We start from the raw sequence: 144,179 nt of genomic DNA on the forward strand, positions 1-144,179 counted from the left end.
GAGGTGGCCCAAAAAGACAAGTGAGAGGGCTGGGCTGCAGGAGTATGGCAAGTTTGACAGAGGTGACTTTGGAGCTACCATAGAAAGAGCAGGATCTTTCCAGTTAAGAAAAGTTATGAATAATATTTACATGGCATTTTCTCATAAAGTATGTATAAAGATCGTGGGTTTGAGAGGCATTTGGTCCTCAGACACTGGACAAGATAAAGCATTAATGGTAGATGGTCAGTTGGCTTTATCACAATGATAAAAGATTTATTTAGTTTTAAAATATTTTAGTACTTCCTCTTAGTTTCAGAAATGTGCTGACATTTTAATATCACTGAGTAAGGAGTAGGAGTGGGGTAAGAGAGAGAGAGGATGGGAAAGTTGCCAGGGGGGCGACCTAACATCTCGACAATCCACCATAAACTCCTGATAGTCCTTTACCTATCAGTCAAAGTTAAGTGGAAAACAAATTACACAGTCCAAAGAGTTCATAAGATAAAAAACAAGCATTTTTGTTTATTCATTCACCTCATTCATTCCCTCACGTATTCCACAGCATTAAGTTGTAAGCCATGTAAGGTCACTGCCCACAGGGCGCCAGACCAAGAAAGGTAACTGGGCTGCACGTGGTTGGTGAAGCTGGGAGAGGGGCTGGTGGGTGAGCAGAGCTGAGAAAAGGGCCCTTAGAGCAGCCTGGTCGCATCGGATAAAACTTCCCACAGCAGGTCACTTTGAGCTTTCTCTTGAAGAGGCCAGTCAAGGACAGATCAGCCAGAGAAAATGGCACATGCAACTGCCTAGAAGCAAAAGGCAGCCCCGCGCCGCTGGTTAGTCTGGCTGGGGTAGAGAGCTGAAGGCCAGGGGTAACAGTGGCTGGGAACGGACCTACAGAGCGAGACAAAGGACTCGGAAGATGCTGAAGTTTTTGGAAACGGGGTGAGAGGTTTTAAGCAGAAGAGTGTCACTAGCAAATCTTTGTTTTAAAGCCTTCACCCTGGCTTTAGTGTGGAGACAATTCAGAATGATGTAATTATGTCAGGCAAATGAGAAACCTTTTGCAATAATTTGAGAGGAAAATAGGATCAATCTTGGCCAGTCCACAAAATCTGGGTCCATGTTACAGAAAGGACTAGACAGAATGAAGATCTGGACTCAGCTGAAGAGCCAGTAAAGAAACAGTGCAAAGGAGGGGCAGTACAGAGTGTTGGTGGACATGGCTCTGAGGTGGGCCCGGCTCCGCAGGGATGCACCCACCACATTCAGGGCATGTGGAGGGAGAACGCCTTCAGGAGTGAGGCGCCCACCTGTGTGGCCCACTACAACGCCAGAGGGTCTGCCTCCCCAGAATCAGGGAGGTCTTCCCCTGCCCTGGCTTTATCGTCCCCACTTCTCCTTCTTGTCACTTTAGGCTTAGAATAGGTCTGACATGGCCGGTCTCACTGTGCTGGAAACCAGACTGATGTCATAGCTAATCTCTTGGTTGGGGAGAGGCAGAGATTTGAGATGTTTAGAAAACCATCAGTAGAATTGGATGATGGATTGCCCTGGGTGGTGAGCAAGAAGATGGAGTCATCACAGTGGAGTCTTGTCTTTACTGCTAATTCAAGAGAGACAGAGGAAGAAAGAGAGTGCACATCAACTAAACACTCCCCATAGGCCATCGGTGTGCATACGTTCACTTAGATCTCACAACACCCCTCTAAAGTGGACAGAATTCTCCTCTGTTGAGTGGAGGAGCAAAGCTCAGAGGACTGTGATCACAGTATGCAGCAGAGTCAGGACTGAAACCTGGCCCTGGAATGAATGCCACGTCCACATTTATATTTCCTCACAGAAGGGCCTTCCAGTATTATCATGCTCAGCTTCTTAGTTTCTCTGATCTCCTGCAGTAAGCAGAAAATAATATTTCTATCACTGAACTATACTGGTGACTTTCTTCCTCATCATGTTTTTTAAAATTCAAGAGCTTTTCTTTATCAGCTATTCCGGTACAGGCTCTTCCAACAGAACATGTCAGCTCTCTGTGCAACCTGAGCTCAGTGTACAGCTTCTTGCCAGGGAGCTAATTTTGTGCCGCAGTTTTAGAAATAGAAAAGTTGCTTTGATGTTTTGAAACAGTTGAGCCTGTTGGAGATAGGAGCATGAGTTTTCCTTTATCTACAGATTTGCAAGGTGGTGTTATCTTTCAGAAACCAACAAATATATTTCCACAGATTGATATCTAATAGTGTATCTTTTCAGGGGTTATGAGAAAAAATATTCCATGGAATTTAGGTTATTTCTAATGAGGCTGAGTATTAAAATACGGATATTGCTTCTCTGCATTTGTTTGTTCAGCCATGTCACCTGAGAACATTAATGAAAGTGTTAGGTATATCCAAGAGTGTATCTCATCTAGGGAACAGAAACCCAATCAAGAAATGAGGAAAAAAAGAAACATATGAAGCATATAAAATTTTAAACTATAAAAGCATGCTCTGCTGAAAAAATTCAGTGCATAGGAATTAATGTGTGACCATTATTAAACTGATACAGTAAGAAACAGAAAAACCTAAGTAAACAGTAACCCCCAAATGATTGTCTCTGCCTCCCCTATCACATCATTTTGACCTGTCCCCACAAAGGAGAAAAGAGCTCCTTTTCTCCTCCACAGGCACACCTTTCCCCAAATCTGCCCAACATCCTGCTTTATCTATTTCAGCATCCACTCTTGGCCCCACCAGAAACCCCGATGTCATCCTCCTCATGTGTCACTCCTCCTGCCCACACTACACCTGTGGTCTCCCCACCACAAGGTGGTCTATTGAGAAGTAATTCATGTGTATCACTGTGTATGTTTAAGGCACATAGCATGATGGTTTAATTTACATTTCTTATGATTACTGCAATAGGTTCAGTTTATATCTTCTTGTGCGGATACAATAAAAAGTATAATAGTTAAAAAAATTTCTTTGTGATGAGAATTCTTGAGATTTACTTTCAACAACTTTCCCACATATCATGTATCACTGTTTGCTGTAGTCATCATCGTGTTGTATATTACATCCCTCATACTTATCCTCTGAAGTTTGTCCCTTCTGACCATCTTTCTTCAATTTGCCTCCCCCAGACTCTGCCTCTGGTAACCAGAAGTCTGATCTCTTTTTATGAGTTTTTTTTTTCAAGATTCCACATGTGAGATCATATAATATTTGTCTTTCTCTAATTTATTTCACTGAGCACAATGCCTTCGAGGTCCATCCATGCTGTTGAAAATGATAGGATTTCTTTTTTATACTGAATGACATTTCATTGTGTCAGTGTTTTCATTCCCTCTGGATAGATTCCCAGAGGTAGAATTGTTTGATCAGATGGTAGTTCCGTTTTTGCTTTTTTCAGGGTCTCCAGTTTTCCATAGTAGCTGTACCAATTTACAATCCCAGCAACAGTACACAAGGATTCTTTTTCTACATCCTTGCCAGTATTTATGTTGTCTTGGCTTGATGATGGCCACTATAACAGGTGGGAAATAATATCTCAGTTGTGGTTTTAATTTGCATTTCCCTAATGACTAGTGATGTCAAATACTTTTTCATGTACCTGTTGGCCATTTGTGTATCTTCTTTAGAGAAATAGCTATTCAGGTCCTTTGCCCATTTTTTAATTGGGTTATCTGAGGGGAGTTGCTATTGATTTGTGTGAGTTCTTTATATATAATTTGGATATTAACCCCTTATCAGATATACGATATGTACATATTTTTCCTGCCCAAACGTTTCCTTTTCACTTTGTTGATGGTTTCTTCTGCTGTGCAGAAACTTTTTAGTTTGATGTAGTCCGCTGATTATTTTCTTGCCTGTGCTTTGGGTGGCATGTCCAAAATATCATTTCTAAGACCCATGTCATGCTTTATTCGTGTTTTCTTCCAGTTTCATGGTTTCAGGTCTTACTTATTTAAGTCTTGTAGTTTTTGTGAGTGGTTATTACCTTGTTAATTCTTCCTCAGTGTTTCCTGAATCTAAACCCTATTCCTTCTGTTACTTGGTTCAGTCCCTCCATCACCTGTCATCTCACTTGAACTGTTGTAAGAACGGCCTATGTGGTACTGATGCCAGTGCCCTCTGGCTCCCTCCCACTTCAGTCTGGGCACTAATGAATGACTTCTCCCCCCAACAAGCTGAGCCTGCACCACGCTTTCTAAAGCTTTTGTTGGGTTATGATTGCTTGGGCATACTATACAAGGGTGACAAGGTGAGCTGCAAAGAATTTAATGCAACAGTAAGAAATATCAACCAGATTGTGTTCAATTACTTCAGAAAGAGCATACTCCACCTGTTTTGGTGAGGGAGGACTCGCTGCTGTATTTGTAAAGACATTGCTAAATGGTTATTGAACTTCTAGTTGCTGTAGGAAAAACAGACACGTCTGTGATGTAGAGATCACTAGGAGAGCTTTTCTGCGTTTTCCCCAAGGGTCATGAATTCAGACCCACTGGCTAGGAAAGAGGAAGGAAAATAAAAGAGAGGCTGCCCCCTGGTGTGGGAGTGAGTTCCTGAGACACTGCCCTAAAGAGAAAGGACAGAGAGGTGCTGCAGATTCCAGCTGCAGACAAGGGAGTTGACAATCCTCTGCTAATGGCCTCTGACCACACACTTCGAATTGCCAGTGGCTGTGCGGGTGCTGGGCTGAGGCGGAAGCTGAGTTGGGGGAGTGGTTATAAATAAGACTTTAGCTGCAGAGATCCGAGAACCTAGTAATGGTGTCAGGAGCCCAGGTTTGGCCCACTGAGCTGTTGATCTTTGAATCCACAGCTGGGATCGGGGCAACCCATCTTCCAGAGCAGCCAGCCATGTCGGACTGAAGACCTGAGGCCCTTCCAGACTCCAAGGGCAAACCCAAGGGAGAGGGCATGGCTCCTGACAGATAATGAGGTTATTCTGCTGCCAACATACTGCTTTTCCTTTTTATCTACAGTCGTCACTATTGGGACTGAGTATGGTTTTTTCGGAAGCCACTGAGGACACTTACATGGTGAGAGCTTACCTGAAGAATCCAGTCAAGCTTGAGAGGCAAACTACAGAGCCGGAAAGGTAGGGACAGAGCCCTAATGGCATTGTCTGCATCCCTGCTCACACTAGCTCGAGTCCCTGAACTCAGCAACTGCCTACCTGGACTTCCTTTTTCTGTTAGGTTTCTTCGGGTTCTATTCCTGCCACTGATGAAGATATAACTAATATAAAAGGAAAACACTGATGAATTTGGAAACTCATTATTTAAATTCGTAGCTAATGTGAGAGAAGATGAAAATATGTGTACTCGGTGGAAGAAAATAGATGAAGCGTGGGTAAAGGACAAAGGCAAATACAAAGAAGGGAGCATTATACTGAGAAGCGGCATGTGTGACAGGGAGGAATGTCATTCAGAAGAGGTTGTTTGGCAGGAATAAGACAGCTGACACACCCTTCAGGTGATTCCAATGCACACTGAAGTCGGAAAGCCCCTGTTCTAGCCAGTGTTTCAACACACGATACACCTGTGCTTCCTTACACCAAAACGTGTGCAGTTGGTCAACAATACTAAACGCACAGGTGCAGACAGTAAACCAAAGACTACCTGTACCAATGGAAAAGCTAGAGACAAACAGACACCTGAAAGCTATAGGTTATACCTATGAGACTGGTACCACGTACCTAAGCAGGAGAAGCTAATTACAAACAGATTTAGAAATTCAGAAACAACACCCTCGACTTCCACTCTTCACAACTCACTGTTTCCCAAAAGGAAGTATGACTGCAAGACCGTTAGCCATAAAGACGCACATCTTTCACAATCTAGAAACCTCTTTTCTTGAAATATAACTTTCCATCCTACTGCCGACTCCCCGTTCCCAAACTGCCTTTGTCACCTTTTAAATTTCTTAACTAGTAATATTTTTAGGAACTCAGAGGAGAGTTTTGCATGGCTCAGGCAAAAATGTGGGCTCAAAATAAAAATAACCCGTGGCTTATTGGTCATTCAGATAAACTGAAACTCACTGCTTTTCAAATTGTGACTGTCTCATTGAAAAGTGACTTAAATTGGAGCTGAATTTTATTTAGAATGCAAGAGAGCAAGTATAATCATGTGTGCTATAGTATTTCTTATGTGCCTTTATGTGTACCATAGTAAAAAACACTACCATCTTAATTTTAAAACTTTCTCTCGGTGTATCTGCTATTAGAGATATAAGAACTGGATATGAAACTGCCCTGCAAACGACCTCCCTTCCTATCCTGGTAAGTTAACTCCTACGACAAAGTCTCCGTAACTACCTGCCCCGTGGTAGGCTTCGGCAGGGTTCTAATGAGACCCGACAAGTACTGAGCCAGGGTCCTCTGTTTCTGCATGTCCACAGATCACTGATTACAGTCTACAGTGCTTTGCATTCCTCTCCTAGAACAAAGGGTTTGTGTTGACCACACACTGTTGTTTTGGGAATGAGTTCCTGATCTGCGAGGACAGCAACTACAAATAAGGCTGCACATCAGCAGGGGAAAAATCCAGAGGCCTTCACATTATCCTTAAAGCAATAGTTCTAACTCTTACCTTGTCTAACAAAAATTCAGTGGTAGATTCAAGAAAAAAAATGGGCTAAAGTTGTTAATGCTACCATTTAATTGTCTGTCTGAAATGCCTGTCACACATATAAAACAGGTCTACGACCACTGCCTCCAAATTCTGTAAAGAACACCAAGACTTATATCTTTAGGTATTTTAGTAGTCTGCAAAAAACAGCATGTCAAACTGGTTACCCCACCAACACATTCTATGTATGCACTATCTGAATTAGTTAAACTAAACAGTTCTGATGAGTATATCCTAGGATTTGTGCCACATTTACGTAAACAGTTAAACATAAAACTACCGACTATTTGCTCAAACCCTATAAACATCTTGTTGCTACACAAAGACAGACTCATATCAAGGACATTTATCTTTCTTCTGGTGAATGAACAAAAAGCCCTGCTTGATCAAAGATGAGTTGCATTTCTGATATTAGGAAATGCCACATTCACAGTTGCCTTTGAATTCTTTTTTAACTCCTCAAAGAGAATAAAAGCAAGAAGCAAAGATTATACAATGGACACGTCCATTGGCTTCAGATCTATTAAGGCAGCTTGTATTCAATCTACGTTTTTCTACCTGTATAGAAAGTTTGGAAGTGACAATCCAGCACAGCCCTCTCAGTTACGGGTCAGTAAATGCGTAACAGAGATATCCCTGGGGATAGAAGACCTGGGCCGTAGGCCAACAGCCTTCCCTCCATTTATCCCACGACTTTGGGAAACTCCCGATATTGCTCCAAGCTGCTTTCTCAAGAGCAGGAAGGGGGTACATAGCTGACCTGCACATATACCATGCCTGCTGTGAAAGGCTGACACGAGAAATTGAAAAAATTGTAAATCAGCTTTGCCAAGTGCCTTAGAAAGGAAAGAATCAGATTATATGCAGGAACTATGAATCCATTTAATCTTCTAGTTTCCCCATCCATAAATGCATGAGTTGGCCCAAAGATAAATAAAGCGGAACTGAAAACGATAAATAGTTTTCCTAAAAATCAGAATGAGCTACATCTTACATGGCTCAATCACACTATCAGTATCAATAGTGATTATCTCAAGGCGTGAATATTAAGGTAAAAGCCATTTAAAAACTCACATCAGAAATAGTTAGATAAATGAGTGTAAAACCAAAGTTAACAAAGATTTATAAAACACAGGAGCAGACATTAAATAGTTGTAATGAATCCACTTCCTTTATTGCAGTGACCTCGGTACAAAGCAGCAACTGCAACACTCAATGTTAAAACACTAGAAAAGCATCGGTGTGACAGGTATGGTATTATCAAAATATGACATTTTCAAACTTGGTAAACACCCACCAGAGCTCAAATCTTTAAATTATTTCCATAGTCATTAAAAATACATAATGTCAGAAAGCATATAAAAAGAATGTAAAAGGAAACGTAAAATACAAATGAAATAATGGAACAAATAAATATCTGATTTAATTAACCATTAATAATTAGCTCACCACCGCTAATCCCACTGAATTTTTATGTATAGAAATAATGAACTGTCAAATGCCATTGCATAATTAGTTTCCAAGTTATCACCAATGATTAGAACTGAAAAAAAAAGACATTAAAATAATCAAATTTAGTATAAATAAAATAGAGTAGAATAGCTTCAACACTATCTATCAACTCTAAGAACTAATTATTGAACTTTATTAGAGCACTACAATAACCTTGAAAATTTTGACCTGGTATCTAGTGTTAAGGAAAAGTAATGCATTTTTTTAAAAAGTGAAAAGCTTCTTACATTACTTCACAGACAATATTACCCTCCCCATTATGCATATTTAGATATATTTTATGTACTTTATACACATATGTACGATGCATGACATTTGGTTCCTGCAGTACAGATCACAATGATGTTTCCTGAACGGGGAAAACATGGAAAGAAAAGTAAGTGTACCTGTGCACATTTCAAGATAGCAGCATTCAGTTCATGCCCTATTATCCATTTTAAAAATTCAAATATAAATATTGTTTATGAGTAATATGACTGTTGTTTATGAGTAATATGGCATTTCTATCATCTTTACCCCCAAATACTACAAAAACTGTAATAAATGCAACAATGCTGTGAGTTATAAGGTAGGAAAAAATATTTTGGAAAAACAATTACTTCATTTTCTTAACATTCTGATTTCAAAATTATTATCAGATCTCCATTTTTATATTAACTTAGTTCATATTCATGCAGCTAAAATACTGCACTACTAACAACAGTAGTCACTTTTGTAGCTTTCTATCAAGATTCATTAAAACCTGCATAAATTCTTCACCTTTGAAACTTACACCAATGTACCCACCCACTCTTTAGATGAAATGTTCTCCATTTTCTAACTAAATGATAACTGTGAATGACATGCCCTTCAAATGATCATCTCTTTTCTCCAGGAAGCCTTTCTCTATCTAGTTTTGAACTCTTGTGTATTAAAACAAAATTTTAATTTAATGAGTCTTGATCACTTAAAATGCAAAAAAAACCCCAGCAACATAAATGTCATTATATATACATATATGCATCTGTGTATGCATACACACACACACACACACATACAGATATGTAGATATATATCCCTTGAAATGTTTTTAGGAAATCCTTCCTTGAATAAAAAATGAAAAACTTCACATTAATAATTGTATATAAAGCTTTTAGTAACAGTACATATGCACTGTCGTATTTGTAATAGTAGACTATGATGTCAAAACGGACATTTCAAAAGCACACACTGGCAGTTTTCTTAACACAAACGTTTTAAAGTATTAAGAGTGGATTAAATTTAAATGTTCAGAATAATCTGTTCAAACCTGAGTATATTAATTAAGACTATGTGTACTTGACAACTGAATGAATTAAGCCTAAAAACATTTCACTAAGAAACCAGTGGTCCATTTAACCATTTGATGAGACATTTAATGATTTATAAAGGATGGTATAGTGAAATTCCATGTAGTGTTTAGTGAGATATTCTATGAAATGGAAATATTTCTCCTCCAGAAAAATTGTTTAGCATTTCTTAAAAGTCCTTCAGATTTAAGAAAAACTCTAGGACAAATCACTCTTCTAATAAATATAAATGATCTTGAGGATTTTTGTCCAAAGAATGACAATATATAATTTTTCATCGGTATCTAGAAGTACTGGATAAATCTTCAACCTTCCCTAAAGTTTTAATAATAATTGAATAAAGATAGAAGTATGAGCCACTTAGAAGTTTAAAAAAAGGTTTATTGGGCCTTTCCCTGCTAGGTCTACATTTATATATATTTATACAAACCTAAACTTGGGGTCACTTTTTGGTTCCCATTTTTTTTGCATTTTTCATTAACTTGCCCTAACCTTCACCTTTAATAGTTAACATATACCTTTACAAAATAATAGAAAACATACAGTACTGAACATTAAACTGGTCAATGGAAGAAGAAAAGCAGTGTCCATTTTATTTTAAGGTGAAAGAGACTAAAAATAAAAAATAATGGCTGAAGGCAAAGTTTGACATTCTGTAAATTTATAAAAGACAATATATGGATGAAATTTGGTTATTTTCAGAAGGCACCGCAAGGCTAAAGGCTTTTTGTATTCCTTTCATCAATCAAAAATAACACACTTTTATTGCTATTTAAGTAGCAAAGAAAAACTTTACTCTCATGAGCTTTAGTCCAACAACAAGGAATCATCATGAAAATTGAGACACATTATTGACTACAACTGAAGTCTCCATACACGTACCAATGGAACACATTTCCCCGTGTGCTTTCAAATTAATGAAATAGTGAAAGAAAAGTCACAGTTCACCATTGTGATGTTAATGTGTCACTGAAGATTTCAATTACTTCACTAGGCAATGAAGTACCATCTGTAGGGCTGTCCACTGTGTAGAGCGTTTAAGAATAGAACGTAAGGACACTCTGATGATTCCCGCGGACGAGGAGAATTGGTGGTAGGTCCTGAGATAGAGCTTCTAACCACGCCATGTAGAGAGCACTAGACACAGCACCTTTTCGTGCCACCGGGAGACTCCTGGTATCAAAGAGAGAAAAAAATTCAGCAATGCATTTAAGTTGAAAATAATAAAATGTAATAAAAATTAAATTATGTCACAATATAGTAACTAAAAATTACTATAGTAAAAGAGTATTTTTAAGCACAGGGAAACTCTGCATATATTATAGCAACTACTGTACTCCCATAACACTACTTCTACCTTTTCAACTTTGAACAAAAGACTAAAATTTCTTTCCTCATTAGAATGGCATAACACATTTAGTACCTAACATCAAACCCTTCCTTTCCCCTTCTTCAATAAATATAGAATTCTTTTAGAAGTATGTTTCTATCTGAATTTAGAAAGTGGGTAAGTAAAATTCAAGCATAATTTCTACATAATTATTTGTATCTTCTTTCTGAGCTTTCATTTCTATTTGCAGATAGGGGCAGCAGTGTGCTCTGTAGTGTTTCTAGATTTCTATCAATATGTTTTGTTTTAGCATCTTCCATTACAGATATCTGATCATCATCAAGCAAAACGTAAAATTTTCTGGTGCATTAAATGTTTGTTGTTAATCAAAAGCACAATCCTTTGGTATTATTTTATGTAATCACTTGGCATGGTTTTGAAGGCCTGAGCTTTGTTTACCTATTTAAGGATCCAGGTGCCAGGACTGAGAAAATCTGGCTGTAAGTAACACCTAGCTAACCTGGTTTAGTGGAAGAAAAGCCAGAGTGAGCATTAGCGCCTGTATTCACTGCCAAGACAATGTGTCTGTCTGTAAAGTCTGTGGGAACTTGGGAGTGGGATTCAGACAGAAACCCCTTCTTAAATTTAATTCTCCAAATAACTTCATTATTTCTATGAAGAAGATGCTCGGGTCCAAACTGAAACTTCAGGCCGTCATACCCCTTTAGCTTGATGGCTATGCTACAGTCGTTCCAAAGCTAACACACAGTTTTAAAAGACAAAGGAGGGAAAAAAATCTAAAATAAACTATGATGATGAATTATTTAGATTCATATCGGCTAAAGATTTTTTCTTTCCTCCTACCTTAAATGAATTCTCCATATGCTTTAAGCAAAATGTAATTTTAAAAGTTTGGTTTTTTCCTCCTTATAACTACTAAATCATCATGGGAGTTAAAAAGATCTGTATTTGACTTCCAGCCACAATGGAGGTGTAGGTGGACACACTGTGCCTCCTCGCACAACCAAAATTAAGGACAACAAAAATTTAGGAACAATAAAGCAACCAACAGACAGAAAACTGAACTCTATGGAAGCCTGAGAATAATTCGTCCAGACAGGCAAGAGGGGCGGAGTCAGCAGCCGGCAGAGAGGGGTCCATCATGGCAGGAAAAAGCGGTGGTTGGTCGACCGGGGGTGTGCAGGTGGTAGCGCAGACCATGATCACACATTCGTGTGCAAACAAGGCAAAAATGAGCAATGAGACAAACCTCGCAATCGAGGGCCCCAGCACTGGGAAATCAAGCCTAAAAGCACCAACTGAAAACACTTGTGGGAGTTCAGGTGCTGGGAGAGATTCCCAACCCCACAGGAGAGTTCGTTGGAGAGACCCACAGAGTCCTAGAACATGCACAAGCCCACCCACCCAAGAACCAGCACCAGAAGGGCCCAATTCGCTTGGGGAAGCAGCAGAAGGGACTGAAATCCGGCAGAGAACAGAGCACCACTATTCCCTCTCTGACCCCGCCCCCAAATACACCGTCCCCGCCCTGGTTAACACCTAAAGCTCCACCCTTCAAATGTAACAGGTGTGACCAGACCAAAAAAAATGGCTCAAACGCAAGAACAGATCAAAGCTCCAGAGCCAATACTTTTAATCGACCAAGAGACAGCCAACCTATCAGATGCACACTTCAAAACACTGGCTATCAGGGTGCTCACAGAAATTATTGATTTTGGTCACAAATTAGATGAAAAAATGAAGTCTACGTTAATTGAAATAAAGAAGAGCGATGGGAAGAAAAGGGACTCAAATCAATTGAGTGGACCAGAAGGAAGAAAGAAACATCCAAACAGAAAAAAATGAAGAAACAAGAATTCAAAAAAATGAGGAGAGGCTTAGGAACCTCCAGGACATCTTGAAACGTTCCAACATCCAAATCATAGGGGTACTAGAAGGGAAAGAGAAAGAGCGACAAGTGGAAAACTTATTTGAGAACAAATAATAAAGGAGAACTTCCCCAGTCTGGCAAAGGAAATAGACTTCCAGGAAATCCAGGAAGCTCAGAGAGTCCCAAAGAAGTTGGACCCAAGAAGGAACACACCAAGGCACATCATAATTACATTAGCCAAGACTAAAATGAAGGAGAGAATTCTAGAAGCAGCAAGGGATAAGGGGACAGTCACCTACAAAGGAGTTCCCATCAGACTGTCAGCGGATTTCTCAAAAGAGACCTTACAGGCAAGAAGGGGCTGGAAAGAAGTATTCCAAGTCATGAAATCCAAAGACCTACATCCAAGATTGCTCTATCCAGCAAAGCCCTCACGTACAATAGAAGGGCAGATAAAGTGCTTCCCAGATAAGGTCAAGTTAAAGAAAGGAGTTCATCATCACCAAACCCTTATTATATGAAATGTTAAAGGGACTTATCTAAGAAAAAAAGATAAAAATAAGAACAGTAAAAAAGATAGCGAACTCAGTTATTAACAACCTCCTAAAACAAAAGCAAAATAAGCAAACAACTAGAACAGGAATAGAACCACAGAAATGGAGCTCACATGGAGGGTTAGCAACAGGGGAGTAGGAGGAGGAGGAGAAAGGGGGGAAAAGGTACACAGAATAAGTAGCATAGATGGTAGGTAGAAAACAGACAGGAGGAGGACAAGCATAGGATAGGAAATGTAGAAGCTAAAGAATTTATGACACATTAACTTCTGGCCAAGATGGAGGCATAGAGGGAAACACTGTGCCCCCTCCCACAACTAAATTTAAAGACAACAAAGTTTTAGAAACAAAAACGGAGCCAAAACAGTAAAAATTGAACTGTACAGAAGTCTGACAACAACGATCCACTCAGCCAGACCAGTAAGAGGGGCAGGGTCAGTGGCGGAGTGGGGTCGGGCTGGAAAGATCATTCGTTTCCACCCACCGAGGAGCAGAGGCGGTTGGTGGATCCCAGGCGTGGGGTGGCAATGGGCGGACCTAGTGAGGGCGCAGGGTGGCTGGCTGACTGCGATCACACATTTGAGCGCAGATAAACCAAGCAAAGGAGCGAACAGTGAGACTGACCGCTCTGGCTAGGGCCCCAGAGACGGGAATTAGAGCCTGAAAGCACCAACTGGAAAGACTTTCTTGGGGTCGAGGGGCTGGGAGAAGCTCCCGGGCTCACAGAGAGTTTGCTGGAGAGACCCACAGGGTCCTGGAGAGTACACGGGCCCACACACCCGGGAACCAGCACCAGAGGGGCCCAATTTGCTTGTGGGAAGCAACAGAGGGGACAGAAATCTGAGAGAGAGTGGAGAGGAGCAAAGTGCCATTTTTTCCCCTCTGACCCCGCCCCCACATACAGCGTCACAACCCAGCCATTGGGTCTCCCGGCCCCAGTGAACACCTAAGGCTCCGCCCCTCATACATAAGAGGTGCGAACAGACCAAGTATTATGACTCAAGAACAGCTCAAAGCCCCAGAGCCTATAATTCTAAGTGACGAAGAAATAGCCAGCCTTTCAGATGCACAGTTCAAAACACTGGTGATCAGGATGCTCACAGAATTGGTTGATTTTAGCCACAAATTAGAGGAATATATGAAGGTTAAACTGATTGAAATGAAGGGAAATGCACAGGAAACCAATAGTGATGGAAAGGAAACTGGGACTCAAATCAAAGGAGTGGACCAGAAGGAAGAAAGAAACAACCAAACAGAAAAGAAGGAAGAAACAAGAATTCAAAAAAATGAGAGGCTTAGGAACCTCCAGGACATCTTGAAACGTTCCAACATCTGAACTATAGGGGTAACAGAAGGGGAAGAGGAACAGCCATGAGTGGAAAACTTATTTGAGAACAAATAATAAAGGAGAACTTCCCCAGTCTGGCAAAGGAAATAGACTTCCAGGAAATCCAGGAAGCTCAGAGAGTGCCAAAGAAGTTGGACCCAAGAAGGAACACACCAAGGCACATCATAATTAGCCAAAATTAAAATGAAGGAGAGAATCCTAGAAGCAGCAAGAGATAAGGGGACAGTCACCTACAAAGGAGTTCCCATCAGACTGTCAGCGGATTTCTCAAAAGAGACCTTACAGGCAAGAAGGGGCTGGAAAGAAGTATTCCAAGTCATGAAATCCAAAGACCTACAGCCAAGATTGCTTTATCCAGCAAAACTTTCATTTAGAATGGAAGGGCAGATAAAGTGCTTCTCACATAAGGTCAAGTTCAAGGAGTTCATCATCACCAAGCCCTTATTATATGAAATGTTAAAGGGACTTATCTAAGGAAAAGAAGATAAAAAATATGAACAGTGAAAGGACAGCAAACTCACAGTTATTAACAACCACACCTAAAACAAAAGCAAACCAAGAGGACAGCTAGATCAGGAGTGGAACCATAGAAATGGAGATCACATGGAGGGTTAGCAAGAGGGGAGTGGGAGGAGGAGAAGGGGGGAGAAGGTGCAGAGAATAAGTAGCACAGACGGTAGGCAGAAAATAGACAGGGGGGAGGGTAGGAATACTATGGGAAATACAGAATCTAAAGAACTTGTGACACATGGACGTAGACTAAAGGGGAGGGGAATGGTGGGGAAGGGGTGTGCAGGGTGGGAGTGAAGGGGGGAATGGGAAAACTGTAATGGCATAATCAATAAAATATATTTAAAAAAAGAATTTATGACACATGGACATGAACAAAAGGGGGAATATGGGTGGGAGGGGTGTGCAAAAGATGTGTACCTGGTATAGAAATTAATCCTAATTGTACTATCATAAAATAAATACTTAAGAAAATCAGTACAGATATTACTTACATGACAATGACATTAGCTGTACTTGAATGTTCCTTTAATAATTCATTTAACCTAATCTGCCGGTATGTCTGCAATTAAACAAGACAAAGTCATTCCTAGACCATTTCAAAATTAGAATCTATCGTGGTTCATAAAAGTGAAGTTGACAAAAGAAACCAAAGTCAATTTTGGTATCATAAAAATCGATTTCATAATTTTAAAAATATATTTATAATGTCCACATATAAACCCAACTTAAAGTAGATTTAATTTGCACACCGATGTCCCCCCCAATAACAAATTATAGTTCTTGATACTTATCTTTATGTCTTATTTTTTAAAAACCACATGGAAGGTTAATGAAAAGTAAGCACAAGAGAAAGAATACCTTGGTCTTATAAAGTTCAAGCTCATTATCTGTTATTCGCCATGGTTCCTCTTCTTTCATTTTATCTGCAATATCTTGTTCTTTATCATCTTCATGAAGTCTGTATGGCTCAATCATTTCATCAAAAGCTATAATACTTTAAAAAAAGAATACTAACAATTAACCTTATTCTGAATTACTTAATATCTTAAACACAAAATTATAATTTAAAAAGTTAGTGTTTTTCATCTACTGTGCTCCCCTCCATACTCTACTCATCTCTATCTGCCCCTGCTCCTATGTCCCCCCAACCCAACCCTAAGTAAATTTTCACCATAGTAGCCGTAACGGTCCCTTTGAGCAGTAAGTCAAATTGCATTACTCCTTTACTCAAAACGTTCAAAGGCTTTCCCAGCGCAAGTACCACCACTAAATGAAAGCAGTGTAAGAACAGGTATTAGAACAGTTTGAAGGGAGGAGAGGGCAAGTACTAAATATTTAAGAAGATGCAGAATATCTAGATCCAAATACACTTAATAGGACAAAAGATAGTAAAAGAACCTGAATAGCCTCTGAATTCCTTCAGAGGAATTCCAATCCTCTGAATTTGAAAAACATTTTTTTCAGTATTTCAATATTGTGGTTTATAAGATATTTGGTCTTCACCTACAGTTCCTGGCTCACAGCTCCCAAGGCCCTTGGAATTTCCTGAGTGTTGAGAGTGACGAAGGTTTTTATAAAATTAATGAGATGACTTGGACTCCATCCAAGGGTTGGGGTGGGCTGCCAGGAGAACCCACCTTGTGATGAGAGGACTGAAATATTCAGCCATCTCCCCTCACGCACCCCTGGCCTCTCAGAAGAAGGAAGGTGCTCCAGATTGAGTCAGCTGCGCATGAGCAGTGACGCAGCCAATCATGAGTATGTAGTGAATCCTCCATACAGCGGGGGAGGGGAGCTCATCGGTCCCTTTCTCTCTGTCTGGAGACCAGAATGCTTCCAAGTGCTGGCACTGAATCCTGAACACTCCTTTTCAAGTATCTGGTCTATACAAAGCTCCTGGTTTTTATTGTTTTATCATAGGAAATAAATCTCTCCCTCAGTACAACCTTACAAGGTATAACCTCATTATTTTTTATTTAAAATGAATTCTTTATACCAGCTTCATCATTTATTCAGTATTTATCCAAGAATAATTAAAATTCTGTCTGGTAATATACATATAATTATAACAATCACTATCTACTTTTGAACCTTGAGAATTTTGAATGCAATTATTATAGGCAAACTCTTAGATTCTCCTATTTTAGTAATAAAACAAAACAGTGTGAAGTAGTTTGTATGTGGAGTAGGGACTGAGTGGTCACAGTGAGTGTGAGCAGAAACCATGGAAATTTTAAGAACCATGTGGACTTTCTGTAGCACTAATAATTTTCAGAAATTATTTATAAAGTGGTAATTGAACTCTCTGAAAATTTAAGGCTCTTAGACTTACTTTGCTACCTGCTATAAAAGCATGCCAACTATGAATGCTAAATTTAGAAAGCTGACTTCAAATATACTAACAGCAGGCAAAAGACCCACATGTTGTTTAAATTGAATGATCTATCACTGGAGTGTTTGAGTAGGTTATCCAAAAAGTATCAGAAATGTTTACAGAGTAATTTGTTCAATAACTTACTTTTCTTTCTTTGGTTTAGTATTAATGTCTCCTAGAACCATTATATCAGAGAAGTCTATCCGGAACTTGCTAAGCAAGGTAGCCATCCTAAAACAAAAAAAAAGAGAGCTGAGATACACGAAGGCTGTATGTAAGCAGTTTTATTCTATTCAGGGCTGAACCTGCGTATCTGAAAAGCGTGATTTATAGGAAATATCACATTCTAAACAAGTCCATCTGAATTAAGTCACAATATACATTCACAAGGTTGATGTCTCAAGCTCCCCGAGTAGAGACTTGTGTTATATTTTTTCACTTTCTCTGGATCTCTCCTAGTATCCAATAACGGACAGAGAAAGACATTAATAATGAAATCTGAATGCAGCTAATTCCTGAAAAACTAACTTTAGTCAAACTATATTAGGTATATAGATTTCAGTAAAAACTAGTAAACAGCTATTTGTTTAATTATTTTTGGATTGTTCTTTCATCCATACAAATGCATACCTCAAAAGGCTCAAATACGACATTTGGGATCAAACTGAAGCAATAATAACTGGCGGCAGATTAAGTACACAGTATTGCGGGGGTTGGGGCGAGAATGAACTTGGACAGGCATGGGAAAGGAGCTTCAACAAATCTGATTTTTCAGTAAATGCCTTTCTGGAGGCATAGCTGGCAATGATACCTTGGTGGTAACAACAGAAAAGTTGAAACACACAAACAGGAAAAAACAAATAAAACAGGACTTTGTTTTTAATAAAATGAATATTCTAAATTAAGATATTGGGAAACAGATGAGCAACAGGTGTAATTTTTAAATTATTTCTACTACTTCCTATATAATTCACAATTTGAAATGAATAAACACCTAGTTGAACTCTGGTATAAACCTACTAAGTGCCTCTATGTGTTTGTTACAGGACCCACAAAACTCACATCTAAGATAGGAAAATAAACAGCGAGCAAGTGTCAAGCGTATCATGATCCAGGAAGGAAACACAACAACTAGTGGAGGGGAGGGAAAAAATTAGGGAAGGTGTCAGGAAGATAACAACTGTCCTGAATGTGAGGAATGGAGTATTTTAACAGAGAAGTGAAGCTCCGTTTACAGTAGAGCAGAGTAGGCAAAGGAGTGAAAGTCGAAATCATAGGCATGTTTAGGGACAGTGCAAAAATGCAAACTGAAGTGTAAGGCACATCTCGGGGGACAGGAGGACAGATTACAAAAGACCCCGACTGTCACATTCAGTGTAGACTTTCTAAGGTATGTAACAGAGAAAACGTTATCAAGTACTTTGGACAGAAGACTCATATGATCAAAGTTCTGCTTTCCAAACATGAAATTGGGAGCAATGTGCAAAATACATGCTGAAAAGGTCCAGAGCCACCACACAAGGCACTCAGAGAAGCGCTGAGGCCAGAACCACACTGGTGACGGCACAGACAAACAAGGGGTGGGGGACAACTGCACCTGCGTTTCTGACGTCTAGAGTCTACAAAATGTATCCTATGTATGCACGTGTAAGTTTTGTGCTATTTCTTCCTGATGTGAAAAAAAGCTGCTTAATACTTTAATAACATAAATATTAATAGACTTTCTAAAATATCAATATATTAAAAATATTACATATCAAGAAAACTAAGTATCTACAGTTTAAAAATATGAATTAAAAAGAATAAGGGTTATTTGAAAATTTTCAGCTTCGGTATAGAACAAAGCAACATGACTGACATTTTATGGACTGCCTAACATTTATCCTATGCAATATATACAGTAATAAAAAAGTACTGCTAGTTAAATGCTCTTCAGTTTAAAGTGCACTTACGCTCTTCGGTCATGGTCTATTCTGTTTATTTTTCCACCAATGAATACTCTGATCTTACAATCTTTCCACTTTTTCTTGGTAGTCAGAAGGTAAGGTATCAATAAGGTCAAACCTGAATCATAAAAATATAACAAGAAATTACTTAATGAAAAACCTTTAATTCAATTAGGTCTCTAAGAATATGTTTACAACAACTCAATATAAAACAAAATTTTTCTTTCTGTCCTTCCTTGATTCAGTGATAGAGCCATAGGCAGGCTCGACTAGGAGGGGGGCCCAGTGGAGTCAGGGCCCACGTGAAGAGCTCTGTGACATGGGAAGGGGGCCTGGCCAAGCTGGGAGATTAGTCACAGGCAGGAAGACTGGGGAGATGAGAACATTCATTGAAGCTAATGGGAGTGTGATTTCTTACTGAAATGAGACACGGAGAGAGAGAAGCTGGACTGAACCCTGCAGTGTCAGACCGGAACTGGTTTTCAATCTATATGCACACCTCCAGACACACACACGTGTATATTGCTCAGATCTGTCCACTGTGAGGGCCTGGGAGCAGTGACATAGTGGTACCAACAAGCATGCCCAATGCCCTGTTCTTTGAGTCTCAGTACCACTCTCCACTAACAGGAATCAGGGCTCCTTGAATAAAGGGTAAGTCAATGGCTGGTGTAAGGAAAGTACAGAGCAGCCTGGAACACCTTACTGTATTGGAAAATAAATTGACTTATTTATTGACTTATAAATAATAAATATTCACTTTATAAATATTGACTTTATTTAAATAACTGACTTATTTAAATAAATTGACTAGGACACAGAAGTCAGACTAAACAGGAAATCAGGGACAATTTGAATATCAAAATAAATAATGAGAATGACAAATCATATCCCACTGAATAAAACAGGAACCTGTGAGTCCACATAGACAGAAATAAAAAGTTTGTTCTTCTTTACAGTAAAGTGCTAACTGAAAATGAGGAAGGAATAATAGGGTCAAAAACCCATCATTTGGCCATTACACACACAACACAACAATAGATTCAAGTAGAAGTGTCAACGGATGCTAAAGAGGGTGGTAAGAGTTGCAGTAACCATGGTACAGTTACACAGTCACAGAGTAACTCCCTCATGCCCCCAGATACCTGTATTTATGAAAGGGAAAGACAGTAAACTCTTCAGTGTATAAACATGGTGGAAACCACCTTACTCAACAGGCAAAGCTAACTCCACCAGTGATGAGACAAAGCAACACTAAGTGCCACCTGAGGAGATACAGACAAAAGGACACAGTACCACTTGTGGTATTTCTACCAAAAATACATACTTGAAACTAATGATGGAGTATCAAAAAGCACTCCAGATTAAGTGATAATTGTACAAAATGTTTGGTCTGTCATATTTTTTTAAATGTTAAGGTCATGAAGCTTAAGGAAGCTCAAGGAAGACTTAGCAACTCTCAAACTGAAGGACAATGAAGAGAGAGGACAACATGTGCGAACCTGATTCTGAAAATAATCCTGTTGCTTTCAGGAATGTTGGCAAAACTGGAATGGGGTCTACAGTGAGGAGTACATGCCAATTCTTAGTACTAATCCCACAACTTCAATAAATTTAAAACTGTTAGAAATACACTAACAACCTTACCTCCATCATCAAAAAGCCACCAGACATCAATGGTATTCTTTCCCTGTTTCTTCTGAAACTGAGCACTGGCTTCGAGAAGCTTTTGGTCAGCTACGTTTAAAGGTCCAGCAGGGCCTTTGGATTCTGAAGAATTAGGCGGGAAAATAAGATGTAAAAGAGCAAATATTAAAGTCCCTTTCACTGAATTCCTATAGTTTCCTAACTTTTACACATTCAAATGTTAATACTGCAGACGGTTGTACATGGCATCCATCATAAGCTTTCAGTTGTTTATACTTAAACAGACTTTCAAGATGGTTACAGATAAACACATCTTCACAATAGCTAAGCTCATCCAAATTATACTAATTTCTAGAATTTTGAAGCATTCTGAACGAAGGAGAATCATAAATACCAATCCAGAAAATTGTAACTGACCGCTGGATTTTGATTTTTCAAAAGCTGTTTTAGGCTAACTGGACAAATTAAGTTCATTACTTTCATGAATATATTTCTTTTGTAATGTGGTTTCTCAATAATTTAAAGCTCAAAAACAATTTTTAAATAAAATGTTGTTATCTGTAATATGAAACACAGAAGGAAGTGGAAGACATACCAATATGATCTGACAATTCTCCCAGTGAAACCTTAGTCTAAGGAAAAACTCCCACTTTACCTAGCATTTGTCCCCTTTGAATGAGACACCCAATTCTAAAGCCGTATTAACCACATCTTTCTTTGAACCACGGAAAGATGGTGGGAACTCCCTGGGAGGGCACCATATTTTACAAGTGGAAAGAACAATATACCAAGGGAGTTCCCATTTGTATTCCCAGGAAATAAAAAAAAAAAAATCAAAACTGGCTCTGTGAGCAAGCAAATGACGGTTATGAAACTCCTAGACCAAAATTTTAAAAGGAGACATCCGTAGGAGGAAATCCGATCCCTTTTGCAGTGTGTCCATCATTCACTTTTCATGCTGCCACGATGGACGCAAACATGACGAATGAGTTTGCATGATGACATATGGCTACCAAACCACACTGCTCCGTAACTCTCACCTCTATCTCCTTCTCATAAAGTTCATGTACGTTGACATGACTGTGTATCTCCCAAACGCAGCAGGACTGTGAGAAATATTGTAATTTTTGAAATGAAAAATATATTAGTATCAAAATTAAGGACTTGGCTGGTTACCACTGATGGTGAAGAATGCAGTGACACTGAGTAAACCTATTTCAGTGTCTCCACTTATCATCTGAACCATGCAGTTTAAATTAAAAAAATTGATACTGACTTCCTGGATTTGAATGTTTCAGAGGTGCTATGATGATTTAAAAGAATTCGATATATCACCTTTTCCTGGGATGATTTAACTCTTTAACTGGACTACTGATAATTTTTCTAATCTGTATTTAATGAATAACTGTAACATCACCTCACCATGAAAATGAAAACTAAGGTAAAAAAAGAAAATCATAAGGTTGGAGTTAAACAGTTAACAGCATGAGAAAGGGATTAAAATAAAATGATGAAAAATGCCTGCCTTTTTTCAACAGTGGTTGAGTTGGAGTCTTGCCATCCTCTTCCTCATCTAGATTATGTTTAAAAAACACAAAATATAAGTTAATTGCCTTTATATTAATTAAATAATAAAAATGTAAATAGAGCACATTTATAAACAAAACCGTATAAAGAAAGAATCTGCAAAATAATTAAGATTGATGATCTTTTCTACACTGAGTGTTCAGGATTTCAAAAAGCAAACATATTTTAGACATCTCCAATGGGGCTACTGATTAACACTCACCCCTGAATTATATTCCTGTATAACTGACCAAAACCTTAGCAGAATTTTGGAACCTTTATACTTGAAATCAGTTGACAAGATGATGAATTATGGGTAATTGAGTAGAACTATGACATTAAAAAAATGGACGCTGAAGATATTAAATAAACTCTAAATGTGCCACTGCATCACCATGCAGATGACGGCAAAGCAATTTTGGAGACACTTAATGGATATTTGGTATTTGTAAAAATCAGTCACCACTTGAAATAGTGAAAAACTTGATCAGACAGAGTTTTAGTGTATACGAAGTGCCAGGTTAGCTCTGACCAGTGTGGCTCAGTCTGGTGTTGTCTAGTTTGATTCCCAGTCAGGGCACATTCCTGGGTTGCAGGTTCAGCCCCCCATCAGGGCACATACAAGAGGCAACCGTTTGACATTTCTCTATCACATCAATGTTTCTCTTCCCCCTCCCTTCCCCTTCTTTACAAGTAAAATCTTTAAAATACAAGGTTATACAGGAGTGATAGTTTTCAAATATATGACATACATATATATATATGGTATGTATGCATAAATTGGTCCATTTATATTCAAATATCTAGTATCTATAAATGTTTTCCTGGAGTTAATAACAGTTTTCCTAATCTCATTTTTTTCTTAATATAAGCTTGCATTATTCGTTTAAGGCATATAAAACTTGCAATTTGTACAGGGAAGAGGACACTGCAGTGGGCTCCAGAGCCAGACTCCCAGCATCCCAATATTATCACTAACTGACTGTGTGACTTAACTCCTCACTTTTCCTCAGTTGTAAAAAAAAATACCTACCTCTTAAGGCTGTTGCACTGCAAACATTACTGAGCTTAGCTCAGTGCTTAACCCAAAATGAGTACTCAGAGGGTGCTTTTTGTTCCCTTGTAAACTATATGCCTCAGTACTCCAGAGAGACACACCAAGTATCTATGACTATATGATAGCTATACCAGAATGTTTATCATTCTGAAGACTTTTAAAATTGTATAATCTTTTCTATGGTTTCTATGCTAATTTTGAACATAACTGGTAAAATAAAAAAACACAAAAAATATTAATGCTATTTTTGAATGCTAATTTCTTATGCCTGTTATGGAACAAGAAATATTTCAATTACTACACTTAATTTTCTAGTATTAAATATTATTGTTCCTGTAGATATTTGATATTATCTGACTTTGAAGATAAAAAAATTTATACTATGGACATTCTGTATTCATTTCAAAGAGCTCAGAAATGCCAAAAAGTTGACACCGATTTAAACTAAGTTGAAAGTGTTTACATTTTTACAATAAAGAGATAAATAGAAATGTCCTGAACCCGTTTCCTACTTTATAAAAATAATGATTTCATAAGACTGTGACACATTAATGAGCTAGTGTATAGAGAACATTCACTAAATTGTAGGAGGCACAAAGTAGATGCCTAATAAATATTATTTCTTCCCCTCCCATCATAGTTTTATATACTAATTCCTAATGAATTCTGTAAAGGATTTGTTTTAGGCAAGATAAAAAGACAAAAGAAAAGAGGAAATGAAAGAATATATAAACTAAACATAAATGCAGGAACATAAGAACAGTGTTGTCATAATCAGTTCACAGAATTGAGATGAAACAAATACACTGTAAACCAAGTCAGCGAAGAACTGAAAAGCAAAATGAGTCTCAACTAAGCTCTCAACTACCGTTACTCTAAGCAAACAAGATAAATGGGGAAAGAAATAAAAAAACATCAAACTTATTAATCTAGAAGAGATCAATTTTCAGAGGCAGGAACTGTCCAGTGTTATCAATTTTAGAAAAAGAATGGTAATTAGTTCACAGGAATCAAAAATATGATATGGTTTGATGATTTACAGTGCGGATTTTTGCTTGTTGCATGTCAATTGGGAATAGAACAGATGGAGATACTAGACCAAACAGAGGTAAGAGAGTGAGGGTGGAGAGTAAGATTTGGAAGTCATGCCTCTTTTCATAAACATGACATATAGATTTGTGGATGAAATGATCTGAAAGTCTTGTGAAATCTGGGAATCTGTTTGTGGCTCGAAGCATGGAAGCTTCCAGGAGCATTATGTTTGTAAGTATGGCTGAACAGTTCAGCAACCAAATACAAACAGCTTGTTTCTTCAGAGAGACTAAACTGAGAAATAACACTGCTCTTGATTTGTTATTACATTGTCTTCCCTAAACAACTTCAGACACAGCGGATGTAAAAATATTCCAAATATCTCAGCATATGAACAAAAACCCTGGTATTTAAATACCTTGATTTACCAAAGAACAAAAACAAAAACAAAACAAACAAACAACCCCCCCAGGAAATTAATTATATAAACTTCATTCTTTTCAATGTTAACATGCATTCTTTCCAAATTCAGATTTAACTTATGCTTCAAAGTAAAATGTTTTCTCTAAAGCGAGTATAAATAAAAACATACAAGAGCATGTTATTAGGTAATTAATCGACATAGTTTCTGTTCTGTGATCTACTTTAATACCTTAAAAATTAATTAGTTTGTAGGTATTCTCGAAAGCCATGAATTTTACCCGAGCAATTAGAAATGCAAAGTACAAATTTGACAACAGGTTATCTTATTAGCTATGTTACATAATAAAAAATATTTCTCTCCAAATTAAAACATTACCACTAATAAAACTTCTTGTTTGAATAGAAATTACCTTTATGTGTAACATTTTTTTCAACAGATGGCTTAGAAGTGTCTAACTCTGATTTCTTACTATATTCCATACTTAGTACCACATCCTTAACACCAGGAGATTTCTCTTGTGATGACAATAATTCTTCTGTAGATATGAAAACATTTAATTAAAATATTATCTAAGTCTTATTTTAACCATTAAAGTACCACAGTATAATTAATATCAATTAAATGACAATTTCAAGCAAAGTTCATTACAAAGTAAGTTTATAATGTCATTTCTGATGTAAACAAATGTGATCATCTGCTCTGAAATGACTGTTCACTTTACTTTCTCGAGCCACAGCTAAATGTCAGGCATTTTAATTTGGTGCTGGGGAGTCAGTAATTAGTGAGATTCATGGAACACAGGAATCTGGTAGACAAAAGACTGATGATGCACGCAATGCGGACCAACTCTTCTCTCAAAGTCATTCACACATGTGAAAAATGTAAACTGTGACAAATGTTCTTATACATGAAAGATGGCAGACAACACTGGAAAACATGCGTAACTGCAGAGCCAAATCTAGGGGCTGGAGTCCTTCCCTAAACTCATGGTGAAAGTACCATTCTTCATTCTGGAATAATTTTTCCATTTTCCGTGTTTTAAGAAAGAGTTAGTAAACATTTAACTTCCACCATAAAAACATTTTTCATGAAGATAAACACAGTAGGAAACTGACTGTCTATCCACAATCCCCATCACTGACTTGTGTGCACTGAGAGATCTAGCAGCGGAAACTGTGAGCTCAGTGCCAGCAGCGTGCTGGAAGCTCCACAGGCCGCACCTCCTTTTCAGTCTTCACAACCACGCCCATGAGGCAGTCGTAACCAACGAGGACACTGAGGCTTGGATGTCAGTACATGTGCTCCAACTACAAAACTACTCAGAGAAAGAGCTGGAGTTTTTAAAGCAGAGTTGACTCTAAAGCCTGTGCTCGTAATCCCTGTGCCAAACCAATCCCTGTCTTCAGATCCTAATGATGAATAACAAGGATTTCAAAACAATATTCATAATGATTATAAGCACATGAAAATATTTTCAAATTCCACTCACAAAGTCTCAGCAAATTATAGAATTATGTGATTTATTAGCCAAACTATGATTTTTTTGAGTGAAAGGGAACACTATAAATAATTATGCAAGGGAACACTATAAATAATATTATACTTTATTATTTCAAGAAAGGTAAAAATGCAACTGAAATGCAAAAAATTTGTGCAGTGTATTGAGAAGGTGCTGTGACTAACTGATGTCAAAAGTGGTTTGTGAAGTTTCTTGCTTGAAGATGCTCCACGGTCAGGTAGACAGACTGAAGTTGACAGTGGTCAAACTGAGACATTAATTGAGAACAATCAATGTTATATACCACTCGGGAGCTAGCCTACACACCCAAATAGCCAAATCAGTAAAGTTATTGGTGAAAATTAAAATGTCTTTTTTTTAATGGAGAAAACCAGATGGACTTTTTGGCCAACCCAATCTGTATAATTTTCTAACTAAGTAATTTATATTTTTAAAATAAAAAAAACTTATTTCAAAAAAGATTTACCTTGTCCTTGAAGATGAGATATATCCAGACCTTCTTTTAGGCGAATAACCACTACTCCGTATTGTATGTCAAAGGCGTCACTAGAATAGAAAAAAGAAAAAGAACCATAAAAATTCATCCCCTCCTCTATAAAATAAAGGCAATAATTGATGATCTCTGAAATTACTTTAAGCTTTAAATGTCTGATTCTTTAATATGCTTTAAAAATTATGGTGAGAGCCATGTTAGCTCCAAATCCTACACCGTTTCTTTTCCCCGTTCCTACAATACCTCTAAAAACTATTCATGTGTAGATCTTTATAGTACTGACAGTCTACCTACAGCAGCTGTTTAAAGCAGTAACTATTTTTCTTATCAGAAAACAAGCTAAAATTATGGAAAAACAACAACTTTCAGGAAATCTCATCATATCTGATTTAAACTTGTAGTCCTAATCAAGAGAAATACATGAAGACAAGAAAGACTGATTTTACGGAGAATGAGAGCAGACTGTACAGTATGAAGAGATCACTTCTGAAGGGAGAAAGGGCATTTTTTAAAAGATTTTATTTATTTATTTTTGGAGAGAGGGAGAGAAACATCTATGTATGAGAGAAGTATTGATTGGTTGCCTCTCTCACACTACCAACAGGGGACCTGGTCTGCAACCCAGGCCTGTGTCCTGACCCCAGGTATCAAACCAGTGACCTTTCAGTTTGCAGGCTGGTGCTTAATCCAGGCTTGGGCAGGGAAAGGGTATTTTAAGTAATTTTTAAAATTTTTTATAAAACTAGTTTAAAAAGTAGTTCTAAGATTTACATGCATTTGCAGACATGTATTCATATGTCCTTTTAATTTTTTAAAAAACACAAATGGGAGCATCCCATACATACAATAATATACATTAAACCCTAATACACAACTCTAAAACCAGACAAATTTTGGAACTTTTTTTTAAATGTAAAACTGCCTTCATTTTTTTTCCCCTTTTTAAAATTTTATTGTTGTCCAAGTACAGTTGTCTGCCTTTCCACCCCCATCTCTCCCCTGACCCTGGAACCTTCTTTAAGACTACAAATCATGTAAACCCAACTTCTCCTCAAATCTATTAAGTCAGGGGTGTAAAAATCATTTTCACCGAGGGCCATATTAGCCTCAAGGTTGCCTTCAAAGGGGCAAATGTAATTTTAGGACTGTGCAAACGTAACTGCTCCTTAACTAGGGGCAAGGAGCTCGGTGCTGCCGCCGGGGAAGAAACAAGGTGGAGGGTGGGATGTGGCCCGCGGGCTTTGTGTTTGCCACCTGTGGTACTAGGAGAACTTCAAATTGCAAAGCTTCAGGTTTTTCCACTGAATGGCAACAGGCTTAATGTAGGATGAATCCTTGTTTACAAAAAGGACTCAATCCTTGTTTACAAAAAGGATTCAATCCTTGTTTACAATCCATGTTTGTAATAAACCCAAAGCCCGAGTAGTCACAACATATGACAAACCAGCAAAGCTTTGATTTTGCTGAAAGTAAAAGATTTTTTACAGCAGCTTCTATGAAAACTAAACTATCATATGTGACACAGGCAAATATTCACGTGCTTTATTCACAGATACAAGAAGAGTTCCAGTGAGAATACATAATAACATGGACTGAGTAAAATCAGAAAGACAAAGCAACAAAATTAGAAAAAGAATCCACTAGAAAACCCATAAGAGGGAAGTTAAAGTGACAGAAATGAAAACTAAGGCTTCTGCTAAAGATCATTGGAAATAGCACGGAAAATGAGTAGTAAACTGAGGGCTTATACCTCAAGGGATGGATAAGCAAAACAAAGAAGTACATTAAAAAGAAAAGAAAGAAATGTGAATACCCTAATAGATGAGCCAAATGATTAACTGCAAAATTAGTCTGAGACATGAATGAACCTAAACTCGGGTTCATGTCAGTGGTAAAATGGCTTCCTCAGCATATGCTATTATTATAGTGACATAACTTAGAGGGGGCGGGTCTGACAGCACTCAGGAACTGCGCCGAGCAGCAGCTGTTGGGATGTGAGAACGCTTACTAAGCCAGGGTATATGAGTGTGCCTATGCGTACATACGTGTGTGCAAATGCTCATGTGTATAGAGACAGAACTGACAGATTTTTTTTGTTACTAGATTATCAATTCAAAACCCAGATAACTGCATGTGATTCTTTTCATTCTTATGCTTCTACTAGAAGAGACTACATGAAAAATAGGCTTCAAAAATCAGTGCAAGTTTACAAAATTAACATTTCTGAACCAAGTTACTGATTTAAGAGTATACTTACTGGAATAGGTTTATATACATATCCACATCCCTCATATCTGCTTGCAACCAATCTTTCTTAAATCCAAGAACAAGTGTGTTTGGTTTCATACGCCCAAGACCAGCAGCCTAAAATATGGGAAAAATACAACTTTAAAGATATACTGAATCTTTGATAAAAACCCATAATATGGTGGTATTCTGAATTATATATTTTGATAACAGCCACTAACACCTAGAAGCAAAAGTCCAAATGCAGGCTCTGGACAGCTAGCTCAGTTGGCTAGAGCATCATCCCAATACACCAAGGTTACAGGTTTGATCCCCAGTCAAGGCACATACAAGAAACAATATATGAATGCATAAATAAGTGGAACAACAAAGGTGATACTCCTCTCTCTCTCCTGCTTCCTCTAAAAACGCCCCCAAATCCAACAAACTGTATGTTTTGTAAGATTTTAAAAATCTATTCCCAACATTGCGTGCACCTGTTTCACATTTTTTTAAAACTGTGGTAAAAAATAAATGAAATGGTTTGCCATCTTAAGCATTTCTAAATGTACAATTCATTGGCATTAATTACATCCATAATGTTATACAACCCATCCCTCTGCCTATTTCAAAAACCGTCTCATCAGCAATTCTGTAACCATTAAGTAATAATTACTCATTCTCACCTCCCTCCAGACCCCGGTAACATTGAATCTCCTTCAGTGTCTATTAATTTGCTTATCCTAGATATCTCCTGTAAGTGGAAATATCAATGTATTGTGCCTGGACTGGACCAGCAATAAAAGCATCATGTGGAAATTTACTAGAAATGCTAATACTCAGGCCATAACCCCACCCCATCCCTGAAATCATCTCAAAGGTTGGGCCTGGCAGTCTGTACTTTAACAAATTTAACGAGGTGATTCTCATGCGTAAGGAAGTTTAAGAACCACTGCTCTAAGGAAGTATTTTCCTTCATAAAATTTATTAAATATAAAGTAGTTATTAAAATGTACCTATAAATTGTATGAAAGTAAGCAATGTTTACCCACTAGAACCAACCTTATGATTAGGAGTCAAAGTCTACTTGAAATCTTTAAATATTTCACAAAGTGAATAAAGTAATAAATAATCATATATCCACCACCTACCTTAAGAAAACAAACAGTACAAACACTCATCAAGGACCCCATGTATCTTTTTCATGCCCTCTTTGTATTTTTACTATGTATTCCATCATTTCCAGGGGTGTCCAACCTGTGGCCCACAGGCTGCATGCAGCTCAGGATGGCTATGAACATGGCCCAACACAAAATCATAAATCTACTTAAAACATTACGAGACTTTTTGTGTGGTTGTGTGTTGAAATGTACTTAATGTGTGGCCCAAAACAACTCTTCTTTATCCAGTGTGGCAAAGAAATGCCAAAAGGTTGGACACCCAAATAGACAAACATATGTATATGTTTTAAATTTACATATGTAAATCACAAATTTATATCTTGAAATTGTTCGTATTCTTTTCTTAACTTGCAGTTTTTCCTTAACACTTTTTGAAGTTTATTCCTGTGTGTGTGTGTGTGTATACATCCTTTCGCCATCATATAGAATTCCACTCTGCATTATTATACCAATTTTCAACTTTGCAATTGATGGTTGTTGAAGTTTCTTTCATATGTTTTTTTCACCATCACAAACAATGTTGGTGTAAACTTTGAAATACACTTTTTCACTCATCAAATTTTCTTTATGGTATACACTTACAAATGGAATGTCCTAGGATATCCACACACTTTCAAATTTGCCGAACATTGCCAAGCCCCGGTCCACAACGACTGTCCAATCTACCTCACCACACAGTTCAAAGACTTCCAACTACTCTACACAATTCTTAAAACTTAGTATTGGCAGACTTAATTTTGGTCAATCTGATGGGTATGGAATAAAACTGTATTGCAGTTTTAATTTCTACTTTTTTCCTTTAGGTTTCCTCATTATATCATTTGCTGCCTTTTTTCTCTTATTAATTTATATTGTAGTTATTTCTTTATTCTGAGCCATATTCTTTTGCTGGTAACATGTTATAATTTTTAGGTGTGTGGCTTCCTTTTTCATTTTCATGTTTTCTTTATAAAGACAAAAACATTAAATTTTAACTAAAAAATAAGAGATCTCTTTTTCATAGTTCAACTTTTTGTGTCTCATTAAAAAAAATTCCCTATATTTTCTTCTAAAAGTTTTTAAAAACTGCCTTTCACTGAAGTCTTTGTAAGAATGTTATATTATGTTTCCTTTTTAAAAAATATTTTTTAAATTTATTTTTAGAGAGAGGGGATAGTAGAGAGAAAGAGAGAGAGAAACATCAATGTGTGGTTGCCTCTCATGTGGCCTCCCACTGGGGACCAGGCCTGCAACCCAGGCATGTGCCCTGACTGAGAATTGAACTGGTGACCCTTTGGTTTGCAGCCCGTGCTCAATCCACTGAGCTACACCAGCCAGGGTTCTGTTATACTATTTTTTCATATGGATAATCAATTGTCCCAGCTCATCTTTCAATGCCACCTCTGTCAAATATTAAATTTCTTAAATAGGTGGCTCTGTTTCTTTTGTTTGTTACGTTGCTACTTCAATACCACCTCTTAATCACTACGGTCTTATGATAAGGCTTTGTATCTGCCAAAGCAACGCCACTCGTACCCCTTGTTATTTCTGAGGATTGCCTACGCTATTCTTAACCCTGTGTTTGTCAAGTTCTGAGAAACTCAAAACCGAAAGGGCTCAGATGACAGTACTCTGAGCCTCCCTCCTCTGCTTTAACGAAGCAGAACCACAATTAACACAGTGAGAGAGCTGCTTTTGAAGGAAGGGGTTCCTATAAAAATCTGTTGGCAAACACTGTGTCAACCCATTTTCCCCCACAACCTCTAGGATTGAGGAAACGGAGTTTCAGAGAAGTTTATGAACTGGCTGTATCCAAAATCTATATTTAAGAAAGTGGCGATGCTACATTTAAACCTACAACTGATTCCAAATCCCAGAATCTGGCTACTATGCCATACACAACACTGAACTAGAAGTCTACGTTGTAGTACTAGTTAATAAATAATGAGAAATACAATAAAGAACTAGATTTTTTTTTAAAAAGGAAATAAGGGCTGCCACTACTTAACACACTCCTACCAAAACCAAACAAAACCAATGAGTTTAAAGAAATAAGCTAATATAATAGGTTTGTCAGCCAAAAGCAGTTTCTGCAGTCCCTTTAACTCTCAAATTATACACATCTTAGTAGCTTACTTTAATAATTTAAAAAATTTACCATTTCAATGAATATGAAGAATGAAACCTAGATAAGTTTTTGAAAGCTTACAAAAAGCTAACGTGTCATTTGAAAGGCATGAGAAATTCACCTGCATCAAGTACTGTGCTCCTTCTCGCAAGTCATCTGCATGTACTGGGGCATAAAAGCCTTTCATTTTGTTTTTAATAAGCCATCGCTGATATTTTGCTTGATCAATGGACATCTCTTTCATGGCTTGTCTTCGAGGCCCCTTAAAGGTAAAAATATTAATAATATCTTTAATTCAGAGGCAACCTCTTTGCCCTCTTCAAAGGCAACCACAATTACAAAAATCTTGCTGTTACATGGGCTTAGACAAGGAGCCTAAACATGAGGGGGTCAGAAAAGTACACACTAACAGCGATTCATTCTCATGACAGTAAGCTCCTTCCAATACTATGAAAAGATGGATGAAAACAGTTAAGGCACACAAGGGGTGCCTGTAGAAGGAAAAGGAAGAAAAACAGACTGAAGGACAAGAAGTTTTTGATATTAAATAAATGCAATTAGAAATTATTAAGTCTGGAGAAGAGATCATGTAGAGAAAAATAGCTGCCTGTTTTCCCGCAGAAAGTTTCCCAGCTTGTTTACTGTTTGCCCCAAATGTCTGAGTTATTAATATTCAGTAACCTTGAAATATCACTGAAAATCAAAATGAACTACACAATATAAATGCTTTTTCTTCATACTTCTGTTATACGATGAAAGACAGGTATAAAAGAAACGAGTTTCAACTTGCAATTCCATTTGATCCTTGTAAGCAACTCATAAAATGTATTATACACAAATGTATAAAGCAAAAAATCCCCGAATATAAGTTTAAGAGTATACCCTAATTACACATGAATAAGTAAAGGAAAAATATATCTTTCCTAGCAGAAAAAATGCCCCATTTTTAATTTCTTGTGCTCAAGATTCCAGCGTGAATTGATGAACTTGGAGACAAACTAGAAAACTCGACAGGTCCCAAGCAGGATCAGTGTTTCCACGTGTCCTTCCAGCACTACACACACATGCACACAGACACACAAGACACGGCTTTGACTTTGCTGGTCTTTAAGTGGAGGAGCAGCTCCAGCAGGGACCGAGACACGGCGTACAACACACATTTGTAGCGCCCCAACAAGATGAACAATAAGGCTTTGGAAGAAGCCAATCTGACAATAAATACCCCAATGTCTTGTGTAGAACAGGCAATCCATCACCTAGTGACTGGTTTCAATATTCAAGATGCCAAAAAAAACAAGACAAAACAAACGCCCAGGAAACTACTTTTGGATGAACATTTACCACTAGTTTTAGTATTCCTTTTTACTTGTGGTTAAAACAAAAATTAATGGATAATTTAAAAGGTGTTTCAACTTGGAAATTCAACATTGTTCTACTTTTTTTATATACTGAGTACTAGATATTTACCATGATTTATCTATCTCCTTCAACCTCCTTTTTCCTTTTCTGGTAAGTAAACATTTCTAGTGTTCCCAAGACTTTTTGAGAAATATCAGTAAGAAAAAAGACATACTGAATTTCATTTAGGCTCCTTAGTTTTCAATAAGCTATTCTGCTTAGCCAAACAATGCTACAAGGGCAATGTAGTTTGCTAAAATCTACTAAAAATAAATAAGAAAAACAATTAAGGTTCCAAATTCTGATACCTTTTTAGAAATAAGGTTTTAAGAGAGTGAAGCAGCAAAAATATTTTGGCAAAAATAACTACCTTTTAAAAAGCTCAACAGATTCTTTTACCTTCCCCAATTATTTCAGATCTAGAAAGCCCCACATCGTATAAATTATACACACAGAGTGAAAAATGTTTAATATAGAAAACAAAACAAACACTTACCAGATGTACATGACCACAGATCATCAAACCAACATTTTTTGTGAAATCATGAACAAGATGAAGTAAAGCTGGGCGTGAGTTTGGAGCACCTGTCATAACAAGACACTGTGGCCTAATTTAAGATTAAATAGAAAAACAACATTAGAGTTTAGGTTTTTGGTAACATGGACATGATTTTAAGTTGTTTCTCTAAGAACATTTATTAAGCTAGAATCTCATTTGTGGAATTGTCCTCAAGCCACAGGCCACAGGATTCTCATAAAAGATGCCTTTTAACCATGGTCTTCTGATATATGAAAAATGCAGAAACAAACTTCTGGGAACAAACATCATGCCAAATGTTCTTCGAAAGTAATAGAAAATATTATACACTGAGATCTGGTAGGTGTTACAGAAAGGACCATACCGGTTTAAAAATATGTAATAGCTCTTCATCTTCTAAAGGTAATAAACACTCCAGTTCTTTCACAGGTTTTTCACAAAACTTCCTGACAGCACGGCCCTACAAAAGCAGGTCACTGTCCTTAGCTTGATCACGTCCTAATAACTTCTACTGTGTGATAGTAGCCCTCTCTAATCCAGCTTAACTTTCATGACTGTGATGAGTAAAACCACCTATGGCTCAGAAAAGCCTTCCAAGGCTTCTCTTTGAACTAAAAATTTTAAATCTAATTAATTCTGGGTAGAGCCAAAATTGAATTAAAATGTCTTTGCAATCATAAGACAGTGGCATGACTTTCATATTTATTTTCCCCGACTACAAATGGAAATCAATCTTCAATGAAAAAAATATTCAGGTGTCTATTTTATAAGTTCAAAAAGATAAGCAAAATTTCTTTAAAATAAGAATTTATATAATTAAAACAACAAAAAGCAAATAGACTAAAAATTCTGCCTTAGTCACCAAATTAATTGTTAGGGTAGTTACTTATAAAATAAGCACGAAAACCTAAATGAAGACTGAAAAATATACTAACATTCATAATTTTAGCAAGCTATCTGAAAAACCAATTCTGTCTGGGAGAAACGCTTTGGGGCAATCAAACGTGCAGTCAACCCATACGGCCCAGACTGCGAACACAGCTCACTGTCCCCATCTGCGCTTTATCTGGTTGTGTTGGCTCCCCACCTACAGATTACATTTCCTAGCCTTCCTAGAAGCTAAAAATAGCCCTATAACTGATTTACAGCCCGCATGATATTCCTATTTCCAGGTCATGTCCTTTAATAAGGAAACTGGCCATCCTCCAAATTTTCCTTTCCCTTCCTGTGGATGTGGTAATGACATTGACCACATGGATAAAAACACCTCCTAGGGAATGGCAGACTGAGAAGATACAAGGAATGTGGAACGGAGCAGGTGCAACCAATATGCCATGAACGAACATCCATCTATCTCTTAAATAACAACGTCTGTTATTTAGCCACTGTCTTTTTTCAGCTTTTTGTGATAGCATTTTAACCTATACTCAATATAGCCTATTACTATGGGAAATTAATTAGTGGTCCCCATCTTTACTACATAGTAAACATAGCACAAAGGCTACATAATTTGGTATAGTCTTATCATACCAAAAAAGGTATGGTGCAAAATATACTAGGGATGACTGAGTAACAATGACAGAGTATGAAAGAACATCTGCATTCATTGTAACTCCTTCCTCAAAAGTTTCCATGATATAATGGGATCTTTTAAGCCACAAAACCACAAAAATGTAAAGAATATTTACAATTGGATATAATAATATTAAAATATTAAAAGCTAGAAAATAGATGGAAGAGCGATACAAGATTTTACAATCCAGAAAAAGGCTAAATCCTAAATGAGTATAAAAGAAATCTGTGAAGCTACCTGATTTTACATTTAAAATACAATCCAAACGCCGAGGTGGAGTTAGAGGCAGCAGATGCCTCTAGAAGTGGTGGGGGCAATGTGTTAAAGAAAGTAAAATAAGAACTGCCTTAAGGTTTTCCTAAGAAGCAACCAGACAAAGCCAAATTATTTCCATCACTCTGTTGGGCGACTGTCCCTTGTCCCTTTCCACCCCTACCAGGCCAGGACTTATTGCTGGAGAGGGCCGCTGCTCTGGGAGGCACTGGCAACAGCTGAGGGCAGACACCGCTACTGTAAATGCGGAAGTCAGGAGAGCGTGCAGAGCTCCTTTCCCACTTCGCTCTCAGAACGCTGGTAGCCAGGGGTTTAGCAACAAGCAGATCAAAAGATTCTTTTTTGGGAAATCTAGTGAGATCAAAAAAAGAAAGCCTTTAAGATGACTAACCGTATTTTGCTGTGCATAATGCACATTTTTTTGCCCAAAATTTTGGGGGAAAAATAAGTATGAGCATTATACATGGGTAGTACTAATTCTGCATCTATATGAATGTTTTTAATCCTTTTATTTATGCTTAACTCTAGAAAGCGATAATGACCTACATGTATGCAAAATAATACCCTGGAATACAATAATCGGCTTTGTTTCTAAATATAAATAAATATAGCTTAAATTAAAAAATTAAAATGAAAGATTTTTCCTGAAAGCTTGGGGCAAAAATGTGGGTGCACACTGTACATGCAAGTGCATTACACATGGCAAAATATGGTAAATTTCTCAAAGGAACCATCAAGGCCACATCAATCTACATTAAGGACTTCACTAACAAGCCCTACCCACCAATGTACAACTTCCCTGGCCAAGGATCACAGATACTTAAGAAAAGGCTAAATCTAAGAACCCCAATTAAAGAAACAGGAAACAGTGAGAAAAACACTTCAAGGACATAGAAACAACAAAGTGAAGGAAATAAAATCTTTCAGCAATTTAATGAAGGCTGTGATAGTGATAAAAAATTAAATGAGAAAAAAATTATTGACTTTAGAGAAAACAAAGCCATACAGGAAAGAAAAAGGAGTCATAATTTACCACATGACTTAGCTCTGAATCATCTTTTAAAGTTATAAAAAATACTAGGCATGATCTAATCAAAATAATGTGATTAAAATATTCTGGGAGGATAAGTTAAAGGGAAGAGTGAGAGTGTGTGGTTGAGTGCATGTGGATGAAAGATATCAGCAGATAAAGACTAGAATTAAAAATCAAAGGACTTCCGCCAAGATGGAGGCATAGGTGGAAACACTGCCTTCTCCCACAACCAAGTCTGAATACAACAAAGGTTTAGTAAACAAAGACACAGCCAAAGAACATAAAATTGAACTATACGGACATCCGACAACAACGAACCATTTAACCGGGACCGGTAAGGGGGGCAGAGCCAGCAGCGGAGCAGGGTCCAGCAGGAAAGATCCCCCGACTGAGGCATGCAGGCAGCCCGGACACAGTCAGGGTGCGGGGCAGACTGACCTTGGTGGCACATTCGCGCACGGTGAGACAGATCGCGCAGGCCCCAGTGGGCGAACCCAGTGGTGGAGGGCTGACCACAGTGGCACATTCGAGTGCAGTGGGACGAAACGCTCGGACCCCAGTGACAGTGGCAGCTGCAGCGGCAGCGGCGGGAGGCAGCAGGCGGGACCGCCATTGCTACTCTTTGACCCCGCCCCCACGTACAGTGTCACAACCCAGCGACTGAGTTGCCTTGCTCTGGTGAACACCTAGGGCTCCGGTCCTGATATGTAACAGGCACGAAGAGTCCAAAAGATGGCTCAAGAAGAACTCAAAGCCCCAGAGCCCATAACTCTAAGCGACCAAGAAATAGCAAGCCTCTCAGATGCACAGTTCAAAACACTGGTAATCAGGATGCTCACAGAACTGGTTGATTATAGTCACAAATTAGAGGAACATATGAAGGCTAAACTAATTGAAATGAAGGGAAATGCACAGGAAACCAACAGTGATGGAAAGGAAACTGGGACTCAAATCAATGGAACGGACCAGAAGGAAGAACGAAACATCCAACCAGAAAAGAATGAAGAAATGAGAATTCAAAAAAATGAGGAGAGGCTTAGGAACTTCCAGGACATCTTTAAACGTTCCAACATCCGAATTATAGGTGTACCAGAAGGGGGAAAGAAACAGCCACGAGTGGAAAACTTATTTCAACAAATAATAAAGAAGAACTTCCCCAGTCTGGCAAAGGAAATAGACTTCCAGGAAATCCAGGAAGCTCAGAGTCCCAAAGAAGTTGGACCCAAGAAGGAACACACCAAGGCACATCATAATTACATTAGCCAAGATTAAAATGAAGGAGAGAATCTTAGAAGCAGCAAGAGATAAGGAGATAGTTACCTACAAAGGAGTTCCCATCAGACTGTTAGCGGATCTCTCAAAAGAGACCTTACAGGCAAGAAGGGCCTGGAAAGAAGTATTCCAAGTCATGAAATCCAAAGATCTGCATCCAAGATTGCTTTATCCAACAAAACTTTCATTTAGAATGGAAGGACAGACAAAGTGCTTCACAGATAAGGTCAAGTTCAAGGAGTTCATCATCACCAAGCCCTTATTATATGAAATGCTAAAGGGACTTATCTAAGAAAAAGAAGATGAAAAATATGAACAGTGAAAGGACAGCAAACACACAGTTATTAACAACCACACCTAAAACAAAAGCAAACCAAGAGGACAGCTAGATCAGGAGTGGAACCATAGAAATGAAGAACACATGGAGGGTTAGGAACAGGGGAGTGGGGGGAGAAGGTACAGAAAATAGCATAGATGGTAGGTAGAAAATAGATAGGGGGGAGGGCAAGAATAGTAGGGGAAATATAGAATCTAAAGAACTTGAGACACGTGGTTATAAACTAAGAGGGGGAGAATGGTGAGGGAGGGAGTGTGCGGGTAGAGGGGAATGAAGGGGAGGAATAGAACAACTGTAATGGTATAATCAATAAAATATATATATTAAAAAAAATCAAAAAGTGTAGCAAGACAAGCATGTTTAGAAATATGAAGCAAACACTAAATAAGTGTTGAAAGTAGTTGCCTGTGGCATGAAAGAAGCAGGAGTACGAGAAGTAGGGAAAACACCGATGTTAGTGACAAACCTAACTTCTTCAAACTATGTGAATGCGTAATTCTGATGAAGATCTTAAAAGCCTTACTGGCATAAAATTTTTAAAAAATGTTCCTCTCATTATAATAAACCAAAGCAACAGGTTCAAAAGCAAATTAACTTTGATTGTTGAATACATATGCTCTCAGTTCTGGGATACAACTTTTTCTGTAAAGAAATGATTTTTTTTCTACCATACTTGGTACCAACTATCCACAATGCAATTAAACTCAAGTTTTCCTACGAGGGCTCTCATTCCTTTTTAATCCCCCCCTCCCCCCAATTTCTCTCTACTCTAAAGGTGCAGATCTGTGGTCTCTGGGGACTTTTCATTTGAGAAAAAAGAGGACTTGTGGGTCAAAACAAGTAACAAAAAGAATACACCAAAACTTTTCTTACTTGGAGAAGTTTGGTAGAGCAAGTCTTTTCTGGTGATCATCCATTCCTAAGGTTCTTTAAAACACATTTTCCCTTTTGTTCTACTGGCAAACACGGAACATATTTCTGCATTTACTGCGCAGAAGCCAGTAAGAGGTGATTCTCATGACTACACAAAGTCACCTGTTCACAGCCAGGTGTGAACAGTATGAGAATGACCATCTAATGATCTGTTTTTTTAAAATGACAAATGTACTTTTAACTAAGTTTAACCTATAATTTCTAAGGATATATGTAAGTGAATAATATCACAATAAATTACAAAATAAAGCATGTCAAAAATCTTTATGGGTTTCACAGTTAGTAGTTATATAGTAGTTACTTGACTTCAGTGGCCAGAGAGGGAGAACACTGTTCGTTTGATGATACCTACCATTTAAAAGTCTCCAGACAAGACCTCTGAAATGCTCACATTTTTGTAAGGCAGAAGAAAATTTATCTATTTGTAAAATTTGATAACTAAGAACCTCAACCTTGATCTTAAATGAAATGCCCATGTCCAACCAAAACAAAAAATAATATTCTATGCTTTTAAAGAACTTTTCATGAAATGTCAGCATATGAACAAGTAAATAACTGATTGCCACTAAGACGAAATGCTTCTGTGTTACCCATCACTTACCGGAAGTTTTTCACATGGTCTTCCACTCCAGAAAGACGAATGGAATGCTGCAGTGCGGTCAGGTAAGTCAGGGCTTGCGTGGAGGATCCCCAGTTCACATCTGTGGGAAGACAGCGTTACACAGCAGAACACCAATGTAACAACTAATCAATAACCAGTCTGAGACACAAAGAGAAGGAAACAATGCTCACACATTTACCAAGTCAATTGCTAAAATAAACTCTTATAGTGGAACTTTTAATAGTTCAAGTTCACAGGACAACATTAAGACAACACTAATATACACTGTAACTGCATTTAAAGAAAAAGTACAATGGAAAAGACTGAGATGACAGGCTGCAGATATGCTATGCATGCAATTCAAGAGTCCTTCATAAGTAAAGAAAACATTTTTAAATTAGTGTTTATATAGCCAAAGGTTAAAAGGGAAAGAGGCAGCTCTCCAAATATTAAGAAGTCCTATTTATAGTACTTAACAGTTTTAAGTTATTTGAATTGGCAAATTTTTCCCCTTATTGAATAAACAGCCTGGACACAAATGTTGATTTTAGGCATTTGTTACTTTAGAGATGTAATAGGCACATTATAGAAATGACTGCTCCTAAGATGGTGAAAATAACACCTTCTTTGTCCAGTTCATTTGTAAGGCCAACACTCTAATCCATACTACTTCATCACGTAGTATTAGAATTACAAAATGCTTCCTCACGGTTTTAAATGAGTACCCTGCAACTACTCTTGTAATCTCTCCCTAATCTATTCTATTAGGACAAAACTTTTCAGCCCAGTACCACTCGATCTTTCTTCTGTGTTACAGGTTACCGTAGTGAATAATGGACCAATCCTAATACATCTTAGCATTATCTTCTTACATGACAATATACCAACAGTTACCAGTAAGATACATTCTAGGTAATCTTTGACTATTTCCCAGTTAAAGCATGTTTGTCCAATTTTCCCCGCCACACAGTAAGCTAGTGGGAAGGTACTATGTCTTCTGGTATTTTGTGAATTCCGCTGTACATATGACAGTAGGTACTAAGACATGGTAGGTAACGCATACACACATGCTTATTAAGATAACAGCTATCGCAGGATTAACAAAATCTAATCCTTTCAGAGAATAATCTTAAAGCCTATATTGAGTGCAACAGAATGTCAACAATATAAATTTGTTTTTTTTCTACAAATAGGATTAAATTTAACTTATGGGTAAAAATGGAATTCCATAGAATAAAATGTAATTGTTTTATTGAAACTACATGTATTTGGAAATAAAATATTTGAAGTTTTATACAAAGTACATTTTAAATATATAAAAGATGAGCCCTGGCTGGAAAGGAATAGCTCAGTGGATTAAGTGCAGGCCTACAAACCAAAAGGTCACTGGTTCAATTCCCAGTCAGGGCACATGCCCGGGTTGGGGGCCACGTCCCCAATAGAGGGCACGTGAGAGGCAACTGCCCACTGATGTTTCTCTCCCTCTCTTTTTCCTTCCCTTCCCCTCTCTCTATAAATAAATAAAATCTTAAAAAGTAAATAAATATATAAAACATAATGCTTAGTTATGAAAAACAGCAAAGAACTTCTAGGTGTTTCTAGGTTGAAATACTACATAGAAAAGGTTACTGACCTGGTTTTTTGTAGGTAACATAAATATATAGCCCAAGGACTATCACATACGTCAGCAGTGCAGCCCACCAATTAATGACAAACATCACTATGCAACAAAGAATTGCTCCAATAAGTGATATCCACATATTGTAATATTTGAATGCAGGACGCCATCCTAACAATAACAAATAAAATACATAAATAAAAGTCATACCTCATCTGCTTTGACACTAGTACATATTCATGTACAAAATAACTTTCTTTTTGGCTGCTATACAGAAGAGGGCTTTAAATATTAAGTGTAAGGCTATATGAAACAGTAAAGTCATAGACCATTACTAATCACAATTAAATTTCACAATTCTTGATGGCCATCAAAAGGGTACATCTATTTATTTCCACATTATTCTATCTTACTAGTTCTGTATCCAATAAACACTTTAGCGAGAAGTGTATGTCAACCTATCCCAGTGAATGCTAAAAACCAGAGAAGTTTTTTCAAAAGAAGTTGAAATTGAGTCCTTAATAGTATGGTGGCTTTCTTTCCTGATTTTTAGGATGAGATATACCCATATTCTAATCAATACAAGAAGAAAATATTCTTAAGAATTGTTAAAAATTCATCCATTTGCTAAAAAAATTAATTATAGAAACATCCTCCTAATCGGTGAAGTGTTTCTGAATTAAGCTTCACTCTAAAAAATGTTGAAGACAATGCTTTAAAATGTCCATTCATAGGTGGTTCCACAGGCAAACATATTATTTTTAAATCATTTCAATGAAATTTACAGTATTTTAAAAATTAAACTTTTAATTTTGAGATAATTACAAATTCACACAGAGTTATAAGAAATAGAGAGATTCCAGGTACTTTTTACCTTGTTTCCCCCAATTACAATGTCTTATAAAACAATACTATAATAACACAACTAAGATATTGGTATTAATACATTCAAATTAAATAAGAGTCCAACACAAAGATCCCTTGTGTTGCCCTTTTAAAGCTGTACCCACCTCTTAAATTTATATTCTTAGATTTGAAAAAGAATTAAGCAAATCTGAAACTAAGATACTTGTTTTTTTAAGTTTCCACACTTTATTCTTTCCTATTCCGAGTGATTTTTAGATACCTATATGGAATAGTGCTTTTGTTCCTTCATTTCCTTCCCTGATGCCCAACTAGTATCATGGTTTATAACAAAAATTCCATAACAAAGGTATTTCCTGTTGATCAAGACCTCCCTCTATATTAGAACTCCATAGAACTCATTGTGTAAGAAATATTTCTGGACAGGTTAACTGGGTCATAACATTCTTACAAATGAAAGAGAAAGCAGCTAAGTAAGCAATAAAAACAAACAAACAAACACAAAAGCAAAATAATTACTTCATAGTGCTGGTCAGAATTTGGGAGTAATGCTATCTTAAATGATGAAAACAAAACAAAACAATGAATACTGCCAGTAAACTTCATGACAAAGAGATCTTTGAAGACTCAATCTGACTCCACTACGAACACACACTGAGCATTAATGAGTGACTCCCACACATACCATTTTAAAAATGCACTCAGATAATTTACTTCCTCTAAAATCAAAGGCATTAGCATATTTTTAAAACTTTTTAAAAGTAAAAAATCACCTGGAGATTTTGCAAGTGATGCATGAAATACTGAAAAATTGATCAGTGCATAGGACGCAAGGAAGAAGTTAGAGATAATTGGAGCAATAACATTCAGTTCAGCTGCAAAAGAAATAAGGCATATTTACTGATGTATTAGGACAATTTTAACTTTTCAAAATTCTGAATTATTCAAACCTTTCAATAATAGCATAATGGTACTCCTATATCAACCGTCCAGATTTAAAAACTTCTTGCCATATATACTTCATGTACTTTACTTTTCAGAAATCAAATCTTATGAATAGTTAAAACCCCCTGTACACATCACTTTCCCAAAGCTGGTATATGCTTTTTCTAATGCTATATAGTTTTACTACAAACATATATATAGTCAATTAGCATTATGTGGTATTATTTTGGGTGTTTTATAAGTTACATAAATAGTATTATATATATCATTCTGCAATGTGATTTTACATTTATTTGAAGTTCATCCTTATATGAAACCAAGTTCATTCTTTTTTCATTGCTGAATATTACTCTGCAGTTTCATTGTTCCATTGATAAGTATTCAGGTGGCTTCCATTTTTTAATATTATAATTAATAACACAAAATATTCCTGTGTATGGGCACACATCCAAGTTTCTGTAGGGTACATACTCCTAAAGAGAATTGCTGGATTGTGAGAAACTTTACTACATATTTCCCACTTGTTCTCAAAAAGCAGCTACACCAAATACATACCTAGCATTACATGAGAGTTAGTTTCCACAATTTTCATTAATCAGACCTTTAATACAAGTGTAGACCCATCAGCTCACAGTGATCAGAGCCAAAGTGCCAAAGAACAGATGAGCAGAGGCCCAACTTTCAGGGGAGACTCTGAAATCCTCCTCTTTATGCTGTTACTGTATTGGTTTTAGGGACAAGAACCTAAGAGTTCTTTTCAGCCCTAATGGGGACTGAAAATATGACCCTGAGTGGTGTGGCTCAGTGGATTGAGAGCTCGCCTGCCAACCAAAGGGTCCAAGGTTCCATTCCCAGTCAGGGCACATTCATGGGTTACAGGCCAGGTTCCCAAGTAAGGGGCCTTTGAGATACAACCACATATTGATGTTTCTCTCCCTGTCTTCCCCACTCCTCTAAAAATAAGTAAAATCTTTTAAAAAAGAAAATATGTACTGAGTGCTATTATTTGCAGTATTTTTTAAACACTCATTTGATTAAAAGATACTTAGTATAATATGCAAAGTAACAATGTTTATTATTTAATCATTTCATGTTTAGAGCTAATATAAATGCACCAAAATCTACATTAGCACACTATTTTTTTTGACTAACCAATTAAGATGAATCCAAGTGCAATTAAAAATGTTAAGATGTAACCACGAAGAGGTTCATTATTTTTCCCATAACCTTTAGCAAACATCTGGAAAGCTGGGTAGATGTTGTCTTTACATAGAGCCTAATGAAGAAACGTAAACAATAAGATAAATGACACATTTGGAGAACAGGCACACAACTTTGCTTATAGTTACAAGAGGTGAATCAGGAATGAAACCCATGTTTCTAATTCTTTTTCCTCTTTCTTTTCCCTGCCCCACACTGCTTCACCTACAAACTGCAAAGGAGATTCAAACATTCCGAGAATTAGAAAGGGTTTAGAATACCAGAAGTTTTTATCCACTTTACCCTGTCCCCATGCTGAAATTCTTTTTTGAAGAAAGAATCAGAAAAGCAGGCACAGAAATAGAAGACATTTGGAAGCTTCAGAAATATAATGGAGATGTGACCTACTTTAAATCAAGTCCAAATGCTACACTTAAAGCAGATAAAAATCCTAATTATAGAACTTAATCATTTTGTTAAAATACTGAAAACTGTTTTAAGAAATATATTCTATATCTTTACTGCACTAACTGGCTACAACTACAGCATTAAGAATGAAGCTACTAAAATCAACATTTCATTGATTTGATTTAGTAATAAAAATATTTTCTATTCAGTGTCAGCTGTTCATTTCATGCTCTTTAAGGGGCAATAAAATCTATCTCAGTCATCATTATACTCTGAGTACCTAACCCAGTATATATCACATAGGAGGCATTCAAATATTTGTAAAAACAAAACACTTAGGTCAGCCTCGTGCTAATGGAAACAAGAGACTTTAATTCTCCTGATGTATGGTCCTGGACCACACTCCTTATCCTTGGTGAGACATCATGAAAATTTATTCTAACAGTATGTTTAAATAAAGCAAAAAATTCATCACAACTTCCAGAAATAGAACTCAAAGGCTACATTCTGACATTATGTAAATATACAGATGTTTATGTAAATACATGTATTCCTATACATAAAATTAAATATACCAGTCTTGATTTGTGTGTATATATATTATATATATATGGGATTGACAAAAGCAAATAATTTTAAAGTATTTACAATCCCAGATTAAAATATATTACCTTAAATTCCCCTTTAATAAAGCATGTAACATTAAAATGCTTACCTGAAATATTTTGGGAGCACTCACAAGAGATGCTAATGCAGAGGAAAGAGTGGCTGAAAAGATGCCTGCAGAAATTAATGGGGCAAATCCTGACACCATGCTCATTACCTTAAAAAATAGTGGTGAAAATGAAAAAAATAAGTCATAAAAAAAGAACACAATGTATCATTATTATTCTAATACAGAAGACTAATATTAGGGAAACCCTGATAATAACGAACAGTAAAAACTTGTTATATACATTACAAATTCAGAAACAGACCTACCACTAACCTTGACCTTTAAAAAAATATTTTTATTTTGTAAAATTTCAAAGATGTATACTGGCAGAGAAGAGCATATGGAAGCAGCAAGCATCCATCACCCAAATTCAGCCATGACCACCTCAGGGCCAGCCCCACATGACTATGCATCAAACCACAGATACCATTTCATGCATAAATATTTCAGTGTATATGTTTAATGGGTAAGAACTTTTAAAAACTGCAATTGTAAAGCCACTATCACAGCTTAAGCACTAAATAAGTCCTTTTACAGCACAAAATAACCAATCAGCTTTCAAATTTCCCAAACTGTCTCTTTTCTCTTGCTTTTCAAAATATGTTTGTGCAAATCAGGATCCGCAGAAGGACTATGCTTTACATTTGAGGTGTCTCTTATAAGTCCTTTTAAATCTACAGGTTTACCCTTTCCTTTACATGTTACTATTTTTGTCATTTCTCCTATAAACCCCCCCACTCATGATTTTGATAACTGCATCTCCACTATGTTATTTAATCTGTTCCTTTCACCTCTATTTCCAATCAACTGCTAGGTAGATCTTGACAGTTATTCAGAGTAAAGTACAAATTTTTTGGCAGGAATATTTCAAGGTGATTTGATATATTTCCGCTGGGAAGACTTTCCTTTTTAGAGGTTAAGATAATTGTTGGGATTGTGGTTACGTTTTCTTGGGGGGGGGGTGTTGTTTGATTTTTAAACAATACTCCTTAGAAATAAATGTAAAAATATTTCCAGGTAGAATGATCTATGTCTAGAATTTATTTCTGAAGTGGGAATTACAAATAAGGCAAAATTAGCCATGCATTGATAATTGGTGAATCTGGAACACTTGTATGCTAGATACATTATATTGCTTTCCCTATCTTTGGACATGTTCAAACATTTCCCATTGGTGAAGTTTCTTTTTTTTTTAAATGGATAGATCATTTGGATCATGAGAAGACAAGCAGACAAACCCAAACCAAGGAGTTCAGTACAAGATAACTTGCCTTAACTCTTTAAAATGTCAGCATCCTAAAAAAATAGGCCAGCTTGGAAGTCCTCTAGATTAAAAGATTTTAAAATAACAAGGTAACTAACTGCCATGCATGATCCCAGATTGGATACTAAATGTAGAAAAAACAACTATATAGGACTGCATGTGACAAATGAGGAAATATGAATATGGAATATACATTTTAGATGAACAGTATTTCATCAACATTAAATTACTTAAGTGGGATCATTGTATTGTGCTTGTAAAGGATGTTTAAAATATTTCAAACTGACTGTCATGTTACACTGTCTAAACTTTTTTCTTGTATACTCATGACAGGTGATTTTTAAGTGCACCTGCCCACACCACGTTGACTGTTTAGCAGTTTTTGACCAAAACCAGCAGGAGCCCTGTGCCCCACCCTCCCTGTTCACACAATCTCACACCAGTGATTTAGTTTTTTGTTATTTCCCTGGATGAAAAAAGTCCTCAAAGGGAAACATTTTGCCGATGTGGGAGAGATGAGACAAAAAACAGCAGAAGCACTAAAAGGCATCAAAATTGATGAGTTCAAAAACTTTGGAGCAGTGGTAAAAGTCTTGATAGATGTATTGCTTCAAATGGAGAGTACCTTGAAAGTGACTGAAGTTTAAACATCTAAGAATAAATACACAATTTTTAATAAATTGCAGGGGTTTTTTAGTTCCTCTTCATATAAGGTGGAGTAAGATAAAAATGAGCAGACTTCATTTCTATTACATACACTTATTGATAGATGACAGAGAATTCCATGCCTATTTTCAATGACCTCAAAGTTAAGTAAGTGCCAAGACAGGAGATAAATGAAGAAGTGGAGAACAGAAAATGCAATACACTGATGGATTAAGGCAAAACTGACACCCGTGACATTACTTACAACCATAATCTTTCACCTTCTATGTTTTGAAGAAAAAATTGCATTTTCTCTTCTTCCATACCTCAAATTGAGGTCAATAATTTTCCCTGTTTAGAATATGGAAATACTATTTGCCAGCTTTCCTGTTTTGTAGTTACATATTTATACAATAACTTCTACACTCCCTACCATTTTATGGTAAAATTTGAGTAGCAACAATCACGATAACATCAATAGTGCTAACATCAGTGTTGCCCACAATGCATAATGGAAACAACGCAGAAAAGGAAAAGATGGTTTTGTTTCTAAAGAAAAGAAAAAGACAAAAGTCTAATAAAAGTTAAAAACATAGCAAATACAATGGTGAAATTCTGTGTGTCAGATTTGTGTGTGTGGATGATTTAGAGTTCAAGAAAATCTTCAGGGCACACGGATTTTGGACATACAAAAAGGAAGAAGGAGTTGCATTCTAAGCAGAGTGAAGCACCAAATAAAGGAAGAGGGAAGAGCCTGCATGTACCCCTGCAGACGCACACAGGCACACGGGGCCTGGAGTCCAGTCCCAGTAGAAGGCAGTGGTGTGTAAGTTTGGGTATGAAGTGCTTGGACCGAGAGCACAGAAGCTCACATTTTGTTTACTAAACGAGGGTAAGTCACAGTTTCTGAGAGCATGTATGCTAAGAAACATAAGAATATATATATATAAACTATAAGACAAATAAGGAAGACCAAATCACTTTTTTCCTGAAGTACTAAAAGTCAAATAAATATACGTACAACAGCATTATAAAGTGTGGCTTTGTATATATTTCATGATGGAAACTTCAACTTATATGCCCCTCAGTTATGTGCTACCCTTCATTCTTCATTTTCAAATGACTAGCAACTTATATTTTCATAGGACTTTTTTCACAAGTTGCATCACTTGACAAAGCATTTTTTAAAAGCTTACTTAAATTAGAAAAGCAGCTTTATGTATACAAAACTCCTCTTTGCTTGAATGAGTCCATACTAGACTTGATAAAGGCAACAACACACTTTTCTATTTTAAGGCAGCAGTACAGAAATTTGATTGGCATTTCAGTCACTGGGCAGAGACTAACATTTGTGCCTTTCATACACAATATCAATGTCAGAATTGGCCTGAATTGTTAGCTGCACATGAATAGTTTCTTTCATTCCTATGATTTTGCCTAGTCTTGTGACCAGCAAAAACAAACTTCTGTTATATAAGTGGGTTCAAAATTTAAAACGACTGAAAATGCAGTTAATTGCTTGAAGGTATACAATAGAAAATAAAAATAATGTCATCAAACATTTAAGTTCCAAAATTTTGTTATAAAATTTGTATACTCTACATAAAATTTATACTGTTCTGAAATATATTAAATCCTCACAATAACCGTTCTGCTTATTGTGTTTACATAATACTGGGAAAACACTAGAAAGGAAAACTTTATTTTTTTTACTTAGAATTAGTAGCTATCTATCGTAAAAATTTACCAAAGAATATTTTGCTTTAGTCTCCTGAATCTACTACATCTTTGTGTGAGGTTCTTCCTAGTATTCTAAGACTTATCAAGTAACTCTCAAAATTATCCTCTAAATTTTAATAATTTCTTCTCCCTTTATATAATCTGTTCTCGGTTTCTAAAAAACCTATTTTTATAAAGAGTTCATTTCATTTTCAGTACCTTATAAAGGTAATAATAAAAAAGTAGGACTGATATTCTTCAAATATTTGCAATTACTAGCCTTTATATAGTTCATGCAGTTTAAAAGTTCAGAAATGCTTAAGCATCCATTAAGAATTTAATTATACTGTTAAGTAGTGGTTTATCACAGCATGACTATATGGGCCATATCTAATTAAATAACACTACTGATAGTGACCAATACTTTTAAAGAGGTATTTGTGCTTAAAACCATTGAGACACCTCTAATTAGAAAACAACTCATTTCAACTAAAATGTATTTAAGTTGCTCAAAATAAAAATTAGATACTTAGATGTGTATTTAAAAAAATGTTACTTGTGTGACTTACTTGGATTCTGAAAATTACGCAATTGCTAATGAAAGAAATCAAAGAAGATCTAAGTACATGGAGAAGCATACCGTGTTCATGGACTGGAACACCCAGAACAGTAAACACGTACATTCTCACACTGACATACAAGATTTGTTCTCGACAGAATAAAAACGTAAGTTTATTCTAATATTTAAATGGAAAAGCAAAGAAACTAAAATAGCTAAAACAATTTTGAAAAAGGATAAAATGGGGAAAAAAATTGATCAACCTGACTTTAAGGCTTATTACAGAACTACAGTGATCAAGATGTATAATACTGGTAGAGGAACAGACTCACAGAGCAACAAAACAGAGTCCAGAAACAGACCCAACAAATACGACCACGTGTGAGGCGCTCCCAACGCATCCTGCCTTTCTGAAACAGTGTGCTACGTATATTACACTCAAAGTGTTACCCTTGCAGGTGCTTTTGCTCTTCAATGGCTTCAGATTTTACTCTCTCATATTTTTCCATTTGTCCAATTAATTACCTACAGTCTTTTAAAAAATATATCTAGGTATACTGTAAGAACAGCCCTCCTTTCTAAGTTTTTATTTTTATTGTGATTATTATTCTGTCCTCGATAGTAGACTGTGTATATAACATAAATTTGATGCTCACCTGGAAGTTGTTCATTAGACCATAGGAACAAGGACTGCTTTCACAATAAGAAAAGTCAAAGTTTAATTTGCAGGCTGCAGATGTACAGTTTGTTAGCTCTGTTACAATAGTGTCATTAATGTTCCCGGTGGCATCCCGCACAACACAAGAGCCTGAAGCACAAGTGACAATAAGAACAAATAATATAGCTAGCTTTTACATTCATTTCAAATTTATATATATACACCATAAAGAAATTTTGATACTGACTACACATATACCTCCTTATAATAGCACACACACCATTAACAGTTAAGATAGCTTTACATGAAACAGAATTTGGAAAGCACCATTTTCCTCAGTGTTTAAATTGTGCAGTGGAACCTTAAAAAGAGTAGTTATGTACTCTTTTGTACACCTATACACTTAAAAACCTTGGAAATGGTTGTCTATAAATGGTGTATTAGGAAAACTATCTCCTGGCCTATTTGGTTAATACATCCTTAAGCAAATATAAAAATCATTTGCTGGGAGAGTTCCAAATGGCAGAAACATTTTCCTGTATTCCAAATATTTTATATTTGAAACCTGCAAAAGCTCAGACTTCAAGTAACATTTTCTGTACTAGAAAACAAGTTGAACATTGATGAATTATAATTCTACTTAAACCTTTGTCTCTAGTAAGTCTATCGTGATATTAAAACATATATGGTATCTGAGAAATTTCTTAAAAATATCCTATGGGGCATACTGAATGTGTATAGATGACCCAAGATTAATCACGTACTGATAGTTCTTGAAAACTTTTTTGAAGCTGGGTGACAGTTGTTATAGTAGGCTCATTAGAAAATGCTCTCCATTTCTGTGCAAAATTGAAAACTCCCATAATAAACATTTTTAAAGTTTTCTTGAAGAAAGCACTTTTACTTCTGAAGTATTTTAATACAACTATCTTACTACATATGAGGTAATATAAGCATTACAGGAAAAAAATTTCACAATAAAGAGAAAATTAAGTTTGAAAGGCAGGATATTTTAATGACTGGACAGACTTTACATAGTTCTTTATTCTTAAATTTCTTCATCTAACTTTCATTAAATGTTTGCAAAACCACATTTCCTTAAAGGCACTTCTGAAACCACTGGGGAGTGGAGGGGAGAACCGAGCTTTCTCTAGCCCCAAAGCAGGTACACTTCTATGTGTTTCATATTCCAAAACATGTTTTGTGGATACAAGGCCCCATTGCTCTGAGCTAGTTACAATGGTGCAGAGGCAATCTTTACTGGTTCAGCCACTGAATTACCGAAGAGAAAGGGCTACTCCAATTCTCCAAGGGCTAGTGTAGATAGAAAAAAGGAGATATGAAGACCCGTACTGTTAGAGGGTCAGATAAAAAAACAGAGAACATTTATCTGCTATAACAAGTTACTTTCCAATTTGAAATATATTCAGCTATATCATTCTTTAAAGTAACACCAATTCTCTAGCTATGAAACTAAATTTTCTTTGTCTTATGTATGAAATATACAAGAACGCTAGGTAGGAACTTTTAAGGGAACAAAAAAATTTAGTATGTTGGTAAGATTATAAATAGCATTAGTGCATTTGGTTTTTAAAAATGAAATTTATGTATGAATTATAAAGCTAAATAAGATTCAATTCCTTTTTAAAACTTGAAATTAGCCCACCACACGAATACTGAATATTAGCATTTCTAACTCTTGTTTAGTGATTTTTCAAAATTAGATTTACACAAATTAGCAGTGGAGTTTGTAAAAAGAATTCTCTGTCATTACTTCCCCAAAATGACTGACTATAAGGCAAAAATGAAATTTCTTACAGAAATACTACAGAAATCTTATATTCTATAGTGTGTGAATCTGAACTTCGTGATTTTTTAAATTGGTATTAAAATAAGATGGACTCTTATAGTATGCTTAAAACATTTAACTATAAAATTTGAACTTTATACAGTTTATGCATTAAAAACAATGCTTACATTTCAAGCATATATGTTTCCTGGGTAAAGTATATCATTTCATGAAAGTTGATAAATTTGAGACAATTCATCTAATCACTGTATGCAAATCCTATGTAAATTTTTTCTGGGTTAGAATGTTTCAATTAAAGAAATTACTCTTATAAATAGCCTATGATGAATTATTTTGAAAAAGAAACAAAAAACTAAGACCTACTTTGCCATGAAAACAATTTTTAAAGCAAGCACCAGTTATCCTTGGTAGTGAAATCTCTGAACTTCAATTTCGTCATCTATAAAACACTGATTTTAGAGACTGGATGACCACTGTCCTTTCAAGTTCTAAACTGCTGTGTGCCCATACATGCAATAAAATGGTAACACCATTCTGTTTAAATTACTAAGACTTTAGTAAGTGTTTTCATTCAATGTAGTATGTCCCATTTATCAAAATCAGCTTTTATGATAAAAAAATCCTAGGTACTGCTTAATGGTCTTGAAACAATCTTCATATAATATAATTAGGAGAAGGTATTAAATCACCATCATATATAAGAATATGCATTTCCTTTGACATATAAACAATATCTTCTATAAATATATCTGAAATTTAAGTTTGAAAATAAGACCTTATATAATTTTCTAATTTATTATAATTAACAAAATCCTGGAGGAGGTGCAACAGATCACTTGGTGATTATAGAAGATCACCCCTAGTTTACTTGAAACTGTTTTTTAATGAAAACATGCCACATCATGTCTTTTTTCCTGAAATATTTCCAAATTTAAAAATGTCATGAAACAATTATTCATACTATGTACATCATGGTATTTCTGAAACATATAAAGAAATGTAAGGTTATTTACCTACAGATACTGCAATTCCTACATAAACGACTGTAGTAATTAAAATGGCTAAGAGTGTTCCTTTTGGTATGGCTGACTGAGGATCCTAGAAGACAAGAAGATTTTTTTAAGTATACCTTTAAAAATAAATGATACGTATACCATTTTAATACATGATCAATACAGTGCTAATATACAATCAATATGGTACTTACTGCCAGATCACCTGAGATATTTGCTCCAGCCAGAATACCAGTTGCAGCAGGAAAAAAGATGGCAAAGACAGAGAAAAAAGTCTCTTCCTCTCGAAAATCTGGCCCAAAGTTCTCAGTAAATATTTCAGCTGTAGAGAACAAAATATTTTTGGCAATTAACAGATGCCAAATTAGACCATAATAATTTAGGTCAGGAGTAAATGATATGTATGATCCCTGACGTTTCTTCAGTTCTAATAACTGATAAACTCTTTAATATTTACTAAGTCACATGCTGGTATTCCTCTTTTCTTATATGAGGAAACAGTTTACAGTCAAAATGATTATTTGACCTGGGATTTCCCCTCCTAGTTTGTCTACCTTAATAATCCAGTTTCAGTCACCCCCAACGTGACTGTTACCACTAGTCCGCAGGTAAATCAAAGCGTGGATACCCCCTCAACCTCAGAAGTCAAAGAGGTAAGAACAGAGTTAGGAAAACAAAAGGGACATCATACTAATCTGGAACCATTTATCCCTTCACCCAACTTAAAAACTATCTGTGCAGCTTTCTCTACTTCCTAGTGATGTCTTGTTTGGTTTTTAAGGCTATTTTGGGGGCTTCCACATAATTTTAGCTAAAGCAAATTAGGAAAGGTCCTTTCCATTTCAAGAATAATGAAAGTTTCAACTAGTCCTGCTGTTTCTATCTATTCTGGTAGTCCTGACACTAAAACAACCAATTAACTTATTTATTCATCCATCCACTCAATATTTAAGTATCTACAATGTGCCAGGTCCTGTACTGAAGCCATCTAGTATGTCAAGAGATACAACAGCAAGAAGTGAGACAATGTTCCTACCTTTATGGAACCTAAGAGTATCGATGGGGAGCCACACAGAAAGTAAAAACACGGGTCATTAAGAACTGCAGTAAATGTACTGATGGAAACAGGGTAGTGTGATAAAAAATGAGGGAATATATTCATTGTGGTTACAGAAGGCTAAAGAGCTATAATTAAGGAGACGATACTCCGAAAGAGACTTTTCTGAGCAAGAATCAGCCAGGTGATGATTAGAGGAAAGATTACACCAGGAATAAGAAAAGACATTTATAAAAGGCCCAGAGGTAGGAAAAAGGCTTAGGTCTTTTGAGGAATTAAAAGAATGTAAAGCTCTTATATAGTGAGGAGGATAATAAAATCAGATTGGTGAGATCAGCAGGGGTGAAACAATGCAAAATTTTAAAGGTGTTTAGATTTTATCTAAATATAATGAAAGGCCAGTGTGGGCTTAGAAACATGCAAATGACATGATGTGATTAAGGTTTATGTGGATGCTGTGTGGACAGTGGACTGAGAGCATCAATATCTAAAGCAAGAAGACCAACTGGGTGATTACCCCAGTGATTCAATCTATGAGGGGAGAATAATATAGTGCCTGGAGAAAGATTAGAAAGGAAAGGGGCCAGTAGGAAACACTGAGACCCTGGCTTCTTCCATGTACTCAAATGGAAATTCTGAGGAGGACTAGGTAGGAGAGACATCGAACAAGCAGTTATGGTTAAGCCTGGAGTTTAAAAAAGAAATCCAGGAATAGAAACACGCCAGTCTCTTACAGCATTTGGAGCCACTGAGAAACACACCATCAAAGGACAGAATATAGTTAGAAGGCCCAGTACCGGACTTGTGCAACTCTGACATTTAGAGGGGAGGAAGAGGAAGGGTAACAGGAGTGACAGACAGTGGGACATAATACAAGAAAAGTATTTCAAGGAGAATGGGACAACTGAGTATAATGTTGCTGAGAAGCAGAGGACTGAAATACTACACACTGGATCTAGCACCATGTGGTAGTCGGCTTGCCAGACAGAAGGCAGAGAAAGGTTTTCAGTAAGGAAATAAAATCATTTGGTAAAAGTATGATGGGAACAGGCTATGCAGTCTCCAGGTATCCTACCACAGATTACAGACTACTTAATTACAAAGAAGAAAATGGCACCTTTACAATAACGAAACCTCTAAGGTATCACTTTGACTAAGTCATCCATATTAAAACCATTACTAATGAGGAAAAATGAACTCATGTGAGTGTCCTAGTGGAATAAATTAAGGAAAACATAGTGCTCAGGTAGCGTTCCTGGAAAACACAAATTACCCGAGTCTGTACAAACAAATCAGATGAATACAACTGGATGGAGTCCTCCGGAACAAATAGCCTGTACTCTCGACAAATATCAATATGAAAAATGGAAAAAGGCTAAGGAGCTGTATCAGATTCAAGAAGATTGAAGATTATGTACAAAACCATTTAAACAAAGAATGAAGAGACACGACAACTGAATGCAACACATGATCATAAACTGGATCCTGGAAGAGGAAGAAAAAGTTGCTATAAAGATTTTTATAGAGCCCTGGCTGGCATAGCTCAGTAGATTGAGTGCAGGCCTTCGAACCAAAGGATCGCAGTTCGATTCCCAGTCAGAGCACATGCCTGGGTTGTGGGCCAGGTCCCCAGTGGCGGGGGCGTGTGAGAGGTAACCACACATTGATGTTTCTCTCCCTCTCTCCTTCCCTTTCCCTCTAAAGATAAATAAATAACATGTTTAAAAAAAACAGATTTTTATAGAAACGACTGGAAAAATTTATGTATGGACCATATATTAGATATTAGTCTTGTGCCAAAGTTAAACTTCCTGAATTGTCCATTTCCTTATAGATATGTGCTTACATACAATGTTTACAGGTAAAGCCATAATTTCTGCAACTTTTCTCAAAAGATTCAGCAATCACGGTAATAACCATTAGATATTTATGAAGTGATAAAACATGTGGGAAAAAGATGGAATACAAACATATTCTTCATTTGTGAATCTAAGTGAAGGGTGTAAGGGATTTTTTGTATCAATTTTTCAAGTTATCTGTAAGTTTGAAATTATTCTGAAATAACAAATAAGTGAGAGGTACAGATTTGAGAAATTTGTCTATGAAAAGTAACTGAAAAACGAGGTGGTAACTTGGCTGAGAATAAAAGACAGGAGATGGCACTTTCAAGGATGGGAATTATTAGAGCAAATCCATAAGCTTATACGGAGGTGGGAGTTTTGATATACAGAAGCAAGTCAATTATAAAAGGATAAATACCTATGAGAAAGTAAAAGAACTAGGATCCAGAATACCGTAGAGGGACTGGTCTTTAGTGAAAGAGACGTACTTCTTACATCAGAAAGGAAAAAAACAGGAAAACATGAATCCCCCTATTAGGCAGCAATTTGAACTGCCAAGTTTAACAACACAACCTGTTTATTCCTCACACTGCCTTAGTATAATCAGAGGAGAACCAAGCAAAAAAGAAAAGTCACATTCCAAAGTGTGTTTAGATTTATTTACATCTGACTGAAATAGGCCCAGATGTGCTAGTTATATGCAATATAAATTATTACTTTTCTGCTATGTTATACTTTTACGAGCTGCCAAATTGGAAGAGGAGGGGGGAAAATACAGCTAGATCCTTTAGGAAATAATTGCAAGTAAATTTCACCAGTAGTGACAATTAGATGCAGAATGAACAGGGTTACAGAAGATAAAAACTGTCGAAAATTATCACACAATTAATAATGCAAACTGTAGAAAAACTTTAACTGCAATTATGCATAAACTAATATTCCTACTTACTTTCTGTCTCAGAAATACAACTAAAAGAATGAAAAAGACAGGTCAGAACAAAAGTTACCTTTCACTTATAAATTTCCAAAATTAGTAGAGAACTAAAGCACCTTATTTTCGGTAACACTGAGGTTTTTTTACATTCTATTATCTTTTGTTGCTAATAATGAAATGGCAAGACAAAATAAAAGTGATTTTTTACTCCAATTGTAACATACATTAAGGATACAAAACTAAGTTGAATTGCCAATTAATCACTACATCAAACTCAACTATATCACAAAATATCTAAAATATACTAATAGAATGGTATTTACTAATAGAATGGTATAATATGCACCTTTAAAAATATTCTTTACTTACATTTATAACCAAAGAAACCTTTGGGCTTCTTGCTCTCCAATGGGATAAACGTTCCTATGATGAAATCAGCAATAGCAAGTAGCAGAATCACCAAAAGAACAATCTGAGCCTGGAATTTTAAACATTAAAAATCAAAATCATATGGTATTTGTCTTTCAACACCTGGCTTATTTCACTCAGCATAATGCTTTCCAGTTCCATCCATGCTGTTGCAAAGGGTAGGAGCTCCTTCTTTCTTTCTGCTGCATAGAATTCCATTGTGTATACCATATGATCTCTCACCTTTAATAGGAAGCTAACAACAAAACAAACAAGCAAGCAAAATAAAAAACAAGGACACTGAAATAGAGAACAGGGGGACAGCGACCAGAGGGGAGGGAATTTCAGGAAAAAGGGAAAAAGGGGAAGGATTTACAGGAACTAGCATAAAGGACACATGGACAACTAAGGGGAGTGGAAATGGGAGGGAGGTGGGGAGCACTGTGGGGGGTGGGCTGGGATGGGAGTAAAAGACAGAAAACTGTACTTGAACAATAATTAAATAAAATTATTACAAAAAAAAGAAAATGATAAAACACTGAGAAAATGAGAAAAGATTACATTCAAATAAGTATTTTATTTATGGAAAGATACACTATGTTCATGTAATTAAAAACTCAGTATTTTAAAGATATCGATGCAATAAAAAAAGAGGTAGGAAGTCAATGATATCAAAAATTTTTAAAAAATCAAAATCAAATCTCTTATGTTGTACACTGATTCAGTTCCACTGTAATATAACTTCCATGGGGGAAAGGACTTGTCTTGTTTCCTCAGTGCCCTAAACAATGCCAAGCACCAAGTAGGTGTTCTGTAAACTTTTATTAAATGAACAATCTTTAAAGTACTATGCTAGAATGTTTAATACACTGGGGGGAAATGAATAGCAAAAGCAGGATGATGCCATATATATTTGAAACGCATTAATGATGTGCATGCCTTCCCCCAAATCATAAAGCACTGTACGTGAATTCCATAACACTAGGCTTTTCATTCTGTGTATCATTCTTTCCTGTCCCCTCCACCTGACAGTACAATCTTGAGACATGGACAACATATTTGCTACAAACCCAAGTTTTAGACCAACTCCAAACCTCCTGATGATTCGGTGACAGCTATATGAAAAGAAGGGAAAGTATAAAAAGAAGACAACACCCAGGAGGGGAATTCAACTAGCAATGGAGCTGGAAGACAGGAACAATCTATGAGAACTACCATTTCTTCTCTTTCACTTTTTTTTCTGCTTTGTTTGTTTTCCAGGATATAAGTGACATATAACAATATACCATATTTTGCCGTGAATAATGTGCACTTTTTTTCCCAAATTTTTGAGGGAAAAATAAGGACGCACATTTATACATAGACAGTACTAATTCTGTATCTACATAAATGTTTTTAATTCTTTTATTTATGCTTTTGCATTAGAAGTGTAACTAGAAAACAGTGATGGTATCTATATGCAAAGTAATGTCCTGGAATACAGTAATTGGTTTTGTTTCTAAATATAAATAAATAAATTGAATACAAAATGAAAATGAGGGAGGGAGGTATGAAGCACTGGGGGGGTGGGCTGGGATGGAAGTAAAAGACAGAAAACTGTACTTGAACAACAATTAAATAAAATAAAATTTTTAAAAAAGAAAATGAGCCCTGGCTGGTGTGGCTCAGTGGATTGAGCGCGGCAGGCCTGCGAACCAGACGATCGCGGTTCGATTCCCAGTCAGGGCACATGCCTGGGTTGCAGGCCAGTTCCCGGCAGGGGCCAGTTCCCAGCAGGGCATGCACGAGAGGCAACCATACATTGATGTTTCTCTTCCTCTCTCCTTCCCTTCCTCTCTAAAGATAAATAAATAAAATATTTTTTTAAAAAAAAGGAAATGAAAGATGTTTTCCTGAAAGTTTGGGCCAAAAATGTGGGTGCACATTATATGTGGGAGCACATTATACACTGCAAAATATGGTATTAGTTTAAGGTGTACAACATTCACATATATTGCAAAATGATCACAAGAAGTCTAGTTAACATGTGTTACTATACAGTTATAATTCTTTTTCTGTGATGCAAACTTTTAAGATATATTCGTTGAACAACCGCAAATATGCAGTGCAGTATTATGAATTGCTGTCACCATGACTGAATATTACCTCCCATGACTTATTTTGTAACACCAAGTCTCTACCTTTTAATCCCCTCTTCCACCCATTTTGCTACCCCTGCCTCTCCTCCTCCACTCTCAGCCTCCCAAAAAATTCAGCAGATACTTAGGAAAAACTGTGAAATCTGTGGAAATAAGGACCGCTTATATAGTAATGCCCCAGGTAGTACTGAAATTCTTTTTAGTAAAGTCAATTTCTTAAATGTATAAGCAAATGGTTTAATTTTGAACTAATGACTTATCTGCCATGAAAAATTATTCTTTTGGATTGTCCTAATTTTTGACCTGGTACATATTATCATAGCTCATATATAACACAAATATGTGATTTTATAAAATCTATAAAGTAAACACTAAAAAATCTGAAGCAACTGAGATGCTCAGCAGTACCTTTGTGAACATGTATTACTCAGAAAACAAAAGCTGTACTATGCGGGATATTCTCTCAAAGATACAGAAATATACAGCAGTGGGCAAAAGTATATTTACAGTCGTTCATATGGAAAAGACATGCAGGTTATGATTATTACAGTAGCAATGGCACAGAGCACTTCGGTACAATCTCATAAGTGCTCAAAAAGCCAGCCTTCATTAATGATAACACAAGAATAAATTCTGTTTTGTGCAAACCCACTTTTGCCCACCCATGTATTTGGGTGCTCTGCCTACATATTAATATATGAATTCAGCAATTTTTCCACAAGCAATGGTACTGGCTTGGATAGTCATGATTTCTGAGATTTCAATAACAAGGAGCAAGATTAGCTTCTCTAATCCTTAATGGCACTAAATTGAATTGTATTGCCCCATGTTAACTTTTGAAATTGAACTTATAACTAAATTACAAAGCCACCAGTTTAATTAGGGCTAGCTAATATACTGACCTGAGCATTTCTATATAATGTAAATCATAGAAAGGGCTAGAGGAGAGGTAGGACGTCAAAAATGTAAAAAGTACTTGTTCAACTAGATCCTAGACCGATGGCTACCTCCAAACATTCCCCTCTTGTCAGTTAGAAAGTAACTTTACGCACAAATCTCTCTGAAAATGACCACTCAGGAACTTTGAAAACCTAAAAATGTTACCACATTTTATAGCATTCCTAAAACAAAAACTGTAAAAGTTCAAACATTAAATACTTCCAGATATCCCAGTGATATCATTACTTACTTTTGCTTCCCACTCCATTCCGGCTACTGAGATACCTAAAAGGATCACCACAGTAATGGCTCCAATAATCCTGATGTCATTGATGTCATCGATCATAAAAAGGGAATGCTCCTAGCAAAGGGAGATTATAAATGTAAGGTCAAGATTACATTTACAGTAAACTCTTTTGGTAAACTCTTTAATTCTTTGGAAACATTTTAGAGCTATCACAGTGCCTTACATGTAGAAGTTGCATAAATGCCTATTTAGTAAATGAATAGGACAACCTAAGTAGAGTATCTGATGACATCAAAATATCAAATTAATGCTACATTTAATCAGATGCAGTAAATCAAAAAAGGAATTCCTAACAGTAAATAAAAATCATAACATGACTAAATTGTACAACAGTTAGGATTTTCTTAAATTACATAGAAGAAATATTTTGCATTCATTGTGATTAGTAAACTCGTGTTTGAAATGGCCTTTTAGTTTGCGTAAAGGTAAGAGATGAATACACTTTCATGCAGTTGTCCAAATACACTATGAGCAAAAAAGTATTTGTGGTTTAGTATCGATGAAATTAAAAACATATACTACAATAAAAAAATCTGCAAAAAACCCCCAATATACTACATTAAACAATAGAAGAACAAGAATTGATCTTATTGCTTGTTTACTTACAGCCTTCCTTTCCTTCACCCTTTTGGCCTCCACCGATGAGGTCAAGGCTAATGTAAGTGTCAGCTGTTTTCAGATTTTACACTTCCTAAGACACTACATACTACTGTAGAAGCAGCATTTCAGCAAACTAACATGAACTGTCAGTTGAGGTTCCTCTCATTTAATAATACTGAATCCTACTTTTCTTCTACTGCTTTAACTATACACATCCAATGATTCTTTTCAAACAAGTTCTCTTCTAAACTTTGGAACAGTATTATCAACTACTTTCTGGCCAGCCCTACTTAGATACCCTGCTGGTTCCTCAAATTAGACATCTAAAACCAAACTGTCCTGCATTCTCTATCTCAAGTGAAGGCTGCCTTCCATCTAAATCCCCAACTCAGAAATCTGTGTATAAATCTGAAGTCCTGTCTAATTTCTCCCTCCCACTACCATCAATCCACCACTTATTCAACATTTTAAAAATCTGTCAAAATCACCCACATCTCTCCAGCCCCTCATCATTTTCTTTTTTTTTAATATGTTTTATTTATTTATTTTTAGAGAGAGGGGATGAGAAGGAGAAAGAGTGAGAGAGAAACATCAATGTGTGGTTCCCTCTCATGTGTCCCCTACTGGGGACCTGGCCTGCAACCCAGGCATGTGTCCTGACTGGGAATCGAACCAGTGACCCTTTGCTTCACAGGCTCGTGCTCAATCCACGGAGCTACACCAGCCAGGGCCATTTTCTTAATATATGCTACATCTTCTCTCCCATCACAGCTACAACCTTTTAAATGGTCTCCATCTCCAGTTGTGTTCCCTCAATCCATTCTCTACACTGTGGTCAGATATTTCATTAGGTCATATCATGATATTTCATCAAGTCATGGTCCCCAACTCCAGTCAAGATAAGACCTAACTTGATACTGAACAAGAATCTTCCTGGCTTGATACTTTTTCCTCTCTCTAGTGTTAAATCTCTTTGCCACTTTGTATTCCAGTCATACAGAAATATTTATAGTTTAACACGCCATACTCCATCCCTTCCAGGCTTGTTTCCTTTTCTTCCCTGCCCCCTCAGACCACATTCCACCTTTCCCATCAGCCTGCTAAAATCTAGACTCCCCTCCTCGACACTCCTCGGTCACTCCCACTTATGGATGGTAAGTTAAGTGATCTACTCCCTTTGTGTTGCCAAGGTCTCCTACAGTTACCCACTTCTGACGTTCTATGATTTTCCTCTTTGCCTACCTAACACACTGAAGTTCTCAAAGGGTGAGTTTTGCGTTCATTGCTGCTTTCCTAGCACATAATAAGTTGAGTGGCACATGAGCCCTCAGGAAAGATGTGGGAAACAACGACTAGAGGAAAGGTGAATTACCTTAAGCAACTCCACCACAGTTTCTGCAAATCCAACCACATACATAGCAACTGCAACAGCATTGGCAAAGGCGAAGATTAGGCCAATTGCACCACCAAATTCTGGACCTAGACTTCTAGATATTAAATAATATGCTCCTCCTAAGAGAAGGGAAAAAATGACAGTACTCAAGTTAGTATTTTAATTGTCCAGAACAAAAACATTCCTCCTTCAAGGAAGAGGAAATTCTGCAGCAGACAGCCTTCGCACTTGAACTAACTACACCATCAGTTCCTCTCTGGATCTACAGACTTGCAAGCCCACTCGGTAGGTTTTGGACTTGGCAGCCTCCATAATCATGGGAATCAATTTCTTTAAATAAATCTACACACACACACACACAGAGAGACACACACACCCCCTATTGGTTCTGTTTCTCTGGAAAATGCTAATACAAATGTATTACAAGGTAAATATACAAAAATCCACTGTTTTCCCACATACCAGCAATGAACAACTAGAAACCAAAATTTTAATAAGTAACCTATAATATAGTCAAAGACAGGAAATACTTAAGTCTAAATCTAAAAATTATTTGCAAGATCTTTGTCCTGACAACTTAAACCCCCAAAAGAACAAAATAGATATACCATGTTTATGGAATGGAAGACAATAGTTAAGATGTTTATTCTCTCCAAACTGATCTCTAGATTCAACACAATTCCAATCAAAATCCCACCAGGATACTTCACAGAAATCAACAAAGTGATTCTAAAATTTACATGAAAAGGTACTATATGATGAAGTACTAGAATAGCCAAAGCAATTTTGAAAAAAATAAAGGTAAAAGACTCACACTACCCAGTTTCATGAATTACTATAAAGGTACAGTACCAAGATAAAGAGGTAACGGATTAAGGATAATCTATAGATAGTGGACTAGAATAGATTCCAAGAACAGAATCACACATGCAGGGTCAATTAATATTCCCCCCTACTTAATATTAATACATAATTGACATATAACATTTTGTACAATGTGATGACTTGATACACATATACATTCAAAATATTTTCAAAATAAGGCTATTTAACACACCCTTCACCTCACACAATTATCATTTTTTATTGTTATGGTGGGAATACTTGAGATCTATTCTCTTAACAACTTTCAAGTATATAACAGTATGTTTTACTACAGTTTTAATGCTACATATCAGATTCCCAGAATTTCTTCTTGTAAGTGGAAGTCTGTACACTTTGACAAACATTTCATCACTTCTCCCACCCCACAACTCCTGGTAACCATTTTCCTACTGTTTCCATGAGTTAAACTTTTTTAGATTCCATTTTCTTTCTCTAATTCATTTCACTTAGCGTAACACCCTCAAGGTTCATCCACATTGTTGCAAATGGCAAGGTCTCCTTCTTTTTGATGGCTGAATAATAGTCCTTTGTGTGTGTGTATACACATATACATATACATCACCCATCAGTGAACACTTAGGTTGTTTCCATGTCTTGGCTATTATGAATAACGCTGCAATGAACATAATGAACACAGAGATGCAAACGCCTCTCCCAAATAATTATTTCCTTCAAATACCTAGAAGTAGGATTGCTGGATCGCGTGGTGGTTGTATTTTCTGAGGTACCTCCACACTGTTTTCCAGAGTGGCTGTCCCAATTTACATTTCCAACAATGCACAAGAGTTCGATTTTCTCCACTTCCTCACCAACTTTTATTATCTAGTCTTTTTGATAATGCCATTCTAACAGGTATAAGGTATACCTGTTAACAGGTATAAGAAATTTTTTATTTGTATAATCTAACTTGAGATGTTTTATTTTTTATTTAATTTATTGGGGTGCAAAACCATATAGGTTTCAAGTGTACAACTGAAAAAAACATCTGCCCACTGAATCATGCACCTCTCACCCCAAGCAAAGTCTCTTTCGGTCCCCATTTCCTCCACTTTGTCCACCTCTACCTACCCCACAACCCCCTTTCCCTTTGGCTATCTGCATCTTTGTGTTACACGTAACACACACATATACAGCATGTACATCCGTATATATATCAATAAAAATAACCCAGCACAAATAATGCCCCTTTTAATTATAAAATCATAAGCATGTAATTCTGTAACATAACAATATCACTCAAGCACACATATGACATTTCAGGTAATGTTCTAATTAAAACTATGAATCACTACACCCACATTATTACCCTACCAACCACACTCAAGCAGGCATTACTTCTGCTGGACCCTGAATATGGTTTTTTGCTTAATCCCTTCACCTTCTTTCATCTGGTTCCCCCATACCTCTCCCCTCTGACAGATGTCAGTCTGTTCCCTGTGTCCATGCCTCTGTTTCAAGTATTTTGTCAGTTTATTTCGTTCTTTAGGTTCCATATATGTGAGGTCATATAGTATTTGTCTTTCTCTGACTAGCTTGAATTGCACTGAATCTATAGATGGTGTTGGGTAATTAGGGTGCATAAAATTTTTTTCCACAAAAATGCAAAAGCAATTAAATAGAAAAGGGATAAAGTTTTCAACAAATTGTGCTGGAGTAACTGGACATCTACATGAATCCTGATTACTATTTTGTACCATACACAAATATCAACTAAAAGTGATGATAGATGTAACTGAAAACCTAGTTATAAAACTTCTGGAAGAAAATCTTTGGGATCTTTGGTTAGGCAATATTTATTAAATACGACACCAAAAGCATAACCCCAAAAAGAAAAAAAAGTGATAAGTTAGATGTAATAAGTACTGTTCTTCAAATGACACCATTAAGGGAATGGAAAAACAGGCCATATATATTTTGGTTATTATTCTAGGAAATACATTCTAACACCCTGCCTTATAAATACACAATAAGAAGTCTGCCTGTTGCCCTGGCTGGTGTAGCTCAGTGGATTGAGCGCCGGTCTGCGAACCAGGCGATTGCAGTTCAATTCCCGGTCAGGGCACATGCCTGGGTTGCAGGCCAGTTCCCAGCAGGGGACTCACCAGGGGCAACCATACATTGATGTTTCTCTCCCTCTTTCCTTCCCTTCCCTTCTAAAAGATAAATAAAATCTTAAAAAAAATAAAATAAAGAAGTCTGCCTGTTAATGTTTGGCAAATTTCCTCTATTCTGTTGCCATTATTAAATCAAATAGGTAGAGGCAAAGTAAAAAACACAGAATCTTCAGATCAGAATTGGGTACTACTACATTATCATTATGACTGATCACCTGAATAAGTTAAAGTTTGAAAGCAGAGACATATAACCTGGGGTGGTGAACACAGAATACAATATACATCTGATTATAGAATGATTTACACTTGAAATCTGTTAAGTTTATTAACCAATGTCACCCCAATAAACTCAATAAAATATTAGTAAATAAAGGCAAACATACCACTCTAATTCTACAGCAGACTATTTGGGGAAGTAAGTTAAAGTAATTTTAATCATTAAAGATTGGCAAAACTGAAATGTTTCAAAAATTATTTACAATGATCTGCCAGATTCACATCTGAGCTTCTTAAGGCATATAAGTTGTGTTTTACTGAACTGAAAACATAATGTTATATTTAAGTCCAGCTACTTCAAACATTTCTTTGATCTGAAAAGCTAAAATTTCAAAGAAATTAGCAATGGAAGGGAAGAAGTTTGGAGCTGAATTCTAACCTACAACTCCTTGCTTGGTGATGATAGGAATTAATAAAGTTATACAAGGGACTTGTTAACCTAAAAATAAAATGCTCACTTTCAAAGTGAGAGGTAACTGAACATTTATTGAGATTAATAAGAATGGCTCTTCAGGAAGCACTGACTGAGGCAGCATCCCAAACAGTGCTCCAACTAGGTGACAAAGGCAACCGGTATTTGTGCAAAGGGGAAAGGGAACAATCACAACATTAGAAGGTGGGCATTTCTATTGGTGCAGGGAACATAAGACTAAAAAAATCTGTCAGTTGACGGTAATCTGATTACACCAATATAGAAAGTTCTTTTCTGTCAGAACATGTGAAAAATGTTAGCTTTTTGCTTCCAATGTTTGGCTTTATCTTACAAAAGTGAAGAGGTCTTCCATCATTTCAGAGAAAAGAAAAAGAAGTAAATATACAGAGGTAATTCTGACATACTTCAGATATTTAAAAAAGATGAAGCAGTATAATCTGCATAAAATTTACTTTTGTTGGAAATGACTATAAATTATTCCATTTGTGTGCTACCACCCACACAAATTACGAGACCGACAGCAATGCTGCATTAAATACAATAACGTATGTCAAGACCAGGGTGTCATGCCCAGCAATGAGGTCTCAGCAAATAATTGCCTCCATTTCCTGAACATAAACTACAGGAAAACAGGATCTTGTCTGATTTTCTTTGTTATAAACCCTATCACACATTGTTCAGTTATTTATTGGCTGAAGTACAAGTAATTTAACACTTTAACTTAGTCACAGAACATGAAGGTTTATATTTATATTCTCAAAAGTACCTGTCTAAAATTTTATAAGACCTGGGTTTTTACTTGAAAATATACTGACTTCTGCTTTTAACGTAATGCTCTAAAACAAAGAGTAGTTGAGGAACTTTTTCCCTTCTATTGCTCAGTTCGTGTAACACAATATGGTCTAAAAACCAGAATTTACACTTCCATCTTATAAAAAGCTGCTTGTGGTTGCCCTCTATTTCCTATGTGGGTCATATCACAGATAAGAATTGAGGATGGGAGAACTCTGGTATGTGAATCTAGGAAATGCAGATCTAAGCAAAAGTGGCTGCTGGCCAGGACCATCTAAGTTGCAGAACCTGTTGCACATAGCCAAGTAAATTCTGCAAAACCCAAATCCTCACGAAGATTGATAGGACTTGCTGAACAGGAGAGAGCTCTGGGCAATAACCTGCAGAACATAACTGTGTCTATCAGGGCGGGGACTGTGCCAGAGATGAAGGTAAGGTGTGAGGTCAGTTACTCGTCGCTGCTATTCTTCTGTGGAGACAGAGAATGGAGGGGATGACTCACTAACCTGCTGCTAGCAACTTATAAACAGCGCCCCCCAAAAATTATTAAAATCTAATCAAGCCTGAAACTAAACATTTTTTTTGCTGAGTTTTGACTTTTTTCCAGAAATACTGAACATTCATAACTGGACATTGTGACATGTTTACAAGCAGTTCATAGACTTAAAAACCACTTCTACTGCAGATTCGAGGGGGGAAGGGGGTCCTTGTGCTGTCTGAACGTGGCACCAGGACTGAAGGGGGGAATCGGGGAGTGAGGCGGACAGAATCAACCTAACCTCTTCCACATTGGTATCTGTTTCATCTCTGAATGGTACTTCTAAGCCAATTTAAGGTTACTAGGTAATATTAAATCTCTCCTGTGGCAAAAAGCACACAACACGTTCACAAGTTGCCATTTCATACACTTCCAGAGGGCTGGAAACAAACACATACCTTACCAAACAAGAATAAAATATTATTCAATATTAATAAAACATAGACATTATAATTCAGCTAAGAATCAAGATAAATAAAATTAAACTATCAAGTCCTACCTCAAAATAGTTCTTTCCATAAATAAGGTAACTGTACAAGTTTAAAAGGGGCTCTTCAAATCGAAATTACTAACCAGAGCAACTCCAACTGGTAAGCAAAATCCTAGGTAAAATATTTATTTCCCCATTAATTCCCTTATCAAAAACTTTCAGTTCATAGAAAATTAACATGGGTCTCAGGAAACCAAAATAAATCCTGTCACAGGTCTCCAGGCGTCACTATTCCTACAGTATTCCTCCGTTTCTCCTATCTTTGGAGAAAGAAGCCGCCTTTGGCACCCCGACCCTCGGCATCCTTCTGGCTCTGCTACTGTCCTCTGCGTAACCCTTTCAGGGAAGCAATCCAATCAAGTCCTCAGTGGCTGAGCTAGAGGAGATCCAATTCCCGGTCCCACCCTACTAAAACATCAGGTAGTTTATTGTTAACAGTGAACGAAGTCACGCATATACACACATTGAGTTTCCTAAAGTTTGTTTTCAACCATATGGCCCTGTATCTTTTGCTCCTTGGAAAATTTTGAATAAAATCGTCTTGTTCCAGGGAGAGTCCCAATCTGTAATTTGCTGTTGTCCTCCTACCATGTCATTTAGTAAGTTCCTCTCTCCCATGCACGCATGTTATATAAAATGACTCCTGGAGCTGCAGGTACAATGCAATTCAGATTCGATTTGTGGGGAAACAATACTCCCCAGGTACTCTACTGGGCAAAGGGTTTACAAAGTGGTAATATTCTAATTCTCTTTCCTTCTTCTCATATTAAGTATTTTATCAAAATTTAAATTTTTTATTAATTTCTTGGTTACATTGAGTCCAAGGAAGGAAACTTTCATTCAGAAAAGCTTTGTTCAACATTAGATTCTTCATCTTTATCAATTTCACAGCATTCCCTAGCATTCCTCAAAGGTAAAAACAGATTTTTGTGTGTGTGTGCGGTATCTGTGAACTTACGGATTGTACATGTTTTCATCCAAATCAGTTATTATTAGTAATAGTATTGCTGTTCAAACTGTGAAAACTTCAGTCCCTATTCGTTTCTTCAAGTTGGCTCCTGGGTCCTTTGGACATAAAATTATTAGCCTTTACTACCTTCCTTACTTTCTGATGTGGAAGGATATCTTAAACCCCCTAAGCACATTTCTCACTCAGACCTGGAATCACCCTGTGCTCCAAGGTCCCCTGGCTCCGTTGAAGAGAAATACACAACATGGGTACCAGCAGTGCTCACTGCTGCTGGGCTGGTTATTTGTTACGGGTGATTTTGTGGACAGAGTGAAGCAATGTACACTTTTGTGGTAAAATCTGTGGGTCACACTGATCTGTTACTTTCAATTTAGAATCGAGAATACAGGATGCAATGTAATCTCATCAGTTTGATGCCTGCATTTACTTTCTCCCATGTGGAAAACACTGTTTTCTCAGGAAACTGATAAATCCTGTTAGGGGTCTCTCTCTCCAACTCCACAAAGCACCTAACAGACAAGACAGAAGGGGCTTACATTCACTGAAACAATCTCTAAGAAGTGTTCACTGTAGGTGATACAACTCATTTATATCCTGTAAAGAATCAGCCACATGTCCAGAGTCTCTCCTGACAAGTGATACTGAATGCCGTCTAACAAAGCTTCAAAGTATTTAGTTATTTCTTTAAATTAAAGCCTTTCAATTTTTTCCTGTTTAGGTTGCATTATTTCAACAAATGTGTTTCCCTTCTCCTGAGTATGAATATCTGGTAATAAGAATTCAGAACTATATGATGCAATGGAATTTTCCCTGTAGTTCCTTTCTTTGTGAGCTGATTCCATGATTTTGAGGGAACTTGGGCAAAACTGCAACATACAGTAATTTGTTGGGACACATCGTTATGCACTCCATATTCTCATACCTCCTTTGTGTCCCAGGACAGAAGACAAGACAGTCTCTGAGATAGATATATTTGTGGATATATATGAAAACTATTAGTAGTATTTAAAGATGAAATGGGTTTTTAACCACAGGGCAGGAAAATCTATAACCCCCATAAGTTTGGATTCACATGGAGAACGGCCTGGGTGGGGTTCATGCTGCCAGTGGCTTCATGCCCCACTCCCCTTGAGGCTCACAACCTTGATTCAAAGAGCTGAAGATAAGGAGAAATTCTCTGATGATTTCCTGATTCCTTCAAACACCCAACCTCCCATTCCCTTTCTCCTTCCGTTCCATTCCCTGATAGTAGCAGAAAGAAATGAAGCATGGGGCACCTATGCTTCAAAAAATCAAACAGCACCTTTTAGTGTTGTCTGATAACTCTTTGGACACACGCACATCTTATGCCCCAATGTTGCTCAATCCAGACTTCATGCACGCATGAAACCTCAGCAAACAGTGATCACGTCCAGCATAGTCACAATCGTATTGATGTAAGCTACTGGCTTCCCCCAGGACCACAGTGATCTGAATCCTCTGATGTATAAGAAATATGAAAATAATGAGGGGAAGTGGGTCTCAATTTAGGTATCTCTCTACCCAAGAAAACTATAAATCAGAAATTACGACACTGAAATAGAGAACAGGCTGACAGTGACCAGAGGGGAGAGGGGAGGGAATTTCAGGGGAAATAAGGGAGGGATTTAGAGGAACCTATATAAAGGATACATGGACAACAACTGAGAAGGGTGGAAATGGGAGGGAGGGGGGAGGATGGGGGTGGGATGGGATGGGAGTAATAGACTGAAAACTGTACTTGAAAAATAATTAAATAAAAAAATTGAAAAAATAAAATAAAATAAAATAAAGAAATTACGTGTCTATGATGTCCAGTACAGGTCTGGAAAATAGTTGAGGCAGATGGAACAGGCTGATATTTTTCTCAGGTGATCTAAGATGACTTTACAGAAGCTGGTACATATTTCTTCTTTCTCCAACTGAATGATGAGGTTTTTTTTTTTTAAAGATTTTATTTATTTATTTATCTTTAGAGGGGAAGGAGAGAAACATCAATGTATGGTTGCCTTTCATGCATCCCCTGCTGGGAGTTGGCCTGCAGGGAACCAGCCTGCAACCCAGGCATGTGCCCTGACTGGGAATCGAACCGCGATTCTCTGGTTCGCAGGCCTTCGCTCAATCCACTGAGCTATACCAGCCAGGGCTTGAATGATGAGTTTTTGTTTGGAAAACAGAATCCTTTTCTTCTTGTTCTCAGGGGTCCTGGGCCGCTCTCCTAGTCTCCCGAGTACTCTCCCTGAGAGGGGAAAGCTTAACTAGGCAGATCTTGTGAGTTCCAATGAAAGAGGCCTCAGGTACCCACAGAAGACAGCTAGAGCTGAGGGTATGAATTCAGGATGCCAGAGATAACCCACGAAAGTTGTTAGATGATGGAGAAAGAACTGTGCCTAAGATTCCCTCAATGTGAAGGAACGAGGTTCCATTTGTGCAATACAGACCAAATAGAGAACGACCCTTAAGCTCTACTGATCCCAAGGCTGAAGCCTGGGAGGAGGCTGAGGGACAGCCAGGTGAAGGAAAAACCTAATGAGAAGCTCCATTCTTGCTGCCAAATACAACGAGCACCCTAAATAACTTAAAGCACATATGTTGTATATGAATGGGTCAATATATACTTTTACATTCAAATATACTAGATTGAAAGTGCTCAGTAGCAACTTTATCTACATAGACTGATATATTGCTTTTTAAAGGTAAAAAAATATGAGATTAAAATCTCATTTTTTTTTAGTAACAGTAATCTAATGGCAACAATACAAAAAGACTCAATTTACCTCCTCGTACAAATCCATTCGTAGCTATTGCTGAAGTAGACAATCCTGTGATGGTTGTCACAACAGTGGCCATCATTATTACAAGGACCGACAGACCTTTAGAGAAGAAAGATGAGACTGAGAATTTCACTCTTATTTAAACCTGCCATATTTAGAACTGGTTAATCCAAGTATATTAAGTTTCAAAATAATTACCTTATTTTTATCCCATTTTAGAAAAATAAAACCAGAATTATGAAAAAAGTAATATTAAGACAACAATCTTGTACAAAGGAAATCAAAGCTTAGAACTATTCCAACTGCTTCTATTTGGTAAAGGTTCGGAGCCCAGACGCGCGCCACGCTACTTCTGTTTATTCAGCCTTAAACGAGTCAAGCAGTAGGTAACTCCACTTACCTATTCCAGCTTGACCTACAATCCATGATAATCTAATAAAGAGCATCACACCCCAAATGTTTAACATACAACGTACCTGGAAAAGGAAGAGAGGCTGAGTCACAGATGAAAAAAAGTGATCAAGTATATCATACAGCGTAAATGCTACACTAGCCACAAGTAGGATAACTATATTCAAAACCATAGGAAGTCATTTTAAATATAACTCTTATCCCAACCTTCCCTTTAACAGTTTTTTAAAAGAGGTTAAAGATAACCTCTTAGCTTAAATTAGCTTACATGTGAGCTAATGCAAGTAAAAGTATAACGTAACATGTGACTGTGTGTATATGTCCATACGTACATCCACCACAATTATGTGAAGCACCAGAAGCTGGACTTCAGTCCTTAAAAAAAGTATTTCATGTTTCCTTCTGTCAACGCACATAAGCTTAATTTTTGCTTTTAAAAAATAATATCCTCTTGATTTCTACTATGTATTACGTATCTGTCAACACAAAATGCCAACTGTTCACATATCTTTCAAAAATCCTATCTGTGAGATAGTTGCCTAATTTACTTTTACTTTTGTTTACTATGCTCATACACAGAACATAGTCTAAAAGACTAAAATCTAAGAATAGGCAAACTAAACTATCTGGAGCTTCACATTCACTCTATTGATTAGGCAATAAAATCACTACTACAACTGAGGTTTTCCCTCTATTTCTCCCCTAAATGTTAATACAACTCCAATTAATTGTTTTCGATGTCCCAATGGGAGGTCATTTTAGCCTGTCTACTCTAGTAGACAGAGCCTTAGTGCCTGTTCAAACAAACACAGAAAAACAGAAGTAAATCTGAACCTTAATCACCTAAAACTGTCTATTGACATGAACTCGACACTGAAGAAAAGGATTTTGTCTTTATTCTGTTCCCTGTAACCTCTCGACATTTCTCCTAAAGATAATGGGTAGCAGAAAAGGAAACAGGCATATTTCAGATCTATTGCTTGCTCAGCTTTCTTGAGTCTGATGCTCCCATCAATTTAACAGCTTCCTACTTAACTACTGAGAGGTGATGCTATGTGAAATTTATGAGGCAATAAAAAAATACAGTTTAGAGGTAATCAAGTATAATTTGATTAAATTAAAATATAGTTCCCTTACTAAATTTAATAGGCACAAGGAAAGGAGGTTATTTATTAACTTTGTCTTCTATTTAACTTTCAGATCAAAAAGTTTAAAGAGAAAAAAAGACTTCTCTTGAGAATTCGAGCACACTATTAAGCTTTTATAATAAATAGAAATGTTATAACTCTAAAATGTAAGTCGATATGTACATACTAATACACCCTTGATCCAGCCAAACTTCACAACTCCTTTACTCTCTGCAGTGTATGTGACCACAGCGTCTCTGGTTGGAGTGCTTTCTTCCCCATTCGCAAAGCCATCCTCAAATGGTTCCTGGTTATAAATGAAAAAATGTGAATTAGTGCATAAGAATTATTTAAAACTTAAAATCACCTGATAAAAACAAACATTACTTAAATATACTTAGCCGTGTTTTAGAAAGATGTATTTGACTTCCGAGAATAAATGGTTTCTGAATGTTTTACCTGAGGAAAATATAAAGCAATGAATTGAAAAAAATCTATTCAGTTTTAAAAATTTAAATCATATGACAGTAAACCTATTTTAATATTTTGAAGTTTTAATTACTCTTTGACAGTGTCTGAACAACACAGTAAATACTGTTTGCTAAGTATAAACTAGCAAAGTCAGTCAATTCAGACCAATTCAGACCTCGCTCCGGTCCACAACTTCTTATCACCTAGTTGGCATCTTTCTCACATCTGAAATTTCAATGTTAACAATTTAGAGCTCCTTTTAACCACCAATGAACAGTTTTCTCTTTATAATCCATGACAGCAATATTCCCAAGTATCCCAACATTCACTCACAACTCCTCTTTACTCCTTAACTGTATTCAGTCACTCAGTGCTGTTCATCATTTCCTTTGCAATTTGCCTCAGATTCAAACATGAACTGGTTGACACAATGCATTTCCACAACCAGTGTTTCCTTCTTAGATTGTTATATTTCATGTCTGATTCTATAATTCTTAGTTTTTGTTCTCTATTTTCTCTTTTTTAAAAAAGATTTTATTTATTTATTTTTAGAGAGAGGGGAAGAGAGAGAGAAAGAGAAGGGGAGAAACATCGATGTGTGGCTGCTTCTCGAATGCCCCCCATTGGGTACCTGGTCCACACAAAACCCAGGCCCGTGCCTTGACTGGGAATCGAACCAGTGACCTTTCGGTTCACAGGCTGATGCTCATTCCACTAAGCCACACCAGCCAGGGCTTATTCTCTTTTCTCTCTCTCAAAAGGTTCTTAACTTTTGTTCAGTCCCAACACAACCAGGTCATGACAAATTTCCAAACCAGTAACAGTGCCTTAAACAGGTCATAAAGGGTGGAGGGAGGTGTTGGAAAACAGAAAATAGTCTAGGCCTAGAATCTTGTCTCTAACATTATCCCTATAGCTGCTCATCTACCTACCCATATTCTCAAGAGCAGGGAACAAAAACCAGCTGTATTGCAAACATCATTCTTTAAATGCAGATGAGCAAACTAAATTTATTATCATTTAATCCTGAAAACCATGACCTAGATTTCCTATAGTACATAAAAAAAAATTTTCAGTAGTTGATACCCTCTAGTGAATACTGAATATTCATAGAAATGAGCAATAGCAAGTTCTCTGTTACCACAGAACAAAATCTGTAACATCACCCAAACTTCCTTATTTTCCCTGTCCAGTACCTGTTAGCCACACAGGCTCACTTAATTCTGTTTAATACATTATATGCTTTTTCAAAGTACTACCAACCTAAATTAGCTCTTGGATTCCAATTTATACATCTTAACTTCTGCTAATTTTAGATTTTTAAGCAATAGAAGAAATATTGTAGTAAGTTAGATTCAATAATGCCATTAAGTGCATCTTTGAAAATTACCTTACCTTGGCTTTTTAATGATGTTAAGAGAAAAATAATCAAATTTTCAACTAATCCCTATGTTTGCATTAACAGACAGAGCATCAACTTCAACTATGTGAAAATATAGCAAAAAAATTCGAAGATCACTAAGAACTTAAAAATGAATTTCAATGTTAACCCCTTCTGATAGTTCACAAATTTAAAACAGATCCTAAGAGAAACTAATTATAACTTCCCTTTCAAAAAAAAAGTTTCAAAACTACCTACTGTATCAATACTTACTATGCTATACTGTAAGGGATGCCTCAGGCTTATGATGCCTACTCCCACAAATTTTGTTTTTGTTATCCCAACCTGTTATACTTTTTAAAAAGCTTTAAGATACAATTTACAAACCACATAACTTACCCATTTAAAGCACACAAGTCAATGATTTTTAGAATATTTGATGTCGTACAATTATCACCACAATCGACATTTTCATCACCCCCACAAAAAGCTCCACACCCATTAGCAGTCACACACTACGTCCCCCTTCCTCCAGCTCCTGGCAATGACTTACCAACTTTCTATCTCTATGGACTTGCTATTCTGAAATTTCATACAAAAGGAATAACGAAATCGTACAATATGAAGCCTTTGTGTGTAGCTTCTTTCACTTGGTATAATGTTTTTAAGGTTTTTCTATGCTATAGTATGTATCAGTATTTCACTCCTTTTATTGCCAAATAATATTCCATTTATGAGATTTACCTTATTTTGTTTTTCCATCCATCAGCTGATGATCATTTGGGTTAATGCCACATTTTAGCTATTATGAATAATGCTACTGTAAACATCTGTCTACAAGTTCTCATGTGGACTTGTTTTCATTTACCTTGGGTATACACCTAAGAGTGGAATTTTGGGGTCATGAGTACTTTTTGAAATGACTACTTCTGGTCACTCTTCTCATCTCTTAGACAGTAGACCCTCGCTCTTCATTTCAGTCCGTGTACTGCCTGTTGTTCTCTCTCCCTCTCTTGGACTCTGGTATGCACATGGAAACCAGCAGCCATTAAGCTTGTTAGAAATATGTATAAATAGAAAATTGTGACTCGGGGTCTGTGTAGCTCAATCACATGAGCAACCCACTTTTGATTACTTCCACTGTCAGATGTGTTCTAGATGGTCAAGCACCAGTGAGGATCCCAAATTAAAAACATTCCTCATGGGGCCTGATGACTTAAGTGTTCAATTATTCAAAAAAAAAGACAAAACAAAAATGTTTGCCTATTAATTCAATGAACTCTAATGTAGACAGCAATTCCTTAGTTTTCATTCTAGGGTATTTAGTACTGTTCAGTTAAACTTATGAAAGACTATAAAATTATTACAAAACCTCTGAGTATTACCAAAGAATATAATGTGTGTAATATACACAAAAAGACATCTCTCCATCTCTTTTAAAAGAAAACTAAAGATGTATGTCTGTATATTCAATAGGCTACTTAGCCTTAGACTAAGTATTGATGTAGGCGTCTTTTTAACAGTGCAAAAGTATGCAGGCATCTTAAAACTTTTGTTGTGGGTGTTTATCAGAATTCCACTTCAAAGTTGAAGATTTATTAGCAACTATGCTAGTTTCCACTATAGTGAGAACAACTATATTCAAAAACAAAGATTTTCCATAATGTACGAAATAGTATTTTAAAATAAAGATGGGTCCATATGAAATGAAAGTTTATCTTTCTCATCATGTTCCAATAGCTTTATTTCAAAAAACATGTAAAAAACATTGTTATTATTTATAGTTCAACCATTATATTTAAGTATAATGAAATTGTGTTTGTAATCATATTAATTTCTTAAAGTAACAGGAAATCAAAGTAGAATACACATAAAGGTTTCTCTCACATCCAAAGGTAGAAAGTGACTATGAAATAGCAGAAAGTGAAGAAGCAATTACTTGAAGACACATCTTGTTAGCAAACACATATAATAAACAGACAAAGCACAAATGCTCCCCGAGAGTTCAAAGCTTAGGATGGCTTGATGCCAAGATGATGAACTTACTTCCCAGAGAAGCAGGCTGGTGGTGCCACTCCCCCTGAGCCCTGCCTCTACAATGGCTCATTGCAAAATAAATGCTGAGTGCTATTTTCACTTTTTGCCTTTTTTTCATAAATGGAAGAATCCTCTTTGGATTTTTTTCCAGTTAGCAAAACCAGGTACTAATGCAGGTCTCTTGTAAAAGCAAAGTGGCATAAAGCAAATTTTCAAAAAGTTGGGGATACCTGTATTTTATTTCTTTAAATACATTAGTTTCAGAGAAATAAGTAAATTGTTGGGCAGGACATTTGGTCTACACATTAAAAAACTGCACAAAAACCTTACAATCAGGAAAGTTTCACATTTACAATTATGAACTATAAATTACGCTGATATAAAGGCATATAAATAAAACCTTCAACTTGTTTTTCACATTATGGATAAAATGTCAAAAATAGCATCATAAATGATTTTATAGATAACATCATATTAAATGAGGTGGGACAAATTAATTTGGATTTATTTGGGGAAATAACCCTTCAAAAGGGTTCTGAATCGACCAAGCAGGCATTGAGGGTGAGAACAGAATGGGGAAACAAGGAAAAGACAAAAGAGATAACAGAAGATCCAGATAGGAAGACCCTCAGGAACTAGAATTTTTCTTTTATTTTTAAATATATTATTACAATTTTTTTAAATTTATTTTTTAGAGAGGGGAAGGGACAGAGAAAAAGAGGGAGAGAAACATTGATCCATTGCCTTTCTCACACCCCCAACAGGGGACCTGGCCCGCAACCCAGGCATGTGCTCTGACTGGGAATTGAACTGGGGACCATACTGTTCAGGTTCGCAAGCCAGTGCTCAATCCACTAAGCCACACCAGTATTTCTTAATGAAAGAAATAAAGAACTAGTAAATTATGTCAGCCTGAAAAGGAAATGATTAATTCAGTTGGACCTGTTAAATTTGAGGAGCCATGAGACAATTAAAGAGTTCTACCAGACAGTTAAAAAATTCATGACTGGAACTTAGGAGAGGGGCCAGAATAACAAGCCAGTGGGTGAAGCTATGGAAACAGAATGAAAAGAGAAACTTAGAGAGAAAACATGAGGAGATGAACATTTTACTGGGGATATAGAAAATACAAGAATGAAAGAGAACTCTGGTTGCCATGGTCATTATTTCTTTGCAGGGAGTACAGAAAAGGAGAATTTCTACAGTGTAGAGAGATAATCTTTTCTCTCTTGTATATTCAACTTTGTCTCCAACTTGATCGTTAACACCACTCAGCACATTCCTCATTATACACCAACCTAGCTTTACCCTACCACAACACTGAACTAGTGTTGTAAACATTCAAAGAACTCTCTGCTGCCAAATCTAATGTACATTTTCAGCCCCTGTTTCCCTGGACTTTTGAAACAGCAACTGGTACCATTAACAACTCCCTCTTTCTTCAAATATTACTTGAAATACCATACTTTCTCCCACACTCTTCTACCCAGAAATACAATAGAAAAGTCCCTTCAATACTTGGTCCTAGACCCATCTCCTTTTCTCACTCCACATTTTTTCTACTGCCATCCTACCAGACCTGAAGCTATAGGCACCATCTAAATGTGATAAATAGTAAGTGATGGCCCCATTCATTTCCAGATCAAACCTCTCCTCTGAATTTCAGACGTGTGTGTAAATATCAATGTTGTCACTTAGATGTTTCATTACAATTACTATTCTAATTATTAACAAATGGGATCAAGAAGTTGTCAACGTACCATGAAAATTTTTTCTCTAACTAGAAGAAAATAATTTCTCTTTTTTTAGTTTTTATTTCCTGATACTTAACTTTCAAAAAAAGAATGACAAGAAAGATAGTAAGTTCTTAATAATTAAAATTCTTTATAATATAAAATGTATTTTAGATTTATTCCTTCCTGCACATGACTTACATGACAAGTTAATTTTTGGATATTGAAAACAGAAAATTTTGTAATTATTTAACCCACTGATTTAAATTATCTTTTACATGACAAAATTCATATTTCAATTCTGCTTGACTTAAGAGAAAACAGTGATCATAACACAGTGACTTCGTTTAATGATAATTTTCCAGTGAAAAACTCTTATAAAATCAAGCTATTGTTTCTTCCCTAACACTAGAATTTTCTTCACTATTCAGGTGACAACCTATGATGAAATCAGATTTCTTTTTAAAATAACAAAAATCAACACTTACTCAAAATTTACAATAAAAAAAGTACTTGAACAAGAATTAAATTAAAAAAATAAATTAAAAAAAAAAGCTTCAACACTGCTTTAACTACCTCCTTAACCTCAAGTGTAGGATTGTGTGCTGTGTACATTATTACATCCTTCTCAATTCCAGAAGTGCACACCAATGTGCTTCTCATCCTTAAATGCTATAAGTACACATTACATTAAAATATCACAGTTTTTCATCTTTTGTTGAACACCCCAGTTCCTACGTTCATAACAATTGTATCTCAAGTATACAATGCAGCATAGCATAGCTGGTCTCTGCAATGTCACAGGCCAAGGACTTAATATCCATGAAAGATGACTGTGCAAAAATCTGTTGGAGACCGCTCTCCTGGTTTCAGGAATTGTAACTACCCCCCATGGCTGAGGATGAGCAAGAGACCTCCGGAATGCAAGCCACAGGAAATAAAGCTTGTCTCTGGTAGCGAAAACTGCCTCAGTTTCCTCTCCCTGACCCCAAAACATGGTCAGAAGTCAATGAACAGGTAAGACTCCTCATAGCAGAGGGCAACTTTAGCCAGACATAATCACTTGGGAAGCCATCATGGAAGGACTGCGATATGGAGGGGCTGGGACAAAGAGGAAGCAATGGACCCCCGCCCCCCATGTGACATAGCCCAAGTCCCCCTGTCCTCTGGGAGAAGCGCTTCCGGGCTCTAATCCACTTAAGCCTGAAAACCTGTGATTGGGAGGCCCTGCAGCTCCTTGCCAGCTAGAGCGGATCCAGGGGTAATCAGGCATAAAAAAGAATTCCTAAAAGTCCTGTGAAGCCTGCTTTGCTAAGAGTGCTTTCATTCATATGTTAAGAGTCCGAGCAGGAAATGAGTATGTCTCCCAAAGTTTCTGCAACCCCCTTTCCTGACAGACACTGACTCAGACTAAGCCCTCAGATTTCTCTGAAATGTTACCTACTGTTTGATCCTTGCTGCCCTGTATTCCTGTGTATTACAGCCCAATAAAAGCCCCTGGAAGAAGGGGCTCGAGGCCTTTTTCCTCTGAGAAACTGGCCACCTCCCCCCCCCAAGCAGATCATGTCTTGGTAGTGTTTACTTTCATCCATGGCGGACGGGGGGACTTGAGGGCAAAGTCACCCCCACAAAAATCAAGTCATATATGACATTTTCTTCCACAGTAAGCTAATAAAGGTGTTTAATGTTGTGCAAAGAGAAATTAAGACCATTTTAACAATACGACTTCTAAATAACAGTTAAAATACTAATAAAACACATTTCTGGCAATGTTTATTACCTATCCATTTTTGTACGAATTTATCGTTTTTACAGTTTAATTGGCAAAGGCTGGGCAAAAGGGTCTTTACTCAGTAATTACTTGGCAAAAGATAAATCGCCTCCGTTTTTGTTTTTGTTTTTTAATTTGGAAGTAGGGAGAAATGCTTGAGTCTTTGTTTTGATATTGTTCTAAAGAACAATTAAGCAAAGCTATACCAAAGTGTCTCTTTAGGTCTTCAGGATGCCACAATATTGTTTCCAAGTGGACTTCAGGATGCTGAAATATGAATACTCTTTGAAGAGGAAAATATTCCATTGCCTTAACTGTATTTAATGTATTAAAATGTCCAAAGTGATGACTGGTGTGATGTTATTTGCAGATTCTGAATTAGCAAAAAAAAAAAAAAAGTTTCCCAGCATAAACCACAATCACATCCTTCCACTCATTCATTAAGTACTTATTAATCTATTTTATCAGGCACCAGACTAGTTACTTCCCAGACCTTCTAGAGTTGATATTTTCATAGTAGAGACTAGAAATGAAAGATACGTCTTCTAAATGTAATCCAGGGCATTTTCCATTGTACCCACAAACATATATTAATTTGAATGCTTAACCAATCAAAAGAAGGTTAGGTGTCTTTTCAATAATAACTCTCTTTTCAAGCCAGCCTCTCTCTGAAAATCAGTTTCCTAATCTCTAAAGTGGAGATGATAATCTCAGCCTGTAGTATCATCCTTTGGAGTCTTGAGGCTCTCTAAACAAAGATCAATTTGTAATAAGATAGCCACATAAAGCAGCTGAGGCTTCTAATGTGATACAACTTGATTACAATACAGCAATTCAAATTTCATGCAGTGCCACATTTAAATGTGAGAATGTGACTCACTTACAGTTATATATTTCAAAAGAATTAGTAGGAACGAACCTTATTCCCAGGTGGCCTGGAATCTCAATGCCTGGCCATTTCAATAAGAACAAGATTATACACTCAGTTGACCCTCTCAAAGCAATGACAGCAATTTCCCTGGAACCCAGCGCCCTCAGTGTCCAGTCAACACTGCTCTTGTGGCACCTGCTGAGAAGCTCAGATCTATCATATTACGGGAGGACCAAAGAAAGCCCTTAACAATTCCTGCAACTAGGGATCCTCTTCCTGTCCCTTCACTGCGTCTCTGAAATATATATTGCATTAAATCTTGACCATGTTTTATGGACCTATTGTGAGTCTCTCTGCTTCTGTGTAAAGGTTCATTTGTTTAGAGGAACAAAATTTTCTGATAACACCTCTGCAAGTATAAAGTGGTTCTTAAACCGGTAACAGTAACTGGCATAGTTGATGTAAAGATTGTGTAAGGTAAGGTATTTTTTTCAAAGAATAAAAAGCAAGGGTGATTACTTACTGAAGATGAAGAAAATTGCAAAGAAAGAAAAAAATGAGATCATTTCAGTTTCTCATTAAGACAAAGTTTTATGTATTGACTAACCATTTTCATGCTGTCACAAAGTGTGGGCCAAACAATGACTAAACCGCCAAGTGAAGATCAGAAGACTACACTGTGCCTAGCATTCTGATCTGGGAAATAAAATTTAGATCCCAATCACAATTCATGTACCTTTTTACACAGTAAATCAACCTTACTAAATAATATAAAAGTGACAAAAAAAACCCAACATGAACAGGAAAAAATGTGTGGGGGGGTACACAGCTATAAAGTTTTAATGCATTTAACAACTGCTTACTTAGGAAGAAAGTACATAGTAGAAGCTATGGTAGAGCATTTAGAAATGTTAAAATATACAAAAGCATTTATCCTCATCCAACTTATCCAACTTCAAATTATTCTGGCAGTTTGTATCATTTAAATGCTAAAAATTTCTGGTAACTACAAACACCAAAAAAGTCACAAGTCCAACATTAAGGAAGATCACAATATAAAAACAATATAATAATCCTTTCTAGAAACTAAGTTTTCAATTCTACTCCAATTTAACACTAGCATTAAATAAAAATAAGATGGAAAACCTGTTTAGTAGTTAAATACACTTTATTTCTATGTGTTTCTGAGCAATCCCATCACAATTTCCTCTAACTACACCAACACTCAGAAAACACAACAGGGAAAAGGGATGATTTTTTTCCCACATCAACTGAACATCCCAATTCTATCCTGGATAAGAACTGGTTTGTAGGTTCAAAAATAATTTGGCTTTGCATATTTAGGGATGAAGTGAAACCTCACACAGACTCCAATCCAATTCAAGTTTACTGTGATATACACCAGATTTTTTTTTTTGCTAAGTAATAAGAACAAGATATTTGCAAGATACAATGAAATAGTTTTCTGTCTTCAAGAAACAAGAGTTTCTTATAAAATCTGGTTGTACATCTCTAAGTTTTGGTTACTTATTCCCAAGCAATAAACAAAGAGTTCTTAGTATGTGAGACCCTCATAATCTGTCTGGCTTACTTTAATAACAAATACTACTCACTGAAAGCTTACTGTGTGTCAGACATTTTCATAATGCTTGGTGTCCTATTTTCCTGAATTGGCACATCTTTGAGGGGTAGGTACTATTTCCCTCCCTTAACAAATGAGGAAACAGTTTTTTGAGAGGTTAACTTACCCAAAATCATGTATCTATTAATGTGGCAGAGAATCTTCCAAATGGTAGAATTACACATGTCAAAGTGAGCCAAAGAAAATTACTTTAGGTATCTACTTTGAGCAAGGGAACAGAAGACAGACAAATCACCCAACTCAGGAAATCATCCTGCTCAAACTTCCCAATTCCCCAGCTATTTGCACTCCTTACTTTGCTTCACCTTTCCCTTCTTCCTCTGCATCCAAACCTCAAGGCTTCTGATGTGGGCCTCATAAAAACAACAAAAAATCTGCACCGGATGGCACCAGAAGGAAATTTTTTTAAAAACTGTGCTTTGTAGAAACTCCTCCAGGGTCCACAGCATCTGTGACACTCTGCCCTATAGGACTGTTACAGACAGCTGCATTGGATCGCCCGTGGAGACTGGTGTCCATGCATAATCCACCTGGAAGGCATGTCAAATGTTTAAGTACAAAACTGTGTACTAGATAAAGTTATATGTGTATTTTAACTGTGGAAGTTTACTTGGACGCTATTGTGGTAGAGAGGGTAGGTAAAATATGCTGATCATTCCGTTTCTATATTCCTAGAATTTTTTCCTCCCAATTAAAAACCCACATTAGCTGCTCAACCAGCAATTCCTTTCAGTCAAATGTTATACTAGGTCATAGTAGGTTTTTGCTTCCCTTATATCCTTTACCATTGCAACCTCTGGACCCACACCCTTTCAGGAAGGCTTGAAAAATAAAATTATCCACACAGAATTACTGAGATTCATCCTGTGTGGTTTTGTTACCACACAGTACAATTTCCTATGATTAAAAGTATATAGTAGTCTGTTTTAGAAGTGAAGTTTCTAGATTTTTCAAATCATACACCACTTTCCTATTTCTATTAATTTTCCTTTAAGTTTTTTATATACACTTAAACTCCTATCCTTAAAGTTAGAAAATTACTAAAAGAGTTCTAACTAAAATATTTAATTAGATAACAATATTCCTTTATTGCTGAAATACTGGTTTTAAAGTATTTTCTCCCAGGGGACTTTCTGCTTGTGGCTCCCTCTACCTGTAATATACTATGAACATGCCTGGGCTCCTTCTTACCCTTTAGGTCTTAGCTTAAAAGTAGCCTCCTCCTTCCCCATCCACCCCACACACAGCTTCTTCTCATGAAGAACAAATAAACTGTAGCATCTCATACAATGGAATAAAAATGAAATCGCAATGAAAATGAATGAATTATAAGTACACACAGTGAGCAAAAGATGGCAGATAAAAATGTCTGGTATAATTTCATTTATATAAAACTTTAAAGCATGCCAAACTATCCCGCAGTTGGCCCTTGAACAGTGCAGAAATCAGGGGCACCAACCCTGAGCAGTCGAAAATACACATATAACTTTGGACTCCCCCAAAACTTAACTACTAATGGCCTACTACTGACCAGAAGCCTTACCAATAACATAAATTAAGTCTATTAAAACATATTTTGTATATGTATTATATACTATTTTCTTACAATAAACTAAGCTAGAGAAAAGAATATTAAGAAAATCATAAGAAAAATACGTGTATAGGATTTCTTGAAAAAATATCCATATATAAAGGGACCAGCACAGTTCAAACTGTGTTACTCAAGGGTCAATTGTAATGCTGTTCAAGAATCCAGAACAGTAGTAAAAGCCATTCTGGGGGGGAAAAATCAGGACAAAGGCCCAAGGAAATTATCACCTTAACAGCCAGGCACGCCAGCAGCGTTCTGCTTCTTGCTCTGGGTGGTGGTCATTAATTAGGTTATACATTTATGGGGTTTTTTCTCTGCTATATTCCACAATAAAAAGAAAGACTTTTAAAAGAGTAACAAAAATGTGTTAAGTGTTTGGTATACTGCCTGATACTAACAGACTAAATGCTAAGTAAATTTTGGCTATTATTATAAACAAGAAATAAAGTGATCTTTTATTATAACTGCCCATGCCATGAGTTTAAATAACTGGATGTTGAACAAATATATAAAAATAAACACTGCAAAACATCATTCATCTAGACTCTACTACATAGCTTCTAATAATTTGATATTGGCAGAGTTTAAGATGACCTCTGGAAAAATAAAACAAAAACAATGACTTTTTAAATATATTTTATTGATTATACCATTACAGTTGTTCTATTCCACCCTTTATTCCCCTACACCCTGCACACCCCCTCCCCCACCATTCCCCTCCTTTAGTTTATGACCACATGTCTCAAGTTCTTTAGATTCTATATTTCCCCTGCTATTCTTGCCCTCCCCCCTATCTATTTTCTATCTACCGTCTATGCTACTTATTTTCTCTATCTTCCCCCCCCTTCTCCTCCTCCCACTCCCCTGTTGCTAACCTTCCATGTGATCTTCATTTCTATGGTTTCGCTCCTGATCTGGCTGTCCTCTTGGTTTGCTTTTGTTTTAGGTGTGGTTGTTAATAACTGTGAGTTTGCTGTCCTTTCACTGTTAACATTTTTCATCTTTTTCTTATATAATCCCTTTAACATTTCATATAATAAGGGCTTGGTGATGATGAACTCCTTGAATTTGATCTTATCTGAGAAGCACTTTATCTGCCCTTCCATTCTAAATGAAAACTTTGCTGGATAGAGCAGTCTTGGCTGTAGGTCTTTGGATTTCATGACTTGGAATACTTCTTTCCAGCTCCTTCTTGCCTGTAAGGTCTCTTTTGAGAAATCTGCTGACAGTCTGATGGGAACTCCTTTGTAGGTGACTGTCCCCTTATCTCTTGCTGCTTCTAGGATTCTCTCCCTCATTTTAATCTTAGCTAATGTAATGATGATGTGCCTTGGTGTGTTCCTCCTTGGGTCCAACTTCTTTGGGACTCTGAGCTCCCTGGATTTCCTGGAAGTCTATTTCCTTGCCAGACTGGGGAAGTTCTCCTTTATTATTTGTTGAAATAAGTTTTCCACTCGTGGCTGTTTCTTTCCCCCTTCTGGTACCCCTATAATTCGGATGTTGGAACGTTTAAAGATGTCCTGGAAGCTCCTAAGCCTCTCCTTTTTTTGAATCCTTGTAACTTCACTTTTTTCTGTTTGGTCATTTCTTCCTTCCTTCTGGTCCACCCCCTTGATTTGAGTCCCAGTTTCCTTTCCATCACTGTTGGTTTCCTGTGCATTTCCCTTCATTTCAATTAGTTTAGCCTTCATATGTTCCTCTAATTTGTGACTAAAATCCACCAGTTCTGTGAGCATCCTGATTACCAGTGTTGTGAACTGTGCATCTGAGAGATTCGCTATTTCTTTTTCGCTTAGAGTTATTGGCTCTGGGGCTTTGAGTTCTTCTTGAGCCATATTTTGGATTGTTCATGCCTGTTACGTATGAGGAGCAGAGCCCTAGGTGTTCACCAGGGCCAGGCCACTCAGTTGCTGGGTTGTGACGCATATGTGGGGGCGGGGTCAAAGGAAAGCAATGGCAGCCCCCTGTGCCGCTGCCTGGGCCCACGCAGTCTGTCCCACTGCGCGTGAATGTGCGACTGTGGTCAGCCCGCCTCTGCTGGGTTCACCACTGGGGCTTGTGCGATATGTCTCACTGCTCACTCCTCTGCTGGTTTATCTGCATGCGAATGTGTGACCGCAGCCAGCCCGCCGCCTTGAGCCCTCACTGGGTCCGCCGGAGCGAGGCAGGGCTGCCTAGGTGCCTAGGGTCAGGGGATCTTTCTTGCCTGTCCCTGCACCACTGCTGGCTCCGCCCCTCTTACCAGTCCGGTTGAAAGGTTGGTTGTTGTCGGCCTTCCGTCTAGTTCAATTTTCTGTTCTTTGACTGCGTCTTTGTTCACCAAACCTTTGTTGTATTCAAACTTGGTTGTGGGAGAAGGCACAGTGTTTCCACCTATGCCTCCATCTTGGCGGAAGTCCACAATGACCTTTACATATAAACATGGCATCACCATTCTGCCTGGTGAGAAAGGATTTAACACCTATGCCACTGGCAAGTCAGTTGTACATAGTGTAAAGAAGGCGGCTTTGATGATCACAGATCACACTAGTAGAAATGTTCTGCAACTTCTCTATAACTAAAAACATGATTGGTAAGCCACAGCTTTCTCCCTTCCCTATTTCCTTCGGTGGCAAATGATAAACACTACATCTGGGCTAGGCCAGCTAGGTTCATGGTGGACTGCACAGTCTGAGAATAGAAGCTAAACTTCTGGGTCCAGCTTTAGTTAAGCAAATTAAATCTCTGTTAATGACAGCTAAAGAACTAGGAATCTTTATTTCAGGGCACTGTTAATATATAAGAATTTATTGTTTTGTTTACGAGCATCTTAGTATTGATTTAGATAAACCCAAAGTTGCACTTCAAAAATGTTTAAAGTTCACCAAAAAATGCTATTAAATCCTATAAATAAACCTCTGAACTAGTATTAATAAAGCATTAATAAAGATACTTTAAAGATAAAAACTAATGTGGTTTGATAGCATCTGCTTAATACTAAGGTAACCCAAACTGTTAAATTAATATGAAACAGCCCAATGAGTAATAAAGTGATGCATGTATATGCAAATTTAGATGCCAAAGTGGCTGAGTTTATTCTAACATTTTTTTCATCAAGAACTAGCCATTATTTCATCCCCAAACTACCAACATTTCCTATCCGTGCTGTCGGTGATTGGTGTGTTCAGTGTAATGCTCCCCATACAGACTACTCTCTCAAAACAAAGTATTGTTTTACAGGAATCCAATCTGCTCTGGTTAACAATGGTCTATTAATATCCAGTGGCATTAATGCAAAGCCCAAACTCAAGTGCCTCAGATAAAAGTGGATGGTGTGCCCATGTGACTTTACAATGAACCAAGTCAGAACTGCTGACGAATTCAGTCCTCTTCCTAGCCCATCCTGTTCTTCACTGATCATTCAAGACTGAGTTACAACAGAATGCATTAAGAATAGCATAATTATGTATTTCAAACCCATAAAACATGCTAGTGTCAACAAACCAACAACTTAAAAACATTTTAATTCAAGTTACCAGAAAATTTGTACCTTCCAGTATTGATAGTATAGCAATGTGACCTACATTTCAAAATGTCTTATTTTTTTAAATAAAAACCAAAAGTTGTCAAGAATATAAATATATGACTAATGGCATCATTAATGGGCAGAATATTATAGAAACAATGTACATGGATAAACACATGATAACAAAAATTATATTTAGTGCATGGCATGCACTTGGTATTTCATGTATTTCGCACATGAACATGTAATTACTTCTCACTATGAAGTATCACTTTCTATAGCAGGAAACTGAGCATAAGGGATGGTAAGTCCTTTTTCTGAAGGTAACACAAATATTACTGGAAAGACCAAGATTCAAATTCATGACTAACAGCTTGGCTATGCATGCATGGGAACGAACCTAGGGCAAACAGACAAAAAGGAAAGACCAGAAAGTAAATATGGGTATTCTTGATAGATAGACAGAGCTGCTTTGGGTGAGATTCCTGAGTTCACTGCCTTTTTAAATTGAGAGCATTCCCTAGATATGTGTAACTTGGAAGGCTATAGGTGAAGCCTTATTAGCTTGAGCCATCAGAGAAGAGAGTCCAAAACCCAGAAGAACTGGAAATTACGTGGGAATATCTAGGAAAAAATGGAATAATACCAACAGCAAGCCCCAAATCTCAGCTGACAACTGAGATTTGGTATAGGGAGCCAGGCTTAAAAAAAAAGCAGATAGAAACCATAAAGTAGAACAGAGACATCTGCTACTGAGTAAGCTGGAGAGGACTCAGTTTGAAGTTTAAACCTAGGCAAGTACCTGTTACAACAGAAAACAATAATCCTTAGAAGAATATAAACAACCACCACAACCTAAAGTCACTACAATGTATTATCTACATTTCCAGTTTTCATGCCAAAATATTACTAAACAGGAATATATAACCCATAATCAGATGGAAAAAAACAATCATTAGAAATTAACCCCAAGTAGGCCCAGATATGGTGGATTTAGGAGACAATGACTTCATACTAAGTATAATAAACATGTTCAAAACTTAAAGGTAAATGTGGTACCAGGGAGCAACAGAGAGGTAAGCTCAACAGAGAAATGAAAGGTAATTTTTTTAAATTAGAAATTGTAGACCTGAAAATCACAATAATTAAAATGTAAAATTCACTAGATGGACTCAACAGCAGAATGGAGATGGAGGAAGGAGGAAGCAGCGAAAAGCATCGACTTACAAATTTAAGAAACTTAACAGACCCAACAAGAATACACACAAAGAGAAACACTCCTATGCAAGTCAAATTGCTGAAAGCCAAGGTAAACAGAAAATCTTAAAAACAATATATATAGAGATGAGCTTTCTCCTTCTTAGAAACAATGATGGCCAGAAGACACTGTGTTTATCAAAGCACTGAACAAAGAAAACCCCATCAACCAAGAAGTTTACATCCAGCAAAATTATCTTTCAAAAGTGAAATGAATAACGACATCCTCAAATAATCAAAAACTGAAAGAATTTTGTTGCCAGTTGACCTCCATTACAAGAAGTAATCACGGAAGAAGTACTCAGATAGCAACACAGATATACAGGAGGAAATGAAGAACAAAAATAAATCCCATATGGTATCTATTTTTCTTTTCTCTTTCAAAGCCATATGACTACTGAAAGCAAACATACAACATTGTATTGTTGTGTTTATAATTTCTATGACAACTAGAGCCCTAAGGAAAGAAAAGTAATCTATTCTATGGTTCCCATATATTACCTGAAGAAATTCAAAATTCTAAGTAGAGTAAACACGAAAATAATAATGCAAAAGGACATATAAGTAGAAAGTCATACTAAAAAAATTTAGAGGAATGAAAAACAGAAAAGAAAACAAAAAACAAATTGCAAAATACCAGGCCTAACTTAACCAAATCACAATAAATGTAAGTGGACTAAACATTCTATAAAGAGAAAATAGAAGTTATGATACATGTATCATATAGTTCATACATGCAAACATTCACTTAAATACAAGAGCACTATGGGTGACATAGAAAACTCTGACTACTTATTTACTAATAAGTTATTTAATGCTAGGCAAGAAGAGTAGCATACAAAAATTATAGTTTAAGATATATATATAAAGGTACAAAAATGTTAAGAATTTAAAGTATTTAACTTATTTTCCAACCCTTCTATAGTATTTTCTCTTCATAATAAAATGAACATTTTTAAATAAAGCACAATACATCTCTTGGAATAAATTCTTTAAGTGTTGGTTTTGAAAAGGATTAATCCTCAGCCTTTTAAAATCTGACATTCCACAATAAAAAAATTTTTTTAAATGACTGATGCATGCTAAAAAAATGAAATAAAATAAAATTTGATGCTCTGGGATGATTTCAGACTGATTTTCCAAAAATGTGTGCTTTGTTGACTCTATTTTTTATCAAGATTATAAACACTGGCCCTAACCAGTGTGGCTCAGTTGGTTGGGCATCATCCTGCAAAGCAAAAGGTTGCTGGTTCAATACTGGTCAGGGCACATGCCTGGGTTGGGGCACATATGAGACGCACCAATCGATGTTTCTCTCCTTCTCTTTTTCCCTTCTTTCCTTCCCCTCTAAAAATCTTTTTTTTAATCTAAAAAAAAAAGAGATTATAAACACTGTTGTTCATTTGTGCCAGCACAATGTTACACAGAAATGCTGCAATAATCCAAACTTAAGTCCTATCTCTGGGTCGACACTAAGGGCTCTTCTAGACTATTTTCTGAGAACTCCGTTTCTGCTTTCCTTATCTTCTGTCTGTACAACATGCTGGCTATCTCTGGATCCATCTTTCCCAGTGTTCATTTCCCCTTCTAACCTGCCCTGGTTATGGAAACCAGAGAGCCATATTTTTTATAACTATGTACAAAGTGTAACTATATAGTCCCCAGTGCAGATGTGGTGAATCCCTGTGATTTAAAATCTTTTTGGTTGTCATGTTGTTGTGCTGCTTAATTACCAGATCAGCTTTATGACCAGCAAATCTGCCAAATGACTAAGACTGAAATAGGTGGGACAGTATAGTAATTTCTCCAAGCCAAATTTATTATTTCTAGAAATGTATAGGTAAGCCAGTACTGAGAATAATTATCATAAAGCTTAATTTCAAAATAGTAAAGACCAATTGCTTTATAGCTGAAACCATTAGGCTCTATAAAAAGAGGTAATATCTAGGCTCAATAATTCTACATGAACTAGTAAGGATTCAAACTTAACAGTACTTTTGTATTTAAATTCCCTGTAGGATCTTAACACACCACTTAATAAGCAACATGTATGTTTGTCCTAATACCTGATGTGCAAGCTTTCATTAACATGCCTAGGTTTAAGTCCAGCATCTAAGACTTACTGTGGGCAAGTTGCTATTAGCCTCTGAGTTTGTCTGTCTGTAAACTACCTGGTTTGGAAGGTCATTGTGCCCAGACAACAGAGAGCTCCTGAAATATGGCAGATGTTCAATAATGGGCAACTTAATACACTTTAGTCTACAGCTGTCGAATGGTTACAGCCAGCTCTTTGATCGTTAGCACTTGTCTACCACAGGGGTATTCCAAAGTCGAGTAAAGAAAATAACTGTGTGCTACCGCCATAGGGGCAACCAAAGTTATGACTCACACCATGTCTAGGATACTTGGTCTCAAACCTGACTTTCCGGGAATCACCAGAAAGGTTTTCAAAAGCTGCCTCTACATTCTTTGGAAGAGAGAAGTCTAATTTTTCTCCAAGTGATTCTTTTAGAAATTTGGGAATCACTGGTCCAGAAGAAAAGGATAAGAAGACAAAGGCCTATTCAAAAAAACTCAGCCTCATAGCCCTGACCAGGGGTGTGGCTCAGTTGGTTAGGGACCATCCTGCAAACGGAAAGGTCACCAGCTCAATTCCAGGTCAGGGCATATGTCTGGGTTGCTAGGTCCCCAATTGGGGGTGGACAGGAGGCAATCGATCTGTGTTTCTCTTGCATATTGATGTTTCTCTCCTTCTCTTCTCCTCTCTAAAAATACATAAAATCTTTTAAAATTTCAGCTTTACCAAGTATTACTTATGTGGCTTTATGCAAATCACAACCTTCCAAAATGAGATTGCTACCAAGACTTTCTGAAAACCCATCTCCTCCAAATGTAGATTTGAAGACCAAATATAGATATGTAGCTTAAGAGTGCTTTAGAAACACTAACAATTTATACCATATTAAGAAATTCAATACAGCCTTTCCAATTAAAGACATTTCAATTCTCAGACAGAAAAAGATAAATTCCACTGACTCAATAAACACTTCATTGAGGGCCCGATATGTTCTAGAAACCTTTAAGAAAGAATCCCATGCAAAATTAAAAGGAAATTTGGATGCTAGTGATTTTAACCTAGTAGTGACTAATGTGGAAGAAAAGAAGAAAAAGGAGGAAAGAGGAAAGGGAAAAGGTTCCCTAAATAGTACTATATAACAGTAACCTCTGTGATGATGGAAATGTTCTACATCTCCACTGTCCAATATAATAGCCATCAGCCATGTATGGGTATTGAGCACTTAAAATGTGACTCAAGTAATTGAACCAAATCTTAAATTGAATTTAAACTGAGTTTAACAGCCGCATGTGACTAGTGGTTACAGTATTAAAAAACACAACCCTAGAACATTTGCAAATTTAGGTCATGCTTTTGGGAGACATGGATACAAAAAGGCAGATAAAATGGAATAAAAAATTTAGCTAAATTCCATTTGTAAGAAACTTTCTTAGCCCTGGCTGGTGTGCATTAGTGGATCGAGGGCTGCTGGGCCTGCAAACCAAAGGGTTGCCTGTTCAGTTCCCAGCCAGGGCCATGCCTGGGTTTCAAGCCAGGTCTCCAGTAGAGGGCACACACAAAACAACCACACATTGATGTTTCTCTCCCTCTCTTTCTCCCTCCCTTCCCCTTTCTGAAAATGAATAAATAATATCTTCAAAAAATTTTTAATATTTCTTTTTGAAGACTTTTCTACTAGGAAAAGATATATCCATAGAATGAAACTCAGGAGCCCAAATCTTTGGAAGTAACACCAATTGGAAGTCAGAATGTTACCAACCCTGGTTCTGCCAGACACAGGCCTTATAATCCTGTACAGGTTACCAGGTCACTTAGCTCCTCTGTGCCTTAAACTCCAACTGTGCAAATTGGGGCCACTTACCTGTCGAATGAACCACAGAGATTAAAGATAACAAACATAAGACATATAAAAGAGTTTAAGATTCTTTTGTACTACATTAATTCATTAAAAAAACTTGTTATATTACTCCATATGCACTGCCTGAGTCAGGGCACTACAAACGTAATGACAAAACAGCCACAAACATAGTCTGCTTCTCATGGAGCCTGACTTCAGTTCCAGTTGACTCACCCACATGAATAAATATACTACCACTAAATGAAGTAGAACTTTAAGGAAAAAGAGATTTGTTCTACACTGGAGAACAATAAGGCTTCCTCTCTCAGGAAATAAGGATTAAAGTGAAATAGTTAAACTGAAAAGTTAACTGTGTGTATGAGGGGGCAGGGAGGAAGAGTTTGTGGATAGTACCACAAATGGCCAAAGGTATTGTGCCACTGAGTAATTTTAACACTGAAGAACAAGGAGACCAGAGCTAGACAGTGCAGGGCTAGTTTTAAGCCAAGAGATGACATAACCAACTTTGTTTTGAAAAGATCATTCTGGGTACAATAGTGATGGCAGGGCACGGTGAATTCAGGGAACCCAGTCAAAAGGCTACTGTAGGGGGGACATTCCACAACTGGGTCTAGGATGGCAGCAGTGAAGATAAAGGAGTTTTTAGGAAATAGAGGTGATAGGAAACTTGGTGATGGACTGGATATGGAGGAATAAAAGTGTCAAGGATGGCTCAGGTTTCTCACTTGTGCAATATGATGAATGGTGGTACCACTCACGGAGACATAGGACCCACTGAAAGAAGGCCTGGGTTGTTTTGCTTCCGAAGGGGCGGTGGCGGCGGCGGTGGGGGGGGGGGGAGGAAATCATAAGTTTGTGAGTCTGTAGTGCCTTTGAGATACAAAGCAAAAATGTTCAGCAAGCAATGGGTGCCTAAAACTCAGAAAAGGCGTATGGAGTGGAAGACAAAATGTTGGGAGTCATTAGCCTACAGACAGAGAATAGAGCGTAGAAGAGAAGAAAGAAGCCAGAGGAAGAAGAAAAGCCAGACTCAAACCTTGAGGCTGGCTAAATTTAAAAATAAAGGAAACTGCAAGAGACACCGGGCTGAACGAGCCGCGGAGAGAAGAAAAATGAAGACTGAGTGGTATTACGGAAGCCAAAGAAATGATAAGACTTCAAAAGAGCATCAAATGCTGCTGGAAGGTTGAATGCTGCTGGGGTGTCCTGGTATTGGTGATAAGGATGGAGGTGACTAGTGACTTCAAAGAGTTACTTAGGTAAAATGATGGGGTAGAAGTCATATTACAGCAGATGGTCATGGATCCTCTAAGTCTTCCCCCACTGGAGTAATCAAGCCCGCCCTACCAAGCCACCTACCCTCCAAAATGATTTGCATGCTAAACTCAAAGCTACATTGTTATAAGAACTTAACACCAACTCAGGAAAGAACAATGCCAGTGGTTTTTAACCTAAATCAATATCTGATTTGTGAATGTTCAGAAACAGCATAGTAAACATTTAAGGCAGAGAAATTTCTGAGCCCGAGGGTAATACAAACACACCAGCCCGTAATTAGCTTCTGCAGAGAGACAACAGTTTGCTAAACTATTTTTGCTTTCAAGTTTTCCCCTTCTTATAATTAGAAATCCCCAAGTTCTTTACCAGGACCACAGTTTATGTAATGGCTTTAAGACAACACTTGTACTGGATCTAATGAAAAGTGTTAGAATAACAAAGCCACTGGCAAATGATAGCTTTCATATTTTAAATAGAAAGCCAATTACTTTCTGTTTAAAAACACTGATATTTTTTTAAAATATTTTATTTATTTATCTTTTTAGAGGGGAAGGGAAGGAGAGAGGAAAGAAACATCAATGTATGGTTGCTTCTCGTGCATCCCCTGCAGGGAACTGGCCCCTGCTGGAAACTGGCCTGCAACCCAAGCATGTGCGCTGACTGGGAATCGAACCATGATCGTCTGGTTCTCAGGCCCGCGCTCAGTCCACTGAGCTACACCAGCCAGGGCTAAAAACACTGATATATTTTTAACTTCAGTATTTTAAGTAGTTTTCCTTGCTGTCCATCCCCAACACTTTCACTTAGTGGAATCCATGTATTACTTCCCCATTCCTTTGAAAAACTACTGATTTTCATGGCTTTACCTAAATTTGTAGCATAAAAGGACATTTTTATACAATTATTTAAATTCCACTTTTAAGTTCTTTTATTTCACTAACCAGTAGCTGCAGTTTGGTGTCTACCCCACTGTAGAACTTATTTGTAAAATGAAATCCAACTCTTGAGTCCACCTCCCAAACTTGCTCTTCCACACAGTCTTCTGTATCTCCAAATACTCCAGTCTAAACAGGAAAACCCTGGCACCGATCTTTCTATACACCGTTTCATCCAAACCATCAGCAAATCCCAACAATTCTACCTTTGAGACACAGTCAGTATGTGAACACCTCTCACTATATCACACACTATTACCTTAGTAAAAGTCCTATCATCTTGACGGAAATACTGCAATAGGCTTCTAACAGTCTCACAGCTTCCACCATGACCCTCTTATAATGCATCCTCCACAGAGCAGACTGGTATTTTAAAAAGGTAAGTCAGATCATCAAGTCTATGCTCAAAACCCTCCATGGCTCCCTGCATCACTCAAGAGTAAAATCCTAGGTCTTTATCATGATCTACACAGTTCTCCAGTGTTTGTCCCTCACTACTGCTTTCACCTCCTCTCCTGTAGCTCTCCGCCTCCTCACCCCAGCCCAGCTGGTCTCCCTGTTTCCCGATTACACCAAGCACACTCCCATCTGAGGGTCCTGGTGTTTGCTGCTCATCTCCCTAGATTGTTCTTCCCCCTAGATACCTCCTCCCTTCCTCACTTCTAGTGTCTGCTCACCTCTCAGAGAGGCTTTCTCTGACTCCTCCAAAGCAGACCCACCCCAGCCATCACCATCTACCCACCTTCAGTTTTCTTCACAATTACATGTGACCTTTGTTTTCTCATGTGCTACTACCAGAATGAAAGCCCTGTAACTCTGCTGTGTTCATGGCTGTATCCCCAGCACTTAGTGTAGAACAGTGCTGCTGGTACTCAATAAGAATTGTTGAATAATCAAATTAATATTCATTTCACTTCAATGAATACTAATGAAATGGAACCAATCCAATTAGTACTACAACTTCCCAAACACATATATTAAACACAAAATTAAAAATTAATGAAAACAAACACACTTGATACATAACCAAGAGATATTATTGTAGTCCTTTAGATACCAACTGCACAGAATTGCAAATGTGAGCATGAAGACAAATACACATACATTCAGACACATCAAGTTTGATGGCAGTGTACAGATGATGCTTCCACATCTAGGGAATGCATACAATATTATGGATAAAACAGAATTAATCTCTGGTGGCATGGGTTTGACAGGGTCAAGTCTCTGGCAAAACTGTGAAAGTGTGACTTTACCACATGCATGCATTTCTTATCAGGACCCCACTTTGACTCACTCCTGGAACTTCGATACTCCCTAACCTCAGGGATGTGGCTCATCCTTGTTCCTCTAGGGTGACCTTTAAGAACTCAAGCTACATACTAAAGTAATTAGTAGTGTGTGGCGCTGCTTGCCCAAGAATCAACACAGCCCAGGTCGAAGCAGCTATTGGAGTCAGGAGATAACACACTTGTTTATGTTTTACAGGAAGTCCTTGTTAAGTGGGAGGGATTATCCACCCTGATACATTCAATGAACATATCTTTATTAAGTACCTATTCTCTGTATGGAGATGAAGGAGACACAGGTTCAGATCCCAGTAAAAGAGATGGTCGTATCATACATCATCACGAGAATTCCTCCTCATTTCTCTGTTATGTAATCATTACCCCCTTGGGAGGTCATAGAAGGCAGGTGATGGTGTAATCCCCAACACGTCCCCCTCAGCATCCCTGCCACCGCAGGGACAGTCTGGGGGACAGGCAGGAATAAGAGATAAGAAAGGGGAATTACTACATTCTGGCATTAGAATCAGAAAAACCTGGGTGTGAAACTCTGCACAACTTTCTTTCCTCCTTCTTATGTATTTATTTTGAGAGTACATTTATTAAAGCTGGGGACAGTGAAACAAAGGAAGGGCTTAGGATAGAAGAAGCAACAAAAGTGAGTCTAGGGCGGTACTCTGCTTTGGCTCCCCAGACGTTGGGGAAAAAAGTGAGCCACACTGGGCTGTGTGAACTCACTAAGAAGTAAAAGTCCCTGTGACAGAAGTGAGCCAAAGCAGGAAGAGTCAGAGAAAAGGGGGCCTTGGAGACAAGTCTGGGGGTTAGCCCAGGACAAGGGGCTGCCGCCCACTGCCCCTCTGGTAGCAAGTCTCCCAGGGACCCTCAGAAGTTAGGAGGAAGCGAGCAGAGACACATGCTGAGAAAGAAAGGGGAAAGAAAGGTGTGGGCGCGTTCCACAGGGACACCTTTTTAAAAAAAATATATATTTTATTGATTATACCATTACAGTTGTTCTATTCCCCCCTTCATTCCCCTCCACCCGCACACTCCCTCCCCCACCATTCTCCCCCCCTTAGTTTATAACCACGTGTCTCAAGTTCTTTAGATTCCATATTTCCCCCACTATTCTCACCCTCCCCCTATCTATTTTCTACCTACCGTCTATGCTATTTTTTGTGCCTTCTCCCCCCTTCTCCTCCTCCCACTCCCCTGTTGCTAACTCTCCATGTGTTCTTCATTTCTATGGTTCCACTCCTGATCTAGCTGTCCTCTTGGTTTGCTTTTGTTTTAGGTGTGGTTGGTAATAACTGTGAGTTTGCTGTCCTTTCACTGTTCATATTTTTCATCTTCTTTTTCGTATATAAGTCCACAGGGACACCTTTCTGGCACCACTTTCTGTGAGTGACATTAAGCAGTGTCTTCAGCTTCTATGTGCCCATTTTATCATCACCATTATCATTTTATTTCCTAAGAAATAAATTTTAAAATTCAACAAGCTCATAAAATATAAAAGATACTTGATATAGGTGCTCTCTTTAATTCCATTTCGATTAATGAAAAAGGTTGAAAATAGGCCACATAGACTTGACTTATCACCAGCAAAAGGCTCCCAAGCTTTGGCCAAAGACAACCATGTTAAGGTAATGCTACCTTTTAAACTTGTTTCAATGATGCTTTAAACCCAGTAGGAGCTATTATGGATTGTCTACCGACCACACTTTTCCGCATTCAATAATCATGCATTCCATTATACAAGCTGAAGTTGTTCATCAAATACGTCTTTTTTTACCCTTCTACATTTTTTCTTCTTGCAGGGGCAGGAATCACTAGTTTGGGTATTTTTTAAAAGTACTTTTAAAAAATCTATTACTGGCATCAGCTTTGAAGAGTTTCTGCTTAAAACTTTTCTCTCAGTTTCCCTGACACTACTCTCCTAGCTATCTATTTATGACCAGCCTACCGTAACTCCCTTAATTCCCTTTGCTAGTGTCCCGATTCCTAGCATACCTTTAGACATTCTCTAGGCTCACTCCCAGAGCCTATACCTGTTTTCTTATCTACTCACTCTCCTTAGGTAATTTCATACACAACCTTAGACACTATATATACACAAATACATACACGTGGCACACACACATTTCTGCCCTCCTCCCTCATAAAAATTCATGGACTATGATGTCTTACAGGCTACTCAAAACAGAATTCTTTCTTTACCCTCCCTCCCCTGCCAATATCTATTCCTTCTCATCTCAGAGAAGTATTGCCATCTATTCAGGTACTCAAGTCCAAAACGTGGGGATCAGCTTCTCTTTCACTCCCATGTCCAACCTATCTACATCCAATTCAATCTGCCACCAAGGCTTATTTTCTGTACCCCAAACCACACTAATAGCTTGGACTCTTGCCCCTGCTAATCCATTCTTCACCCAGCAGCCAAAGATGTTAAAACAGATCATGTTGGTACCTCACACAAAATACTTCAATCACTTCCAACTACATGTATAGTAAAATCTTACACTGGCTTCCTTATGGTTCTTTGGATGTATCCCTCTCTCACTTTACAACCTCTATATGCTGTTGCTATGACCTCAAATGTTTTCCTGCCCTATCATCAACTTATCCTTCAGGTTTGTGCTTTAATGTCACACTTCTTGAAAAAGACCTCCCCAACCACAATTTTTTTTTAAAATTCTTAGATTATTTATTTATTTATCTTTAGAGGAGAAGGAGAGAGGGAGAGAAACATCAATGTATGGTTGCCTTTCGTGGGTCCCCTGCTGGGAGTTGGCCTGCAGGGAACCAGCCTGCAACCCGGGCATGTGCCCTGACTGGGAATCGAACCGTGATCCTCTGGTTCACAGGCTCGTGCTCAATCCACTGAGCTACGCCAGCCAGGGCCTCTCCCCAACCACAATTAAAATTAGGTCCTATTATATCCTCACTAGCAACCTATACTTTGGTTCCTGAGCACTGAAAATTAAAAGGTTGTAACTGTGTTATATGTACAACTATTTGGTTAATGCATGTTTAAACTGGGTCAATATCTTTTCCCCTAATCACTGCCTCATCCTGCAGTGCCACATCCATGTGTCCAACAGCTAAGAAACTCCTCTCACCAGTAAATACTCGATAACAGACAACTCATGAGTCCTGGCCCTAGAATGGCTGGATAACACAGCAAGATACACCATGGATATTTAACTAATCCCCTTCAGTTGGATCTTCAGGCAAAGTACTTTAAAAAATCACAGTGCTGGGCAATGAAAAGGATTCAAGTAGAAGGAAGACAAATTCCCCTAAGTTTCTGACAGCTTGTGTTTTCACTTCTTTTGTTCTACCATAGTTCCTAGCACAGAGTCAGACCCATGGCAGATCCTTAATTAAGTATTTAGTGACCAAAGTGTTATACTCCATGATCATCAATAAAGTGCTAAATTAAATGTTATAAAATTCTAACATTTTATAACATCTGGTTCACTGAGAGCCAGGAGCATTAGAAGAGATTTTAAGGAAACAGAACTCAATCTAGACAGGATGTAAAACAACTTTAGGATCTGCCCAACCAGTGCTATCACCCCTCTCCTGCCCTCCTTCAACAGTGGTGTAGCCAGATATGCACTCCTTAACACGAAACTTTTCTTTAATCTATTTGCTAACTTCTAAGCAAAATTACCTTCAATATTATATTCTATGCTTAGTTAACCTAATAAATGGTTTTTTTGGGGGGGGACGTCGGGGGCGGGGGGCAGTTTGGCCATGAAGGACCTGAGTGGTAGAATATAAAAAACTACAAAGAATTCACTATACCACTTGTTGCATAAATGAAACTCTAAATATAACATTGTACATACTATATTCATCTTATAATGTAGGAATTAAGAGGGTCTAAAATTGGAATCACAGAGTTTAGATACTTTCGGAAGGGCCAATATTATTATATTAAGATTGAAATTGTAACTACACTAGCCGTTATTTTTCAAGCACTGAACATGATGTGCATTTTCTTGTCTTCATAATAACCCTGAAAGCTGAAAAAGCTGAGACTGAAAAGCTGGGTGACTCCGACTCCTATACAGCTTACAATACAGGTGTTCTTTTTTAGGCACTGTAAACTGGCCCAGTAACACCAAAATAAACACACACAAAAAAGCGCCAAAGTTTTGGAGAACTTCAAATGCCTTGTTACTGAGGAAATTTAATGTAAAATAACACCATTTTCCTGGGAAGCATACAAGTTCAAGGAATAACATCCTTCAACGTAAAAAGCCTTTCTAGAACTTACGGGTAAATATAAAGTGTTTTACTGCTAAACTACTCAGCTCTTTTTATAAATCTGATATTTTCAATAATAAAAGTTCTCTCTCAAAAAAAAGAAAAATTACCAGGTACATATCAACTTTATAAAGATTTTGAGTTTTGGAAGGAAAAAATAATAGATTTGAGAGAAACTACCTGAGTATGAGTAACTGTTATAAAAACTGTTTTTCTTCTAATATAACAAAATACCACAATGGAATAACAAAAGAGTGCTATTATTCAAAGCTAAATGATGTCAGGCTTCTATTCAATAAGATGTAAGCATTGAGAGAATTATTTCAAACTGTATGAATGTTACATTATCAAACTTTGGGACAAATACATTCTTGTATGAAATAACCATATAAGATCAAGAAGAAATTTCATACTTCTACATTTAAACTTGTCCACAAGTTTGTGATCTTTTCAACCCATACGGTACCAACTCTGCATTCACCAAATTCCATCAATGTGGTCATTCCACATTGCAAAAGCAAACTTCAAGTAATCCCAACCCATAAAAAAGTTAAATATTAATTGATGGAATTTCAAAAGCATCAATGTTGTCTCGAAATCACAATTTTGTACCATAAAGAAATAAAAGATAAAAGTCGTATATGGTCATAAAATAGAATTACAGAAACGATATATGGATGACTTTCTCTTCACAAAGTGTTACCTACTTATGCAAGACCCCAGAAAGTCTTTCTGGACTTCTGCCACAGGAAAAAAAAAAAAAAAAGACCACTCATTCTCTCAATCTCTCTCTCTCTCTTCCTCCCCACCTCCCGGGCTCTGTGCCCCCTTCCCCGCCTTTTTAAATAGTCCTCTCCCAAAAGGTTTACATTAAAAATGGATTTATGTCATTACCAGGAACACCAAGATTTATGATCTTTGCATATTAAAGACTGAAGGAATTTGGTTTTAATAATTCATGGACCACAAACACAATTAAGATTGTTTCCTTCAAACACTAAAGTTCCCATTCTTGGGACCCCTAATGGGTGTACATGAGCCCTACAATACAATCTTTAACATAGATGGAGGTGTGCTCTTCTCTACAGACTGACGTCCTCACCTATATCTCCTGCACATTCCCTTCCCAGGGTCCAGAAGCGTAACTCATTCAATGGGACGGTAATTGTTAAGGTCAGGTAAGAAACGAGCACAGACGAGCAATATAACTGCATGAGGAAAGTTGTTAAATGCAGTCTCTCCTGTATCACATAACTAGTCTAACCCGCTGCAAACTTTTAAGAGATTAAGTTACATTCCTCTGCAATTCCACCCTTGACAGCTGAATCCAGAGATGCCAGCAAGTCGTGCACGTCCAATCCCGAAACCTCACCGGTGGGGAGCCAGCGGCTACATCCCGCGGTCGGCGCGAACCAGTGGTTGGGGAAGGAGGGAGGGCCAGGAGAGCTCACCTTTTCCAGCTCGTCGTGAAGCTCCGCTAGGCTGGGCCGGAGCAACTTCTCGCCCAGCTGCGCTACTGTGTGCCGGTAGTGGTCGATCCTGGGCACGGCGTCCATGGTGTTGTGGCCAAAGGTGCGCAGGTAGTAGGTATTGGTATGGGTGTCATAGTAGTAGTGGTGGTGGTGCCCACTGCCGCCGCCGCCGCCGGAGTGCAGGCTGCTGCCCTCGCTCAGCACTGTGTCCCCACCGTTCTGGAAGCTCACATTGGGCCCTTCGCCTCCGACCCCCGCCGCATCCGACAGGCTCTCCTCCGCCGAAGAGGAGGCAGCTGGGTCCACGAAGTTCACACGGAAGCGGCCCTTGGCTTCCTCACTGCCTTTCGCCTGCCCGCTTTCGCCGATTGCTTTCCCGTCCACGGAGGACTCCTTGCTCCCCGTCCCAACACCAGCTGCAGCCGCCGCCGCGGCAGCTCGCCCCGCGTTCTCGGAAACCAAGTCCACCTGGAAGCGGCTCTGGCTCGGGGTGGGCCCCAGAGGTCTGCCCAGCCCGTCCCCGGCCGCCGCTACGCCCTCGCCCGGGACCCCGCCGCCGCCCCGGCTAGCGGCCGCAGCATCCTCCGGCACCGAGGGCACAGCCGCGCCAGGCAGATCCACCCCAGGGGCAGCTAGCGCAGCGGCTGGCGGCGTCTCTCCGACCCCAGACACCCTAGGGGCGCCGGAGGAGGGCGCCGTAGGCCTCGGCTCCATCACCGCCCGACCCTCGGCGGACCCGAAGAGCCCGGCGGACGTCGCGGGCTGCACGCCCTCCGCGGTCGCAACGCCTGATGAGGGGGTCACTCTCCCGGTTGCCGGCTCTCCGCCGCTCGCAGCCCAGTCAGCGCGAGAGTGCAGCCGGCGCGGGGCGGGCCCCGCTGTTTAAAGCCTCGGCGGGGCCACGGCAGTGGCGGCTCTAGCTGCAGCACGCGGGAGGCGGGGCCCGTGGCTCCTCCACCCCTCAGCCCGCCCACCCGCGGTCCCGCAGTGACGCCCGGCGGACGCTCCCCCAGCGCCCCGGCCCTCCCGGGGTCTTGCGCGCCCCCGAGCAAGAACTGCCCGCGCAGGGATCGTGTCCAGCCAGTCCGCGCTGAGCTTCGGGCAAGCGCGAGCAGCGCGATGGAGGAGTAGCAGCGCACCGCCTGACCGCTGTCGCCGGGAAGATCTCCGCGCCGCTACCTCCTCTTCCGTCGCCTTCCTCCCACTCCTCCACCTCCTTCCCCCGCCCCGCTCTGCGGAGATGAGGAGCAGGCCCCCCGGCCGCCTTCTTCTCTCCCCGCCCCTAGGGCTGCGCGTCTACTGGACGGTAGCCGGAGCCACCGAAGACCTGGCTGTCGACGGCGCCCGGCGCGGCTGGCGAATGGGCGCGCGGGCCCTGCTTCGGCGCACACGGATTGCTGCTATTCCCGCGGCAGCTGCCACCACACGGGCAGCTCTGGAGGATCTAGACTGCTGGCTTTTTTTTTTTTTTTTTTTAAGTTCTGAGCGCGCAGTACTTAGGCTGAGGTGGCGAGATCTCGCGAGATGCTGCAGGGTTACAGTGCCGCTTCCCCTCAGGCGCGTGGTACCCGCGGTAGTGCTGGAGCAACCGGCTGCCCCGGGCTCCTCCGGGTGATGCCGGGGCCTTTCCCGTCTCTCCCGCCAATGCTTCCGGAGTTTCGGGCGAGGTTCGCCCTTTGGCGAAGCCTGCTGGGAGTTCCTGCCCGCCGCGACGCCCGCACACACTCCAGGCCTGAGCCTAGGGGGAGGCAGGATTTCCTCCGTGCCGCCTTTGAGGCTGTAAACTCACCCGCCTGGCCGCGTTAGATTTGCATAATCAGAACCTAATCCCAGTAGTGATGCAGTGGGTGTGTCCACACTTTGATAACACCTTCATTTTAAAAGCTGATGTTTGAAGGTGAGCAGGGAGTCTAGTTGTGACGCCTTATTGTTTCATGACGATTTTTGACTTGAGGCATCTCTAAAAATGCTGGGAAGCTCAGAAATGAATATGAGAGCAGTAACCTGGAACTTTCAGCATGGTATAGGTTGTGAATAGTTCCTGTTTTAATTTTAAAAAAGGTACTCTTCTGCAGGTCAGTTTTTTCTAAGGTAAAATATAGGAGATAATAATAGTTTTGAAACGTGCTTAGCAGAATCCATTTTTAACCTAAATTCTACCCACGGTCCTACATGAAAACAGAACAATGAATGGCTGCTTAGATCACTTGCCTGTATTTATATTTATATATTTGCATATTTTATTTGTGGGGATAAACACCGTCCTTTGCTGAACCGTTGAAGTATGATCAAAGAACCGCAGAGTTTTCAGAGCTGTTTGGAAAGACAGTAGTGTTAAGAAAACTGCAACCAGGTAGTTCTCAAAAAATTGTCCTAACCATTATCTTACTTGCCTTGCACAACTTTTCATCTCATTTAATTATCTCTGTTGTAAAGATGGAGAGAGGAAAGAACCGCTCTTGGATCATGTAGGCACATTTTTTAAGTTCCTTCTTGCATATTAGTAATATTAGCAAAAAAACAAATGAGGCCAGAAAAACCAGGTGGTCCTTTTGGAAATGCTGTTTGTACTAGAGGATTTCTGTCTTGGTAGCTGATCGGTGTGGTACCTCTTAGCTCCAAAGCTAATTAGATAGCTGTTGGAGTTCAACATTCATTGAACTGCACAAAGGGTAACCATGTACTATGAGGTGCTCTGTGTTATGAGGATATTGCAGTGAGCAAAACAGTGTCTTCCCTCATGGAGTTCATTGTCTAGGGAGAAAGTGAGGGGGGCAATAAACAATAAATAGAAAAAGTATTTAGCATACTGTAGGAAGATAGAAATACCTGCAAATATAGAACATGCTTGGAGTGCTAAGGAAAAGGGAGTAGGAGAGGTACATGAGATATGGAGGTGGTAAAATTTTTTATAGGATGGCCCCACTGAGAAGGTGACATTTGAGTGAGGAAGTGGGTGACGCAAATATTTGGGAAAAGAATATTCCAAGTAGAAGAAAAAAAGTTGACAGTATGTCTGACATGTTCATGGAATTTCATGTAGGCATGTGTGGCTGAAGCTGCTTAAGGGGTGGGGAAATCAAAGGCGATTAGGTCAGAGAGCTTACTGATTGAGGGTATGAAGGACCAAATCATGTAGGACTTCTTAGGCTATTGGAAGGACTTTGACTTTTACTCTGAGTGGGACAGTATATTAGTCAACTTGGGTTGCCCTAACAAAATATCATAGACTGGGTGGCTGAAAAAGAAATTTATTTTCTTACAGTTCTGGAGTCTGGAAAGTGAGATCAGGGTGCCAGTATGGCCAAGTTTTGGTGACAGGTTGCAGAGTGTCCCCTCATTGTATGGGCACATGTTGAAGACAGAACTCAGGTGTCTCTTCTTATAAGGGCACTTGTTCTATCTGATCAGGGCTTTGCTCTTATGACTTCACTGAATCTTGATTACCATAGTTTGTCGTGTATAATGCTCACTTTTGCCCAACTTTTTAAGGGGAAAAATAAGGATGTGCATTATAACACCATTATTATGGCTTTGACCATGATGGGTAGCAGTTGAAATGTTTGGAAAGTGGTTGAATTCTGAGGAGGCAATAGAATTTTCTGATGGACATGGAGTGTGAGTGAGAATCCAAGAGTTTTGGCCTGAACAACTAGAAAAATGAAACTGCTGTTTTCTTTGATAAGGAGGTGGTGAATGGAGCAACCTTGGGTGGGAGGAATTTCAGGAGATGTCAAGTGGAGAAAATAAATAAATGTATAGTAATAATAAATAGTAGTCGTGTATAAAAATGTGTAAGTGCAAGCTGAGAAGTTCTACGACAAAGAAACGTGGTATAATGAGATGGTAAAATAGAGGGGCCAGACTTAGAAAAAGTGAAGTCTTTTTCAGCTGAAGTCTGAAAGTTGATTAGGATTAAACTATAACTTGGAGGAGGTTTTCAAAAAACGGGAAACATTATGGGCAAAAGCCCTCTTGGAGTGAATGTGGCCTGTCTAAGGAGCTTAGCCAGTTTGATTAAAGCATAATGATTAGATAAGAAATGAATGAGTCTGCCTATTCTTTTTTTTTTAAGATTTTATTTATTTATTCTTAGAGAGAGGGGAAGGAAGAAAGGAGGGGGAGAGAAACATCTATGTGAAAGAGAAACATCCATAAATTGCCTCTCAGAAACCCTCAACTGGGGCCCTGGCCCACAACTCAGGCATGTACCCTGACTGGAAATCGAACCAGCAACCTTTCAGTTCACAGGCTGGTGCTCAGTCCACTGAGTCACAACCAGGTGTCTGTCTATTCTAAAAGCCGTGTAAAACCATTAATGGGTTTTCAGGGAGATAGAGAGGCATGTGATTAGATTTATATTTACTAAGAGTATTTTGTGGGGAGAAGATTAGAGAGCAGCAAGAACAAGCATGAAGACAGGATACAATTTCAATAATCTAGGCATGACATGATAGTAACAATAGAAACATATATAGGCAACTTAATGTCCCAGATACTGTGCTGAACTCTACATTCCTAATTTTATTTTATTCTTAGGACACTCTGAAGAAAGTTGTTATTTCTCCCATTTGACAGATGAAAAACTTCGTTAAGAAAAAAGGTTGAGTAACTTATCTAAAGTCATTCAGCCAAAACAAGATTTGAGCACAGGGTGATTTCTCCACTAATCAAGCTCTAAGAGTTTGGATTATAGAGGCGGGGAGATGAGGAAGGAGGGAAATTTGAGAGATAACTCAAAGAATTTAGAGATGGATTGAAGGAATGAAAGAGAAGAAGGGATAAATGAGTTTTATAACCTACCTGGGCTTAGATGGTGGTGACCTGAATGAGAAAGAGAACATTCTAAAACTAGGTTTGGAGATAAATATGTGGATTTTGTTCCTGGGCATATTAGGCTGAAATATCTTTGAGATAGCAAGTGAAAAAGTAAAGAAAGTACTTGGCTACATGGGTTTTGTGCTCAGAGGAGAAGTTTGAATAAGAAAGTACAGATGTGAAGGCTTTCTGCAAATAGATGATAACTCACACCATAGATGTGTCGACATAAGCGAAGTCCAAACCTGTAGAGAATTTTTTATGAGTTTATTTAAGAGCCAAAGTGATGACATATGCCAGGGAGCAAGATCTCAAATACTCCACAGAATGACAGTTTGCAGCTTCTTTTATGCATTTGAATTACTGGTATGTAACGAACAGGATGTGTAGGTGGGAGAAAGTAAGTCAGGATTAGATTACAGGTTAGTTAACAAGATCATGTGCTCTCTAGGGTGGAGTATTTCAAAGGTGTGGTAACCTAGATGCACAGAAACCGTGGACAGGGCTTGCTTAAGGCAAAGATAAACCTTTTACTAAAAAGTTATCCGCCTGGGGCAGTGACTACCCACCACTACCTGCCAGGTTAGGAATTGTTCAGATAACCTTGTGAGGTTACTTCCCATAGAACTTTTTTCATCCAGACCACCACTCCGGGATGGTATAGGGCAGCAGCGTACAGTAGAACTTTCTATGATGATGGAAATGTTCTGTCACCACCCTGCTCCACATGACAGCCACCAGCCACCTGAAATGCTTAGTGCAACCAAGAAAATGAATTTTTAGTTTAATTAATTTTATTGTTTTAAGTTTATTAAATAGCCCCATAGGCTAGACTAGTGGCTACCGTATTAAGCAGTATAGATATAGAGTTCAAAAAAAAAGCCAAGGGCCCAGTGTTTTATAATTCCAATGTTTAATGACTACATAAAGGGAAGAGTGGCCTGAGGGATGAGAACACAACCAGATGAAGGCACTTTCGAAGTAGAATTAGCTGTGTTAAATTGGACCAAGAGATGGAAAAAGATATGAGGTGAATATATTGTATTGAATTTAGTAATGTATATTAGCCAATATGATAGGAGGGTACTGGGGAGGAGAGCAAGGGTTCCAGAAAATAAAGTCCAAATATGCTTGTGAAACTCACAGAAACACTCAGGAGAGGTCTCCTTTTACTTCAGTCCGCAAACGCTTGGTCACTAGTTTGACCATATATCAGTTTAGAGACTGACCTTGAGGTGAAGACTCATTGGTGCTGTGGTGAAGTATGTAGGTCATTTTGTCATTTTCCTTTTTTGCCAAAAAGTCAGCCTTTGGCAATATGTGTTTCAGTGTATTTAGTCCCATGTACTGAATGTATTTAGAATCTTGTGACTGGAAGGAACTTTAATTTCACAAATGCTAAAAGGAGATATTAATTACATCAGACCTACAACTTTTCATATGTGTAGCATTAGAACATGTGAAAACCATGTAAATCCTTTAACACCATCTCCCTCTTTTTTTTATAATGAGTTTAATGTGCTATGCTTACATTTTACCTGCTTTTTCTTTTTTACTAACATACAGATTAGCTCAATGGTATTTCCATTAAGAAGTAAAGTGATTATCCTATCATGGAAAAAAAAGTCATCAGGAGAAACTTGTTTGTGCTGTGTCATAATTTTGTTTTCTTACCTAAGTCCCAGTGACATTCTTCTTTAATTAAAAATATTATAAACATTTTAAAGTTGGTCATAGAATTTAACAAAATACTTATTTTTTTCTATAATACTTAAGTTCATATTTGCGAATTATGTCTTTCAAAGAAGACAGCCAAAAGTTTTATTGAGTTTAAATTTTATCTGAGCAGTAGTTCATGACAAATGCAGTTAAAATAAATGTCATCTCTGTCTCCTCATTCCTCACTTCTACCTGAACGTATGTCATGAAGCTAGTCAAGAAGCTCTCTTCCACTCAGATTTTACATTGGAAAGGTTACCTTCCATCTCCACTGAGTTACTTTTATGCTTCTAACTCTGCAGGGTGTGAACATTTGCAGACTTCAAAATTGTTATCAAATATTAATATATAAAGTGAATACTTTTATAAAATAGTTTGATAGTTACAGTCATGGTGTCCATACCCAGACTGCCTGGGTTGGAACATCAGTTGTACTAGTTAATGGTCAAGTGAACTTGGGCTAATGTGGCCTCGTGTGTCAGTTTCCTCTCCTGAGGGGTAGTGTTAACAGTGGTGGTACTTCACAGAGTTCTGAGGATTACATGAATTACTAACCTTATGGTGCTTAGAGGAGTCCCTGAAAAACAGTAAGCCTTAATGTAAGTAAACATTAAATAAGTGTTTAAAACTTTTAATATTTTCCTCAAAATAAGAAGTAGTTCTAAGGTAAACCTTTAAAATTGTATCTTTTTTGCGACTGTCCTGTTTCTAAATTTTGCTTTTTGTTTTTGGGAGGCATTTGCAGGAATTTTTGAGTACTAGGTAAGCTATTTTTTTCTGTTAGAGATTTTGGATTTTTAAAAATTTTTTACTTATTGATTTTAGAGACAGAGAGAAAGAAAAAAACATAGGTTTATTGTTCCACTTATATATGCATCATCAGTTGCTTCTTGTATGTGCCTTGGCTGGGGATCAAACCCACAACCTTGGCATATTGCAACAATGCTCTAGCCAACTGAGCTCTATCCAAATCTCAGCCAGGGCAGAGATTTCAGACTTTTAAAGTCGTTGTTAAATGAGTAATATCATTTTGCTACCATATTTTTGTAGATAGAGCAACAGCCTAGACTGAGGATTTCTTTCTTATTCACCTTAAATTCATTGTTCTACTCTACTCTTTAATGATTTGTTACTTAAAACATTACATACCAAGTGTGCTTTACATACTAAAATATGCTATAGGAATGTTTTTTCTGCATTCAGTATATTACATTTTACTTTCTAAAAAATGGAGGTTTAAAACACATGCCAACACTTACAAAAAACACAAACCATAACAATTAGTTGAATTGCCACCTTTATGGACTGAAATATTGTAGTGTATCCCATAACTAAATTATGCACCTATATTTTCTTGACTATTAATGAAAAATACCTATTTTTATCCTGTATTACATTTCTTAATGATTAATTCATGTTTTTGCTTTCTTTTGTTTCTTTGCTTTAGTTATATTTTATTGATTATGCTATTGCATTTGTCCCAATCCATCCAGCACCCCCACTCCCTCAGGCAATTCCCGCACCATTGTTCATGTCCATGGGTCATGCATGTAAGTTCTTTGGCTACTCCATTCCCTACACTGTATTTTACATCCCCATAGCTATTCTGTAACTACCTATTTGTATATCTAATCCCCTTACCACCTCACCCATTTCCCACACCCCTCTCCCATCTGGCAGCCACCAAAATGCTCTCTATATCCATGATTCTGTCTCTATTCTTGTTTGCTTAGTTTGTTTTTTAGATTCAGTTGTTCATAGATATTTATTTACATTTTGCTGTTCATAGGTTTGATTTTCTTTTTTAAAAAAATAAGTCCCTTTTACATTTCATATAATAATGGTCTGGTGAAAATGAAGTCCTTTGTTTTTTTTCTTGTCTGGGAAGGTCTTTATCTGCCCTTTAATTCTAAGTAGTAGCTTTGCTAGTTTGAGCAATCTTGGCTATAGGGCCCTGCTTTTCATGACTCTGAATATTTCTTTTTTAAAAAATTTTTAGATTTTGTTTACTTACTGAGAGAGAGGAAGGGAAGGTGAAGGCAGGGAGAGAGAGATCAATGTGCAGGAGAGAAACATCCACTGGTTGCCTCTCTCAAGCCCCCAACCGGGGACCTGACCTGCAACCCAGGTATATGCCCTGACTGGGAATCAAACTCGTGACCTTTCAGTTCACAGGCCAGCATTCAATCCACTGAGTCACACCAGCCAGGGCCTTGACTTTGAATATTTCTTGCCAATCCCTTCTAGCCAGCTAAGTTTCCTTTGGGAAATCAGCTGACAGTCTTACTGGAACTCCCCTGTAGGTAACTACTTTTGCTGCTTTTAAGATTCTTTCTTTATCTTATCCTGGCTGGTCTAGTTCAGTGGACTGAGCCCCAGCCTATGAACCAAAGGGTTGAAGGTTTGATTCCCGGTCAGTGCGGTTTCAGGCCAGGTCCCCAGTAGGGGGCATGTGAGATGCAACCACACATTGATGTTTCTCTCCCTCTCTTTTTCCTTCCCTTTCCCTCTCTCTAAGAATAAAAAAAAATGCAATTTTTAAAAAGATTCTCTCTTTATCTTTAACTTTTGGCTTTTTAATTATGATCTATCCTGGAGTAGGGCTCTTTGCATCCATCTGGTTTGGGAGTCTCTGTGCTTCCTGGACTTGCATGTTTATTTCCTTTACCAAATTAGGGAATTTTTCTTTCATTATTTTTTCCAACAGATTTCCAATTTCTTGCTCTTTCTCTTCTCCTTCTGGAACGAACCCCTATGATGCTCAAAGTTGTCTCAGAGGCTGCTTACACTATCCTCTTTTTTTTTGGATTCCTTTCACTTGTTTTAATTAGTGAACAAATCAAAACAAATCATTTGTTTTGATTAGTTTTTTGCTTCCTTATGTTCCAAAACATTGATTTCCTTCTCGGCTTCATTTACTCTACTGTTGTTTCCCTATAAATTGTCCTTCACTTTAATTAGTGTATTCTTCATTTCTGACTGGATGTTTTTCACACTGTTGAAGTTCTCTTTTTTTAATTTTTTCTTTTTCTTTTATTTTTAATTTTTATTTATTTTTAAAGAGGCGGGGAGAGAGAAGGAGAGGGAGAGAAGCATCAGTGTGTGAGAAAACACCTACTGGTTGCCTCTCACACACCTCTAACCAGGGACCTAGCCCACAAGCATGTGCCCTGGCCGGAAATTGAACTTGCAACCTTTTGATTTGCAGGCCAATGCTCAGTTCACTGAGCCACACCAGCCAGGGCTAAGCATGCTTATAACTGGTGTTTTGAACTCTGCATCTTATAGATTGCATATCTCCACTTTGTTTCATTCTTTTTCTGTTTTGACCTGTTCTTTCATTTGGAGCATTTCCTTTGTCCCCTCATTTTAGCAGCCTCCCTATGTTTGTTTCTGTGTGTACAGCTGCTATGACTCCCTGTCTTGGTAGCATAACCTAATGTAGTAGATGTCCTGTAAGGTCCAGTAGCACAGCCTCCCTTATTGCCCAAGCTGGGTACTTGAGGCATGCCCTTGGTATGGGGTGAGTACATCCTCCTTTTGTAGTTGAGCCTTGGTTGCTCTTAGCAGGCCAATGGGAGGGATTTACCCAGACAGGTGGCTGCAAGGATTGGCTGTGACCACTGACCGTCAACCTCTGTCTTTTGTGGAGGATCAGCTGTGCAGAGGGTCAGGGTGGTAGTGCTCCAACATGGTCTGTAGCTGTCCACTGAGTGCGGGATTTCCTAGGTGGTACAGGCCAAGGTCATCCCCCATATGTGTATTGCCCAGGGCCATCCTGCCTGAGTTCTAAAGCAATTGAATGGCAACTGCTTTTGTTGGGTGTGGAGATTCTCAGGCAAAGCCAAACTGTGAATCTAGGCTGGCTGCTGCTAGTGCTGGGCCTGGGGCCACTTAGCAAGAGGTGTAGGGGCTGAGTGCTCACTGAGGCCAGCTATTGCTTGTTTGAAAGGATTTAGGAAGTTGTGAAGCATGAGCCAATAGTAGCCATTCTACTGTAAAAGCCACTGTTAACAGCTGTAAGTTGGATGGGACTGAACCTCAGGGGATCTGCAGGGTATCAGATCCCCTGCAGGGGATCTGCAGGGGATCTGCAAACAGTGTTAGCCAGGTTGATGGAGTCTCAGATATGGCACCCATCTGGCAGCTCTCTGTTCACTTTAGTATCTGGGACAAAGCTGTCTCCAGCTCTAACTTGGGTGCCAGACATTCAGTTCCTGTATAACACTGGTAAACTTTCAGCTGCGACCCCAGTCCTGGAGCTCAAGAGGGAGTGAGTCTAAGTCCACGTGTGGGTTTTTAGAGGAATTGCTTGGGACTCCAGAAGTTTCTTCCACCAACTCAATCCCTGTTGGTTTTTGCAGCCAGAAGTCATGGGGACTTACCTTCCTGGCACTGAAACCCTGGTGCAAACTCTTGCTCCCGAAATATGCCTCCTGAATTTTTGTCCACCTTATGTGAATAAAAACTCTGCCCCTCCACTAGTCTGATGGATGTGATTTCTTTAGTTCTGTAGTTGTTGGACTTCCATTCAACTCTGTTCCTGACAGTTCTGAGTGGTGGTTGTTCTGTAATTTAGTTGTAATTAGATGTGATTGTGTGAGGAGGCGAACCATGTTTACCTACACCACCAGAAAACTTTTCTCTATGTTTTCACCTTTGAAAAGCTGTAAGTATTGTATAATTGAGAAGAAGTCTTGTAATTGTTTAAGATGCCTGAAATTCAAAAAGCCGTAAACATGGAAGTGATCCTAAAGGATTATGTAGTAAATCCCTACTCTAAAGAAGAATTATTCTACTGACACTTAAAGAAAAACAAAGCATTTGTTTCTTTAATATATTCTAAAGGTTACAAGTCATTACTGCCATAGTATTACACTTAAAGACATGTAATATACTTAAAGAACAAGATGTTCTTTCTAATGGCTAAACAAAATTATTTCTCTAACAATCCCATTTTTTTGCTTTTTGTTATGTTCTTGAGAGGTTATGGTAACCTGTAAAGTGTAAGGTTAATTTTGGTTTGATTTTCTAAATGATTTCCTCTTGCATGTCATTCATTATACAACCCACTTTCTAAGTACATAATTATTTTTATTACTTTCCTTTGGGCTTTTTCCAAGTAATTTTATTCTTCCTTTAAATGTGGGCCAAAACAATTAGGTTCAATATTCCAGTTAAAAAACAACAACAACAACTGATAATTAGAAAGGTAAAGACAGATTTTTTCTACAGTGCAAGTAATTATTTTTACTTATCACTGGGCTGCCACATCTGACTCAGACTCTGGCCCCTGCTGTCAACTCTTCTAGTTAGCCAAAAGACTTTTTTGTTTTTTTAAAGAAATTTGAAGTAGAAGTACAACTCTATTTTAGCCAATTTCTAAAGACATAAAATCCTAGAATAGAAATTAAAAAATTCATATTTATGAGATCAATTAATTTGATGTAATATTTTTCTCATTATAAAAGTAATGCATGTGTAATAGAAAAATCATAGGAAAACTCAAAGGGAAAGAGTACTTATAATGCTATCACCCTAAAATAACATTAACTTTTTGGTATGACAACACAAAATTATTTATTATTGTTTTATTTTATAATTTTTAAAACTTACCAATAACAAACACCTTTCTGTATATATAAATATCTTGAAACTGCATAATTCCTAAGGGTGTCATAATACTGCATCATTTGTATTTATCATAATTTACTGAATCTTATCACCTATTTTTATTGAATTTATTGGGGTGATATTGGTTAATAAAATTATATATATGTTTCAGGTGTACAATTCTATATTACATCGTCTATATATTGTATGTTCACCTCAAGTCAAGTCTCCTTCCATCACCATTTATCCGCCTTTACCCTCTTCTACCTCCCCCACCCTCTTTCCCTCTGGTAACCACCACGCTGATGTCTGTGTCTGTGAGGTTTTCTTTCTTTTTTCTTCCTTTTTTTTTTTTTGCTTAATCCTTTCACTTTTTTCACCAAGCCCCCTATTCTCTATCTCTGAATGCTTTGTTTATTTCTTTCCTTTATAATTATAGCAAGTAATGCTGCATTGGATATCTTGGTGCCTATATCTTCATGATTGATTATTTCCTTAGGGTAAATTCCTAGAGCTGAAACAGCAGGGTATGTGTATGTCTAAAAGTTTTGACACACATTGCAATATTTTCAGAAAGATTGTTAGTTTTTTTATTGTATCAGCATTGTATTTGAGTGCCTGTCTCACACTAAACTATCCTTACAGATTCTGAGAAGGACCCTTTATCTTTGTCAATCTGATTGGCAAAAGGTGTTTAATTTTCAGTGAACTTGTCAGTGAAAGTGAGCTTTTTAAAGTTTATTAATCTTTTATATATTGTTGTCTCTGAATTGCTTGTTGATAGCTGTAGTAGATAGTTGTTGCATCCTGGAATTCTGGTTTCTGTTGTACTTTGTTTGGTAATAGCACACAGCTGGGTTTGGGTTTGGTTTGGTTTGGTTTGGATTTTGGTGGGGTGTGTGAATAACCAATTTGTGCCGTTTTGGAAGTATTAGAAGACCTTGCCTGTCCCAGCCCAATTGGGAACACATGACCATTGTGCCACTCTCGCTTTGAAGAGTTGTGAATTTTGAGTGGTGCAATGCAAAGTAAGAAAGTAAGTCCAGTTGCTGGGACTATTATCTTCTCATACCTTACCACCTCCCTCACTAGAGAATTGCCTTGCCTGGGGCAGCCCAAGGCAACTGGCTAAAGGGGCAGTACAAAGGCCCATGCGTCTGTTTGGGACTACTCCGTAGAGCACCTGTAGGATTAAGTGAGTCTGGTTCTCCCTCTGCACAAGCCTTCCTTCTTCATTTCCTTACAGGTGGATCTCCTGAGACCACTCCCCAGCAGACCTAAGACATCCTCCATCTCGGTCTGTTTCTAAGGAACTGTCTATTTATTCCAGTGGCAGCACTCAAGGAAAACTGTAAAGTATCGGGTTGGCCAGAAAGTCCATTATATTTTTTCCACAAAATAAAAGACACATTTTTCATTTTCACCAATAACTTTATTGATTTGGATATTTTGAGTATGTCAGCTATCTCTTGCTATTGGCTTCTGTGGGTGCAAGGCTGGGGTGCTGCTAAACATCTTCCAATGCATTGGACAGCCCCACAGCAAAGAATTATTTAGCCAAAATGTCAATAGTACCAAGAAGCTTCTCAAACCACTTTTGACATGTTCAATCAGTCATAGGACCTTCTCCAAATCTTTTTTGCATTTCAGTTGAGTTTTTACTTTTCATGAAATCATAAAGCATGATATGCCAAAAATGTTGTGTATCTTCTTCCATCTTCAATATTAAAATGGCTGCACAAAAGTTTATCAATTTTGTTGTGTTTTTTTTTAAACACACTACATGACAGCTGTCACAATATAATCTAACAAAATTGTTTTGGATGAAGTTAGAGACAACTAAGCAGTACAATTGAGCCATTATATGGACAAAACTAAATGCATTTTTTGGCCAACCCAGTAAGTAGTTCCTGTTGCCAGCACCCTCTGGAACTACTTGGGTGGTCCTTCTTGCACCCATTCTTCTTTCAGGTTTCCCATATTCTCCCAGTAATTTACTCGAATTAATCAGAGTTGGTTCCAATGGCTTGTAGCCAAGGATCAGTATTAATACAATGTTCTCTGGAGTTTTTCTACCGTCTTTTACTTACCATATTGAGCTTTGTATGTCTCACAGACTTAAACCGTAAACAAAATTGGTTCACTTCAGTTCCTCAGTTCCATTGTGGTTTTTCCATCATACTATTGGCATTCAATTATTTAAAAAATTTATTTCTATCAACCATTTCAACCTTTTTCTTTGTATTTTTACTTTTTTTTTAAGAGAGAGGGGAAAGGAAGGAGAAAGAGAGGGAGAGAAACATCAATATGCAGTTGCCTCTCACATGGCCCCCACTGGGAGCCTGGCCTGCAACCCAGGCCTGTAACCTGACTGGGAATCGAACCAGCAACACTTTGGTTCACAGCCCGCACTCAATCCACTGAGCTACACCAGCCAGGGCGATGAGTTTTACTTTTTTATAATGCTTAGGGGCCTTTGCCATTGCAAAGTCATGTACATAAAACAAATGTATAAGGTTTTATTTTTAATCCGCTTGTAACATTTTTGCTTTGGTGTGAGGCAATGATTTAACAATTTTCTTCAAAAATTTAACTGAATATTTAAGCTTTTATGTTAAAACCTAGTTTCTTCTGGCTAAGGTGGAGGCGTAGGTAGACACACTGTGCCTCCTCATATAACCAGAAGAAGGACAGCAACAATTCAAAAACAAAAAACAACCATAAATGACAGAAAACCGAACTGTATGGAAGTCCGACAACCAAGGAGTTAAAGAGGAAACATCCATCCAGACAAGTAGGAGGGGCGGAGATAGGCAGCTGAGCAGAGAGGACTTGCACCAAAGTGGCGGTGGAGGACCAGGACAGGCAAGGCTGCAGCTGGCGAACTCGGCGGGACAGTGGCTGGTGGAGCGGGCAGTCCCACCTTCACCTGCCAATAAACTGGGAGGAACAACTGGGAAGCAAGACAAACCATGCAACCCAGGGATCCAGCTCAGGGAAATAAAGCCTCAAACCACCCATTGAAAACACCTCTGGGGGTTGACTCAGCAGCAGAAGAAACTCCCAGCCTCACAGGAGAGACCCACAGGGTCCTAGAACATACACAAACCCACCCACCCAGTAATCAGCACCAGAAGGACCCACTTTGCTTGTGGGTAGGGGGAAAAGTGATCGAAATCAGGCAGAGAGCAAAGCAAACACCATTGTTCCCTTTCAACCCCTTCCCCACATACAGCATCACAAAGCAGCAATGTGGGTTGCCCCGCCCTGGTGAACAGCTAATGCTCTGCCCATTATATGTAGCAGGTGTGCCGAGACAGAAAAATATTGTCCAAATGAAAGAATGGATCAAAGCTCCAGAAAAAATACAACTAAGTGACAAAGAGCCAACCTATCAGATGCGCAGTTCAAAACACTGGTAATCAGGATGCTCACAGACATGGTTGAATATGGTCACAAATTAGATGAAAAACTGAGAGCAATGCTAAGTGAAATAAAGGAAAATGTACAGGGAACCAATAGTGATGGGAAGGGAACTGGGACTCTAATCAATGGTGTGGACCAGAAGGAAGAAACAAACATTCAACCAGAACAGAATGATGAAACAAGAATTCAAAAAAATGAGAAGCTTAGGAACCTGCAGGACATCTTTAAATGTTCCAACATCTGAATTATAGGGGTGCCAGAAGGAGAAAGGAAGAGCAACAAATTGAAAAGTTATTTGAACAAATAATGAAGGAGAACTTCCCCAATCTGTCAAAGGAAATAGACTTTCAGGAAGTCCAGGAAGCTCAGAGAGTCCCAAAGAAGTTGAACCCAAGAAGGAACACACCAAGGCACATCATAATTACATTACCCAAGATTAAAATGAAGGAGAGAATTTTAGAAGCAGCAAGAAAAAAGAAGACAGTTACCCACAAAGGAGTTCCCATAGACTGTCAGCTGATTTCTCAAAAGAGACCTTACAGGCAAGAAGGGGCTGGAAAGAAGTATTCCAAGTTATGAAATGCAAAGACCTACATCCAAGATTGCTCTATCCAGCAAAGCTTTCATTTAGAATGGAAGGGCAGATAAAGTGCTTCTCAGATAAGGTCAAGTTCAAGGAGTTCATCATCACCAAGCCCTTATTATATGAAATGTTAAAGGGATTTATCTAAGAAAAAGAAGATAAAAAATATAGACAGTAAAATGACAGCAAACTCATAATCATTAACAACACACCTAAAACAAAAGCAAACTAAGCAAAAAGCTAGAACAGGAACATAACCACAGAAATGGAGATCATGTGGAGGGTTATCAATGGGAGTGGGAGGGGGAGAGGTTGGGGAAAGGTACAGAGACTAAGTAGCATAAAAGGTAGGTAGAAACTAAACAGGGAGGTTAAGAACAGTATAGGAAATGGAGAAGCCAAAGAACTTTTATGTATGATCCATGGATATGAACTAAAGTGGGGGAATGTAGGTGGGAGGGGGTGTGCAGGGCACAGGGGAATAGGGGGAGGGAAATGAGACAACTATAATAGCATAATCAATAAAACACATTTTAAAAAGACCTAGTTTAACAGTATCCTCTAATTTTGGTGCTTAACTAAGAGAGACGCTGTCTTTTACTCAGACAACAATCCAGAAATGATACCACTCCAGCTGGCAGGCAGCCCTGCCGTTCTCACCAGGAGACTCTCATTTCTGGGTCAGAGGCAGCTGCTTCATTTCTTGCCATGCAATGAAGTCGGAAATGGATTCTGGAATTCCCTATGATGATGAGTCCTGCCAGTGGGCAGAAACCTGAATTTTAAAGAGGTATAAAACATTCTGTTACCAGCATGAAAATGGTAATTATGTTGAACATGAAACTAAAAATGAACCTATAGATATTTTGTGAGAATTAATACGTAGCTTACACTTAAAGGGGTTTTCCCTTGCAATTGTGAGTTTATGTGTGTGTTTACCCTAGCAATTCAAAGCTCTTTCTCCTCTCCGCCATTGCCACCACCACATATTTGGATGTGGAGCATGAGTTAAGAGATTTGCTTTTTATTAGGTGATTTAAGCCTCTTGACATGCTTCTTGTACTTCTGTTCAGCTCTCAGATTCTTTCTGTGCAGGCTGCGTGAATATGAGCAACAGTGACAGGAAAGATATATAGTTTAAGACAATTTGCAGTTTACAAAGTAAATTAATCAGGAAATGTAATATTCTCGAAAATGAATGGCCTGTATCTGATTCAGGAATGAATATTAAATACCTAATAATGAAGAAAGTATTAAAGTTCTGTCTTCTCGTTTAACTGTAGAAGCAGCTCTCAGTACTGATCCCTGTTCTTGTGGTGGTTAGGACACAGTTCTATATTCCGTCTCTCTGTGCATTACTTTGTGGTTATGAATGTCAGATCTTATCATTCATCCTGCAAGCCTAAGGATGATGCCTTGGGAACTCACATTACATATCCTTTGGAATCAAAGGATTGGTCTGTGTTAACCATGTTTTTGATGCAGAATGGTAGTGAGTGTTTTATTTTTGTGGTTTTTATTTTGATGCATAAAATACATTCAGCAAAGTGTTTAAAACATGTATATTTTGATGAAAATTAGGAAGTAAACGTCTGTATAAATGAGCATCGAGGTCATGAAACACAATGCAGCCAGGCCCCAGGAGCCCCCCAATGTGCCCCTCCAGCTGACAGCCCTTTTTTCCCACTCCCAGATGGTTTGTGATAGCCGTTTCCTTGGTTTTATTATTGTATGTGTGCCCCTAAACATAATGTAAGTGGAGTCACACTGCGTGTTTCTTTTACGTCTTGCTTCTTTTCAGCATATGCTTGTGCATTGATCCTTGTTGTTGCATGTGTTGTACATTTCTTTCCACAACACAATGGTGCTACCTTGCATGGAAATAGCACCACTGATGTGGCCATTCCACTGTTAATGAATATTTTGGTTTCCATGCTATTTTTTTACTTTTGCTGTTGTGAATTTGGCTGCTGTGAGCATTTCAGCACATGTTACAAGGACATGTGTAAGTTTCTCTGGGGTCTGCATTTAGTAGAGTGTTTCTGGTTCATAGGATATGTTCTTGACCTTGGACAGATGGTGACAAACCACCTATAGAAGATGACAAACCACACATGACAAACTGGTTGTATAAAGAATAGTATTATTTTTGAGGTTCTTTACCATGTCTTCAAATATTGGGTAAAGGTTTCTTGAAAGAGGAAAACAAACTTGGCATATTATCTTATTATATTTTGTTATAAAAGAAATTTTTAAATATCACCTAGAAAAAATAAAAACCTATTCATTTCCAGTTATTGGTTTAAAAATATATCTCAAGGTAGATAATATAATTATAAAGTATATTGCATATAATGTATAACATTTAAATTTATACTATAAATGTAATAATACATAATGTATACTATGTTGTAACAGATAATGCATTAGTTATATCACATGTGTAATATTTATTTATTATTAATGATATATTTATAAAATGTTATCATTATATAATATATAGAGGTATATTTATATATTGCATATAGAGATAAGTATAGATATATATCAACTATATAACATAAATGTATAACATTGATAAATATATATGTTAAATAAAATTTTATATCAGGCAAAAAGGTAAGAAGTGTAAAACAAAGTCTCTGTTAATTTCTCTTACTAAAGTTCTGCCTTAAATGACTGCCAAAGTAACAGTTTTTATATGCTTCTTAGAAAAAAAGTATTTCTGCGTATATAAAAAGATCATAATGCACATAATATTTTTTCATTTAGTTAACAGCAAGTATGATTCCATTCTTTTAATAGCATGTTTAAGCATTTCTTTGCAAGGCTAAGTAATATTGACTTGATTGAGTATATAATAATTTATTTAACCAATCATACTAATTGATGGATATTTAAGTCATCTCCAGGTTTCTGTTATTACCAATAGTGGATCAGTAAATACATTGGAACATATATCTTATTTTTTGAGTTAATCACTTGATACATTTCTATCTGTAGAGTTACAGTTCGGAGTTTACAAACATTTTGATTTTGATAGATATTCAAAATTGCCCTCCCAAGAGTTGTATCAGTTTACATTTTCATCAAATATTTGTCAACATTGTGTATTATCAGAGTACTTATCTTTGCTATTCTGATAGTTGAAGTATATAATTTGTTTTGGTTTGCATTTAATTATGAGTTAAGGTAGGCATGATTTCTATTTGTTTTTCTGCCAACCGTACTTTAATATCCTTTACCTGTTTTTCTATTGGCTAATTGAATTATTTTTCTTAGTGATTTGTAAAAGTCATTATAAATTCATTAACTTTTTGTCTATTATGTGCATTATGATCTGCAAATCTTTTACATAAATTTTGTGCATGAGTTTTCATCATTTTTATGATTTTCAGCTTGCACATAACTCTCAAATTGCTTAGAAGCCTCTTTCATGTGTTGCCATTTGCTCTCTAAGTCTATAAAGACAGCTAAATTTTTTAAAAGATTTTATTTATTTATCTTTAGAGGGGAAAGGAACTAGAGAGGGCAAGAAATATCAATGTATGGTTGCCTCTTGTGTGTCCCCTGCTGGGAACTGGCCTTCAACCTGGGCTTGTGCCCTGACTGGGAATCGAACCACGATCTCCTGGTTTGCAGGCCCACACTCAGTCCACTGAGCTACACCAGCCAGGGCCAGAACAGCTAAACTTAGTTCACATGTAGGTCAGCCTTTTTTTTGGGGGGGGGGGGGGCGGGTGCAGGGCAAAGAAGCCTGTGAGAAGATTCCTAGAAGGAGGGACTGTAGTTAGATGAATCTGATGAATCTAATGAGTTTCGGTTATCAAAACAAAAGTGTGTTTAACATTTAAATGACTACTACTTCCTTCTTCCTTCAGTTAACCTAAAAGTTAATGATAATTAACTTTTAATTATCGAAATGATAATTAAAATGATATGTGCAAAAATGATATAATAGTAAAAAACATTATTTTACCAGACATAAAGTATGTTCTCTAAAAAGGTAGAGACTACCTTCTCTCTAACCTTCCTTCAAACTACAGGTCCTCACTTCACCTGAAACAATGTATCAAATGCTGCCGGAAGTTCTAGCATCTCTTATAGTAATTTATCAGTGGTTACACTTTGACTTGTAAGAAATTAAATGAAATTGATTTATGTGGCTTTCTTCTATAGTCTGTTTGCCGTAAAAACCTACAATAGATATTTTAATAAAGTAATTAAAATATGATAGGTATACAAAGATGATCAAAACCCTTAAGGACATCACAATGAACTGGTTTTTAAACATATAAAAATAATCCATGTGAACATAGTTTATTCTTATTTCTCAGCTAAAATGACTTCTTGTTTAACCCAAATTTTAAAAGCCTGGATAAGTCTAAGAAAAAGAAAAAGAAAAGCCTTGATAAGAGTAAGTACTAATATTTGTGAATAGTGGGGAGCAAGCAATTGTGCAAGATTTTTTTTAGTTTATATTTTTGTTTCTTCTGTGTTTTAAAGCTGTTTATAACCTACTGAGTAAAATTAGCTAGTGTAACATTAAACCCGATCTTTAGCTTTTGTTCAGTAGATTAGGAACTCAAAGCCACCGGGTGTTGCCTAATGGAAAGCAGGAGATTGCACATTGTCCCCCAACCGCTCTTACTTTCTCTGAGGTCTTTACCTCAGGCCTATGTAACAGCAGCAGCAGTTCAGTTCAGGCTGGACCTCATGCTTTTGGCTTGCAGGGTTAAGATGACTTCATACTGGACTGAGGAATTTCTACTAATTATCTCATATCTGATGTTTAAAGATCATCTGGACTTTCTAAAAGATTCCTAGTTTCACAAAGTTTATTGTTTTCAATCAAAACAGCTTTTAAATATTCAACTAAATGATATTTAGCTTATAGCCTTGTAAAACTTTATCATCTGAGTTAAAAAAAAACTGTCGACTTAATTTTTTACTTATTCTGTCAAGTTTATCAGACTGTGAAAAAATGCTTAGCTGGCTCTACTTCTAGAAATTAAATAAAACTATAATACCATTAGATAATACACTAAAAGATGTCCTTAAGTGTTTAAATTTGTTTTCTGAATGTGTATTTCTCATTAAATACTAGGATAACTTAAAAACATTTGAACTGTAGAATTCAAAGTTGAATTGAACATGGTATATAGTGTTCTACTTCCTCTAAAGAAAATGTGATCGAAAGATGAATATGGAATAAGGTATCAGTTTGCCTGGACCATATAAAAACCCCTCCTGAATAGCAGAAATTTCAAATAGGTGAAAAATAGTTTTTTAAAAGTTAGGATTTTAAGCTGCCTTTAGAAACATTTATGAGGTACTATAACTATATTCTTTACTCTTTAAGAGAACACTGAAAATCCTTCAACACTTTCTTGGCTGAGATCAGCTTTTGGAATGATACAGCTATTATAACATGTTGGAAGGGGGTAGCAGTAGATGCAAATTTAGATTTATTGGGAGACAGTTGTCCATGGGTCTTTTGTGTTTGTGCATGTCTTTCAAGAAGAGAATTGACTGCCTTTGTTCCAGACCATCTTTTCTTGAATGTTTGTAAAGCAAACAGCCTTGGAAGATTGAGATGTCTCCCTGGAAGCAAAGAGCAGTTATGCTCACTGCCCGTTATAGAAGGTTCAGGTTCCCTAAGCTCAGGTTTTCCAAACTCTCTTGTAAACAACCACCATGTGTGCAGGTCCTACCCAGCTCTCCTCACATTGCCCCGTGGGAACTGGGGCTTAGGGAACTGTTGCTAATGTTGATATTCTGCTAACTACTCTTGCTATGAGTAAAAAAGTCCTTTGTTTCTGACCCTGGAGTCTCACTTCTTCTGCCAGCATCTATGAAACTATAGCAGGCTAACTGATTAGCTTGCAAGTAGGGTAAAATTCTTAGACCCTCCACAGGTCTTGACAACATGATATAGAATAGGGATCAGCGAAGGGCTAGATAGACACTATGTGATCTCTATTACATATACTTCTTTGATTTTTTTTTTGGTGACCATTTAAAAATATATAAATTATTCTTAGCTTGCAGGCCATAGCAAAACAGTCTTTGTGCTGGATCTGACGCCTGGGCCGAGGGTTGCTGATGTAGAGCCCTGATAGGCCCCTGAGGCAGAGCATGGGATAAAAATGGCTGTTCTGCTTCACCAACAGGTTCCTCAGGACTTTTCTTAAAATCATTATCCTTGCTCTCCCACCTGCTTTTCTTGTGGCTGGTAATAGAATGAAACATGTGCTGCTGCATGTCTGCTTGGAAAGAAAATGTGACTATCTGCAAAATTAATGAGATAATAAAAAGAAAAAGTAGTGTCTTCCTAAGTGGTTTTTCTGGAAAATTTTTATCCTCACTCTCATCTTGGAAATCAGTGGGTTTGTGGGCCAGATAGCTCTGATTCATTTGATGCCAACAGTAAGTGACAGGCAGTTTGTCTTTTCTGTAACACACTGCTCACAGTCAAAATTTACATTGAGTTTTGGGGGAGGATTTATCGTTTATATGTATTCCTCCAAAAATAGTCATGCTTTTACTCATGCGGATCTTCTTAAGTTCTGCATGGATCAGAATTCTCAGAGAATATTAAACATTGGGTCTAGATTGGTCATCTAGTGCTGATATATTGGACAAGTTTACTTGATTACCTTTCAGTTGTCTAGAAGAACTTAAAAGAAGCAGTTTCAAAAAAGAAAAGCATCAGGGCATCCTCAAAGCTAACAAAATAAGAAAGAACTTCCAGGGCGAGATCAGGAGGAAGGTAGACACCCAGGGAAATAGCTAGAGATGGGGGCTGCGTTTCCCTTGGGGACAGAAATGAAGAGGCTGGTCCATGGTTTTCAGGCCTAGAATACGCAGAGGTGCAGCAATGAGAATCCAGAGTCCACCATGCGCGGATCATGGCGAACTCTGTCCAACAAAGCTGGGGCCCCAAGGATTATAAAAGAACTAAGAGGAGACAAACATTTTTAGGGACTACTGCCAGCTTTAAGCCATTTTTCTGTGGTTGTTTTGAGGTGACCCTGGATTGTTAGTTCCTCCAGGAACTTGGAGTAACTATAAATCCCCTCTTGAGGAAGGTGACAGCGTCCTAGGCCTCAAGTTATTTCTATGATTTGGCATGATGAGGCAAGACAACGTGGATGTGTGTGTGCGGATGTGTGTATGTATATACATGTATGTATGTATGTATACTTGAATTATAAAAAAGCAATGGAAACAGTAGCAACAGACACATTGGAGCTTTATGTAATGGAGTTACCAGGCTGTATATTATATTTATCAGATTATATTTACTATTTTTCAGGGAAGTAAAAGATTGAAAATGGTATACATCAAAATTTATTTATTTTTAAAGAGTTTTTTGTATTTATTTTTAGAGAGAGGGGAAGAGAGGGAGAGAAACATCAGTGTGTGGTTGCCTCTCACACGTCACAACTGGGGACCTGGCCTACAACCCAGGCATGTGTCCTGAGTGGGAATTGAACCAGTGACCCTTTGGTTCACATGCCAACACTCAGTCCACTGAGCCACACCAGCCAGGGCAGTAAATTAAAATTTAAAAACAATCAGGTAGAAATTCTACAGTTTGAAAATATAACTGAAATTAAGAATTTAATGGAAGGATTCATCATGGAGAGAATTTGTGCATGGAATGTAGGTCACAAAATAAGCAGAATGAAGCATAGAAAACTTAGATACAGTAGAAGAAAAAATGAGTGAAATTGAAGAAAATATTCAAAATAGAGCTTAGAGAGATAAAAGGATAGGGAATAGGTAAGAAAGTATAAGGGACTTAAAAAATCTACTGAAAAGGTCTAAGGTCCTTGGAGAGACTCAGAAGACAAGGAGAGGAAGAGTGGGACAAAAGCAGTATTTGAGGAGGTAATGACCAAGAAATTTCCAAAGTTAATACAAACATAAAGCCCTCGGTTCAAGGTGCCTTGGAACTGCTGGAAAGACAAACAAATAGGCCTACATCATTTTTTTAAAAGTTGCAAATGGTGAAAACCCAAAACAAATTTTAGAGCTAGGAGAAAACACAAGTAATGCACAAAAGTACAAAAGTTGATCGAAGAGGTGATTTTATTTCGTTGTGGTAAATTATACCTAACATACAATTTACCATTTTATCCATTTTTAAATGTACAATTCAGTGGCGGTAATTACATTCACAATGTTATACAACCATCACCACTGTTTCTAGACCTTTCCATCATCCTAAACCAAAACTGGGATCACTGAACAAGAACTTTCAGCCCTGGCTGGTGTAGCTCAGTGGATTGAGCGCAGGCCTGCGAACCAGACGATCGCGGTTCGATTCCCAGTCAGGGCACATGCCTGGGTTGCAGGCCGGTTCCTTGCAGGCTAACTCCCAGCAGGGGATGCACGAAAGGCAACCATACATTAATGTTTCTCTCCCTCTCTACTTCCCCTCTAAAGATAAATAAATAAAATAAAATCTTAAAAAAAAAAAACTTTCCATTGTCTAATCCCCCCATCCCTGGTAATGTATATTCTACTTTCCATCTTAAGAATTTGCCCATTATAGATATTTCCTATATATGGAATCATGCTGTTTTTGTCCTTTTGTGACTAGCTTATTTCACTTAGCATACTATTTTCAAGATCCACACATGTAGCATGTATCAGAACTTTATTAGTTTTTATGGCTGAATAATATTTCATTGTATGTATATACCACATTTTGTTTCTTCCTTCATCTTTTGATGGATAATTAGCTTGCTTTCACCTTTCGACTATTAGGGATTATGCTACGGTGAACACTGGCGTCAAGGTCTGTTTGAACCTGTGTCTTCAATACTGTGAGTACATAACTAGGAGTGGAAATGCTGGGTCATGTGGTAATTCTATGTTTATCATATGGTAATTCTGTGTTCAGCTGTTTTCCAAGACCTGACTTTATAATAAAAAATAAGCCAGAAAACAATTTAATGCCATTTTCAAAATGCTAATGGAAAACAACTGTCAAACTAGAACTACATAGCCAGTAAAAATATCCTTTCAAGTTGACATTTTCAGACAGACAAAATTGAGAGAATTCATCACTATTAAACCTGAGCTAAAGGAATACTACAGGGAGCTCTATAGACAAATATAAAATAGTCTTGGAAGGTTGAACGTATAGGAAGGAAAGGAAAACAGTGAAAGTGCTAAATATCATAGTGGTGATAATATAAAAGGATATTGACACTATAAAGCAATAGTGATGATAATAACAATACTAATATCTTGACTTTAAGTATAGAGAGAATTCAATAAAAAACCTAACAGGAATGTCATATAAATCAGAAAGGTGTTAAGTGAGTTAAGGTTTTCTAAGGACTTTGTCTTGTCTTGGAAGAGAGTGAATGACTCTCTTCCCAGACAAGAGAAGAGACTAATATTAGTCATATTATTTTAATATGACTAATATTAGACTTCCAGAAGTCAGTGGTAAGTGTTCTAATCTTTAGAAAATTATTAAAAGATAGTATGTCTCCAAGATATATAGTCTCCAAGTTAGTACAGAGGGCAAGATGCAATGAAAAATTCAAATGAAAAGAAAGTTGAGAGAAAAGATAAATAGGTTGCTCTTTATAAAATGGTAGGTTTAAACATAAATATATCAGTAATCATGTTAAATGTAAAAGAACCAAATGCTTCATTAAAAGACAAACTCAATGTTGTGCTGTTTACAAGCATATTTACATTGATAAGTAAAAAGATACAAAAAATACACTAAAGGGGATGTTAAGATAATGATATTAATATCAGAGAAAGCAAACTTGAAGATAAAAGACATTATTAGAAATAAAATGTATTTTTAATAATAGTAAACATTTTAATCCACCATGAAGATATAAAATATTTATGTCTCTATAGCATCAAAATATATAAAACATAAATTGACATAACTAAAGAATTAAATTCAAAATCATGGATGATTTTAACACATCTCTCAGTAACACAGGCAAATTTAAAGGGGTTTGTGTGTGTAAGAATCCACAAGAGTATAGAAAATATGAACAAGATTAGCAAGTGACCCAATGAATGTGTCTAGATTACTACACCTTTCAATGGGAAAATTCTAGGGCCAGGCTTCTGCCAAGCATTTCAGGATATAATATGCCAATTTTACATTAGCTCTTTCAGAGAAGAGAAGAAAAGGGGGTATCAACTTGCTTTCTGAGGCCAGAATAATCTTGATATTTATACCTGACAAGGACATAATGAGAAAAGAAATTAAAAGCCCACCTCACCCATGCATAATACAGCGATATTAATGCAAAAGATTATGCATGGTGACCAAATTGGGTGTATTTCATGAATTAGACATTGACTTAATATCAGGAACAATTTATATAACTCACCACATTAACAAATAAAGGAGAATAATTGTATAATCTGAGTAGATGCAGAAAAGTGATGAAGGTTAAGAACCATTTGTGAATAAAAAACTTTGTAGACTAAAAATAGAAGGAACTCCTTTCACATGACAAAATGTTTGTGGAAAACCTACATTAAACATTATGCTTAAAGCAGTGAAAGCTCCAACAGTGAAAGCTTTTCTTCTGAGATAGGAAACAAGACTATTATTGGTTTTCAACCTGAGTAATTGTGTTTTCTTCAAAGCCATATTTATCATTGTAAATTTAAAAATTGGACCATGGCTTATATATTATTTCTTTGTAAATGTCAGTAGTAAAGACGAAGAAGACTGAGCATTGTTGGGATATAGATCATATATAACAGAAATGTACAACTGAAACCTATATGACACAATAATGTCTAACAAATGTCACCCCAATAAATTGAATTTTTTTTTAAAAAAGAGTTTTATTGGTTTTACTTAACATTCTGTCACAAATCTTACCCGGTGCAGTAAAACAATACATTGAATGAATGAATAAGTATTTGAAAGGAAGAATTAAAACTGCCGTTGTTCATAGTCTGTGTGAATGTGGTCGTAAGAAATCCAGGAGGGTCTACAGATATATTATGAAGCAGGTTTGCTAGATACACAAATGCAATAATCAATTGTATTTTTAAATACTGGCAAACATCAGGAAAAGAAATGTTTTTAAATGATACCATTTAAAACAGCATTAAAAAGTACCATGGACTAAGTATAACTAAAGATATGCAAGCTCTCCATGCAGAAAACCAGCACTTCATTAAGGAACATTGAAGACCTGAAGAAACAGAAACATGTACCAAGTCCAGAGTGGAAGACTACGCTGCTATAAAGAAGATAATCCTTCCTGAATTGGTCTAGTGATTCAATATAATTCTAATAAAATCGGAACCAGCTGTGTTTCATGGGAGGCTTTCTGAGGAACAGCACAAATGACAAGCTGGTTCTAAATTATACTTGAAAATGCAGAATTTTAAGAATAGGCAAAATATACATAAAGAACAAGGTAAAAGGACTAGTTTTAGTAGGTATTTTGACTTACTAGGAAGCCATTGACACATAATAGACCTATAAAATAGAGATCTCAGAAATCCACCCATACGTGTGCACTTGGTTTACAAAAAAATATGTCTTATAGTGGAAAAAGAATAGTCCACTCATGACAGTCATGCAGCTTGACAGAGAAAGGTTCTAAGGAATGTATCATTAGGAAATTTTATTATTATGCCGACATCATAGGTTTACTTATACAAAGTTAGATAGTATAGCTTGCTATACACCTGTAGCCTATTACTCCTAGTCTATAATCCTACAGCATGTTACTGTTCAAAACAGCATGAGATTAAATCAGGCACAAGAGAAAATGATGCAATCAAGAGACCAGGTGAGCCTGAAATGCGTGAGGCCACTGCTCATGCATGCTCTTTCACAGCAAACTTTTTTCTCTCTACAAGTAGAAAGAGTACACTCTAAAATAATGATAAACATAGTATAGCAAATATGTAAGCCAATAACACAGTCATTTATTGTTATTATCAAGCATTCTGTATCGTGTGTAGTTGTACGTGTTATACTTTTATATGACTGGCAGCGCAGTAGGTCTGTTCACACGGGCATCGCTACTAACGATGGCTGTGCTGTCACTCAGTAGAAATTTTTCAGCTCCAATATTATAGGACCATCACCATGGATTTAGTCACTCACTGAAATGTCATCTTGGGTGACTGACTGTACTTCACAATGGAATTTCCACATTAAAAATTAAAAATCATTTTTTAATATTTTACACAAAAATCAATTCAGAATATTAGATCTAAGTGTGAGAGCCATAACAATTTTCTCAAAAGATAATAAATGAGAGTATTTTTATGAAGTCATGGTTGGGAATGAGTTAAACAAAATGCAAAAAGCACTAATTGTAAAGGCAAAGATTGCTGAGTAAGACTACATTAAATTACAGACCTATTCATCAAAACACACCATTATGAGATTGAAAAGCCAAGACAAAGTTGCAGCATGTATTTGCAACAAATAACATAAAGAGGGGCTTATATTCAGATACATAGAGAACCTCTCCACAAATCAAAATGAAAATGACAAAACAACACAATAGAAAAATGGGCAAAATAATTGAGTAGGCACTTTACAAAAGAGGTATCCAAATGATTGGTAAAATACCAGAAGTTCTTTAATTGCATGTAAGTTTTACGTTAATTTTGATTTTAAAAAATGAAATTTCTACACATCCATCTAGATATGTCCACTTAAAAAGGCAGCTAATAGTTAAGTCTTTTTTTTTTTAAGATTTTATTTATTTATTTATCTTTAGAGGGGAAGGAGAGAGAAAGAGAAACATCAATCTATGGTTGCCTTTCATGCGTCCCCTGCTGGGAGTTGGCCTGCAGGGAACCAACCTGCAACCCAGGCATGTGCCCTGACTGGGAATTGAACTGCGATCCTCCGGTTTGCAAGCCTGTGCTCAATCCACTGAGCTACAGCAGCCAGGGCTTATAATAGTTAAGTCTTGGTGAGAAGGTGAAGCAAAAGAACTCTTTTCCAATGCTATAGTGAATGTAGGTTGTTTTACCCACTTTGGAGACCAGTCTGACAGTATTTATTAATATTGAGCATAATTACATTCTGTAATTTGTGGTTCTACCGCTAGGTATGTACTCAACACAAATGCTTGTGTTGGTGGTGAGAAGAATGGCACCAGGTGTTGGACTGGAGGCGGAGTTGGCCCAGACCTCGGTTCAGCAACCTTGGTACTTGAGTTCTGGCTAAAAAAGAATTCAGAGGCAAGATTCAAACTATAAGAAAAAATTCCTTTAGAAGGTCACAGAGGTAGAATAAGTGAGCTCTAGAGGAAATAGGCTTAGAAAACAAGCTACAGAGGCAAAATAAGGGGCCCTTGGAGCTTAGGAGAAAGAAGGGTAAAGGTAATGAATATGGGAGGGAAGAGGAGAGGGATGGGGAAGGCATGGGTGTGCTCCTGATAGGGAGGGGAGTTGGGTTCTCTGTCCTTAGGGCTTTAAAGGAGGGGGAATTTAGTGGAGACCCTGGGGAGGATCTCAATAGAATATTCATGAGCTTTCCAGGTGTGTCCTTTCAGGGTCTTGGCCTTATTGCCCCGAGGGTTTCATGCTTAAGGATTATTCTCCCACTCCTTTACTCCCTGTCTAAGGAAGGGGGAGGGGTCTGACCTGACTGACTAGCAACATACCAGGTGAGGAAATGTCAATAACCTTGGGAAGGAAAGGTCACCCTGGGAGCAAGGTCCGTGTTTTCCCAGGTTTACCCATTGCTAGACACATGGGGCTTTCCGCCCTGGTGACTTGTGCCTGGCTTGGTGTCCTTGCTCATCTGTATCTGCCTCACTACCTACCACAATTGTGTTTACAAAAAGCCATGTACGAGCAAATCCATAGCGGTATTGTTTATAATAGCCAAAAAGTGGGAACAACTTACATGTTTATTAACAGAATGAATAAATAATTTGCTACATATTTATGCAATAAACTATATAGCAGTGAAAGTGAATGAGCTACAGCTGCATGCTGTGTTCTTGCTGCATGCAAGAACACAGATGGACCTCACAAGTGTAATGTTGAGAGAAGCCAAACACAACACATCCATACAATGCAATTCCCATCATATAAAATTTTTGCAAAGTAAAATTTTATATTTTATGTGTTCATGCTTCAGTGTTAAACCTCTAAGGAAATGTAAGGAACTGATTTCCATAAAAGGCAAAACAGTGGTGACCTTCAGCCGGTAAATAGAAATTAATTATTAGAAGACAACACAAGTGGATCCCTAGGTTGCTAATAAAATTATATTTATTAAGTTGAATGGTAGTTACACATTGTTTTATGCACTTTTTCATTTATTTTATATTTCACACACAAAGAAGATTTTAAAACCGTGATTGGGAAACAGGAAGGGGAGTAAGCATTTCCATGACTTTTGGTTGCAAGCAATAGGAACCCCATTCAAACTGCCATGAAGTAGCTTAAGCTAGTTCTAGAGAATGTTAAAGAGCAAAAACTGCCCTAGCTGGTGTGACTCAGTGGATTGAGTGCTGGTCTGCAAACCAAAGGGTCACCAGTTTGATTCCCAGTCAGGGCACATGCCTGGGTTGTGGGCCAGGTCCCCAGTTGTGGGTGCATGAGAAGCAATCTTGCATTGATGTTTCTCTCCTTCTCTTTCTCCTTCCCTTCCCCTCTCTAAAAATAAATAAATGAGATCTTTTAAAATATATAAAAAGAGCAAAAATCTACTATTGCTGAATGAATGATGAGTTGAGCAGCATCCCTCTAGAGGGAATGATAAAAGGGGGGTTCTGTGGAAAGTAACCTCACAGAGTCATCTCATCTGATTATAAATTCCTCACCAGGCAGGTCTTGGTGGGTAGTCATGCCTCAAGCATATAACTTTTTTAGTGAAAAGTTTTAAGCCAGCTCTGTTCATTGTTCATGTGCATCTAGGTTAACACATCTTTGAAATACCTGAAAGGCATGGGCATGCTCCCAGGAGGGAGAGTGTGCCCTCTGTGACTTTCCAAATAAACTTTTGCTTGTGTTTGAGTCTTGACTCTGAATTCTTTCCTAGCTAGAACTCAAGTGGTCGCTGAGCCAAGGTCTAATTCCACCAGTAACGTTCTGGTGTGTTTCTCTGCTATCAGATTATTGTGTAAATCACTGAAGTCATATTCAGGGTAGAAGAATGGCAACAATATTTACAGATATTAATCCATTGTGTCACATGAGTGGCATTGTTACCTAATATAAAATTATTTTTTTCTAAAATTCACAGGTCATTACAAACCGTGATTCCATTTAAAGATTTAAAAAAGAGAAGAGTTCAGGCCTTCAAATAGTCAAGTATTCCTTCGCACTCCTTAAGTCAGAGGTAAATGTGACACTTTTACGAAGCTATTGATTAACAAGATGATCAAAGTTAAGTTAGCTACATTAGCATATGAAAAACAGTAAACTAATTCACATCCTGCTTTAAAGCCACAGGAAACAGATTCATTACCCTCTCTTAAAAGAGAAATTGGCACCCAATATTCCATTAATAATAGAGATGATAAATTTTGTTCTGCAAAGAATTTTCTGTAAGGCACAAAAAGGTCCCAAACTATCCTAATTTCTCATGAGTTACAACTGCATTTTAAATATCTCCTTTTCGAAAGCCAAAGTTATCCCTCTGGAAATATAAATGATAACAATTGTAATAATTCACCCATGACTATTATATGATAATTTTATAATTCAGCTGAAAAGGGCAGCCACCATTTCTGAGTTCTAGTATCTTATTTGTAGGTAAGTTCTCATACAGTACCAACAGGTGCTAACACTGCTCTGATCCAGCGTGTCTGTGCTTATCCTTTGTAACTGGTACAAATGGCCATTCTCTCTTTTAATGCTAGGCTAGTTAGTTGCACTTTTGTAAGCAGCAGTATGGCAGAGTGAAAAGTAACTTTTAGAGTTGGATAAACTGGGAATTCAATTGTCTGCTATTTATCAACTCCGTGGCCTTGGTCAGGTTAACTTCTTAGTGAAGTGCGTTGATTCCTTCAGCTCTAAAATAAGACTCATCTTGTAGTGTTGTAAAGATTAGGAATGACAACCACCATCCTTCTGTCATTTTGCTTGAGAATTTAAGAAATGATTCAAGCAAAAAAAATGAGTAAATGTGTTCTCCTTATAAAAGAATAAAAAATTACAGATGAGGTAGATAGGCTTTAATGACCATATGCCTTCCTACTGTGACAATGGGAACCACTAGTATCAGTTTGGTGCATATTGAGAGTATGAACAGGGCCAGACTATAAATGTCACTAGAACTCTGACACACAAGCTCTGCTGCAATGGTCCAGAAGTGTCACAGCCCAATCAATGACTGTCGGCTTTCAGCTCAGGAGCAAACAGAAAGTCAAATATGCTTCCCAAACCAATCACACAAAACGTTTACTTCTAGTTAAGCTGTCTCTAGTTTCCCATGCCAACAATTTCTTTTTTAAAAATATATTTTATTGATTATGCTATTATAGTTGTCCCATTTCCCCCTTTTATTCCCCTCCACCCTGTGCACCCACCCCCACCCGCATTTCCCCCCTTTAGTTCATGTCCATGGGTCATAGGTATAAGTTCTTTGCCATGCCAACAATATCCAGTCACAGCGTACCCGCATTCCCTTTTCCCCCCACCTGCATAATACTTTTTTTTCACCACTCCTTTGCCTGTCTTTGAGTCTCTGCCAAACATCAGTGAAAATGATTGACTCCTAGGAGGGTTCATAGCTAGTCACCGTGTTACTGGCATGGGGGTTCTTGAGTTTCTCAAGATAGAACTCAAGAGGAGAACTTCCGGCCAAGATGAAGGCCTATGTGGAAAAAACACTGTGCCTCCTTGCACAACCAAGTTTAAAGACAACAAAGTTTTAGTAACAAAAACACAACCAAAACACAGAAAACTGAACTGTATGGAAGTCCGACAACAATGAGCCATTGAGCCAGACGCGTAAGAGGGGCGGAGTCAGTGGCTGGCGGAACAGGGTCAGAGCAGGAAAAAGCTGTCAGACCCACCCAGGCGAACAGGCGGTGGTTGGCAGATCTCAGGTGTGGGGTGGCAATGGGCAGACCCAGTGGCAGTGATAGGCAGCTGGCTGACCACGGTCACACATTCACTCATTCACACTCAGATAAACCAGGCGAAGGAGCGAGCAGTGAGACAGACCATGCAGGTTAGGGCCCCAGCAATGGGAATTAAAGCCTAAAAGCACTAATTGGAAAAACTTTTGGGGTTGAGGTGCCAGTGTTGCATTCACCAACCGTGAGNGACCCGCATTTCCCCCCTTTAGTTCATGTCCATGGGTCATAGGTATAAGTTCTTTGCCATGCCAACAATATCCAGTCACAGCGTACCCGCATTCCCTTTTCCCCCCACCTGCATAATACTTTTTTTTTCACCACTCCTTTGCCTGTCTTTGAGTCTCTGCCAAACATCAGTGAAAATGATTGACTCCTAGGAGGGTTCACAGCTAGTCACCGTGTTACTGGCATGGGGGTTCTTGAGTTTCTCAAGATAGAACTCAAGAGGAGAACTTCCGGCCAAGATGGAGGCCTATGTGGAAAAAACACTGTGCCTCCTTGCACAACCAAGTTTAAAGACAACAAAGTTTTAGTAATAAAAACACAACCAAAACACAGAAAACTGAACTGTATGGAAGTCGGACAACAATGAGCGATTGAGCCAGACCGGTAAGAGGGGCGGAGTCAGTGGCTGGCGGAACAGGGTCAGAGCAGGAAAAAGCTGTCAGACCCACCCAGGCGCACAGGCGGTGGTTGGCAGATCTCAGGTGTGGGGTGGCAATGGGCAGACCCAGTGGCAGTGATAGGCAGCTGGCTGACCTCGGTCACACATTCACACTCAGATAAACCAGGCGAAGGAGCGAGCAGTGAGACAGACCATGCAGGTTAGGGCCCCAGCAAAGGGAATTAAAGCCTAAAAGCACTAATTGGAAAAACTTTTGGGGTTGAGGTGCCAGTGTTGCATTCACCAACCGCGAGAATAAATGTCGGAGACTTTTGGGGTTCCAAAGATGTTACTTTATTGGCCAAGTTTAACCTGCGCAGGGGCGAACTCTCCAAAGTGTCCGGAGACACAGTACCCGCAAGGGCTGCAAATGAGAGTCGTGCCAAACGCTTACAGGCTTAGGGTTTTAAGGAGGCGCGCAAGCAAGCTGGATACAGAAGCAGATGTGGCGGTTAGCGGTTGGCTCAGGGGCACAATAGGGTTACTGATTATTGGTGAGTTAACTCGTGCACTGGCTCGTGCTCCTTTACCTGATTGGTCAGTCGAGCTCGTGCACAGGGGCAAAATTTCCCTCCCTAGGAACTGTCCAGATGGCTATCTGCCTGACTAACCTTTGCTCTTAACCCACATCCTGGAACACACCCTGCTCTTCGGGCGTGTCCCGGAGCCTCTTTGCGTTAGTTAGTAAAACACCTTTTGCTTCCTTACAGCTATGTTCTGGCTAGTTCCCCTTGCCCTCAACACCAGGAGAAGCTCCCAGGCTCACAGAGAGTTTGTTGGAGAGACCCACAGTGTCCTGGAGGGTGCACAGGCCCACACACCCGGGAGCCAGCACAAGAGAAGCCCGGTTTGCTTGCAGGAAGCTGCAGAAGGGACTGAAATCCAAGAGAGCTTGGAGCAAATGCCATTGCCCCTCTCTGACCCTGCTCCCACATACAGTGTCACAACCCAGCAACTGGGTCACCCCACCCTGGTGAACACCTAAGGCTCTGCCCCTCACATGTAACAGTCTCGAACAGACCAAAACATTATGGCTCAACCAGAACAGCTCAAAGCCCCAGAGCCAATACTTCTAAGCAACCAAGAGATAGCCAACCCATCAGATGCACAGTTCAAAATACTGGTGATCAGGATGCTCACAGAGCTGGTTGATTTTAGTCACAAATTGGAGGAATAAATGAAGACTATACTAATTGAAATGAATGGAAATGCACAGGAAACCAATAGTGATGGAAAGGAAACTGGGACTCAAATCAATGGAGTGGACTAGAAGGAAGAAAAAAATGACCAAACAGAAAACGATGAAGAAACAAGAATTTGAAAAAATGAGGAGAGGCTTAGGAACCTCAAGGACATCTTTAAACGTTCCAACATCCAAATTATAGGGGTACCAGAAGGGGAAGAGGAACAGCCACAAGTGGAAAACTTATTTGAACAAATAATAAAGGAGAACTTCCCTAATCTGGCAAAGGAAATAGACCTCCAGGAAATCCAGGGAGCTCAGAGAGTCCCAAAGAATTTGGACCCAGGAAGAACACACCAAGGCATATCATAATTACATTACCCAAGATTAAAATGAAGGAGAGAATCCTAGAAGCAGCAAGAGAGATGGGGACAGTCACCTACAAAGGAGTTCCCATCAGACTGTCAGCTGAGTTCTCAAAAGAGACCTTGCAGGCAAGAAGGGGCTGGAAAGAAGTATTCCAAGTCATGAAATCCAAAGACCTACAGCCAAGATTGCTCTATCCAGCTAAGGTTTCATTTAGAATGGAAGGACAGATAAAGTGCTTCTCAGATAAGGTCAAGTGTAAGGAGTTCATCATCACAAAGCCCTTATTATAAGAAATGTTAAAGAGACTTATCTAAGAAAAAGAAGATAAAAAATATGAACAGTGAATGGACAGCAAACTCAGTTATTAACAACCACACCTAAAACAAAAGCAAACTAAGAGGATAGCTAGATCAGGAGCAGAACCATAGAAATGGAGATCACATGGAGGGTTAGCAACAGGGAAGTGGGAGGAAAAGGGGAAAGAAGGTACAGAGAATAAGTAGCATAGAACAGTAGGTAGAAAATAGACAGGGGGAGGGCAAGAATAGTGTGGGAAATATAGAATCTAAAGAACTTGTGACACATGGACAAATTGCAGGGGGAAATGGTGGAGGAGGGGGTGTGCAGGATGGAGGGGAATGAAGGGGGGGGAATGGGACAACTGTAATGGCATAATCAATAAAATATATTTTTAAAAAAGTAAAAAAAAAGAACTCAAGAGAAAACCCCAGAGAAATTTCCAGACAGGTCTTATTAAGCTTATATTTGAGCACAAGGGAGGCAGCGCAGAAGACAGAAAGGTCCTTAGAACTGGCTCAGCTAGTCTGCTCCTTTTATGAGCTGGCCATAAAGTGGGCTTTCAAGAAAAGGAGGGCTTTTTGAAAAAGGTGGGCTTTCAGAATTTTCCATTTTGGTGGAGCTATATTTCCTTCTGTTTGGTTGCTTAGCAACTATCTTCCCACCTGCACTGTGAGGGCCAAGATGAAGGACTGCTCTTACCGATACCAGGGAGGTAAGAGAAGGTCACAGAGAAGTCAAACCCTGATCAACTGCGATTGCAGAATGGTGGGTTTGACATCTGGTGTTCCTTCTGGCCATTTGGCATCTCCTGTGCTGTCTCAGCCCCAAGATGTGCTTCTGTGGAATGTGGATTGCTTTGAACTGAGGGCGACTTGAGCTGTGGGCTCAGGAGACACTTCTGCAGGTCCTTTGACTACCTGCAAGAACTTGAATTAAGTGCCTCACCCACAGTGTGAAACTATCAGAGATAACCTTTTTTTTGACCTTTCTGGACACTTTGAAGCCCCCAAGGCACCTTACCTCATCTCTTGCTCAGAATGTCTTATATGCTCATGTTTCTTTTCTGTCTCTGAACCTCTTGTGCATGTGGGGTCTCTGACCTCTCGTCTGTGGAGTTCCCATATAGGATCATTAAATTTGGTTATTTTCTCTTGCTAATCTGTCTTATGTCTGTTTGATCATTATACCAGACAAAAAGAACCTGGAGGGCAGAGGAAAATATCTCCTCCCTACACTCTGTGGCTATAGCAAGCCCTAAATAAATAACCTGAGTGTGCTTATTTGATGGTCTTTGCTGGTTTCCACAATATATGTCCAGTCTTTCACTGTGCATTTATAGATGGAAATGTATATATACCCTTGGGAAAACATACCACTTTTATGGATTTTTAAAAACAAAAATGGCATTATACGTACTTTATGTAACTTGATTCTTTTTTCTTAAAAATGTCCTGGAAATTTACCCATGTTAGTTCATCCCAATTGTTTTCACTAGAGGGAGGTAGTTATGTTAATCCTGGCTACTTATAACACAATTGGCTTTGTGGTGCAAACACTCCTGTTCTTTACAGGCTGCTTGCTTTCCTTTGTTGACCAAGGACATTTTTTCCTGCTTTTACACTTCCATCCCTTCCCCTTCCTCACCCACCCCCAGGGCAGTCCTCCTTTAGGTCTCATCCTCAGAGCTGTAGTGGATTCTCCACGACTCTGGCTGCTGTGAACAGAAATAAAAAGGGGGATCTATGGAAAGTAACTGAGGAAAGGAGTGATACCCTCCTGTGTCTAACGGCTTTTGGGCTAATAGCTCCTGCTGTAGATATGCTAATTAACTAGGCAAACTCTGCACAAGGCTTGAGCAGCTCATTGGTTAGAGAAGAGGTGGGGAAATACACACAAAGCAGTGACTCCAAAACTGGACTCCGATTTGGGAGCACTGATCCAAAAATATAAGAGAATTTAGAAATTTCATGCTTTTCCTCGGACATTTGCTTTATTGGTGCCTTGTTACAATCCCCACCCACCGCTTCACCTCACCCATTTTCCCTTCCCCTTGATACTTAAGATGACTAAACTTTGAGGTCTCTTAAGAAGAATTTGAGATTTACTGTATTTACCATATTTTGCCATGCATAATGTGTACCCACGTTTTTGGCCCAAACTTTAAGGGAAAAAATCCTTCATTTCAATTTGTTAGTGCAGTTAATTATTTTTTTATATTTAGATACTTGCTTTTGTATTATAAAGGAATTTTAGCATTTATTTTTGAACATAGGGTATAAGAAATTTTAGGTAACAAGCAATTATAAAACACAAGAACAGATACAAGGTATTTCAGGTACTACCTATGTATAATGCACATCTTTACAATCTTATTTTTCCCTCAAAAATTTGGGCAAAAAAGTGCACATTATACATAGCAAAATATGGTATTTCTCCCATCTTCATGAGCTAGGCCTTCTCGACTAATAAACCTTTCCTTAATCCACATCTCTGATATATTGAATGTTGGCCTTTCTTTTGAAACATCAAACACCTATAACATATCTTCACCTATAGCATAATAGGTGCGAATCATAACACCTATAGGTTTGAACCATAACACCTATAGGTATGCATCTTGTACCTATAACATAACCTCACAGGGTGACCTAATCATCATAAATTCCTAACTGGGCAGGATGTGGTGAATAGTCATGATTCAGGCATGTAACTTTTTAGTAAAACATTTATCTTCGCCTTAAATAAGCCCCATCCATTATTTCTGAGCATCTAGGTTAACACACCTGTGCAAAAACCATAACCACTCTCAAGAGAACACCTAACTATCTCAGAATCCAATCCTGGCCTTGCTTCCTTCCTCTCACCTCCATGTAATAATGTTCCTTACATAACTCAAATGCATAAAAAGCTGCACAACTGTTATTCTGTAAAGAATTTGAGAGCTTGTTCCCAGCATATGTCATCAGTTTGGCTCAAATAAACTCATATAAATTCTCTATAGGTTTGGACATTTTTTACATTGATGCTGCCTTTCTTCACGGCTGCTGTTAGTGGCTGTTCTAGGACTGGTTCCTCGGCTAAAAAGTTGGGGCCTGTCTAGGAGTTTAGAGACATTGGTCTCTGACTGGTCTACCTCCTCTGTATTATCTGCTCAATTTCCTCGTTATTGTTGCACATGCAGACAGGGTCCAAGCTCTTGGTGGTCGCAAATAAAGAATGGAATGGACTGCCCAAAGATGAGTGAAGAAATGAAGCAAGTAAGATTTATTAAGCCCAAGATACAGGATTTGGCCATTTCTGAGCAGGTAATGACACCCTTCTACCAAACAGTTACAGGCTTTATAGGATTTTTATTTAAGCTTCTGTGCATTTGCTTTCCCACAATCCTCCATGACTGCCCCCTCGGGGAGGACACCACAATGTAGTTTATTAAAGAGGCCAAGGTGCCACTGAAGCTCCGGTGCGCAAGCACGGTTCCTTGCCAGGTGTCACAAGGCGATTCTCAGAAATCAAGATGTTTACTGACAACAGCTGTGATACCTCAGGACTTCCTCATTCCTGTTCTACCTCCTATCTCATTACGACAAGAGAAAAATTTGCCAGATGTTTTCACCTCGAATCACTCTTCCAATTATATGTAGGAAATGTATTCCAATGAATTAAACATAATGTGGACTCAGAGTAAGATTCATTTGATACAAACCCCAAGAAAGAATTTATCTGCTGAGATGGAGTTCCCATGGTCAACAGAGGGCCCACATTCTATGAACAATAAGACTCTAAGGGCCATTTTCTGATGGGGCTCCTCAGTTCTCTCTGTGTATTGGGAAGAACAGCAGAGTGAATCCTCAGCTTCCTGCACTATGCCTGGCTTGTTTACACTGTCTAAGTCATCCACTGCAGGGAAACCCTGGTTTCCCCTTATCAACAGACTGAGATCTGCCTCATCCATCAGAAGTACACTATTTGAGCCCTGGCTGGCATAGCTCAGTGGATTGAGCGCGGGCCTGCGAAGCAAAGGATCGTGGTTCGATTCCCAGTCAGGGCACATGCCTGGGTTGCAGACCAGTTCCCAGTGGGGGACACATGAGAGGCAACCACACATTGATATTTCTCTCCCTCTCTCCTTCCCTTACCCTCTCTCTGAAAATAAATAAATAAAAGAAGTACACGATTTCAGTGCCTCATTTACATAAAATGAACCTGATTGAGAACCTCGGCAGAACTTGCACTACAATAAAATGGTCTTTCTTTGTCTCGGAGGAAAACAGTTTAGGTTGATCACCTGAATGTGTGTCTCCCAGGCTGCAGCTTCTTTTGCTCAAATAAATGCTTACCATTCTTTGTTACAGTGTAAAATTAATTTTGGCTTACAATGCTAACCTTAGAAACAAGTTTGAAGGAAGTAAAATGAAGTAAATACCTCATTTATTTTTGCTTTTAATAAATAATTTGGGTAAGCCTTGCAGTCACCCAAATAACATTCCTCCTGGTAAATTCCAAAACATTCAGAATTATTA

The 144,179-nt window shown here is 37.8% G+C and overlaps 1 protein-coding gene across 1 annotated transcript; it reads right to left on the minus strand.

Moving 5' to 3' along the window:
• Positions 1 to 7,740: 7,740 nt before the first annotated feature.
• On the minus strand, positions 7,741 to 105,080 carry SLC12A2 (solute carrier family 12 member 2). Its single transcript, XM_037028452.1, has 27 exons — positions 103,877 to 105,080; positions 74,648 to 74,767; positions 73,323 to 73,398; positions 72,926 to 73,021; positions 63,612 to 63,751; positions 61,583 to 61,693; positions 58,217 to 58,325; positions 54,210 to 54,337; positions 54,016 to 54,100; positions 51,191 to 51,342; positions 46,348 to 46,455; positions 45,177 to 45,300; positions 43,853 to 43,954; positions 42,231 to 42,386; positions 40,598 to 40,697; positions 34,534 to 34,645; positions 32,761 to 32,901; positions 29,383 to 29,489; positions 27,099 to 27,178; positions 25,523 to 25,648; positions 22,560 to 22,607; positions 21,035 to 21,157; positions 19,394 to 19,505; positions 17,586 to 17,672; positions 15,926 to 16,061; positions 15,559 to 15,626; positions 7,741 to 10,604 (listed from the first exon to the last, which is right to left on the minus strand). The coding sequence occupies exons 1-27, from the start codon at positions 104,609 to 104,611 to the stop codon at positions 10,469 to 10,471; spliced, it is 3,618 nt and encodes a 1,205-aa protein (XP_036884347.1). The 5' UTR covers positions 104,612 to 105,080; the 3' UTR covers positions 7,741 to 10,468.
• Positions 105,081 to 144,179: the final 39,099 nt, after the last annotated feature.

The sequence above is a fragment of the Sturnira hondurensis genome, unplaced genomic scaffold (genome assembly GCF_014824575.4).
Source record: "Sturnira hondurensis isolate 20B ecotype Veracruz unplaced genomic scaffold, ASM1482457v3 Scaffold0001509, whole genome shotgun sequence".
Taxonomy (NCBI): domain Eukaryota; kingdom Metazoa; phylum Chordata; class Mammalia; order Chiroptera; family Phyllostomidae; genus Sturnira; species Sturnira hondurensis.

What these genes read in the sequence shown, in the direction of transcription:
- SLC12A2 (XM_037028452.1), bottom strand. Translation starts at nt 104,611, where the DNA reads ATGGAGCCGAGGCCTACGGCGCCCTCCTCCGGCGCCCCTAGGGTGTCT. An exon ending in ATGTATATAAACCTATTCCA is followed by an intron (nt 27,179 to 29,382) that starts GTAAGTATACTC and finishes TTTCTATTCTAG; the next exon opens with TGACGCCTTTGACATACAAT. An exon ending in ACTAAACCAAAGAAAGAAAA is followed by an intron (nt 16,062 to 17,585) that starts GTAAGTTATTGA and finishes CTTTTTTTAAAG; the next exon opens with TATTATAGCTTTTGATGAAA.